Source organism: Pyrus communis, chromosome 6, assembly GCF_963583255.1.
Source record: "Pyrus communis chromosome 6, drPyrComm1.1, whole genome shotgun sequence".
NCBI lineage: Eukaryota > Viridiplantae > Streptophyta > Magnoliopsida > Rosales > Rosaceae > Pyrus > Pyrus communis.
In genome coordinates this window covers 27,371,512-27,497,956 of record NC_084808.1, presented here as the reverse complement: position 1 = coordinate 27,497,956, position 126,445 = coordinate 27,371,512, and the positions used below count along the sequence as shown (strand labels likewise).

General features: G+C 37.6%; 18 protein-coding genes across 26 annotated transcripts; 13 read left to right on the top strand and 5 right to left on the bottom strand.

The window, feature by feature from the left end:
• Window positions 1-1,542: 1,542 nt before the first annotated feature.
• Window positions 1,543-3,897, bottom strand: LOC137736811 (ethylene-responsive transcription factor ERF119-like). The gene is made up of 4 exons (XM_068476083.1): window positions 3,760-3,897; window positions 3,546-3,611; window positions 3,171-3,417; window positions 1,543-3,047 (listed from the first exon to the last, which is right to left on the bottom strand). The coding sequence occupies exon 4, from the start codon at window positions 2,853-2,855 to the stop codon at window positions 1,926-1,928; it is 930 nt and encodes a 309-aa protein (XP_068332184.1). The 5' UTR covers window positions 2,856-3,047; window positions 3,171-3,417; window positions 3,546-3,611; window positions 3,760-3,897; the 3' UTR covers window positions 1,543-1,925.
• Window positions 3,898-8,580: 4,683 nt separating this feature from the next.
• LOC137737426 (alpha-xylosidase 1-like) lies at window positions 8,581-13,745 on the bottom strand. Its single transcript, XM_068476890.1, has 3 exons — window positions 13,359-13,745; window positions 12,365-13,053; window positions 8,581-10,717 (listed from the first exon to the last, which is right to left on the bottom strand). Exons 1-3 carry the CDS (start codon window positions 13,601-13,603, stop codon window positions 8,844-8,846), a joined length of 2,808 nt encoding a protein of 935 aa, XP_068332991.1. The 5' UTR covers window positions 13,604-13,745; the 3' UTR covers window positions 8,581-8,843.
• Window positions 13,746-33,225: 19,480 nt separating this feature from the next.
• Window positions 33,226-34,160, top strand: LOC137737117 (uncharacterized). Its single transcript, XM_068476498.1, has one exon. The coding sequence runs from the start codon at window positions 33,309-33,311 to the stop codon at window positions 33,855-33,857; it is 549 nt and encodes a 182-aa protein (XP_068332599.1). The 5' UTR covers window positions 33,226-33,308; the 3' UTR covers window positions 33,858-34,160.
• Window positions 34,161-38,139: 3,979 nt separating this feature from the next.
• Window positions 38,140-42,414, top strand: LOC137737252 (ubiquitin receptor RAD23c-like). 2 transcript variants are annotated; one of them, XM_068476682.1, is made up of 12 exons: window positions 38,140-38,324; window positions 38,836-38,997; window positions 39,772-39,825; window positions 40,015-40,094; window positions 40,207-40,254; window positions 40,424-40,604; window positions 40,816-40,959; window positions 41,034-41,108; window positions 41,281-41,328; window positions 41,399-41,508; window positions 41,628-41,700; window positions 41,848-42,414. In XM_068476682.1, exons 1-12 carry the CDS (start codon window positions 38,259-38,261, stop codon window positions 41,962-41,964), a joined length of 1,158 nt encoding a protein of 385 aa, XP_068332783.1. In that variant the 5' UTR covers window positions 38,140-38,258; the 3' UTR covers window positions 41,965-42,414. The 2 variants fall into 2 exon arrangements, with proteins under 2 accessions (XP_068332783.1, XP_068332784.1); XM_068476683.1 differs by having other exon boundaries at window positions 38,141-38,324; window positions 40,427-40,604.
• Window positions 42,415-42,768: 354 nt separating this feature from the next.
• On the top strand, window positions 42,769-45,938 carry LOC137736357 (protein NRT1/ PTR FAMILY 3.1-like). Its single transcript, XM_068475640.1, has 4 exons — window positions 42,769-42,978; window positions 43,250-43,467; window positions 43,582-44,141; window positions 45,017-45,938. The coding sequence occupies exons 1-4, from the start codon at window positions 42,903-42,905 to the stop codon at window positions 45,936-45,938; spliced, it is 1,776 nt and encodes a 591-aa protein (XP_068331741.1). The 5' UTR covers window positions 42,769-42,902.
• Window positions 45,939-59,306: 13,368 nt separating this feature from the next.
• LOC137736762 (protein NRT1/ PTR FAMILY 3.1-like) lies at window positions 59,307-63,103 on the top strand. The gene is made up of 4 exons (XM_068476020.1): window positions 59,307-59,464; window positions 59,707-59,924; window positions 60,674-61,233; window positions 62,062-63,103. The coding sequence occupies exons 1-4, from the start codon at window positions 59,389-59,391 to the stop codon at window positions 62,945-62,947; spliced, it is 1,740 nt and encodes a 579-aa protein (XP_068332121.1). The 5' UTR covers window positions 59,307-59,388; the 3' UTR covers window positions 62,948-63,103.
• A 987-nt stretch (window positions 63,104-64,090) lies between these two features.
• Window positions 64,091-65,656, top strand: LOC137737813 (ACD11 homolog protein-like). 2 transcript variants are annotated; one of them, XM_068477377.1, is made up of 4 exons: window positions 64,091-64,529; window positions 65,017-65,189; window positions 65,280-65,425; window positions 65,520-65,656. In XM_068477377.1, exons 1-4 carry the CDS (start codon window positions 64,260-64,262, stop codon window positions 65,597-65,599), a joined length of 669 nt encoding a protein of 222 aa, XP_068333478.1. In that variant the 5' UTR covers window positions 64,091-64,259; the 3' UTR covers window positions 65,600-65,656. The 2 variants fall into 2 exon arrangements, with proteins under 2 accessions (XP_068333478.1, XP_068333477.1); XM_068477376.1 differs by having other exon boundaries at window positions 65,515-65,655.
• Window positions 65,657-65,776: 120 nt separating this feature from the next.
• LOC137737812 (dihydrolipoyllysine-residue acetyltransferase component 4 of pyruvate dehydrogenase complex, chloroplastic-like) lies at window positions 65,777-68,843 on the bottom strand. Its single transcript, XM_068477375.1, has 6 exons — window positions 67,696-68,843; window positions 67,388-67,579; window positions 67,051-67,138; window positions 66,898-66,968; window positions 66,704-66,787; window positions 65,777-66,233 (listed from the first exon to the last, which is right to left on the bottom strand). The coding sequence occupies exons 1-6, from the start codon at window positions 68,575-68,577 to the stop codon at window positions 66,129-66,131; spliced, it is 1,422 nt and encodes a 473-aa protein (XP_068333476.1). The 5' UTR covers window positions 68,578-68,843; the 3' UTR covers window positions 65,777-66,128.
• Window positions 68,844-78,494: 9,651 nt separating this feature from the next.
• Window positions 78,495-82,971, top strand: LOC137737177 (uncharacterized). 2 transcript variants are annotated; one of them, XM_068476578.1, is made up of 7 exons: window positions 78,791-78,929; window positions 79,887-79,952; window positions 80,241-80,326; window positions 80,438-80,560; window positions 80,706-81,545; window positions 81,652-81,868; window positions 82,007-82,971. In XM_068476578.1, exons 2-7 carry the CDS (start codon window positions 79,934-79,936, stop codon window positions 82,549-82,551), a joined length of 1,830 nt encoding a protein of 609 aa, XP_068332679.1. In that variant the 5' UTR covers window positions 78,791-78,929; window positions 79,887-79,933; the 3' UTR covers window positions 82,552-82,971. The 2 variants fall into 2 exon arrangements, with proteins under 2 accessions (XP_068332678.1, XP_068332679.1); XM_068476577.1 differs by lacking the exon at window positions 79,887-79,952 and having other exon boundaries at window positions 78,495-78,929.
• Window positions 82,972-85,508: 2,537 nt separating this feature from the next.
• Window positions 85,509-86,225, top strand: LOC137738331 (heavy metal-associated isoprenylated plant protein 26-like). The gene is made up of 3 exons (XM_068477970.1): window positions 85,509-85,637; window positions 85,737-85,818; window positions 85,962-86,225. Exons 1-3 carry the CDS (start codon window positions 85,626-85,628, stop codon window positions 86,168-86,170), a joined length of 303 nt encoding a protein of 100 aa, XP_068334071.1. The 5' UTR covers window positions 85,509-85,625; the 3' UTR covers window positions 86,171-86,225.
• A 799-nt stretch (window positions 86,226-87,024) lies between these two features.
• LOC137736787 (uncharacterized) lies at window positions 87,025-94,730 on the top strand. Of its 4 annotated transcripts, XM_068476057.1 has the most exons (15): window positions 87,025-87,486; window positions 87,986-89,163; window positions 89,267-89,660; window positions 89,848-89,910; window positions 90,446-90,518; window positions 90,886-91,042; window positions 91,179-91,470; window positions 91,545-91,659; window positions 91,804-91,967; window positions 92,112-92,186; window positions 92,289-92,700; window positions 93,114-93,178; window positions 93,652-93,702; window positions 93,787-93,827; window positions 94,001-94,730. In XM_068476057.1, exons 1-11 carry the CDS (start codon window positions 87,100-87,102, stop codon window positions 92,472-92,474), a joined length of 3,084 nt encoding a protein of 1,027 aa, XP_068332158.1. In that variant the 5' UTR covers window positions 87,025-87,099; the 3' UTR covers window positions 92,475-92,700; window positions 93,114-93,178; window positions 93,652-93,702; window positions 93,787-93,827; window positions 94,001-94,730. The 4 variants fall into 4 exon arrangements, with proteins under 4 accessions (XP_068332158.1, XP_068332157.1, XP_068332155.1 ...); XM_068476056.1 differs by having other exon boundaries at window positions 93,664-93,702; window positions 93,787-94,730; XM_068476054.1 differs by having other exon boundaries at window positions 93,787-94,730.
• Window positions 94,731-96,378: 1,648 nt separating this feature from the next.
• Window positions 96,379-98,552, top strand: LOC137737247 (uncharacterized). Its single transcript, XM_068476676.1, has 5 exons — window positions 96,379-96,787; window positions 97,054-97,157; window positions 97,274-97,445; window positions 97,560-97,682; window positions 97,805-98,552. Exons 1-5 carry the CDS (start codon window positions 96,599-96,601, stop codon window positions 98,453-98,455), a joined length of 1,239 nt encoding a protein of 412 aa, XP_068332777.1. The 5' UTR covers window positions 96,379-96,598; the 3' UTR covers window positions 98,456-98,552.
• Window positions 98,553-98,619: 67 nt separating this feature from the next.
• Window positions 98,620-100,372, bottom strand: LOC137737249 (homologous-pairing protein 2 homolog). 2 transcript variants are annotated; one of them, XM_068476679.1, is made up of 6 exons: window positions 100,185-100,372; window positions 100,047-100,072; window positions 99,444-99,711; window positions 99,247-99,317; window positions 98,953-99,141; window positions 98,620-98,877 (listed from the first exon to the last, which is right to left on the bottom strand). In XM_068476679.1, exons 1-6 carry the CDS (start codon window positions 100,210-100,212, stop codon window positions 98,785-98,787), a joined length of 675 nt encoding a protein of 224 aa, XP_068332780.1. In that variant the 5' UTR covers window positions 100,213-100,372; the 3' UTR covers window positions 98,620-98,784. The 2 variants fall into 2 exon arrangements, with proteins under 2 accessions (XP_068332780.1, XP_068332779.1); XM_068476678.1 differs by having other exon boundaries at window positions 98,620-99,141.
• Window positions 100,363-102,475, top strand: LOC137737248 (uncharacterized). Its single transcript, XM_068476677.1, has 5 exons — window positions 100,363-100,820; window positions 100,934-101,027; window positions 101,269-101,306; window positions 101,420-101,555; window positions 101,806-102,475. Exons 1-5 carry the CDS (start codon window positions 100,482-100,484, stop codon window positions 102,219-102,221), a joined length of 1,023 nt encoding a protein of 340 aa, XP_068332778.1. The 5' UTR covers window positions 100,363-100,481; the 3' UTR covers window positions 102,222-102,475.
• A 1,320-nt stretch (window positions 102,476-103,795) lies between these two features.
• LOC137737185 (aluminum-activated malate transporter 4-like) lies at window positions 103,796-105,936 on the top strand. Its single transcript, XM_068476588.1, has 6 exons — window positions 103,796-104,139; window positions 104,235-104,372; window positions 104,455-104,724; window positions 104,804-104,940; window positions 105,127-105,273; window positions 105,367-105,936. The coding sequence occupies exons 1-6, from the start codon at window positions 103,836-103,838 to the stop codon at window positions 105,934-105,936; spliced, it is 1,566 nt and encodes a 521-aa protein (XP_068332689.1). The 5' UTR covers window positions 103,796-103,835.
• Window positions 105,937-106,036: 100 nt separating this feature from the next.
• Window positions 106,037-109,741, bottom strand: LOC137737186 (KRR1 small subunit processome component homolog). Its single transcript, XM_068476589.1, has 12 exons — window positions 109,483-109,741; window positions 109,003-109,079; window positions 108,738-108,848; window positions 108,281-108,349; window positions 107,959-108,015; window positions 107,788-107,826; window positions 107,583-107,687; window positions 107,382-107,464; window positions 107,173-107,254; window positions 106,594-106,737; window positions 106,410-106,481; window positions 106,037-106,295 (listed from the first exon to the last, which is right to left on the bottom strand). Exons 1-12 carry the CDS (start codon window positions 109,667-109,669, stop codon window positions 106,182-106,184), a joined length of 1,140 nt encoding a protein of 379 aa, XP_068332690.1. The 5' UTR covers window positions 109,670-109,741; the 3' UTR covers window positions 106,037-106,181.
• A 3,218-nt stretch (window positions 109,742-112,959) lies between these two features.
• Window positions 112,960-116,288, top strand: LOC137737612 (aluminum-activated malate transporter 4-like). The gene is made up of 6 exons (XM_068477148.1): window positions 112,960-113,437; window positions 113,532-113,669; window positions 113,796-114,059; window positions 114,153-114,289; window positions 114,389-114,535; window positions 115,103-116,288. Exons 1-6 carry the CDS (start codon window positions 113,068-113,070, stop codon window positions 115,751-115,753), a joined length of 1,707 nt encoding a protein of 568 aa, XP_068333249.1. The 5' UTR covers window positions 112,960-113,067; the 3' UTR covers window positions 115,754-116,288.
• Window positions 116,289-117,081: 793 nt separating this feature from the next.
• On the top strand, window positions 117,082-122,393 carry LOC137736773 (serine/threonine-protein phosphatase 2A 65 kDa regulatory subunit A beta isoform-like). Of its 2 annotated transcripts, none has more exons than XM_068476038.1 (13): window positions 117,082-117,218; window positions 117,640-118,056; window positions 118,561-118,807; window positions 118,923-119,035; window positions 119,245-119,324; window positions 119,455-119,596; window positions 119,705-119,785; window positions 120,377-120,481; window positions 120,663-120,845; window positions 121,032-121,124; window positions 121,506-121,645; window positions 121,744-121,810; window positions 121,909-122,393. In XM_068476038.1, the coding sequence occupies exons 2-13, from the start codon at window positions 117,664-117,666 to the stop codon at window positions 122,026-122,028; spliced, it is 1,764 nt and encodes a 587-aa protein (XP_068332139.1). In that variant the 5' UTR covers window positions 117,082-117,218; window positions 117,640-117,663; the 3' UTR covers window positions 122,029-122,393. The 2 variants fall into 2 exon arrangements, with proteins under 2 accessions (XP_068332139.1, XP_068332140.1); XM_068476039.1 differs by having other exon boundaries at window positions 117,098-117,175.
• Window positions 122,394-126,445: the final 4,052 nt, after the last annotated feature.

Here is a 126,445-nt window from a genome sequence, read left to right as displayed (position 1 = left end):
TTGTATTTTATGCGGTAGGATAGGGCAAGTACCAAATTCAATTCCAACGCATGTGAATCACACATGAGTGGACGGAGAGTGACTGAAATGTTTCTGTGATTATTTCTGACCTTTAAAAGTATGAACTATCATAACAAATACGTTAATTGATTCTTTTTAAAATATATATATATATATATATATATATGTAGTGAGATATATTTACTTGCCTGAAACAAGTCTTTTTGACTTCTAAAAATATAAATTGTGGAACAAATCCACTAATTGATTCTTTCAAAAATATATATAAAGTTATGACATATTTACTTACAAGTAACAGTAAAATATCATTCCTCTAATTGAAATAAGGAAGTTTTAACGAAAAATTCGCAGTACTGTTTACTTTAATGAAAAATCATATTTTTACACTAAAAAATCAAATCTTGTATTATTTATTTCATCTTTTGTTTTGTCATTATCATTAAAACTCAAAGTTTTTAAACATTTTTCATTAATTTTTCTCTAAAATAATCGGTAGAAAAAGCAGTGGCACGTGATGTTAATGGATCTTCATTAGGACACGTGCCAAGTAAGCAGACTCATTGAAGCTGTGTCAGCAAACACCCATTGGTTTGGTAAATGAGGACCGAATGTGGCTGGGGAGAGCAATTGGAGTACAGCTAGCTCAAAGGACCTGCAAAGGATAGCCTGATCTTTTTACTGCCTCTGGTTCAAGATATGCTTTGTTTGGCAAAAGAAATCCAACCCAGGCCCACCACTTCTGCTACAACCTTCAGTACGTTTTCACCCAGGATTATCTCCGGATTCTCACATAGGATCAAGAGAGTATCTTCAAATCATATATGTTCATTGGATGTTATGCAAATAGTTTTTATCATATACTATTTAATTTAAAATAAAATAATTTCTAACTGCACGGTACGTTGAACGGATAACATTTGAGGATCCCCAAAATCCGCACAAATAGAATCCTCATTCCGTTTTCACCGCAATGAAGAAAAGAGAGAGACTCTCGTACCGCAGCCGTGACGTTTCATTCCAATATATGACAGCTAATAATTGCCGAGAAAAATTAACATTGTAAAATTGTATCACTGATCCAAAACATCATGGTAACATTCCTTGATATGAAACGTTCCGATCAATTATCCCACTCAATGGTAACATTTCAGGATGGTGAAAACCAATTATCCAATGCCATTCCATTCGAAAAATTAAAACGCACATTGATAATGCGTGTTAGATTTGGGACACCGTCACCTTGGTCTTCATTAAAGGGAGGTAAAGTAGTACCTACGTAAAATAAGGGTCACCACCTACCTTGATATCAAATAACTGGTCATAACTACTGAAAAGACCTGAGAACAAAGAGAGGCACGGGCTTTGTGCTCCTTTAAAGTATAGCAATCCACTCATAAAGCTCCATGAACAACTCCAAGCAGAAACCATAAATGAAAATACAAATGAAACTTCACAAATCCACTAAGCATTTTAAATTCTTTGCGGAAATTAGGTAAAGTAATTAGACTAAATAAGGAGAGATTCGGTAAAGTAAAATTCATTGCAGAAACTTCATAGTACATCACTACATCACGGAGATGACACAGAGATGATAACGTTAAACCCTTCTGCGACAACAAATCAGATCGAGAGAACCCTTTGGACGGCTCTGATAGCACAAGAAAACCCAAGGACTCACACTTAACACTACAGCGCTTATGCCGCTAATCACCGTCTTAATCTCTCTTTAAACAAAGAAAGTAATTGAACTCACATAATTACCACTCTCACTCGAGAACTCCTATGTGTTACTTGAGAGTTCATGATATTACGCCTAATTGCTGCAAAACCATAAACAGAGATTTATGATATTACGCCTAATCGCTGCAAAACCATAAACAGAGATTTAACTTAAGATAACTCTCCTAGCTGCAAAATTTATTGGGCTTGAGGGGTTCATCCAACCAGCAAGCAATGTCATCCTTGCCAAGATCCTCAAAGTCACAGTCGGGTAGACTGCTCGGCTCATCGCTTTCGAACCCGGGAATCTGTATATCCTCAATGCTGCTGTAATTGTCGAAGAACTGCCCAAAATCCTCCAGGTAAAGCGAATCGAGCTCCGGTCCCAAGTTTAGCTCTTGATCAAAATGAAGAGGGCCCAATGTCTCATCAAGAAAACCCAAATCGGGTATTTGCAGCTCTTCAATATTTGTCGACTCATCGGCAGTCTCCTTCTCCAAATCAAGCACACAAGAAGGAGACCTCTGAGAAACGACAGAGTCGGAATCCTCAGATGAAACAGGTTCGACGTTGTTGTAGGAATTCTTGTTGGAAACGACAGCTGAAGCTGAGGTAGCAGCTGCCAACATTTCTTCAAATTCGAGCCGCTTGGCCTCATAGGCCTTTGAGGCGTCCTCCGCGGTATTGAAAGTACCAAGCCAGAGACGAACCCCTTTGAAAGGATCACGAATCTCAGCAGCCCATTTCCCCCATTTGCGCTGCCTCACGCCTCTGTAAGGAGAAGAGGACTGCCGATGGGACTTGGCGAAAAGCGCCTTCTTGCTGGGTTTTGGGGTTCTGACTCCATTGCTGTCTTGACTTGAGCTCTCTGGCTCGGCGGTGCCTGGCTTCGGGTGCGCGGATGGGCAGAAAGTAACTTCGCGAACGAAGCGTTTTGGGTTTTTGGCAAATCTTCTCTCTCTTCCTCCTTCGTCCTCGCTTGAAGATGAGTCATCAGTGGCGTCGGGATCGTAACAGATAATGCGAACTTTCCTCATAATCTTGGACCGGTGAGCAGGATTGGACTTTTTCATTCTGTCTCGCTGATTCAGCGGCTGTTTCCGAGGCACAGCCATTTTCAAAAATTAGTTTCAGAAAATGGCTAAAATCTTCTAAACCCCTCAAAAATACCCAAAAAAAAAAAAAAAAATTGAGATTTGATTTTGAGATGTGAGTGGTATCAAGTTAGATCCCCTCTCAGGAATAAGAAGAGGGAAGAAAATCGTTTTATATGAAAAGCCCCAAAATATTGCGATCCAGAACAAGTCCTGCAAATTACGAAACAAGAACTAGTAAGATTTTGAAAAATACAAAATAAAAAATCAACCCAGAACCGAAAAACCCACAAGGCTTTAACAAAGATTTAGAGAGACTAACCAAAACCCACATACCTTTTTGGTCTCAAACTCATCGAAACAGGTCGAATCACCGGGTTGAATCTCTGCCGGAAAAAGCAGAGAAGCATAAAGCAGACGGCAGAGCAAGCAGCAGTTAAAATCCAGAGCTTCGACGGAGCCCCAATCACCACCAAATCAAAGCTAGCCGACATAAAAACTCTCCACACAGCCTCCTTCACTCTCCTCCGTTCCTCAGAGAAAACCCGAATCCAAAACCCTCTGTAAAAATATCTGTGAAATGCTGGAGAGAGAGCAAACGCAGAAAAGGAAGACTATTAAGGGGTAGAGTGATAGCAAGATAGAGTCGCTGCAAAACCCCTAAAGATATATATAGGAGCTTTGGTGATCAAAAAAGTTAGAGAGGATTACGAATCTATGGCCACGATTTAACGAGACAGGGATCAGAGGTGGTGGTCAAATTGTTTTCTTCGATTTCTACAGAAACACAAAAAATTAAAATTAAAATTAAAACATAAAAAATGACCTTCAATTAAAGATTTAAAACCCAAATCTCTATAAAATTAAATTATCGAAAAATCCCAGAAACAAAAATTAAATAAAATATTCAACAATTTGAAGAGACCTTTGTGTTGCTTTCTCGCTCCTCAATATTCTATTCCACGTCTCTCTGCCTGCCTTTGAGATTCAGTGTTGGCTTTTTCTCTATGCTTCTCTCTCACACTCTCGCCATGCTGCTTTTTCTCTCTGCGGTTAAAAAATTCATTTAAAAACAGAGATGGCGAGCGTGGGAAAATAAATTTATAATATGTGAAAGAAAAAAAAAAACCAATTTTGGAAATTAATAAAGGACATGTATCCTCTCCAGGCCCAGTGATCATAATCCACCAAATCACATCATTCGGATTATTGAAATTTAATTCAACGATTAAAATTGTTATAAGTTTTAAAGTAAATTACTGTTTGTAATCGTTAGATTAAATTTCAATGATCCGGATGATGTGATGGTATGAATTATGACCGATCCATATCCATTAATAAATACCATTTAATTAAAAAATGTTGTGGTTGAGGACCCATCACCATACATGATGCATGACCCTCCCATCCGAGGTTCATGCATATCACCCCCGAGTCCTCCGTCACACTCCCGTTCGCCAGCTGTGTTCCACATTGTACAATCGTACGGCTCTGGATGGCCTATCTGAGCGGGGTTAGGTGGAAGAGTCAGTCCACGCAGTGAATTGGCTCGGTTCTTGAGAGAATTTCCAGGCACGCGCTTCGGACGGAGCGTGGTAGGATGTGTGGGTTTTTTTAGGGGCAAAACGCAGCGCCGCGAGTCGGCAAAAGCGTATTTCTCGTGTTGTAGAGCGGTTATTTAGGTAATTTAGCCGTTTGGTATTTAGGTGCCAAAATAGGAATTAATATTTGTCATATGAAAAATATAAGGAACTATTTTAAAGTTATAATCTTTATGAACTCTCTAATTTAAGGTATTAGTACTGAAATTATGTCAAATATAAGATGACAGATAGTACACAAAAAGTTTGGACTCGATTGGAAGAAAATCTGGACCATGATAATTCTCAATTCACAAAAAAAGATTTTTTTTGGACCCTTCCCTTGTGAATCAATATTCATATAGAGTTTCACCTACAAATCTTTTCTATTAATTTTGGAGGCCAAACTTTTTTATGAGTGAATCGATTTGACAAAAAATAAAAACAGGGTGCAAAGTACTTAATTAGAATTTTGGAGGTCAGATTTTGAGCTCATTTTTATCTTTTATACACTCTTGTTATTTTTTCATTCTCGATTTTTTTAAATTCATCCGATCTCATTGTCGAAAATTAAGTTACCACGTAAGAAATAAAACTGGGTGCAGAGTACTTAGTTAGAATTTTAAAGGGTTTTAATGATTAATAAGGAAACTAACCAGTTATTAATTTGAAGTTAATTAGTTAACATATTTTCTTGGTCAAATAATTATCAGTCAACTAAGTTGTGATGACGGAGAAACTTATGCCCCAAGGAACACGCCAATTTAAACGTCCCATCCGTAAAAACTAAAAACACAAATACTATCATGGCACTACCCCTCGTTTCTACAATCCATGGGTCCCAGCGAAGAGCGCACACACAGCACGTGACAATTTGGACGTCGATTTTCTAGAGGAGCCAAAGTTGATCCGACGGTCCGTAGCATGTCTGCTCAAGAAAAAAATGGCGCATGTACTATTTATGTCCCACTCCCCAAGCAACCATGGACTTTTGGCACTGGTAGGTGACAGTCCATCACACTAAACGCACAGTCCAATAACTCTATGACCAATACTCCACTTAAGCCTGGTTAACATCATGATTACGACTAATTTGATGTCTGAATAGCTCAAATAATTCACTTCCTGTATCACATTTAGCCAGATGCTTGGGTTTTAGTGTATTTGTTTCATTTAAACAAAATTATGTATCACTAATAGGAAATAAACTCATTAGTTAATATTTAATTTATATCTCAATTATCAACAATTATGTCATTTGTTATGAAAATGGTATAAAATTTAAGTAATGCTACGTAAACTAAATTTGTTAACTAAATTACGTGTCAAGAAATAAGCATGTTAACTAACACTTCAGTAATAATTTAATCATTAACTTTCATGTTATTTAGTTTACAAAATTTAATCTTTTTAGCATTATTCTTAAAAATTTGGTATCTCTAACAGTGCTCTAGTGAAAAAGGAAAGAAAACACAATGACGTGTGAATAATGTGAGTACGTCTCACATCAAAACAATAACAACAAAACTTATTCTACTAAATATGATGAAATGTATAAATCATATAACGCTACTTTGTTTTAAATGCCAAATCCTTCTGTAACTCCAAATATTTTATATCACTTCATAAATTTTTTTTTTCAAATCTTCTTAAATATTTTATATCACTTCGTAATCGTTTATCGTATATTGTGTTATCAGAAATTATTTTAAATTTTATCATTCAAAATTAAATATAAATAATACTTAATAAAATTAACTGTAGGATGCATAAAGAACGATCACGATACAATGATTCCTAGAGTTCCCAAAAAGCGAAAATGATCCTCATCCAATATTCACTATCAAAGGGCAAGTATCATGTAACGTGTATAAAGTGCAATGCATGGACATGATGGCATGGCATGTATGGTGATGTTCATCATGATGTATATATCCATGGAAATGACGCATGCAAGTTCACCAAAAGTAGATGTCGGAGATGGCCAAGTGGGCCACGCAACTAGCAATGAGTGGACCGAAGTCCGGTTCGCCTCCGTTTCCCGCCAAAGGTGCCCACAATCCCTCTTTTTCCCGCCAGAACACCCATTTTGCAGGTCTGCCCCGAACCAGATGCTGCCACGTGTACCGCGGGGAGACAAGTGTCTTCGCGCGCTTGGGTCGTCCCGCAACTTCTAGGAAAGCCCGCGCGTCGCCCACCTTTGCAATATTTTGTTTTTGGGCTGAGATTTGGATAATTTGGTATGTTTCTTAAAATAGACGTAAATACTTTTGCTGGTTACTATCTGGGGCTTTGGTTATTTGGGATTGAAAAATACGCTCCACTCAGCTACTCTCCTGATAAGACAGATTAGAAATTCATACGTACCAGTAATGTTATTAACCAACTCATTTTTATTTTTAACACAGATTTTAATTTTTCGATTGTTAAATCAAATAAATTGAAAAAAAGTAACAATGGTGTGTGAATAGTATTATGCTATGTTTTTCTTTTTGTTTGTAGATAAGTGCATTGTTACATCAACATCATTTCGCAACGTAACTAATTCACATGTTAGCCTGCACGATAAATAAGGTTTTAAAAGTTGTTAGGCGCTAGTTAAGTGGTGCATTGAGGCTTAGACGGAGAAGGCGGATTTAAATAAATTTATTATATATCGTATAAATAAGTGCCTATTTATACTTTCAAACATACATAATTGTATTGTGATATATAAATTATAAAATAAAATGACATATAAATTAAAGGATCATAACATATTGAAAAGATGGGAACAAGCATATAATGAATGTTTATACAAGTATTCAACAAGTATTTTTCAATTAATTGAACAAAAATAAAATTCAAAATCAAAGTTATCGATTTCTATCTAAGTGAGAGTCACCACACAAGCGGGTGTCTAGGCAGACTAAACAAGTGTTTAGGCCGGCTAAATAGACGCTAGGCAGGAATTTTTTAAATTATGACGACAAACCTATCATATGAAAGTCTATATATCTATCTTGTGTTTTAATTTTTTTATTAGGTCAAGCGTCTTCAGCTCGGCTCGATGTACGTGTCGAACAATATTTTTTCAAAAGTCATGGGCTTAAAATATATGCAACATGTTATAAAGTAAGTAAATTTAACATTAAATTACACAACAAAAAACACACATTTAAACACGAATACGAAATTAGTACGAGGGGACAAGTTTAAATTTTGATGGGATGGAGACTTTGGAGTCGTTCGGAAGCAGAGAAACTCTTAATAATTGCAACAGTGGACTTCGACTTGACTATCAATTTTTATTTTTATTTTTCCTATTATATTAATAAATTAAAAGAAAATGATTTATACCAAACTTGACTTAGCAACCAAAATTAATGCCTACTCAAATCTTCAAAATCTGTGGTGACATTTGATACTTGTTGGACGAACATCTTGATATTTATTGGTAAGGTTGCGAAATCTAATTACTTTTAACCTTTTTTCAAATCAATAGTTTCTTTCGAAGAAGATAAGTTTTGCAGACATTAGCATAGTCATGTTCCATAGAATTTTTTTACCGTATTCTTCTTTGTGCACGTCATTTTAACACCTAACTTCTTTACTCGCAATTTAAATTAGTATAAGACCATTGCTTGTGTAAGGAAAAGAAATGCACCTGAAAATTTTGGTTACAAGAAGCATATGCCATATGACGTCCCTGACTCTAGGCAGCAGGGTCTCTTTTTTTTTGGTGAATGGGCAGCAGGGTCTTTGATTCAGAGATTAAAGATAACTGATCGTTTTGAATTGAATAGCAGACTAATTACCACATATATGCCGACCTTCCAAGGTTCAGATCTTTGAGAGAAACATGGTTGTTCAAGCCGTGACAATTTTACGACATAACACGTTACATCTGGCGGAGTTTGCATGAATATAAAACTTGATGTGCGTAATTAAAACACGATTAACACTCAACTGAGATTTTAATGATTATAATACAAACCATTTTCATTTTTCAGACGAATAGTCCGTTAATGAACTCGTGAATTGGGATGAATGTGATACGGATGTATATAAATAAACCAGAACACGACTCATTGCCACCCGATGCGAACATAACCAGAGCTTGGGATGGTTACCGGCCCAAATACCCATGAAAGGATTGAAGCAGTAAGGCAGCAACACAGATAAGGGAACAAGACTTAAAATTTTGCTTTATTTCGTACAAGCTTAAGCAACAATGGAGGAGCCTCTAAGCAAACAATAAACCTCACCATTTTTTGCTTTGTTTACGTGGAGAAGGATGAGGATATCCTTAACTCATCTCCCCGCCATCAACAACCGCGATAATAACTCTAAAGACATCAACTATTTCCGCCCGAATGGCTGCAGAACAAGTAAATTAGAGGACCAAAACTAGCTAGCTCAAAATAAAGGGCACATCTCGTCTAGCAAGTCAAGCCTTGATCCCCATTTTCCAGGACATGGCAAAGTTCTTGCCAACAGGAAGGGACAGACCGTTAACCTCCACCATTACGCTCTTGGTCTGCTCTCCGTCTTCTATCTCATTGAGATATGTCTGTTCTGAAGCGATCAACTCAACGTTTGAAACGCTTGTCGCTTGGTTTCCATCAACCTCGAGAGAAGATGTTGCTCCGCTTCCATCCAGTCCTAACACACTCACCTTCCCAACAATCCAGCCTTTACTTAAAGCAAACTTACCCTCCTGAACTTCTGACCACACTTTCACATTTCCTTCGCTTACAGTCGCATAGAAATCAACATATGTGGAGTAACCGTTTCCAAGATTCATCTCGGGAAGCTCATCGTTGTCAAGGAACAGGTTCCCCTTGGCTGTTGCATTGCTTGCCCCAGCTGGGAACGCGACAACGAGGCTAAAAGGGGTTGTTCTTGCTGCTTTAGAGATCAGTCCACCCTGCTGCATTGGTAGAATGGTATTCTGATACAGATGCACATTAACAACATGCAAAGGCGCATCAAGCGTAACATACTTCCCCTTCGTCGAGCTAATGGCCTGCGTCATATCAAATAAACTGTACCAGCTTCCTGGGGGAAATAATGCTTTAACGTTTGATTTTCCCTGTTCAAGCACTGGTGAAATCATAACGCTGCTCCCCAACAAGAATTGAGTACTCAATCCATACGTTTCAGTGTACGTTGGGAATGAGAAGAAAAGTGGCCTGGCAATTGGGGCTCCGCTGATGTGTGCTTCGTAGCTTAATGTGTACAGATAAGGGAGGAGTTTATATCTCATACCTAGTGCATTTCGTGCAGACTCAGCTACAGACTCCCATTGATAAAGCTCTTGTCTCGGGGAATAGAAGTTCGCATGATCCCTTGAAAAGGGATAGAAAGCGCCTACTTCAATCCAACGGTTGCAAAGCTCTTCAGTAGGTGCTGGATAGAACCCGCATATGTCTGCACCAACCATCGGCACTCCAAATATTCCAAAATTGAGCACAGTAGTGATTGATATCTTCAAATCCTCCCAAGTCCCCTTGTTATCACCTGTCCAATGTGCAGCATACCTGCCTGAACCAACATATGTGGATCGGGTTAATATAAACGGTCTCTTGCCCTCAAGCCCTTGAAGAGCTTTGTGAGTTGCAATGGACTGGGAAAAGCCATAGAGACTGTGAGCATCGTACTCCAAAACACCATTGTAATGAGATGCACTAGTGGCTATGGTTTTGTATCCAACGGGGACCTGCAACCCTGAAGCGTTGATCTTGTAAGGTGGATCATCCCATCTCGTCTTTGTAATGTTTTTGCAATCCAAGCAACATACCCAGCCAGGTCCTGTACCCGTCGGACACTGCTTGTTTGGAATTTTGCACTTCCCAGAACAGAAATTTGAAGCTTCGTTCATGTCAATCCATAAGCCATCAACTGGGACAAGTTCATGAAAGCGGCGGATCTCATCACCCCACCATGAAACAGTTTTGGGGTTGAGGAAGTCGGGGAAGTTTACAGCCCCTGGCCAAACTTGGGCCAAGTAGGGTTCACCCTCATATTTAATGAAAACATCATTCGCTAAACCTCTTTGGTATACACCGTAACTGGTATTAACACCAATTCCAGGATCGATAATGACAATGTACTTCATGCCTATCTTATGTATTTTGTCTAGGAATGCCAAGAGCTTTGGACGAGGGTAGTTTTTGGGGTTGAGGGTGAAGTCTTTGTGTCCGTCCATGTGATCATCGTCATTCCAAATGACATCTAGCGGGATTTCAGCCTTTTTGTAGTTCGCAACAACGTCTTCAACTACTGATAAGTTGTGGTAACCCCATCTGCATTGGTGGAATCCTGTAAAAGCATGATGACAGACCGTTAGGAAAAATATTTCATCTGCTTTGGTGGAGTTTTAAATTAGAAACTTAATGAACATAACATTGATATAAACCTTATAACGAGACATAAGCAACGTCTAGTGGATCAAGTTACATTCACTTTAAAATTCTCTCACTTTCTTAAGTTGCACTTTTTTTTTTGGTTCTATTTGTCATATTCAATCGATAACCGTTGATTTAGCTGCAGCACCCCAAATGCATCAACGCCAACTTACCATCACTCAAAAACATTTTTCCTTAAAACCGTAGAACTACATGAACGCCCAAAACAGTACCACATAGAAACAAGCATCCAAGTCACAAGTGAGATCTGAGGCAATGAAAGCATTACAAAAGGCACTGCTGTAATAGTATCAGTAACAATTGTTCTCCCACCAACCAGACAACAGCTAATGTACTAGTATCAGTAACTCAATAGTACACTATCTCTTAAAACTTCAAATCGACCACAAGTAATGGTCCCCGAACGGAGGAACGATCCAAAAACTTCTAGAGTCTAAACCACACGTTAGATCTGAGGCGATGTCAGGGAAATGCCTTGTGAACTAAAACAGGTAAAAGGCACCACAATTACAAACTCGCATTCCCCACGAAACGACAATAGCTATAATGTAAGACTGGGAAACATTAACACGAGGCAGAATGCCTTACAATTAAACATGGTCTCACTCTCCTAAGACATGGCAGTGAGATATGCAGAAGTACATCACAGCTTGCAATATGGTTCGGAAACGGGAATTCAAACTCCACCTCACACAGAGGAGATAATATTTGTAAGGACACGACATTTTTCCAGGACTAAGCAGCGATATCGCAATCTGTGATGTGGAAAAGTGCAAAGGCTTGGAAAAAAATGGCAGAAAAAGCAGAAATCTTTGACTGGTTTAATGAGATGAATCTTAGAGCCTCCAACTTTATGTAAAGATCATATCTTTAACGTGGAAAAATTGTTTCCGCGGCGAGAGTTGTGTAAAGAAAGAAATGCACGAAAAGATGAAAACAAAAGAGGGACCCGACCAACCCACCAACGAGCAATTTTCCCACATACTATAATAATGCTCAACTAGTCATAGTTTAGTTCCTTAAAAATCTAACTCATTCCTAATTGTTATATTGTTTACATTAGTATATTGGTCTCCCACAAGACACAACAAAGTTTGGAACGAACAACATCCACATTCCTTTTTCTTGGTTGAACTAACCAAACCATATTATATACTAAAACGACAATAAAAATCATTCACAAAATCACAACAAAATAGAACAAAAACGTGCACAGAAGATTTGGGATTTGGACGCTAACAAAAACATTTCTTTTCTAAACAAATACAGATCCGCTAATCTGGGTTGGGTAAGTTAGCTAAAGCGTCGTGCTATTAATATAGGATATCGGTTATAGCTAGCCCATTATGAGAATTAGGCGATTAGCCAACTTCTTCACTTCGTGTAGATAATATTGTTCAATAAAAAGTAAAAATAAATGTAAATCGCTTATATAAAAACTAAAAAATATACACATCCAAAGCTTTTAATCTGAAGCCAGAAGTAAGAATAACCGAGTAAGTTGATGAAAGCAAAGCAGAGGGTAGAAAGTAGAACATACCAAGAGACCAGTAGGGCATCGGGGCCGGTCTGCCGATGAACGCCGTGTACTGGTCGACAACGCCCAACGGCGTCGGCCCCGCAAAGAAGTAAAAGTCGAAAACACCCCCAATGACCTTGTAGGTGAGAGAAGTCCCTCTGTAAAACACATCCATGCCATTGCTGTTGAGCAGCAGAACAGAGTGTGCGTAAGCCTCGCTGGCCACATTCCGGAGATCCATGTAAACCGGGTGGGACCCGTACAAATCAGTGTTGAGATTGATCGCCGAGACGTCGGTGGTGAAGAGGGTGTATGGATCGTTCGGGTAGAGCTTGATCCCGTGCGGCTGAGAGTTCTCTCCGAGGCCGTACAGGGAGGCGTCCTTCGGCAGTCGGGTGGATATCTCCAGGTACTGGTCCTTAAACACCAGTTCGCCATATGGGTCTTTGGATTCGGAGCTTGAATTGAAGAGGACCTGCCCGTCGGACTTCCTCTTGACGGCGAACCCAAATGGGTCGGAGATGTAGCTGAGAATGAGCTCAGAGCCGGAGTACTCTGAGACTTCGATGGGGTTCTTCGTCTTCCCTGACGGCGTAATGGTTTGTTTCAGAGACGGCGGCTGCTCCCTGGGGAGGAGGTTGTAGGGAACCTCCCACCTCTCCTTCTGAGCGTCAGTTATGTGGACTCTCAACCGGTCCTGCGTCTCGTGCCTGTAAAAATCACAAATTTAATCAAATAGGTAAAGTAGGTGAGCTGCATTTAGGCCTCTGATTGAGACTGAAAGAAGCACTTTTTTTAAAAGCGCTTTTAACAAAATTGCTTCTTTTAGAAAGATTCAAGTTCTTTCTGGAACTGCAGTTAGAAAGTTCTTCTTCCTGCTCGGAAAAAGCTTCTTCACATACTATAACAAACGTAGTAAAAATTATTTTTAATCGTCAGCAAGTGCGTTTAGTATTTACAGAAGCAATTTCAAGCATGACTTTAGAGTGTAATGCGTGTGATAGGGAACACGTACTTGACATAGAGCTGCAGGAGGGGGATATCGGGGCCGTAGGTTTTAGACTTCTGTTTGAGCTGGAGAAGACCCAGAAGGCCGCCGTCAGGGGTTTCTTCGATGGAGATGAGACGGTAGCCTTTGCCCTTGATGGTGGGGTTAACGGTGTCAGCTGAGCTCACACCAGAGAAACAGAGGATTAACAGCACTAGAAGAAGAGAAGAGAGACATTGGGAGGAGGAGGAGGAGGAGGAGGAGGAGGACATAGCTTCTTAATTACTCTCCTGCCACTGAAGGAGGAGTGAGAGAGTACCGAGTGACGAGTGAGAAACTGTTGGGACTCGTCGCGGTCTAATATAGAAAGGGGATGAAGACTCAACACTCGAGAGAAACAGAGCGAGAGAGAGAGAGAGAGAGAGAGAGAGGGTGATTGGATACAGGTAAGGTGGATGAAGATGAGACCATCTTCACCATGTGATTGATCATGGTGTGTGGGCCCTACGTCCTTGACCACCTTCAATCGTGCCGTTCGACTACTTCACTTGTTGTGGACCTGCATGAATCCTCCGATTATACGTCAATTAACAGTAGATGTTACGTTATTTTAAGTGACTTAAGTTCGCTCGTTAAGGTCTTTACAGATTTTCTTCGGATCTACCAAAAAAAAAAAAAAAGAAAGTCCAAAGATCAAATGAGATGTACAGAGCAAAGAGACTTATTAGCAGCTGCAGAGGGCACAACTCATCAGAACGTTATACCAAAAAAAGGGCAATCATAATCGTTGGTGTTGAAACAGGGTTGGGGAAGAGAGATGAGTATCTTGAAGGGGGTGCGGCGGAACTTAGGGGAAGCAAGTGACGGAGTCGAAACCGTGATTCGCGCTGTTTCCTTCCATATCTTTTCTCCCACGTGTCCCTCTGTGAACTTGTTCGTCCTCGGTCTCCTGATTAAATCCGTGGCTGGTAACTTATAAGTAGGGTTATCAAAATCTCGGCAATAATGCGTTTTATTTGTTCCAGGTAAACAATTTTAAAGAATTTATTAGTGGACTTTTACAGTAAACATCAAAGTAAGAGGCAATAAAATTTGAGTTTCATGAAGTTAAAAAGTGAAACTCGAGTTGAGTTCTCACGAAGGATTTTTTTTTTTTTTTTTGGTATAATTAAGCTTTTAAGTCAACAAATTGTGGCTCGGTAGATAAATATGTTGTAGAATAATATAATAAAAAATAAAGTACAATTTCGTATAAACTCTCATTTATGTCATTATCTACCACATGGATTCAATGAAGATTTCCTTCTAATGGTGTTCTTGCAAGAAACCCCACCGACGGAAAAGTAAAACCAACCGATCATGTATAGCAATATTTGCTGTTCTTATGGAGTGTAGTGGTAATTATTGCCTCGAATATCTCGATTCGTAAACAGTGACTGCAATCTGCAAAATGATTTAATCGAAACAAGCAAATGTCCTTAAATATACGCTTACAAGTAAAAAAAATCCAGTTCCTTCCTGCTTGCTTAAGAATTATATACCAGTAATACAAGTCGTGAGATTCAGAAAAAAAAATATCTATAAATTAAGCAGAGAAACGTGACGGTGGTCCCTTGTGTAGAAATTGATTCATATATATTCACACACACACACACACATATGAATATGTACGTGCTGCAGATGCAGATGATCATGCGAAAACATGTAAGATTTTGTCTGATTTCATAAGAAAGCCCCGTGACAGTGTCACTGAAAAATAGAAATCTGGACGTGTTTCCGATTTCTCTCCCTCCACGAATATGCGTCACATAAAATGTTATCTTACTGACAAAACCAATTAATATTTTAAGTATGTATGTATTTTGTTTTTTGACAGTATGCTTTTAAAGTGTGAGCCAAACTTACCAAAAGAAAACGAAAGGAAGCAGGTTTGAAACTTTGGATCACTCGCTGCAGGCTGCAGTTACTTGGAATCTTGCTTATGGGTACCACAGATATTGTTTCTACAGATCGAATAATGCCATGAGTTTAATCTGAGTTTAATCTGGTTTTATTATCGAATTGCGTCCTGTTTTCATTGGAATGGAAAAACCCTAACTAGCTAGGGTTTTTGAAATGTTGAATGTTAGTTTGGCCGACATTCAAATTTCATAAGATCCCCAATGGCAGTAAACACTAACAACTGGGTTCGGGTGTCAAAAATGTACTGTTGATAAATAAAATTAAAATTAAAATATATACTGCGATTAATTTTTATTTTGTAAAAGGAAGAAGGGAAGGATTTGATATGTGCAGATGCATGGTTAATTTGGTTATCTCAGTAATCTCAGTATGCGAGCCAACTGCAAAGCACAAGGACAATTTGTCTAAACACTTTCCTTGGATGCTAAATCGTCTTATTAGAAATTAAGTAATAGTCAAAGTTATCCGGTAAACAAAAGGATGAGAGAGAATTAAGAATATTTGGCAGCACGAATCAAGCTTAAAATTCAACAATTATTACTTATAAAATTATAAATCGTGGGGCATCGACGGTGGGCACGTGAAGACGAAAATCGTCTTTGAATTGTCCATGCATGCATATGCATGGCCCCTCGTACACTGAAGGAAGTACCTACATTATTTGTTTGTTTATACGACTAGCACATTTTTTTTTAAATGATATTATCTTTATTTAAATTAAAGAGAGGGAATAAGTTTAGCTTCACAATATGCTAGCAATAATGTAATTCAAATTCGTCTTTGGTGAAAATCGAATTTAAGACCTTTCACTAACTAAGTGGTGACCAGCACACTTCTTACAATATTTGCTTTGTGTGTCACTGGCTATCCTTTTAACAATAGAAAATAACTTATATGGCAAGGGTTTATCATTACAGTGGCGTTCCACATATGAGATATTAGGTAGTCACAACTCATTCGTCAATGCTAATACAACTTCTTGTGCCACTAAAGCACATGTAACAACAATTAACAAGTTCCCATCTAGCTGCCAAATTAAAACACAATTTACAAAACACCAAATTACTGCAGGCCGTTAAACCATAAAATTCTCTGTTAACTATTAACAGAATGGCTAAACACCAAAATTACCAAAATCTTTGTTGAACAAACCCCCTTTTGCACGCACTCACAGCACTGCATGAGTAAAGAAACTGAACTACCGTTTTACCTAATGTTGTTAGTCATTTAAGCTATGACCAATCGAGAATCTCTCCCATCAAAGGTCCAAGATCAAATGATCCGGACCGTTGAAATTTGATTTAACGGCTACAAACATGAGACTCCTCTAAAATTATAATAATTATAGCCGTTGGATTAAATTTTAACGGTCCGGATCACTTGATCCTGGACCTTTGATGGGATATGCAAGAGTTTGTAGCGTGGGTGGCTAATTGGTGAATGGACCACATGTGTAGTCAAAAGACTCAAAACTTGGGCCCAATATATCTTTGGAAGATCCAGCCTGATGCAGATGGGTGTGGGCCTGAAAAATGTGGGGGTATGTAAATCAAAACTTGGGCCCAATGTATCTTTAGGAGATCCAGGCACAATAATAATTTATGGATTTGTTTGGAAGTTTTTTTAAATGATTGAAAACATTTTCACGTTTTGGAACCAATCTTTAGTAAAAATACAAGTGAATTCTGAAAAAAAACACTTCAAATGCTTCCTATAAGAATCACAAGTTACGTCAAGTGCTTTCGGAACCTAAAAGAGTTTTTTCAAAAGCGCTTTAAATCATATCAAAAGCATTTCTAAACGAGCCTTACATATGCCTGTAAATGTTACGAAGCAACACATCTTAACGTCAAAAACAATCTTTTATCCCCGATTTTTCCCAAGATGCTTGATGCGGATGGACTCACAAAAAGGCACACTTTCATCCGCATGCACTTCGATTAATTGACTAATTGGTCCTCCAATTTGAACTCAATTGCACGTCGACAAGAGCTACGTACACTAATCGATTATTACAATGGTCCCATACCTATATTACCATCAACAACCTATACTTTCTATTAGGCCGGCCACGAAAGTGACCAAAAGTCATCCTCTCAAATAAAATAACAGTAGAAAGGAAATTGTAACTCAAATTGCTAGAAGTATTTAGTTTTGCACTCGAGGTCCCAAATGTACATTACGATAAACAGCTTACACTTTCTTTAAGGGATTTGTAGCTCAAGTTGTTGAAATCATCTAGCCATGTATTCAATGACTCATAATTACATTACCACCAACATCATCCCCCTTTGCCCGGTAACGAAGACGACCAAATACATAATCCTCTCATTCAAATATCAACAAAAAAACTTATAACTCAAGTTATTAAGAACATCTTACGACTCAAGGTCTCATGGGCTTGTAATTAAAGTTTCTGAACTGCATTTGTTTCAAGTCCAGTAAGTGTGAATAACGGATTTTAGTCTTCTTGTAATCTTCATTGGGCTTTGTACAGTTGGACATCGTCTTACCTCACATCCTCCCGTTCGTTGACGTCACACTCCTCTCACAACCAAACTCCTCCAAAAAAATCCGGAGCAAGTAATACACGTGGATAGGGTAACCATCAAATGGTGACTTAGTGGTTAGATCAATTATAAGCATGTATTTCATATGGCTCATCATGGATATGATTCATACCGTTGATGAATTATATGATAATGACGGAGAAGGCTGAAATACTTGTGTGAGTCTTTCTGGCCCAAAACCAGATGGACTGCCCTTATTCGAATACCAAAGAAAAGAAGAAAAAAAACACACTTGGTTAGAGTGTTTCCAACGTGTCACCAATAACACCCAACATTTCTCCAGTTCATTCCTACCATACCAAACGGCGCATATATGCCTCATCTTTTCTAATTTCTTAAGCAACCAGGTGACGGCAATGTTTAACGGAAAAGAAATGGAGGCAGAGAAGAGAAAGCAGCCGGACAGCGACGGCATCATCTCAGGGAGGCAAAGGCAAAAGAAGGCTCGGGATTATAAGGGAGACGTCACGGCCGTGAAGGAGGACGAGGTTGACGAGTTCTTCGCTATCCTCGGACGGATACGCCGGGTGTTCAGGCACTTCAAGAATGCTGATGGTGGCGGCAGCCTTAAAGTAGCGGGCGGAGGATCCCGATTGAGGGCAATGCTCGAGCGTGATGAAGAAGCAAACGACGTTCAACTGGGGACCAACATGCAAGATTGTGGTGTGGAGGAGAATATGGGCTTGGATTTGAATGCAGATCCGGATCCGGAATGTCATCTAAGTTAGATGGGTAAATTGATGGGCTTTGTGCAAATGTGGATATATGATTAGGCAGTTTCTTGTGTTGGTAGATTGCAATTTGCAAAACTTTTGCTTAATTTGGTTCATGTGGTTCTCTACAAATATCAAATTTATTTGGAAATTATTTGACCCTCCTCTTTGTTTAAAAATCGGAATTTTGTGAGTACAACAACTTTAGATTTTGTTGGTTTAATGAACTATTTGTGTTGTGCTATTATTTCCTTTATCAAGGATCTTGAGTCTTTACATTCAGTTTTTATGAATTTACGCATTTCATTAATCTCCACCAATATAATAATTCACCAATTTAGAACATGACAAATCATCTTTAATTAATTTTAATTTCTTTTTATAAAAAGGAAATAACTTTCGAACGTCTGTTAACTCTCTTCGGTGTCCATCATGTGTCCTTGTTTATTTTCCCAATCACATATTTCCGCTCTCTTGCATTAACAAAATGGAAAAAGAAAGAAAGGCATGTTAATTGATGGACGGCAAAGAAAGTTAACAATCGTTAGAGGAAATTTTATTTTCTTTTTATAAAATCTAAAACTTAATTGTATTTACAACTAAAATTAATTAAAGGTGATATGTCATGTCATAAATCGTTGGATTATTATAGTGTGGAGATTTAACGAAATGGATGAAGACTAAAGAAGATGTATTCTGTTGAGATTTTGAGAGACTATGATTCTTGTATAACTGAAATTATTTAAAGGCGAAATGCGCAAAAGCTAACTGCACTGAAAGTTGAGTTAATCAAGTTCACCTTTATGCCTAAGTGTGTATGTACAACAATTGGTAATAATATATATATATATATATATATATATATTAGAAAACCTGAAATAAAACTCAACAACTATAAATTTTATAAAAAATACGCTTTCAATAGTTCATTTGAAGAAACAAACTTCTCAAATTATTCGGTTGTCATACTTTAATTGATTCATAGTTACGAAATATTTAAGTTCCTTTACATAAACATAACTAATCTCAAATGATACTATAACAATATATCAATATCGTAAATCAATCACCCATTTTAAACTCGTATAATATGTAATGTTTTGATCAAAAACAATAGAACATGTAATCGAATTGAAACATCGAGACATTAACATGTGAAATCTGGCTAGGCCGTGGCATGTTGGAAGGTTTGAGCTGGCAAAGTCCAAAGCGGTCCAACTCGCGGTTGCACGTTTCAAAGTTCAAACGTCACTCCGATGACGCAACTCTCTCAAATGATACCCGCATCACTTAGCACCCACCTCATTGGTTACTTAATTAAAAAGAAAAACCAAAGCAAAAGACTAATCAAACGTCACAGAAATCAAGGTCTACCAATATAAACAGCAACAATAACATTAATTACACGCAACCTCGTCGCTCTAGATCTCGAGCTGTATTGTCGGCATCGCCGTCCACGGCGTCGTATTGTCAGATTATCAGGCAATGGATGCGGATAAGCGGAAGCGCGACGACGGAGGAGAATTAGAAGGGAAGAGAGCGAGAGGAGTCGAGGAAGATCGTAACAGAGGTCAGGAGACGGAAATGGAGGAGGAGGTGGAGGAGTTCTTTGCGATACTCAGGCGAATACAGGTGGCAGCCAAGCACTTCGGCAAGACGGCGTCGATGGAATGGAGGCGTTCTTTCGAAGTTGATGATTTTGAGGAAGATAACGACTCCATTATGATGAAAGACCAAAAACAGGAAGAGGAAAAAAGGGAGGCGGAGGCTGGGGCGGATACGGGTTTGGATCTCAACAAACATCCCGTATGATCCAAACAAAGCTGAAACTGAATGAATTGTCTCTCATTTTATATCTTGTTGTAATTTGTAATGTTTATTACAGCAACATTTTATATATCTAAAATCAAAGAAATGTTGGAACTAATAATACTTTGTTGTTGATTATCTGTTCTTTGTATGGTGAGTTAAGAGTAAACAAAGATTTACGTTTAAATCTGACGTGATAGGCATTGTATAAATTATCATATGTTTACGTTTTGATCTCGGTTTTGGTATTGTAAAAAGCTTGTAGCTCAATTGGTTGAAATCATTATTAACATGACAAATTGAAATTGTAAGCCTAATTCCTTACTTTAAAGATGAGTGATATTGCACTCGAGGTCTCGAGTTTGAATTTCACCTCCCACGTTACTTGTGTTGTATTAAAAATCCTCAACTTAAATCTAAAGTTGAGTTAGCATGCAATCCAGAGATTCTTGTAACTTTATTACGCAATCAATGGAATAATTTTGTTTCATTTTCCAGTGGAATTTATGCAAAGAATGTTTTGACTGGTGAACTACTTGCAATTTAAATAAATAAATAAAACAAAAAACTAACCTAAGATGACACATCTTAAATAGTGCATCTTAAATAGCTTTTTGATTATTAATTTCACATCTTAAATAACTTACACTACTTGCAAAATAGTGGATCTTTGCAGTTATATTTGAATAATTGATGGACATGATAGAAAAGTGAGACGTAAGTGATCAAATTAATTAGAGATTTATATGGAAGAACGTGTCGTTATGATGTCGGTATTGCACATTGTAGTATTATTTTGTCTTTAGATTTTGTTATTGTTGTGTGTCTGATTTAAGGACGAAACACATGACACATTTGTTGTTTGATTTTTGATTTGCTATCAGAACAAGTTTGATCCCTTCTGATTTTAATTTGCTTCTGTTACTATTAGTTTGTGCCACCTGAAACCCATCGCACAGAGCCTAGCAACAACTTAAGTCTAAACATTTCATTGTCAAGTTGGCATCCCAAAATTGTATGAACCATTGCCTTAAATCTTGCCACTGAGCATAAACTCTTATCTCGAACACCTTGAACTTCATGAATGGCCGTAATGAACATCGGTCTCCTTCAACATCTTATGAATTATCCAAAATTCTCTGACAAAATCAGGGTTATTTTGAAATAAAACAACAAAACAAAAAACAAACAGGATTGAAGATGGATTGGTGGCTTTTTTTTCATGGCCTTTTTAAATGACAATGCTTTTGGTTCATAAAATAAACCTTTCCTGTGTTATGCATCCAATTAGAGTGATTTTCTGTCTTGTAAATTTGTAAGTGAATCGCATTTGCAAACAAGAAGGCACAAATTGCGTGACCTAACAGCAGTTTATAAATAGAAATAATTTTTATTTATTGTATGGGCTAAATATTAACCCAATAGGTATTTTCGTTTGTTTCGAATTGTGCCAGCTGGCCCGCAATGGGCACTACCATTAGTAGCCCATGGAAGGAGGTCCTCTAATATTTTCGAGAAATTTTTTTTCAATGTGTCGGGAACAAGATCCGGCACACCAATGTAATAATGCAATTAGTTGAAATTTAAGAAATTTTTTTTAATCCATTATATTATGACACTTGATGTACTGTGTACTGAATCGTGTTCTCGAGCTATAATAGTTTAGTCCAACACAAACAAACACTAATTTCCGAACACCGGCCGTATAAAATTAGAAACCGGCTCACCAGTCGCATTGGCCGACTTCCTACTCACATGTCTTCATTCAATCAAACACCAACCCGCATTGCAACACACCGCACACCGCACCAAATCCTTTTACTCACTAATGGCTCGTTTACTAATCCGCAATCAGAATGAGAGAAATTGAATTGATGAGGAATTGAATTGAGGAGGAGTTGGAATGGGGAGGAGTTGAAATTGGATTCCTGTTAAAACTGTTTGCTTAAATTTTCTGGAATCGGAGTAAAAAAAGTACTGATTCCATTTAAGTGTTTACTAATTCACTAGAATCGGAATATAATTCAATATGATTGCAAAAATGCCCTTATTCAAAATCTATATAACAAAATTTTATATAATAATTCATAAAAAATAAAAAAAGAATATATATTTGTTTAAATAAAAAATAACTCAACCCCAAACCAATCTTATCTTTCTCTTCCCGAAGAACCCACTCCTCACCGCCACCTCTCGCTATCTCAATCAATTCCATTATAATTCAAGTTTATTTATTTCAAGTCTTGGGCATTTGATGGCAAATAAACTCCAATGTAAGTCCCTCATTCCCTCTTTCTCTTCTTCTTCTTCTTTTCTCTCTATCTTTCTCTTTAACCCAGTGCATTTTGATTTCAAAATTTTCCTGGGAAAACATAGAGATATGGCGGAAAGTGGGAGTAGTGGGTTTGGGTTGCATCCCTAGGCATGGGTGGTTGCGGTGTTGGGGGAGGGAGTAGCACTGGACATTATTGTTGGACAGCGGCGGGTGGATCTTCTGTGTTAATGCAAAGGGTAGTGCAGGAAATTTAAAAATAAAGTGAGGATATAAGTGGTAGAAAATTTGTATTCCGGATTCCCCACAACAGGCGGAATTGAAATACCTTATAGATCTCAAGAGTCCAATTCCTCCAAAAGAAGGAATTGAATTCCAAAATTTTTGTGGGTCCCACCACTTTTTCGATTCCTCTAGATTTAGTAAACACTAAAGTAGTCCGTAATCGGAATTCAATTCCACATTTTGATTCCGATTACGGGTACGTAAATGCGCCATAAATTAGTAAATTAAAAACACTTCTAGATTACTAAAAACGTTTTTGATAATATTAAGTAAAAAATTTAAAAATAAAAAAAACTTATGGATTTAAAAAAAAACACTCTAAGTGATTTACTAATATTCACTTACATTTTTATCAAAATTATCGATGTGCTTCTAATAAAAGTGTTGTTCTTCTAAGCAGAAGTTTGTTTTAGTAAAGTATTACTAAAGCGACCCTAAACTTTTCCCAGCGAACAAATACAATTAGGAATTACTTATATAATTAGACAAAATCTTCTTTGGACGCTACCACAAAAACAAGCTTTAACAATTAGATTGTCCACAAAATCTCCACATCTAACGTAAAAGTTGGATCATGCATCCATTGTTCTCTCCGAGGTTTGGTTTGCTCTCTCAGACCTATAATTCTTTTAAAATATTGATCCGCCCATTTGCCAGTTTGACATAGTTGCATAGTAGGTATGCCTTTTCTTCCGACTAAAAAGAAATTATAAAATATTATGAGTATGAAAATTACGATGTCATATGCGTTATAAACCCACGTGTAACGTTATAATATGAGTAGACGATAATTAAAATTATCATGTAATATTAGTAAACAAACATGTATGTTATACATGATCAATAACATGATATCACGTCGCAGTTCGACAATCACGTTGAATGAATTATTCATCGATGCACGTTCTATACAAAACTAATGGAACAATATTTTAGATTATCGTAAAGCATCATGGACAAAATTAAACCTTGTATTTGATCTTGTCATGCCATGTAATGTAAGCCAACCATGCACCTACTTGAAGGACCACGACGACTCCTTCGATTGGAAATATTACCAAAAGCATATACTATATATCTAAGATGCAGCTTTTCAATTAAACAACCAAATTAATATAACCTGAACAATATCCCTGTATTGAGGGTATAGCTGGCCAAACTCTAAAACCCTAAAACAAAAACTCGATTAGGAAGTAATCTAATTAATTAAGTACAGCTAGATTTGCGGATTTAGGTACCTAACAAAGACTATGCTTTAAGCAGAACAGCTCTAAACTTTTCGTGTGCGTCCATCTGCATGTCGTGGGTGGGGACTTTATGCCCAAAGCATGTTTATCTTAGACGAGCTAAGTTCTCTCTTTGCTTTCCAGACAGTGGTTTCTGTTTGCATTATATTGCTGATTAAATGGATTAGGCGATCTGCTTTTTTAGGTTTCCCATTTATTTTCTTAGTGAGAGGCTGAGAGCTTGATGCAGACATCAACCAGTATTTCTACCCGTGAATAGGTTGGGTTAGGGGTGGCGTGGGGGATGGTGGTGGGGGGAAGGACAGATATGGATGGCCCTTTCTTTTCCATTCAACCACTGGACCAAATAAATATAACTTAAAAGATTTACTACTAATTTTTATCCCTGAATTGAGCAATGAGAAGAAGAGCGAATATTATTTTGAAAAACGAGTAAGTTAGGTTTGAACTGTTAATAATAAAATATTCGAAGTTTGTTAAAATAGAGAGTTTTGTTGGAAACGAGCAGTTAAACTGAGTAGCTAAAATAGTTTTTTGATACCCTTCACTTACGAGTTTAACAAAAAATGTAAAACTTCTCTTGGGGATGCTCTAACAATTAGTGGTTTAATAAATTATCGTGCTTGAAATATAATAAAATGAACTAATTAATTGTCGATGATTGAGTCACATCATAGAAATAACTTATAAAATGTCCTTGTTTTTCTTAACTAAGGACATACTAGTTGTGTGAAAAACCTAGTTTAGAATTATTTATATATCATCTAATAAAAGAAGTTCGAATTGCCAACAGGAGAAGAAAGACAAAAGTATTATGCGAATCATTATGGTACTAGCAGCGGGAAAAAAGTTGGTAACAAAGGTAGTTGTAACAAAATTTTGAGGTGTTGCCTTAGTGGACAGATAGAACCTGTTAAGTTAGGGACCTTATTGGATACGCTCTCAGGCAATTATTTTCTTCTAGGATTAGCAAGTAGGAAGATTAGATTAAGGGTTAATATGTAGTTTTTTTTTTTTAACAATCGATATTATCTTCACTAGGGGAAGGGGGTGGGCTTAGCCTCACAATGGGCGAGCAACAATGTGGTTAAAATTCACTTTTGACGATAATCGAACCTAAGACATCTTACTTACAAGTGAAAAGAAATACCACTAGACCGTAGTACTAAATGGCTTAGTATGTACTTTTAAAAATGATTGAAAGAATTTTTAGAGACAATGTTTTTGAGTTCCAAAAGCACTACAGATGCTTTTCTAGGATTTACATGCATTTTTAAACAGAATTTGTCCTAAAATTATTTTCACCAAAAATGCTATAAACTATTTTAAAAACACTTCCGAACGAGCTCTAAGTTTGTTAGCAAAAGAAAGGAAGAAAAATTAGGAAGATTAGAGGCAAGCAACCTAAAATATTAATATGGGAAATAAAGTAGGAAGTTAAGTAGGAATTTGTACCTTGCCCACTCCTAAAGAAGGAAAAAAAGAAAAAACAAAGAAGAAAAAAGGACATTATGTAGCTATGAATTGCTTTCAAGGAATTTTCGTGATTCATAAATTCTGTACAGTGGAAAAGATTATAGATGAAAGGTATGGGCCCACCACGTTACATTTTTGTGTCAGATGGGATTCCAAATTTCTTGAGAGCCAAGTAATTAGTCATTCAGAAATTGTGACCAACATACATGAGGATTGGACAAGGCATGGTAAAAAATTCGGAGGAGCGTGAGAGAGAGAAAATAAGTACGTGGATAAAACCATACAAACCTAATACCATCATGCATGGTGGAAAAACAAGGAACTCGTGAAAGGTTGTTCCCCTAATAAACCTACAATAATACTGCACACATAAAATTAACATACTTAAACGACATGCACTTTAATAAAGATTTTTCAACGCTACCATTATATGTGAATTTCACATGTATTAAACAATTTGTTACACAAATGTGTCAATTTTACATGTCTAAATAACTATTTGCGATGAAAAACTTATGTATACATACATATAATTCAAAAGTCTTCAAAGCTAGGTTTTGGAATAGCACGTGTTTAACGTGTTTCTTGATTTTTGGTAACAAATATATAGCAAGACGTCTTGGTATGCTCCACGACATTATAACTGTTCATAAGAAAAAACTCTAATGCATTATGTTCTAAACATTTTTAGTAATTATTTTTCTTACTTTTTCATGCAATCCTAGTTTAATTAGCTTGAGGCTTTTTATTCAAAATGGTCTCTAAAATTAACATAACTTATAACTTTAATTATCGAGATTTAAATTGATAGAAGTATTCTCTGAAATTGTCCGCGGTCAATCATTTTGGTCATTCTATGAGAAATTTCTGTTAAATTAAGGGTACTTTCTGTCAAACCAACTTCTCCTCTTGAATTTGTAGTTTCTTCAATTTAACAGAAATTTTTTCACATAATGACCAAAATGATTTACAATAGATAACCTCATGGATAAATTTTATCAATTTTAAATGTCAAGAATCAAACTGAAGAGTTATGATAATCTCAAAAATCATTTAGGTTAAGCCTTAGTTTTAATTAGATAGGGATAGAGAATGAAAACGGCCACTTGTATATGAATTTAAAATCCTTCCATTTGACGCTCGACGCTTGTTTTTAAGCAGCCGCTTGTTCTTTGTAAATATCTAGCAAAGTATACAGTGTTTAGAAACGACAGGCCAGCAAAGCAAGACTTGCGTGTTATATAATTTCGTATGGACAGCTTATTGATGTCGTTTGCGAAAACAAAGTACTCCAACACATAATAGGCATAGAAAACACTATACATGTGATCTATTATTTCACATGTCATAATAAAAATAGATGATAAGATCAATGTTATAATTTATGTCGAACAATAACATCACATGAATATGTTCTAAATACATAAAAAAATTACTCTCAACGCATACCAACTTCCTTTCATTTTCCGTTCTACTATTGCCTATTGGTCTACATTGACTTATTGTCATTTGCTGAATCTCTCAAGTTGTGGTGTTAATTTACTTTTAGTTTTATACAAATTAGTTGTTGCTTGTTGCGCAAGGCAAGGCATGTGACGATGCATCAAATTTTTTATCATGCATGACATGATTAGAAGATAGTAGATACCAAACAACACTAGACAGCAGCCTCCTCCCAATAAAACGAAGGGTAGGCGGCAGGCCATGTATTTTGATGATTAATCAAGTCTTTGTACGACGTTGATTATTTATAGTGTTGATATGCAATTCCAACAAACCAATTGAATATTTCTTTGAATCCGGATCCTCTTTATAAGAATTATGGAAATCTGTTAATTATATTTGTTTATCGTACATTGTGCTGTAAAAAATTATTTTAAATATTTTTATATAAATTAAATATAAACAATACTTTACAAAAATTGATCGTACGATGTACGATGTACGATGAACGATGAACGGACACGATTCACGGATCCCATTATCCTCGCAAAAAAAATCCGAAGAAGATCATGTTGGTATTTCTTCAACTAATTGGACTTGTGCAAATAGAATTGCTGGAAACCCCGAAAGAATCAAACAAGAGAAAGGAGGAAAAGTAGGCTCTCCAATATTGCAAACCACGACTAAAATGGATAATAAGATTAATTAATTGTACTAATAAAATAATAATAATAACATGGATAGAAGTGATTAGTGAGAGGGAGAGGGAGAGAGAGAGCCAGGGCCTAAGCTGGTACGTACGTACGTAGTGTTGAGTTGTTGTTGTAGCATAAAACACAACGCTAACGCGGGAAAGAAGAAAAGAAAATGTAACAAACGTTTCCTTAGTAATTGGATCAATGTTGTTTTTTAACTCTCATTTTACTCTATGTATAACCAAAAAGACATGAAATAATTGAAAGTTTTACTACTTATTAAATACTGTATTATAAACTGCCTAGTAAGATTTTTGTGTTCCTAAACTGCCAACAAGATCCGCTTCGGATCTTTTTGGTGAGGATCTGTAAATTGTGTTCGTTCATCATACATTGTGCGGTCAGTTTTTGTCATGTACGGTTTGTGTTTAATTTTAAATAAAAATATTTAAATGATTTATTACAACACGATGTACGATAAACATATATGATTCACGGATTCCCAAAATCCTCACAAAAAATATCCGGTGAGAATCCGGACTCCCTAAACTGAACTCGCACAAATATTTCTATTTATTTAAGTTGCAAATCCATTTCTTAATAATTTTCTGTGCCCACTCATATCTTTTCGTTTTGAGCTACTTAGTACTATGGCCTATAAGTATTATTTTTCATTTATAAGTAAGTGCTCTTAAATTTGATTATCGTCAAAAGAAATGTGTTAACTCATTGTGAGGCTTACCCCACTCTTTCGTCGTAGATAATATTGTTTGATATAAAAGGAAAGGTGTGTTATCCACATCCCTCTATTTACTTCATACACAATGTTTTAATTTGCAACCGTTGCATCGATTAAATTTAAAAAAAAAATCAAAAAATAGATATTAGCAATGAGTGTGTGAGAAGTAAAATAGAATGTGAATTCAAAAAAAATCTTCTTGTATTCATGGGCGGCATAATACTGTGCGCACTAGGATCTGATGAGTCTTCATCGGCGCGATCGGCACACGCACCCAACTCCAAATTCGCCCTCGCGAAGCGTGAAAATCACGACATAAATAATGTAGTGTGGGGTCAGATTAGACCTCCTGCCCCTGCATCATGTGATTGCTCTTAAGACCCACCTACACGTGCGACCCCTCTGTGGCCGACGCATCACTCCCTTCTCGATCTCCCATCTTCTACAATTATTAAGAATATAAAAGCAAATAATAAAAATCTGGCGCCAAAAGCAAGTAAATAACAAAAAAAATGGAAAGTGCGGTCACGTGGAAACGTGGAGGCAGACGTCCCAACGCCAAGTTGATCAGGGATTTTTCAGTGTGATCGGTATAGAATATGTTACTTTACATATTATTATATAAATAATAAGATATATGTGTTAAAAAATTAATAATTTAAGAAATAAAATTATCTATTATTTATATAAAAATACGTAATATACCATTCGTATTCTTACCACAATAAAAAATTTCTTCAAGTTGACAAACAAAACACGAGACACAAAGATAAAATGTATTAATCGAGGAGCGGCTAAATAAACAGGGCTGGCCGCTGGCGTACGCACGTACGTTTACACTCGTACGTGTCACGCAACCAACTACAGGCTGCTTGTACTATGTAATTTCAACAATCTCTTAAATGAAAGCTGTCCTTCTTGTTCATTTTATTGGGAAAGGATCCTCGTCGGATTTTTTTTCTGGGATTTGAGAAATTCTGTGATTATGATTATTCATTATACATTATGTAATCAATTTTTGTTAGGAGGTAGACTATTTGTTCTTCTGTTTGGATGCCCTTTCTATCCTCCTATTTGTGCAGTCACGGTTAAACCACGTTAACATTTTATATTTCTATTGTTTTTTATCTTATTATCTCTATAAAAAAAATCAATATAAAATATTGACGTGGCTTAACCGTGACCGCACAAAATAGGAGTGGATGGGAAAAGCACCCAAACAGGAGGGCAGACAATCTGCCTCATTTTTGTTAGGTACTATTTGTATTGAATTTTAAATTTTAAACTTTAAATAAATTCTGTCAGTTTTCGTTATATACTATTTATATTAAATTTTAAATTTTAAATGATTTCTAACCACACGATGTATGATGAACGGTCATGATCGAGGAATTTTTTTTGCCATTTTATCGTGTATTAGAGTCAAGTTATTTTACGTGTGAAGTTTATCGGTTACAAACTCGCGGACATTTACAGTATTATGTTAATAGCATGTTAAAAATAAATCGTCCATTAATAAAAAGAGAGATATTACATTGCTTATAAATAAGTAGAACTACTCTTTCCTCTTACCCACTAACTTTACAATAAAATCTCAATTTTCTTCTAGTCTCTAAGGATGTCTTCGTCGACGTGGTTGTTTGATTCAAGAAATTTCTAAGACGCTCCAAGTTGAATTGTGCTACCTTAATTAATTAATGAGTGGTGTTATTTGTTGACTAGTTTGTCGAAAAGATGAATTCTTATTTACATGGCAAGAAATTTAGAGATATTGAAATATATTCTTATCCGAAACAATATTTTGTTCAATTATTTCGTCGGCATGAACCATGACTCCATTAGGCTCCTAATTAATTAGTGGATTCTCAAATCTTTTCGACGCCTTAAGGTATTATGACTTTATTGGTTTTTTTAGAGTAATACATAACTTATTCACATTCGTTGTCTATTATGAGTGGGCATATATGTTAGCCTTGTAATATAAGATACCTTTTTTTTTTTTTTAAATGAATGACAATTTTTTTTTTCTTTTCAAAATGATGGGTATGAGTATGAGATGTCTTTTTATGAGAAATGAATCTAATATATAGAAAGTTTGTAAAACTCATTTTTTGTAGATAGTAATTATGCGTGGTTTTGATGGCTGAATCAGACTTTTAAATGTTAAGCATTTGATTTGAATTAGTGATGTCTAAATCAAGAATTTTCTATCTGTTTATTATCAAAGCGTTGTTTAGACGACTCAAATGTTTAACATCTACTCATAAGCAAAACCTAATTTTAACGTTTATTTGAACCTTATAATTTTCTAGAATCACTAATATATCTATTTATACAAAGAGAGAAGGCAAAAGAATGAAGCTTCCTTAATACCCAAATAACATTCTCCCATTAAAATCTAAAAAAAAAACAAAAAAAGTTCGTTATTTTCAAAGTATATCTTAATAAAAAGATGAATTTTTAAAACGAGTAAAATTTAAAAAAAAATTTTAAAAATTAAACAAAAAAAAGTCAAATATCATACGCGTCGACGTGTTGCAAGAAGCTAAATACATAGATAGCGTTCCTTGGCGTTTACTAGTCTGCTACAAGACCACGGCCCTTACGTTAATTCATTTGTTTTGGTGGCCGTCAATATCATCGCTCACACAACAACCACCCAATAAAGCTCTTCCAGAAATTCCTAATCAATTATGAATTACCTACAACTTTCCCTCCCACACCAACAAAGCCCCTTTCTACAAAAGGTCAGTCTCATCTTATCCCACCCCCGGTGACCCAATCCAATCCCATCGATTCATTTCCATAACACCCAACCTACTTTTCCAAAAGCACCCTCGCACTTGCCCATAATTTCATTCTCATTCTCTCACCTATCGTCAAACAATCGAAAGCAACTCCTATGACATCTTCACACTACTATTATAACGTTTTGTTTTTAAGGAAGATGATCATTTCTGGACCTCTTTCATCTAATCATCCTTATTAAATATTTCAGGTCCTTGAAATTTGATTTAACGGTTAAAATTATTATAACTTTTAAAACGGGTCTGTGTTTTTAGTTATTGGATCAAATTTCAAAAGTCCAAATTATTTAATAAAAAAGATTAGATGAAAGGGATCCGGAAATTATCCTTTTTTCTAGTAACATCAGGCAGTGCTTCTACACAACTAAAAGTAAAATAATATCACTATCAATAATACAAGGCTCCGTTTGAGCACTCAAAACATTTTCAATATAAAATTAACATCTTGGGATTTTATTTTATTTTTTTTTTTCGGTTGACAGTGGGGTAAAAAGTTGAAAGAAAATGAAAGATGACGTAAATATAACAAGGCCACATCAAATAAAATAATCATAAATTAACAATAAAAGCATGTGTGAAAAAGCCTATGTACATAGTATAAAATTATAAGGGAAATTTTTTGTATTGTCATATGAACTTGTACAACTTTTTTCAAATTATTATATAAACTAAAATTTTTAGTAATTTGTCATATCAACTTACCGAAATCATCAATTTGTCATCTTACTATAACTCCGTTAAGTTTTTCATCCCAAATAAGTCGCACATGACTTGCGTTCAAGGTTATTTATATCATTTAAGATCTTTTTACAAGTTATTTACTTTTCTTTAGTAAAATCCTTAAATTTTGTGTTTGTGGGTATTCATGTAGATCGTTGTGTTTGAGCAGCATATATGCATCTACAACTCCATTTCTGATACCAAACCTCAACTCGTTTCTCATATAACATAGCCCCTTATAAAATTTGATTTCATGACATGCTAAACTAAACACTCTATAATTGTTTTGATCGAATGCAACTTAATAGAAGAAAGTGAGATGTTAAAATGATAAAAATAACCCTAACACAAGTCATGTATTAGGCACATAACTTATTTTGGATGAAAAAATTAACGTAATTAGGGTGAGATGACAAATTGATAATTTCGGAAAGTTAGTATGACAAACTGAAAAATGGGTACAAAATCATAAGACATTTCGAAAAAATTTCCATATTATAATTAACATGGAACAATGCCATACTAAATTACCAATATACCCGAGTGGTAGAAATCGGAAGAGGATTCTCTCCGGAGCCACTTTGTGGGGATCCTAAGGATCACCACACCTTAGCCATTAGGATCTCCACATCTTAGTCATTCATCATACATCATACGGTCAGGTTTTATCAAATACTATTTATATTTAATTTTAAATAAAAAATCAAATTATTTATAATTGTACAATAAGCAATGAATGATTAAAACGTAAATATCCTAGCACTGGATCCGGATGGGATCCAATTTGCGTAAACATCATGCTAAACAATAAAACAACCACAGCAAAACCAATCAAACCACAAATTTCACCAAAAAAAAATCAATCAAACCACAATCTTTCAGTCAGCTGAGTCGAGCCATGGAAAGTATGTTTGGTGGGACCCACAACTGACCGGACTCCAAACCGGAATTCAATCGAGTTAATAAAAAACAGATCCGGAAAAAAGGAACCAACAAAAAAAGACAAGCAAACAAATAAAAATGTGAAAAAAAGAGGCAAGGCGTCCGTGATGGCCTAAGTATTCGAACCCACGCGCTCCTGCGTCACATCACCACACACACTCTTCCTTTCTCTCTCCACTTTCTCTCTCTACATTGTCTCCCTATATAATCCTTCTCTCCTCCCCTTGCCACCACCACCGCATCCACACGCTTCATCTGAAAAACTCACTCTCTCTTGCAGTTGGTATTATTTCATACATGGAGGACCACACCCCAACTAACAAGAAGCGGGTCCGAGACAATTCGGACGACTCGATTCACGACTCAGCCGAGGTGAAGCGACTCAGGGAAGACCTACTGGGTTTCCTTGACGACTCGGACGCCGATCCCACGACTCAGGACCTCGACTCGGTCATGAAAAGCTTCGAGGAAGAGATAGCGGCCGCAACCACTTCTTGCCGGTCGTCGCCGCGTCCGGCATCGGAGACTGAGCCGGCTCCGGTGCCGGTGGTTGACTTGACATCGGAATCTGCCGAGTCCAATCCCAACCTTGGGTACCTTCTAGAAGCTTCGGACGACGAGCTGGGCCTGCCCCCGTCGGAGAACTTCAGCGAGGAGGCGGCGAAAGGCGGGGAGAGCGAGTTGGTCCGAGTTCCGTCCGACACGTCCGGAGCTGACGAGTTTTGGCAGTTCGACGATCCCCCTCCGAGTACGTTTGACGGATTGTTCGGAAACGACGATGTGTATTTTGACTCGGCTGATTACGGCGAGTTTTCGTGGCGTTTCGAAACACTGCCGGCGCAGTAGCGCTTAAAGAAACGGCGTCGGTTGGACGGAATATGATGCCGGACCGATCTGTAAATTTGTCCCTTTTTTCTAATTTTTTTGAAAAGGAATGGTGAAAAGAATATATGTAGGACAGTTACAGTAGGACTCTAGCCTGATATGGAAGGAAGATTGGAAAAGTAACAAAGAAATTCGTTGGCGCCAAAAGAAAAATAAAAAAGGAAAATGAATGGTTCGCTTATTTAATGGGGACAAGGATTGTATGCTTTTGTGATCACGATTAAATCACGTTAATATTTTATATTATTATTTATTTTTATTTTATTATTTTTATAAAAATTAATATAAAATATTAATATGGTTTAATCGTGATCTTACAAAACGTGATCTTACAAAACATGAGAATACGGAAGGATACCGAAAGTGGAAGAGACAATCTTTGTCCTATTTAATGATGGTCATTTTAATTTGAACCCCCTTTCGAGGGAATCTGTTCTTGGCATCTTGCTCAAGCATTAAGCAAAATTTCTGGAACCGTAGCCCTCTTTCTTTTCAATCAATGATACTATATTATTTAATCTAAGGGTTAGAGGATGGCTTAACTTTACAATGATTAATTAGGAATAATGTAATTTAAATTAATAATAATGTAATTTAAATTTATTTTTGAAGAAACTCGAATTTCAAATATATTACTGAAAGAATAACAAGGGCTGTCGAAATCTAACAACAAATATATGAATGGATGAAGACCTTAGAAGAGCAAGATTGCTTTTTACATCACTAGCTTAGAGGACATGATTCTTGATTTTTTACAGTATAAATTTCCATCATCAAAGATATTAAGGCCGTCGATAGAAGGAGGAGATTCGTGAGAACGGAATTCGAGAAGGATGGTAAGAGAGAACAAGTTTTTTGTGAAAGATTTAAAAAGCTAGTTATTGATCCTAAACGGTTAACATGTATGATTTTTTTTATTATTTTTAAAAAGTAATGCTAGGCATATTAAAATTTTCAATTAAATTTGTAAATCATGTAAACCATCTGCATGATAATTTATTTGGGATGCTATAATTGTTCACTTTGAACGGCTTAGTACTACGATTAAACTCTATTTATTTCGTGAATAATGAATTCCAAACTTATAAAATAATAATATAAATCTCACTTTAAATAGATTTCAAGGATAAGAACTTGTTATATATTTAAGTCAATACTACGGTTAAATTGTGTGTAATCTGTTGAGATGAAACGATGATTCAAGTCAATACTATGAAGATATTTTTCCAAGGCGGGCTTGTATGGAGGATTCAATGGGATGATGTAATACGATTCTCAATTTTTTTTTTTTTTTGAATGATGTCATGAAAATTGTGTGAGGCATATTCGGAGTCGATTATTTTTCAAGAGTTAAGCATCAAAGAATAGAAAATCATTTAGTTATTCATTCAAACTGAAACAATCGACAATTTTGACAGCAATGAATATTTTTTATGTTGAGCTGTCCATTATTTGGTATATATGAGTGATTAAATAATCTTTGTTCCAAAACAGACCGAATAATCTTAATTTACTTATACTTATGCACAGAAAATATTTACACCGTGTATTAAAAAAATGTATGATAATGATTGCGACATGTATTGTAAATTGTTTAATTTAAAGGAAAACTAATGAAAAATGTTTGAAAACTTTGAGATTTAATCACAATGACAAAAAAAAAATGTTGTAAGTGAATAGTACTAGGAGTGACTTTTTAGAGTAAAAATGTCATTTTCGTTAAAAGTGAAATGTAATGGGAGTGTTTCGTTAAAAGACCCTTAATTTAAATAGTGAAGGTTGTTGAAATGTTCCACATCGATTGTATCAATGAGAAAACAAGAGTTTAAATATCCTAACCCCACTCCAACTAACACCGATGCATTTTGTGATAAAACTCCACATCTGATGAATTGTGCATGTGGTAATTACCAAGTTAGGTACAATATTAGTGTTGTTGGAAGTGCGCATTTGGTCCGCATCTTTGATAATTCTACATGGTATAAGAGACAGGGAGCGGACCCATATTGTACTGCCACGTGATGGGTGAGTTTCCTTGGTCCCCCGTGATGATGGTGGGTCCCTTGACCTCACTTGTAGGGTGACTGGGTGAGTCCCTTTTACTCTATGTTGTTGTTGATGTGTGGATCTTCCACGTGTGACCCAAGTAAGGGGTTGAAATGTACCACATCGACCATATCAATGAGAAAATAAGAGTTTAAATTTCCTAACCCCACTCCAACTAGCATTGGGGCCTTTTGTGATAAAACTCCATACCTGATGGGATTGTGCATGTGGTAATTACCAAGTTGGGGACAAGATCGGTGTTGTTGGAAGTGGTCATTTGGCCCGTCTCTCTAATAATTCTACAAAGGTGCACTCAAGCGTAGGACCCCAAACATTTTTTTATGTGTAAAAAAAACCTTGCATGAACTTCCAAGTAAGTTTGGTTACTTTCTTTATTAGTAATCGATTTATGGTAGAACTTCAACTTTTTTCAGTACCAATAACATTCCAATATTAAACAGCAAAAATAAGTAATCTACTGACCAATAAAAATAAGATTTCGCTTAAAAAGTGGAAAACAAGTAGAAGGGGTGTATGCATTCCTTCAGGTACCGTTTGGTAAGTGGGACGGGACGGAACGGAGTGGGACAAGGTGTTCAGTCCGACGTTTAGTGCGCCTAAAACGGGTGGAACATGCTGTTCCACGGGACAAGTTTTGGGTGATTTTTCATTCCGCCTCCCCCCTGGAACGACTTGTTCCACCTCTGTGGAACACAAATTGATAACATTTTAAGACAACAAAAACCCCTTGTCTTTTTCAATATTTACACCATCTAAATCATACAACAAACTCTAACTATCATCTTCTCTTCTCTGCCGCTGTGAACTTCTTCAGCTATGCATCTCCCATTCGCAACCTTCCTCCTCATCCTCTTTCGTGTAGCCTCTCTCTGAACTTTAGCTCTGCATCTCCGTTCCAGGTTCGATCTGATTGTAATTGTGTAGCCTCTCGGTCTCTCTTTCTTTGTATTTTGTAGTGCTTCGATCTGCCCAATACTGCATCTGCAACTGGAAATAAAAAAAATTGCTTCCAGGAGGTCCTTTAATTAATTTTGATGTAAGTTTGAAGTGGCATTATTATTCTTTTATGATTTGCTTCTTTTGATTTCATTAACACCCAGTTCCTAATTCTGCTGAATTTCTTTGTATTTTGTAGTGCTTCAATTTCTTTGTATTCTTTTATGATTTGCTTGTTTCGATTTCTTTGTATTTTGTAGTGCTTGTTTTGATTTATTTGTATTTTGTAGTGCTTTGATTTGCCCAATACTGCATCTGCAACCAAAGATCCGCCTTTATTTATCTGCTTCCACACCCCCTATTGAGCTTGTTTTGATTTCTTTGTCTTTTCATTCCGTTATCCGTCATGTGCACCAAACGTAGAACGGAACAACTATTCCGTTTTGTTTTGCGGATACCAAATATAATATGAAATCACTGTTTCGTTCCGTCCCGTCTCATTCGGTTCTATCCCGTCTGCGTACCAAACGGTACCTCAGCCTCCGCCACATCTAGGAAAATTCGTTGTATGCGACATTTTATCAATGCAGTTTTAACTCCTTGTATTTGGCCGTACATAACAATGACCGCACAAGAATCACTGATATATAGGCAACACACTCTGCTCTTATTCCTCTCTCCTTGTTTTCTCTAAATATTTTCTTCATATTTTTCGATTTTATTAAATATTATAAGTAGCGATATCTGTAACGTTGCAATAAATAGAACTAATAATGGGAAAAAAGTACACAGACAACTCAAAATAATACAATAGTGGACTCGTCATGAGGCCTTTTAAAACATGTGATTACCAAATTTGTTCAAGGGAGGAACGTGATTAAGGTACTAAAACATCAAATTAAGGTTGTTAAAACATTAAATGAGTTGGCAAATCATTAAAATACCCTGCGAGGGCCCACACCGGCGGTGATATGATATAGGACGATCAAACGGTGATCTGAAGTTCCATTTGCAACAGCCTGATAAACACAATCAAACACAAAAATCTAGCTCGCTATTTTCACCAGTCACTCAAAACAGACAATGCGCCCTCTTTACTATTTCTAACTCTACGCGCCCATCTCAACCGCTCACGTGCAATCCAACGTACACTGAGCCGCACGCGTTTCACATTCTCCCTTCAGCGCGTTTGCATTAACACCGGGGGCCCCAGTATATAAAGCCGAAATTTGGGAATTTTCTCAACTTTTTCCTGCTCCTGCTTCACTTTACTTGCGCATTCGGCTTCTTTCTCTGAAACCCTTTACAGATCACAGGCTCCGATACTGTAAGGACGGCGGCGATTCCGTCGAGAAGAAGATGAAGATCTTCGTCAAGACTCTCAAGGGCTCCCACTTCGACGTCGAAGTGAAGCCTGAGGACACGGTTAGCCTCGAACCTTCTCCTTCAATTTTGTTTTTCAATTTTAAATTTCGTGTTAATTTCTTAATTTGCATGAACTAATGCGCAATTGATCGTAATCGGAGTGCTTTCTAGGATTTTTGTTACTAATATCCGTTTGTTTCGTTATTTGGTAAGGGATTAGTGTGTAAGCATTAAGAGATTATTTTTCTGTATTTGCTTGTGTAAGTTAATTGTAATTAGATTTTTGATTAGGTTATGGTGCATTTGAAATCTTTCAATTTACGTTTCCCTTATTAAAATAAATCTTTCCTTTTTATGTTTCTTTCAATTTTGTTATCGTTGTTTTTTGAAATTTATGAATTCTGCGATATGGGAGACTTTGAGATAGCATTCAGCTTTCTAAATGTAGGAAATGTAGTTTGGTGGAGTTGTAAATTGTAATTTTACTTTGCTTCCTACTACGTGGTAATCGCTGACGAGTGACGACTTGATCGAAGATACCATAATCGTGACTAACTGCTATTCTTTCTAGGTTGCTGATGTGAAGAAACATATAGAAGCTTCTAAGGGTTCAGATGTATACCCTGCTCCACAACAGATGCTAATTCATCAAGGAAAAGTGCTTAAAGATGACACAACATTGGACGAAAATAAAGTTGCGGAAAATAGCTTTGTTGTGATAATGTTGACTAAGGTAATGTTTCATTTTCTATTCAGCAATTTAAAGTGCGTCATGTCCTTCAAATAAATATGGTCTTAAATTACCTTTTCGAATAAAAATTTCCTGAAACATGTAGGAAACATGTCGGTTTGCGACATGGTGTGTTATATATAACGTGTACTTTTGGATTGTGTCAAAACATAGTTTTAGCATCAGGAAATAGGGATCAAACCAAGCATATGGGTGTTAAAATAAGAATTCAAACTGGCCCTGTTGAGACCGTATTCTATTGAATTATTCAGTTAGTAGTGACAGTGAGCTCTGAAAGTAAAAATAAATGAAGCAGTGACAGAACTTATCCTTGTATTATAGCTGATGTCTTGGTAAAGAAGCATTCATGAAGAGGTATTGTGTTTTATGGCACTCAATAGTTTTGAAATTGCTGTTTTGAGATGATGTCATATTCTTGTCTTGTGATTGCCCTGTTTCTTTCACGTATAATTTATGCGAAATCTAGTAATACCTTAGTGTAAAGTTTGTTTACTTGAAGTTGATGATATCATCGTGAATACCCTGGTTCTTTCACATCTGATTTATGCTAACTATTTGTCTGGTTGAAATTCCTTCTCCCACCAGCTCAGACCTTAAGGCTCTATAATGTTGCCCGCCCGATCTTATTTCTGTTGTCTGTTTAGAATCTGACTATAGCTTCCTACCAAAAAAAAAAAAAGGTTGAATGGTGACAAGTTGTTGTTATGCTCAACTCCTGTTTACTAGTTGTTGACTTTGTATACTTAAAAATGCTAGAGTAAGAGCCCACCCGGTGAAGGTTCAGATGCATCAACTGCGGCTACAACGAAGGTAAGAGTTTCATCCTCTTGTAATTGTTTTCATTGGTTTATACCTAAGACACGGTTAAACTTGGATTACTTGTTTTGATATTAAAAAGTTGAAACCCTCAAATTGATGTTCTATTGTAAATTTTTTCTCCTTCGTGCTTTTCTTTGGGAGAAGATATTCTGCCTAATGCTTGCTTTAAAATCTGTGCAGGCACCACAGCCAAGTGCACATACTGGTGCTCCAACTGCGACATTAACAGCAAGTCCGGCTCCAGCAGCAGCCTCAACACTGTGAGTCTGAGATCTTTCGTGCCATTATTTTTTATGTGTGTTAGGTGTAGCAACAGCATGTTGTTCACCTTTCTTTATACATGTTCTGTTTGTAATTATATTATTTTCTCAGGCCCGCATCTGTTGCCACGCCTGCTCCTGTTGCTTCGGCTACCACGGAGTGAGTATTATTATTCCTTCTGGTGATGCCTCCAGTTTGAAATTTGGGGCTTCTGTATTTCATATTCATGTGTTTAGTATTACCTCTGTTTGCTTCTCCCCCACCCCTTCCTCATTGGCTTTGCATATTTTTTTTTCTTGTCTAAAATAGTTCAGTGTAATTGTTGAAGCAGTTCACAAGCTGATTCTTACGGCCAAGCAGCATCTGATCTGGTAGCTGGAACTAACTTGGAGGGAACAATTCAGCAAATTCTAGATATGGGTGGAGGGACATGGGACAGGGATACTGTTGTACGTGCTCTTCGTGCTGCATTCAACAACCCAGCAAGAGCTATTGACTATCTTTATTCCGTAAGTCAAGATATTTGTAAATTTGACAAATTTACAAGTTGATCTACCCTCTTTTAGTTACATACCTAACAAGGGTAACAAGGTTGAGTAGCATTTTTGAAAAAAAAAAGTTGATAGGAGTAGTGATTTTCAGAACCAAAATCAGCAGTTATCCCTTCTCTTGGATTATTGCTGTCTTTTCCTTTTGATGTCAATTTCGTATTTCTTGAAGGGTATCCCCGAACAACCTGAAGCTCCACCTGCAGTCCGTATTCCTGTCGGTGGGCAAGTCGCAAACCCTCCAGCACAGTCAGCACAACCAGCATCAGCTCCTCCAAGCAGACCTAATGCCAATCCTTTAAACCTTTTTCCACAGGTACTTATTATGCAAATCTCTAATAAATTATGGTAGGGAGTTCTTTTTAGTAAACTTGAATTTTGTTGAAGCAGGGACTTCCGAATGTGGGTGTTGGTGCTGGTGCTGGTGCTGCAGGCAATCTTGATTTTCTACGTGACAACCAACAGGTCATTTCTATCTCCCTCTCTTCTTCTCTCTGCCAGTGCCTATATGTTTGCTTGTGCGTGTGTGTGCACATCGGTGTACGTAGCCATGCTTGAACATTGTCGGTTTCCTATCTAAAAAAATTATAAAACAAAATTGTTCTTTTAACTTTCTATTTGGTGTTGTTTGTTTCAGTTCCAAGCCTTGCGATCTATGGTGCAGGCTAATCCACAAATATTGCAGGTTCTTTCGCACCCAAATGTGATTTAATTACCGTCTTCTTTTGGCACTCATTGTGTTATTCTTGTCACAGCCTATGCTTCAAGAGTTGGGGAAACAAAACCCTAATCTAGTGAGGCTAATCGGTGAGCATCAGGCTGACTTCCTTAGCCTGATTAATGAACCTGCTGAAGGTGGAGAAGGGTAAAGGAGCTTATTATCTTACCTTTGATTTAGTATTTTAGTCTTTAGAGGTGTCTTGTTGGTTACACATTTGTTAAACGTTTGTATGTTTATGGTATTCACTGTTCGATTTGTTTCAGGAACGTACTGGGGGATGCAGCAGTGCCACAGGCAATAGCTATCACTCCTGAGGAGCGTGAAGCTATAGAACGTGTAAGTTGTTCCTTTTTTTTTTTTGTTACTCTAATTAAAACACATACAATGCATAGGAATGTAGTTATATAGTTATGTTAAATAACTAGTTTCCTTTGAGAAAACAATTTTCCTTCTCATTGATGATTTATCTTTCCTCACCCCCAGCTTGAAGCAATGGGGTTCGCTCGAGCAATTGTATTGCAGGTGTTCTTTGCCTGCAACAAGAACGAAGAATTGACCGCCAACTACCTCTTAGACCACATGCATGAATTTGAGGACTAAAACCTATGGAAGATCACCGGTCGTCGAACCCGTCAGCTAAAAAATGAAAAAGATTATAAGAACCCCTCGTCTGGCCTTAGCTCCATTGCATTTTCTTTCTTCACATTAACCCTTCTTAGTTTGGAGTTTGGATTATGCGGATTATCTGTAGCGTACAAGAAATGGCATGCTATAACTTTCTTCGCAGATCTACTCTCTTCCCAGTTTCTTGTTTCACAAGTATATTATGTTAACTATTTGTATATAAAATTATAAAGCTAAGCAAGGCAAGAATTTTTTTAGTAGGTTAGTCTGATCACGTGATTGGTTAGGCCTCTCACATAGAGTGGGATCCGTGCATTCTAGATCGTAGTTTCGTGTAAGAGTGGCTTGATCAGTCACGTGGTTAGGCGTTCTTACTGAAGTTTATTTTACCGTTCCAATGTATTTCTTGACATGTTGTTGCAAAATATCTGATTAAAAATGGACGACGACATCACATCTATGAAATAACCGTCCCGAATTTAAACCCTTCTCCCATCCTCTCCTTTTCGTACAAGCCTTTCTAGAATTGCGAACGAGACAAGTTAGGAAAACTGTAAATTAGAATACACGTCGGTGTCCATGCATGCATGCCTACCTTCTGTTGTCTTGGTTTCAGTAGTTGTCAAGACCTCTGCACTCCACCATTTTTTTGACCAAGTTTTATAGGCCACAATTTGCCTTCCCCGCCCAACAAAATCAAGAACAACCCAAAAATATATATAGTGATTACTAATAATATCATCAATAATACAGCACACATTTGTGGCCACACGTAAATGAAACAGCAAGCGTAACTAAGCTAACAAGTTACTCTGCTAGCTCGATCCTTTCCTTCATATCATATTGCCTATAAATAATGGAGCTTCGTTGGTCACTTATACTTAAAACAGTATACGAGAGACACCAAAAACAAGATGGGAGAGATGGAGGAGAAAGGCAGTCATGCTACGAGGAAAAAGGGAGGCTTGCTCACTATGCCCTTCATCTTTGGTAAGAGCTAATAAAATCTAGTGGTTTCAAATTTTTGAGGAAGACCTGAGGCTAGTCAAGTTAGTTAATTAGAGCAGTGTGCTTATCTTTCTGCACCCAAATTTGAAGTTTCTTTCCACAATTTTGATGAAATTAGCATAAATTATCCTATCATTGTCACCTCTTATATCTCTTTGTTTATTTAGTTTTTTTTTTTTTTTTTTTTTTTTTGGGGATTTAATTAATTATGATAGTAATCAGTGTATTGTTGTTGTGGGCTTTGTGTGTGTAGCTAATGAGTTTTGTGAGAAGTTGGCTGTGGTGGGAGTCGAAGCAAATATGATGACCTATTTGACAACGCAGCTTCATATGCCCTTGACAAAAGCAGCCAACACCCTCACCACCATTAGTGGCACTGCAAGCCTGACCCCTTTGCTTGGCGCCTTCGTTGCTGATGCTTACGTTGGCCGCTTCTGGACTATCACCATTGCCTCCATTATATATCAAATTGTATTTTTTTCTCTCTCTACTAATACATATTATGCCCACCCAGTATCAATTTTATTTGTTAATTAATTAAATACTAATTCAGTTTTCTATTTGTACAATTAATCAATGAACCAGGGAATGATTGGCCTAACAGTTTCAGCAGCACTTCCACAACTGAGACCTCCTCCATGCAACCACGATCGAGCGTGCGAAGAAGCCGATGGGGGGCAGCTAGCATTTATGTATGTCTCCCTCTTACTAGGTGCACTCGGGTCGGGCGGAATCCGACCCTGCGTCGTGTCATTCGGGGCGGAACAGTTCGACGAGAATGACGAAAAACAAACCACCAAGACGTGGAACTACTTCAACTGGTACTACTTTGTGATGGGGGCATCAGTACTAGTGGCTATCACTGTGCTTGTGTATATTCAAGACAACGTTGGATGGGGTTTGGGACTTGGAATTCCAGCCATAGCCATGTTTCTCTCAGTTATTGTGTTTGTGATCGGGTACCCGCTTTACCGGAACTTGGATCCTGCGGGGAGTCCGTTTACCAGGTTGATACAAGTGGCGGTGGCTGCCTACAAGAAGAGAAAGCTGCCTATGGTGTCTGATCCTAGAATTTTGTATCAGAATGATGAACTTGACGGTCCTATTTCTATGGGTGGAAAGCTTCTTCACACTAAGCATATGAAGTAACTCTCTCTCTCTCCCCCTCTCTCAAGTTGCATATTTATTGTGACTCTAAACGACTTATTAAGTTGATTTTTGTCAAAATGTGTGGTCCTAAATCACCATCTAACAACTTGAATTTGATGATATTATATATATAACAGTACTCTTTTTATAGTAGGCATCGCGTTTTACAGTAGAAAAATGAGATAATCATCATAAGAACTATGTATTCACAATATATAACCTCTTATATATTTCATTGTTTCCTTTTTTTTTTTTTACTATATAGTATAAAGGTCTTATACGATAAATACATGGTTCTTACAAAAGCCCTTATCACATTTTCACTACAGTAAAGTAGGATTCCTGCTAAGGAAAGTCTCGATCATACACATATTCGTATAACATATAGTAAGTTTAGAAGATAAACATAATTACCCAATTGGTTAGTAGTGTTATAGGGCACAATTTTTAAAACCTACCTACTAGAAAGTGAAAAAGGTCAGCTCTCTCTCAAAACTGCTTTTTAACCATGTTTTGACATGGAGATCACCAGTTTAGCTGCTAGTATCATCGTCAAATTATCACGACTGTCGTTAGGTGGAAACATGTTGCAGATAATGACTATAGATCATTTGTCCATGCACTATTCATGTTTTGGTTGTAGGAATCACAGTCCCTTGATCTTTCATGGATGAGCAGCACCACATATATACTTGTGTTTCTATCATTGCGAAGTAACAGAAATCTCACTTCCTCTACTCCATTATCAGAGAGTCAGAGTCATCCCGACCTCCCCAATCCACAGCAACCCAAACAAATATATAGAAAGGAAGAACATAAAACCTAGTCACCTTACCCTAAACCCTAACGTAATTACGTATGAATAATGCAGATTTCTTGACAAGGCAGCGATCACGATGGAGGAAGACAATCTCAAGGCACCAAACCTATGGAGGACCAGCACCGTTCATCGCGTCGAAGAACTGAAATGCGTGATCAGAATGGGACCTATATGGGGATCAGGAATACTCCTCATCACAGCCTATGCCCAGCAAAGCACATTCTCACTCCAACAAGCCAAAACCATGGACAGGCACCTCACAAAGTCCTTTGAAATCCCTGCAGGCTCCATGTCAGTCTTCACCGTAGTAACTATGCTCGCCACGATCGCATTGTACGACCGCCTCTTCATTCCGGTGGCTAGAAAGTTCACCGGGCTAGACCGGGGAATAACATTCCTCCACAGAATGGGAATAGGGTTTGTCATTTCGGTATTTGCCACATTGGTCGCCGGGTTTGTCGAAATGAAGCGAAAAAAGGCGGCTTTCGCTCACGGGTTGATCGATCATCCTCATGATATAATCCCCATTTCAGTGTTTTGGTTAGTTCCTCAGTATGCCCTTCATGGGATGGCTGAAGCATTCATGTCAATTGGGCAGCTCGAGTTTTTCTATGACCAGGCGCCGGAGAGCATGAGAAGCACAGCTGCCGCGCTGTTTTGGACCTCCACCTCGGCCGGGAACTATGCGAGCACTCTTTTGGTGTCACTGGTGCACAAGTTTAGTGCTGGTCCTAATGGATCGAACTGGCTGCCGGATAATAATTTGAACAAAGGGAAGTTGGAGCACTTCTATTGGTTTATCACGTTATTACAAGTTGTTAATCTTATTTACTACATATTTTGTGCCAAATTGTATACGTTTAAGCCGATTCAGGTCGTAAAGAAAGAAGGTGCCGAGCATGGGGAAAAGTGGGCCTTGCTAATCAAGTCCGGCCCTGAGAACTTGGGGTCTCTACGCCAGCTTTCGAAATGAGGCTCTAGAGTTCTTTGACCTTTTACACAATGATTGTATAAAAATTAATTCGTTAAATTCATGAAAAAATATATATTTATACATCAAATATCATTAAAGATTAATACCAAAAGAAGAAAGAGTACAAACATTACTTAAATATTACATGTCTTGCATTTTTAGATGCAAATGTACTAATTAAGTTTACATAATCTAATTTTTCATCCAATTTTTTTCAATTGACAAAATAGCTAACCCATTCAAAAGGTTTGGCCGTTTAGGGTTTGATGTCTAGCAGTTTGGGGAGTGCGACAAAAGAAGTAAACATCTTTGTTTTTCTAGTAAATAAGAACAGGTTTAAGTCGCTTGACGTTTCACCTTTCATGTACAAAACAAGTTTGCTTTTTAATTCAGTTAATTATATAAACAATAAAATCTTACAAATATTGGGCTCAGCCGCTCAACCCAATTAGCTATTGTATTTAGACAAAAACTCAAAATCTATAAACTTCTTGTTTGAACAGATACAAGCTTTGTGATATTAATTTATATATATATATATATATATATATAATAAAGGGTTTAGGATTCATACAGCACAATGACGTTTTAAAATTCATATAGTTAACCTCACTTAGTGAGACAATACTTGATTGTTGTTATTAATATATAAAATATAGAAAAATTAGGCCCTCCAAAGTGAGAGCCTTGGACGGCCGCCTACTTCAACTACCCTCAGGGCCGACTCTGTTGCCAATAAGGCTTGATATAGTATCAGTTAATTAATTAATTTGTGCTGACAGGTGATCATTAATCATATTTCATATAGCTAGTAACTAGCTGCTGGTGTTTTAGTGTATAGAAATGAAAAGAATATCTACTTTGGACTCAATAAAATCATAATTAAACATTCAATTTGTATGATCTTTATACTATGTATATTAAGATCTTGGAACAAATGAATTTGAACAGTGTGCTTCATACTTTTATCAGCTAAACCAAGACCTCTAAATTTTTCTGTTCACAAAATATCAACTATATAACACTTGTACATGATATAACTGCCACACTCAAAAACATTATTATGATGAGGATATTATATGGCCTAATGTCATCTTCTTTATATAGATTATAAAATGAGTGAACGTGAAATCATGTATATTATGTCAGTTATATTAAAAATATCAAATTTTGTTTACCACATGATAAGATAGTGTTTTATTAATTTAAATATGAGGCGAATTTAAACTTTACTTGTTATTAACAAATAAAGCAATGGCACATCATGGAGTGAACAAATTTACTGCATAAATTTGATTACTGTTGCATTGCTGATTTTTGTTTTCCTAGAGTTATTTATTTTACTGGTTTTTTTGTTGAAATTTTACTGTATCTTCAATTAATTGTTTTTTGTCAATGTATCTTCAATTTACTTCAAACAACAAAAAACATAGGAAATAACATATGGGCAGGATTCACCAATTGGACAACGTTAACAAAAATGAATCAATTGTATAAAGTGTATTGCTGACTTTTCATTTAAGCAATACACTACGAGGAAAGTAGAGATCTTACAGAACTTGATGAATGTCCAATCGTTAATCTCAAGGGTTTGAAAGTGTTTCAGTTTTGTTCTATCTTCCTAGAAACGTGTGACGCTTTGTTGGAAACATTTCTACATTAGTGGCTAATGATTTGATTCCACTCTTTCAAATGATGTTAGGGACTCACGGTTTCTCTGGTTTTAAGTGTTGTCCAACCCGTCAGCTAAAAAAGAAGGAGATTATAAGAACCCTCTGCTGGCCTCCTTTTATAGTTCTGTTGCATTTTTTCTTTTCACATTTAACCCTTCTTAGTTTGGAGTTTGGAGTTTGGATTATGTGGATTATCTGTAGCGTACAAGAAATGGCAAGTTATAACTTTCCTCTCAGATCTACTCTCTCTTCGTTTTTTCTTTCTTCTCGATTTCTTAGTTCATGAGTATATTATTAAGGAAAACTAATGAAAATAGCTTGAAAAGTTTGAGTTTTAAGGATAAGAACACAATAAAGGGTAAAGTGAATAGTACCAGGTTTGATTTTTTAGTGTAAAAATGTGATTTTTCGTTAAGGTGAACAGTACCGTGGGCTTTTCGTTAAAACTCTCATATTACTAGCTCCAAACTTACTAAGCAAGACAAGAAAAAATTTAGTAGGCTAGTATGATTACGTGATTGATTAGGTCTCACACAAACAGTGGGATCTGTGTATTCTAGATTGAAATTTTGTGAGATCAAATGCTATCCAAAATCCAAATACAAGAAAACCCATCGTAAGAGTGCCTTGACTAGTCACGTGGTAAGGCGTTTTTTTTTTTTTTTTTTCCTTTTAACCGTACTTTTAATGTATTTCTCCACGTGAAGATGCCGTTGTGAAATAGCCGATTAAAAATGGACCACGACCTCACATTTAGATTTCTGTTGAGGTCCCTCTTGGTCCAGATACAGTCACAATATAAATCAGGAAGACCACAAATTCTGTGGCACGTAAATTATAGATGCAGGACGAGAAATATAGAGTCATGCGTTGCTGCGTTGCAATTTCATAGTGGAAGCCCATGGTTTTGAATCTTATTTGCATGCAGTCGCCTTCGCAATATTTCCAAATTGGCCATATATGAATACAAAGCCAACCAAAAAAAAAAAAAAATATATATATATATATATATATTAATAATCGAGGAGAAAATGTGATGATCGGCAGTGCCTACATAGCCTTACCTTCACAAGAGTTTACACTACCATAAAAACGAAGAAAACCGAGGATAGAATTCACATACAAAGTGAGAAAAAAAAAATTTGAGTTTTATACTTTTGCAAGAGGTGCTCCAAAAATGTGATAAAGCTTCGGTTAGCGTTCTGGGACCAACGTGGAATCGGCTAATTATGTTAAAATTCAGAAAGCCTTGCTCCTTCTTGTTATACTCCTAGTCAATCCTGCTTAGCATGCGAGTTAATTATATACACATATATAATCTTTCTAAGAGTTGCTTACTTTCATCCTAACAAGATATTTTAGTTTACGCCTTTTTTGTCCTTCCATCTGTCAAAGGTATGAACCAAATACGGAAAAAGTGGAGAAATTTTTCATGTGTTTTTATGTAAGTGGTGGAAAAATTTATTTTTAAAGTTATTAATTTTTTAACACATAAATCTTATCATCTGTATAATGACACGTGATGTAGCACTTTGTGTGCCGATCACACAGAAAAATCTTTCGAAAAAGTGAGGGGTTCGGTGTTTAGGGTTAGGTGCTACGTCGTTTGGTCTTCCTTTTTTATCTTTGGTTTGTCGTTTAGGGTGTAGGTGGTATGTCATTTGGTCTTTTTTTTATATCTTTGGTTTGTCGTTTAAGTTTGCAGCTGTATCGCAAAGAATAGGAATAGGTGGTGTTCATTTGTATTTTGGCATGATAATGCTAGAAAGAGAATCTATTTAAATTATAATTTGTAAATTATATGATGTAAATATTGATGATTGGATAATAATTTAAATATTAATTAACGTGTTTATTTTTATTGATAATATATCATATGATTTACATATTTGGTATCAAAAGTTAGTTTCGCCTTCAAATCAAATCTTGCATATTAGAAGTCGATATAAAGGTGAAAAATCCTGCAGAATGTTCAATGATGAGTCACTGTATATATTATATGAAAAATGCATGCCACCATAAATCACAAAGGCAAAAGTGCATAATTTACATGTACATACTGGGTATCAATTATCATGAACGATGACAACTTTGTCATGTAACTTGCATTATCATCGCACGCGGAAATAAGAAACGACATTTATAAAGACGTAACTCGACTTCGAATGAATCACAGTATACGTACATTGATCAGTGATTTTTTGTGCATTAGATAATTTACCGTCTAATATAAATTAGTCCAACATTTAGCATAACTATAAATATATATCTTTTTAAATATAGCAACTGGAAAGTGGCTGAAATGAAAGAAACCAGAAAATCTCTTCTAGAGTGTCGTCCGTTGGTGGAAAAAGAAGAGAATGGGAATGCGCTAATCTTCTTAATCATGCACACGCATGCATGCAGCACTGAGCACTGAGCACGACTTCCTTCCCGAATATGGATAGGTTTCAAAGTTTTGGCCATGGGGCCTACAGACAAACGTCGGAGGTCTTGATTCACTTGAGCACTAATTCAGAATTCTGATAGAATCATAGTACGCAATCTCTATCTTTCGGTGGATCGGTGATGAGAGTTCAACACATATACCGTCCATAACAAACCTACCTCTTTTTGCTCAGTTTTCTTCCCTTTTCCATTTCTTTTTGGTAAAATTATTTTTGAATACAAATAAACAAATATATTGTTCTAACCAACCGACCTAATGTACATATATATGCATACGCGTAACATTCACTTCTTTTGCAATCACAGAGGTTTACCATATCTAATCTAAGGACTGAAAAACATGCATGTTGTTATGAAACAACATTTAAAGAATAGGGGTGTGTGGATTTTCCACACACTCCTTGATAATTTCTGTCCGTTGATCTTCTTCAATTCATCCGATCCAACGGTCGAAAATTAAAAAGGTGTGTGAGAAGTAAAATGGGATGTATGGATATGACACCCCTAAAGAATATTTTATCATATAAAATGTCATTCACATGTAAGCTAATTTAGAATTCATTAGGGTTCCATAGATGGATAAAATAATTTTTTTATGTCAATTAGTTTTTATTTCTTTAAGAGACTTCATATGTTTTTGTAGATAGGAAGCAATTAAAACTATTACAAATATCATATATATGCCAGCAAACTTTATTCTGTCTTGTTCCCAAATTTTGTCGGCTGAAAATTATATCCACCTTTCAATCTATATGATATTATGATTGCATATTGCTATATACATTTAAAATATTGAAAGCGCTACTCACCGCTCCGTGAACGCCAATCACCCTGGCAATAAATGATAAGAAAGAAATAGATTATCTCCGGATCTTTTCTATCATTCACGGATCAAGTAATCATGATTTTTGAAATTTGATTTAATGATTAAAATTATTATAATTTTTAAAAAATGCCTCAGTTTTTAGCCGTTTAATCAAATTTTAAGAACCCATATCACTTGATCCTAGAATTTTGGGGGAAGAGATCCAGAGATGATCTCTTTCCAAATGATACTTCACATCTTACAATTTATATCACCTAGTCTCTTAAATTAGCTCTTTAGGGAATCACGTTCAGTTAGGCATAACAATCACGGAACGATACAAAATGTCCTATTCTTGTAGACAAACACAAGTCACAATTTCACATCAATCGAATTAAGGACCTAAAACAAACCACTACTCTAGCATGCCAATCATGCAGTCAAAAATGCGTGCACCAATTGGTCCCCTAAAGCCATAATTTATATTTATTTTCCATCACATTGAAATCATCTTAGATTTAATATTACAATATTTTAGTATTTTTCTTTAGTTATAAGTAAAATGTTTTAAGTTTATTTTCATATTAATAACTTCTATATAATAAATTATTATGACGAGCTTATTGCATGATTTAACTCAACTTTTTCCACTCTTCAATGTAAAATACCATTGCATTGAAATGAAAAAATAAACATTGAAATCATCCTATCCCTAAAAACGAAAATCATCCTAAACCCAAAACCTCACGAATCCAACTTAAGCAAAACTGGTGCGTCACCGAGTTGTATTAGTGCAAGGACCACATTGGTCCTTTCCACTTCCAGGACCCCTCCTAGCCCATGCCACTGATCTTTGAATCACAATAAAAATTCGACTCATTCAGAAAGAGTCACGGTCACGTTGATCTGAGTCAATTCATCGAACAGGCGGAATGGTATAGTAAGTATGACACGTGGCGGTTGGGTAATGGGTGATTAACCACCCTCTTTGTTACTGACAAATACTGGAATATTAGATGAAGAGGTTTATCTACATATGATTTATCTTAAGATTATTACAATTTGCAAATTATTTTAGCTGATATTTGATCTACTCATGCATATTAGACACAAATATGGGTGATTTTTGGTCAGATCGGATAAGGAAATAAGCATTCCAATACTAATCTAAAAATGTTTCGAAACCAAATAATAGTTCTAATTTCGAAATTTTGGATTAATTATCAGTAATTTCCAATCTCCTAATTTTGAACTGGATAGAGACATTCTAATTGCCATCCTAATCTTTTGAAAACTTTCAAAATCGAAAATATTTAGACTCGAAACGTAAATTTTTTTATTGACATTGAAATTTCCAATTCAATTTGCACCGCATTATATTTCAACTGATTACCATCTCTTTATTTTCTCTTTCATGCTAGTACAGATCAACGGTTAAAAAATCACTCATCTGCAACTAGATTCTAGATGACTGAACTTAGTACATTCCTTCATAAATAAAATTCTATTGGTTGTAAATGTATGGTTTTGGTGAGTTTTTCAGTTTTTAGTAATTCACCTTTCGTCAGCATCATTCCTCACGTCAAGCACACTACGCCTTCACACGCCTTGTATAATTTGGGTACGGTAATGCTTGCTTGGCTGCATTTGATAAATCGAATCTTCTCCACCGTGTAACATAACAGTCTGAATAATCGCCACTTATCAGCTGAACTTATTTGACTCAATATATAAGTATTGAGTATAAGTATTTATATGTGTGCGTGCATATATATATATAACAACCACTAGTTAGTTAATAATGATGTTCAAGATATTGATGAGGATGGCAAGATTCTGCGGTGTAGTATAAGCCAACAGAGACAAGAAACTGACTTGTATGATTATTCTGCGATCCATGTGAATAATGAATCGATTAAAGTTGAACTCGTCTTCGATTAAAGTTGAACTGATTTGAGCATATTTAAGTGTATAGTGTTACCGTCTACGTGTTTTGTCGAGAATATCTTTTGATTATAAAATAATTTTTGAGGGGAAGAAGAGGGCCGATAACTACTGAAGAAAATAATTAATTCAACAAATCATTAATTCTATATGTTAAAAATGTGAACAACGCCAAGACCTGCAATAATTTATGATTAAATCTGATCAGATAAAATAAAAAAGATTCCATGTACTGGGAAGGCAGCCAAGAATATTACACATGCACATATATATATATATATATATAAATGTATACGTGATGATTTTTATTTTATAATTTGTATTAGATATGTTACCATGCAAGTATAGTCGCCAAATGCATATCTGACTGGGAAAAAGCATACAAAAAATAAATAAATATAAAACCTTAACAAGCCCAGGAGTCGAATCCCTTTTCTGAAAAACAGTCCACGCTGGTAGTAGTAAACCCCTTAATATTTATATATAAGAGATTCTTGCTTCTCTCAGTACCTTTTTGAAGCAATTTTCGTTCTTCATATTTTTGTATGTTCAATATCTTTTCCTCCTCGCGGGTAAACAAATAAGAATAGAGGCATATTTGTAAGTGGTGGACTAGTATGATAGATAAAAAAACTCTCTTGTTAGTCTAATTGTGTTTCGAACCCAAATTCTTCTCTCCTTCCTTCTTCTTTAGTCTAACTTAGTGGCGAAGCTCAGAAATTACATGAGGAGGGGTCTCACATAAATGTTAAATTAGAACTAAAATAAATAGATAGTATTTGTCAAAAATTACATGAGGAGGGGTCTCACATAAATGTTAAATTAGAACTAAAATAAATAGATAGTATTTGTCACATCCGTGGCCGGACGGGACCACTTCCCGACCTGACTCCACCGTAGCACGATATTGTCCGCTTTGGACCCCCAGCACACCCTCACGGTTTTGTTTTTGGGAACTCACACGAGAACTTCCCGATGGGTCACCCATCCTAGGAATGCTCTCGCGCGCTACTCACTTAACTTCGGAGTTCCCATGGAACCCAAAGTCAATGAGCTCCCAAAATGCCTTGTGCTAGGTAGGGATGAGAATATACATATAAGGATCACTCCCCTGGGCGATGTGGGATGTCACAATCCACCCCCCTTAGGGGTTCGACGTCCTCGTCGGCACACCACGGCCAGGTTTAGACTCTGATATCAAATTGTCACATCCCGGCTCGATGGGACCACTTCCCAGGCCCGACTCCACCGTAGAACGATATTGTCCGCTTTGGGCCCCCAGCACACCCTCACGGTTTTGTTTCTGGGAACTCACACGAGAACTTCCCGATGGGTCACCCATCATGGGAATGCTCTCGCGCGCTACTCACTAACTTCGAAGTTCCCATGGAACCCGAAGCTAGTAAGCTCCCAAAAGGTCTCATGCTAGGTAAGGATGAGAATAGACATATAAAGATCACTCCCCTAGGCGATGTGGGATGTCACAGTATTTACAAGAGAGTATAATACATGCTTGGAGTTGTGAGCTAATTAAATTTTTTGAGGTGCTAAATGCTTTTTTTCCATGTTGAAATTAACCTTCCAATATCAATATCAAGTCAATATAGAGAGTTATCAATAAAAAAAAATTAAAGAGGCAATAGCAGAGCCAGAAATTATTTGGTGGGTGGGCTAAACTAACATTATTACTAGGAGATCAAATGGTTAAATTTTTTTGTTACTTACATAAAGTTACACAATAAAAAGCCTGAAAGTAATAATTTAAAGTAAGAAATTTAACTATGAATAAAGCAAGTTTCGACTAGATTTAACAAAGAAAACATTTGAAGTTGCAATTTATAGTAGAAATAAAATACATCATCAATCTTGTCATAACAACTTAACAAATAAAAGAAAAAGTATTTATTCAAGTTGCGCCCTTCGATCCTTAATGGAATTGAAATCCCTTGTTATTTCTTCTGAATCAATCTTTTCGGCAAGCTCTTTTTTAATGTACACAACCATTGAATCTGCTAGAAATTCACTCTCCATCTTGTTGTGAAGTCTTGTTTTAATAATACAAGTTTATATAATAAATTATATTTCTAAGAAATCTATCAGACTATCAGAAAAAATATATTAAACTTGAAATTAAAATTTTAAAGTACGATTGTACGAACTCTTAAAATTAAAGCAACAAACAAATAAAATCATCAAGATATAAAAATAAAATGGTCAAAAACTTACCTATTGATGAGAAAAATCAATAAACTTTCTCACTTGTATGCTTGGTTTCTGTGAACTACAAACGAGACAGGACGAAGGCTTTTTGAACTGAAAAGTGAAATAAGGTCACTGTTGTACCCCAAAAGTCAAAAAAAATAAATAAATAAACTACTCCTAGGAAACCTAAAATAATAAAATATTAAATCTACTTTTTAAAACCGAATGACTACTCCTAGAAAACCTAAACTAATCACTGTATACTACTCCCTATAAACTAATCAAATAAATAGACTTATTGGGACGTGTGTGTCAGTATGTGTACAATTTGAAATATAATAATAATAAATTTTGATATTGATTCAAGTAAATCATTTATTTAATATTTATTAACTCTTATTTTTTCTAAAAGTAATCATATTTTTCAGAACTTTTACTTGTTGAGTGGGCTATAACAATTAAAAATACTATAATAGTCTAAATTATTAGTATTTTTAACCTTAAACAACTAAAACTTTCCTTATACTATAGCCCACCTTAGCCTTGTTACTACCTCCGCCGTTGTAAGGAGGATTAAGAGAAACTAACCTTCCAATATCAAGTCAATAAAAAATGCATGCTAGGAAGACCATGTTTTTAGATTATATTTGGAAACCATATGATGTGGCAGTTGATGATTGGATTCCTTCTTTAATGATTTAAGGAAGTAGTCCATAACTGCTATATTATTGTAACGACACAAAAATTCTTATTTAGAAGCTAAAATCCGGTGATAGGCCAAAATAAATTCATGACCAATTTCCACGCTATTAACCATAATAATTTCTTTCCTTAAAAGAAATCTAGCACAATAATAAATTTGGAGTATTTTATGGCAACATCTAACATCTAACATTCTGGTTAGACTGCTTACGTACCTTACAAAGGGATCAAGTCATTCATAGTTCACATTATACTTCTAGAACTACATACTAAAATTTCATTATGATCCAACGGTCGGATCTCTGTCAATCACAAAATCAAGTGGCGGTCAACGTTTTATTTTACCAACTTGCAAATTCAATTCAGGAAGATCCGTACGTTGGATTCCCAATCAGTAAGTTCTTAAGGTCCTCAAATATTACGCATGATAAGGTCTCAAAGTTTGGTGACGGTCCAATGGTTAGATCGTATGTTCATATAATGACCTAGTAACGTATCGTGGTGAATTTAGGTTCAAACAATCAACCTACATCATCCGGATATCACAACTGCATTCAAGGCATCTAATTTAACCTTAAAATAGCATCGACGACCTTCTGGGCATGTGTTGCCGTGGGTGTTGGTTGGGGCCCCGACTCACCGGAAAATTTCAACTATTTCTAAAAATTCTCAAAAATTACAGAAATGAAGATCTTGAGGTGTAGAATAAACTTTATACATATGGCCAAGTCCAATTTGATCGGGAAAAATGCCAATTTGCCTCAAAACCCGCCGGAGCCCTAGAAATTTGGTGGCCTCAATCCACCATCTCCGGTGCTCCACCGTCCTAATCAAGGCTTAGGATATTTTCATGGGTTCATGAGAAATCGACCCATGGTGGTAGCTTCAAAATCGGGCAGATTGCCGTCGTGGGTGTCTTCGAACTCGTTGGAGAAGACGACGAGTGTTCATCGCTAAGCCTCAATCACAACAGTTCAAATTGGGTGGGAATGGAAGCTGGGACGACGAGGAGTGGATTGGTAGTGGTGGCGTCACCCAACTCATCGGGAAAACGCCAGAATCGACGTCGGAGGTTTGGTCATACGGGTTGAGGGTGACCCGATTCTTTCCCCCTCATTTCCTTGTTCTCTCATTTCCCTTCTCCTTCTCTTTTCTGATTGGGCAATGCCCATTTCTCTCCCAGTCACTGCCATACATGTGGCACCTCACAATTTCTAGAGAAATCCAAATTATGGTCAAATGACCATTTCACCCTTAACTTTGCTTGATCATATCTCATTCGTTATAACTTCGTTTCACAAATGGTTTGCGCTTATGCGTTCATGAGGTCGAGCTCTATCCAAATATGCCAAGAAATACGATAAAATATATAAGGTTAAAATACGTCTGCGTATAATTACGTTTCGTCACCGAGGGACATTTTAGTCATTTCACTTTCCGATAAAAATTTTCACTTAATCATATATTTTAAATATTTCTAGGGTATTACAATTATCAAGTGGTCTTAAAATATGGCTAAGTAGATGGTCTCTCTATCATCACCCAAGTCAATAGAAAATGGATTAGGAATTTGGAGAACAAAATATATGAAATGTAAAAATTTAGTAAAAAGTTAGAGAGAACAAAGAGATTTACAAACCTTAATAGTGTTGTGGGTTGGGAATTTAGAGGATAAAATATATGAAATTTCAAGAAGGGGGGATGCGTGACATCCCACATCGCCCAGGGGAGTGATCCTTATATGTATATTCTCATCCCTACCTAGCACGAGGCCTTTTGGGAGCTCACTAGCTTCGGGTTCCGTAGGAACTCCGAAGTTAAGCGAGAAGGGGGCTAGAGCAATCCCATGATGGGTGACCCATTGGGAAGTTGCTCGTGAGTTCCCAAAAACAAAACTGTGAGGGAATGGTAAGCCCAAAGTGGACAATATCGTGCTACGGTGGTGGAGCGGCATGGATAGTGGTCCGACCCGGACCGAGATGTGACAAGATGAAAGCTCAACGTTTATTATTCTTCTATTAGAAATGTAAAGAATATTTTTGATAAAACAAACTCAGACTTTAGGCTTTAATTTTAAGAGTTAATAATTTAATAATTTTTTAAGTGAGAGGTCTTAAATTCGATTATCGTCAAAAGCAAATTCAAACCACATTATTACTAACTCATTGTGAGGCTAAGCTCACTCCCTTCCCTTAGTGTAGATAATATTGTTTATTAAAAAAATGTTAAATTCAGTTTTAGGACGAGTGTTGTTGGGATTGAACGGGAAAACAGACCTCTTATTTTAACTATTAATGAATACAATTTAAAAGTTTTGTGTAAACTAAAAAAATATAACACTAAGTTCACCGGAAAAAAAGTGAGTGTAATACTAAATTATTGGCTTAAATGTCATAATGATCAATGTGTTATAGCCATATGACCAATTTAATTTCCGTGTTTTCGATTTGGCTAATTTAGTCCTCGTGTTTGTCCCTGTTAGCCAATTAAGGATATTTCATTCAATCTATGTTAAAAAATTCATAAGAAAAATCATAAGAGATATAATTACCCTTTTTCTTTACAAATCTGAAAAATAACACGTATAAGAGATCAAACTTTCAATTTGAAAAAGGATTAAGGTTGTGACATAGAAAAGAGAGGGGGTAACGTTATGAAGAAGGTCGGGGAGTTAGGAGGAGAATATTTTTTCTTTTAATTTTTTATTTTATTTCATATTTTAATATTTTAAATCAAATAAATATTTCTATAAATAAGTTTATAGTAGTTTATAAATTTTTTCACAAAAATTAGATGAAAATGTCTTTAACTGGCTAACCAAAATAAACACAAATATCAAATTAGCCAAATTAAAAACATATGCGCTAAATTAATCCAATGACTAAAACACATGAATCATTCTAACATTTAAGCCTAAATTATTTAGAAAGGATTAAAGAGTAAGTGTGTGCCTAAGGCCTGCCTGCGCCTCTGGTCTAACTTAGCAATTATAGAAGTGGCGCTTTTAAACAATGCATAGCTATTTGATTTTTTTTTTTTTTCAGTATAAGCCTTTCTAGCTTACCAAGTATTATGAGAAAAAAAGTCGATAGACATTACGATGAGGCAATATATATATATATATATATATATATATATATATATATTAACAAACGATATATTTGTATTAAATGAATAAAAAAATAAGTCAAACTTTACAATGAATTTGTCATAATAATATGGTTCAATTTTACTTTGGTAAGAATCAAATTTAAAACTTTTTATTTGCAAATGAAAAAAATACAATTAAATTATAGTATTAAGTTATTTTTTTGTTTCGATGGATGAGACAAGTTGTGAAAACTGTAAATTAGAGTACTCGTCTGTCCATACATGCCTACCTTCCATTGTCTTGGTTTCAGTAGTTATCGAAATCTCCCCACTCCATAATTTTTTGGCCAAGTTTTATAGGCCACAATTTGCCTACCCCACCTACACTCGCGAAACAAAACAAAAAGAACCCCAAAAAAGTTAACAAGAACACAACTATGGCCACATGTAAATGAAACAGTAAGCTTAACTCAGCTGACAATTTACTCTGCCAGATCTATCCTTTCCTTCTATCATTGCCTATAAATAATGGAGCTTCGTTGGCCACTTAGGCTTAAAGCAGTATAGGAGAGACACCAAAAACAAGATGGAACATTTTGAGGAGAAAGGCAGCCATGCTGCAAGGAAAAAGGGAGGCTTGGTCACTATGCCCTTCATCTTTGGTAAGAGCTAATAAATCTAGTTGTTTCAAATTTTCGAGTCATACTTGAGTGTAGTCAAGTTAGTTAGAGCAGTGTGCTCATATTTTTACACGTAAATTCGAATTTTCTTTCCATACTTTTGATGAAATTAGCATAGATTATCTTGTCGCTGTTCAATTCTTATTATGTATCTCTTTATTTGTTTGGTTTTTTGTTTTGCGGATTTTAATTATTATTGTTGTTGGCTTTGTGTGTGTGTGTAGCTAATGAGATTTGTGAGAAGTTGGCTGTGGTGGGATTCGGTGCAAATATGATAAGCTACTTGACAACGCAGCTTCACATGCCCTTAACAAAAGCAGCCAACACCCTCACCAACGTTGCTGGCACTGCAAGCTTGACCCCCTTGCTTGGCGCCTTCATTGCTGATGCCTACGTTGGCCGCTTCTGGACTATCACTGTTGCTTCCGTTATATACCAGATTGTAATCTCTCTCTCTCTCTCTCTCTCTCTCTAGTTTTCTATATATATTATTAACACACATGATAAAGATTATGCGCTCGTAAATTTACAGCTCAATCGATTAAACACCTTAAGATTTGCAACTCATTGATCACTCGTGCACCCAAAGTTCTGTGGTTTGCCCACCCAATATCTATTGTATGAAAAAATATAAAGATTCTTATCAACTTCCTCATCACGAGATTAATAGTTATCGTCGAGCCATTTTTTATTAAAAACTTATTAATTAGGTAGAATTTCTAGTCATCCTTTCGTGATGGGTTTTCCAAAGAAAAAGAAAGAAATAGAATTTGTCACAAGTGGACGTATTTAATTTAAAAATATTAAAAGCATTGTCCAATATGATTGAGGTGAATTTTTTTAGGATCTGGCTTCTCTACCCTCTCATTTCTCATACATTTCTATCCTCTTTTATTTGTGCAATCACGGTTAAGTCATGTCAATATTTTATATTACTGTTATTTTTTGTCTTATTATCTTTATAAAAATCAATATAAAATGTTGACGTGGCTTAATCGTGACCGTACAAAATAAGAAGGGATGGAGTGTACGGAAAGTGGGAGGGCAGAGAAGCCAGCTCCATTTTTTTAGCTCTCTGTCACAATCAAGCTCTCAGAGTATTGATAAATTACATTGTTAATTTTATTTGTTTATTAATTAAATACTAATTCCAATTAACTTTTGTATTTGTACAATTCATCAATGAACCAGGGAATGATTTGCTTAACAGTATCAGCAGTACTTCCACAACTGAGACCTCCCCCATGCAACCACGGCCAAGTGTGCGAAGAAGCCGACGGGGGGCAGCTAGCAATTATGTATGTCTCCCTCTTACTAGGAGCACTCGGGTCGGGCGGAATCCGACCCTGCGTGGTGTCATTCGGGGCAGATCAGTTCGACGAGAATGACGAAAAACAAACCACCAAGACGTGGAACTACTTCAACTGGTACTATTTTGCGATGGGGGCATCAATACTAGTGGCTGTCACGGTGCTTGTGTATATTCAAGACAACATTGGATGGGGTTTGGGACTTGGAATTCCAACTATAGCCATGTTTCTCTCAGTTATTGCGTTTTTGATCGGGTACCCGCTTTACCGGCACTTGGATCCGGCGGGGAGTCCGTTTACCCGGTTGATACAAGTGGCGGTGGCTGCCTACAAGAAGAGAAAGCTGTCTATGGTGTCTGATCCTAGAATGTTGTATCAGAATGATGAACTCGACGGTCCTATTTCGTTGGGTGGAAAGCTTCTTCACACTAAGCATATGAAGTAACTCTCTCTCTCTCTCTCTCTCTCTCTCTCTCTCTCTCTCATGTTGCATGTGTATTGTGGCTCTAAACCACTAATTAAGTTGATTTTTGTCAAAATGTTGGTCCTAATTCATCATTTAACAACATAAACTTAATAATATAATTATTATATACACAGTAGTATCGTAATCGTATCACGTTTTGCAGTAAGAAAATAAGATAATGAGAATCTTATACGATAAAATACATGGTTTCTACGAAAATCCCTCATCCTATTTCCACTACAATAAAATAGGATTCCTGCTAAGAAAAATCTAGATTATACACATATACATATATATAGTAAGTCTAGAAGATGAACATAATTATCAGGGTTAATTAGGTGGAAACAGGTTGCAGGTAATGACTAGATCATTTTGTCCATGCACTGCTCATGTTTTGGACGTAGGGACCACAATCCCTTGACCTTTCATGGATGAGCCGCACCACATACTTCTGTTTCTGTCATTGCTATGCAACAAAAATCTCACGTCATCTGCTCCATTAGCAGAGACTCAGAGTCATCCCCACCTCCACAGTCCATAGCAACCCAACAAATATATAGAAAGGAAGAACATGCGACCTAGTTACCTTTTGAATTTCCACAACGTGGCTGCACTTAGCTTCACATGTGTGCGTTTCTCAATCATTGGTTAACTGATACAGACAGTTTAGGTTTAATAAAATTCATATCACGATAATTGGACGGTTAAGGTTTAATTAAATTGATTGTTTGTATGATATAAGCGTCTTATCTTGATAGACTGTTTAACAATTTAACAACGTTACATATGGTGAAATAATGCAGATTTCTTGACAAGGCAGCGATCGTAACGGAGGAGGACAATCTCAAGGCACCAAACCTATGGAGGATCAACACCGTTCATCGCGTCGAAGAACTGAAATCCATAATCAGAATGGGACCTATATGGGGATCAGGAATACTCCTCATCACAGCCTATGCCCAGCAAAGCACATTCTCACTCCAACAAGCCAAAACCATGGACAGGCACCTCACAAAGTCCTTTGAAATCCCTGCAGGCTCCATGTCAGTCTTCACCATAGTAACCATGCTCACCACGATCGCCTTGTACGACCGCATCTTCATTAAGGTGGCTAGAAAGTTCACCGGGCTAGACCGGGGAATAACATTCCTCCACAGAATGGGAATAGGGTTTGTCATTTCGGTATTCGCCACATTGGTCGCCGGATTTGTCGAAGTGAAGCGAAAAAAGGCAGCTTTCGCACACGGGTTGGTCGATCATCCTCATGATATAATCCCCATTTCAGTGTTTTGGTTAGTTCCTCAGTATGCCCTTCATGGGATGGCTGAAGCATTCATGTCAATCGGGCACCTCGAGTTTTTCTATGATCAGGCGCCGGAGAGCATGAGAAGCACCGCTGCCGCGCTGTTTTGGACCTCCATCTCAGCCGGAAACTACGTGAGCACTCTTTTGGTGTCACTGGTGCACAAGTATAGTGCTGGCCCTAATGGATCGAACTGGCTGCCAGACAATAATTTGAACAAAGGGAAGTTGGAGTACTTCTACTGGTTAATCACGTTACTACAAGTTGTTAATCTTATTTACTACTTATTTTGTGCCAAAATGTATACGTTTAAGCCGATTCAGATCGTAAAGAAAGAAGGTGCTGAGTCTGGAGAAAATCAAGTGGAGCTTGCCAATAAGGCTTAATTGGCTTAGTATCAGTTAATTAATTAAATTAGTCATTAGTCAGACGTAATATAGCTAGTAAGAACTAGCTGCTGGTACATTAGTATAGAAATGAGAAGAATATCTACTTTGGATTAATAAATTCATAAATGAAACATCCAGTTTGTACGATCTTTATATTAAGATCTTGGAAGCAAATGAATTTGAACAATGTGCTTCCTACTCTTCTCCACTAAACCAAGACCTCTAAATTTTTCTGTTCACAAAATATCAACTATATATATATATATATATATATATATATATATATATATATATAAAACATATGTACATGATGTAACAGTCGCACTGAAAAAAAAAAATTATTATATGATCTATTATATATCATGAAATGGAAATGTGATAAAAAAAATAAAATTTTGTTTACCAAATAATAATACAGTATTTTATTCAGAAATCATAGGTGGTCCTCATTTACAAGAAAAAATACTCTCATGAGTGCGACTATGCGCATAGATTAGAACCATAAAAAGAGTTTCCGAACATTGGGCTGTATCTTCAATTAGTTCTTTTTGGTCAATGTATCTTTATGTTCAATTTACTTCAAACAACACAAAAAAAACATAGGATTCCTCCTCCAAAAAACAATAAAAAACAAAAAGGAAATAACATATGGGCTGGATTTAACTTTAGTTGGACTTAACAGGGCCTTGAACGAAGCCCGTTTTAAAATTGGACCTGACTTCAAGATGTAAAACAACCACCAAGGCCCAATGTAATCACCGTCTAGAAGGCAATCACAAAGACGAACAAGAGATTGACTTTTCTCCATTTGGACTTTGACGTTTGACGTGCAAAAGTGTTTTTTTTTCCCTTTTTCTAATTAATATTTATGATTATTTACAAAAGCGGTTGTTTTTAAAGGAAGATAATCATCTCCGGATTCACAGAATGTTAGAAATCCTCGCATTTTAACTGTTTATCGTGCATTGATTAAATTTTGTCAGATATTATTTGTGTTTAATTTTAAATAAAAAAAAAGTTAAATGATTTCTGATCACACGATTCACGATAAATAATTAAAATGTAAATATCGTATAATCACACAATTTGAATCCGATGGGATTCAAATCCGTTTTTTACCTTAAAGTATGGCAGGCCGCGTCCATAGCGAAGCTTCGAACGGTCAAACCCGACATCCTTACGTTCCTTCTCAAACACAAATTACACAACCAAAAACAAAAGCAACAAAGTCAAGATTGTTCAACAAAACACGGTTTTGTCGCGTTTTTAGTTTGATATTAGGGTGTGGGGAGGAGGTGTCTATTTGTGCATGATTTTAACGGCGAAGCACGGCGGCGGAACCAGAGCCATGGACGGTATCGCAATGGCGGAGTCGACCTCGACGCCTCCTCTAACGGAAATCGTTGAGGCCTTTGAGGAGTTGAGCAAGATCCTCCAATCCCATTCCCATAATTCCCAACAAAAACAACACCAAACGTTGCGTTTGGATACCTTTTCCCAGGCTTCCACCCTCGTCTCCATCCTCTTCAGTTGCCTTGGCCTCGCCTTCAAGTTCGCCGAGATGGAGTACGTCTCCAAGGTTTCCTTCTTCCTTCCCACCACAAACCCTAATTCTCATTTTCTTTAATTTTCTTGTATTTGTTTGATTATTGCATCTTTTTTTTTTTTTTGGGGGGGGGGGGGGGGGGGAGGATTTCGATTGTTCATTTTTTGTTAAATGTATGATTTGGTTTGTTGGTGAGATATTCGTGAAATTAATCAACATGACAATGCGACTTAACCTTGTTTGAAAATATTTTTAAAATGACTAAAACTCTTTTGGTGAAAATGTTTATAGAACCAATCATCAATAAAAATTCAAATGGATTCCAAAAAAATACTTTATCTAAATTTTACTAAAAATGTTTTTAGTTGCACTTCCAAACGAGAGCGTTAACATACCTAAATATAGTGTGCCCCTAAAAGTATTGTCATATCTTGGAGATCTCACACTGTGGTTGGTTGCAATCTCTTCAGTTAGCCTGCCTCTTCCTGCAGGATCTCACACTGTGCTCGCTTGCGTTCAGGTTAAGGATCTTGTGGAGGCGTCACGGACTTACGACACATTAGAAAGCCTTATAGATTTTGATGTTGCTAATGGCACGGTGAAATCCCCCGGAAGCCATTCTCGTAATCTGCGCCGTGTCCGGCAGGGTCTCGACCTCATCAGAGCTCTATTCGAACAATTCTTGTCAACCGAGTATGTTCAAACATATGTTGTGCAAACTGCAGTTGTGCTTCATTCTGCAGATTTTCGGTTTTAGACATTCTTCCTTCTTTTGCCTTTCAGTGACTACTCTTTGAGGGAAGCAGCTTCAACAGCTTATGCCAAAGTTTGTGCGCCATACCACAGTTGGGCAATCAGGACAGCGGTTGCTGCCGGAATGTATGCTCTTCCGTCGAGGGATCAACTGCTGGTGAATCTCGAAGAGACCCGTAAGTCTAAAAGCTTTTCTCCGTCCAGAACCAATGATCTCCAGTTTTGCATGCTATTTATTTCTAAAATACAATCAATTTCATTTCAGATCAGTCAGCAGAGAAGAAGATGAAAAGGTACATCCAAGCGTCGCGTCCCGTGATCGAGTACATCGACAGGCTATACCTTTCTAAGAACATCACCTTGGACTGGTGACTTCAGTCTTCATCTATCTCAGTAGGTGTCTACGTTAACGTACAGTTCGTTACGATTACTTCTTTGCTAATACGGGTCTGTACATAAACGTTATTTACCTTGCTACAAGAGAACTATATCAGAAGTTTATAACTGCTAGAGATGGTGAATATTAATTAGACTGCAATATCAGAAGTTTATAACTGCTAGAGATGGTGAATATTATTACACAGCGACGGGTTTTTACTTTCTACCCAAGCAATCCCTCACCGAGTTCTATCAAACTATTTAAAAGTTCCTATTTCCCTGTTTCAAAATTTTCTCAACAGTGACTGACGAAGCAATGCAAATTCTTAAAAGTTCAAAACAAAATGAAGTACAACACAAGCAGAAAATGCAAGAAATTACTGCAAGAGCGTGTTCCTTAGTTGGGCATCCCGTTCGATAGACACACCCTTCCTTTGTCACTGACGAAAAATAGAGGCTTAGGGTCAAAAACATCAATCCTTGGGAGTCCTGAAACACCGACTACAATGTGAGGCTCTCTGGGTTCTCAACAATCTTTGCAAATGTCTTGAGGAAGGCAGCCAAATCAGCACCATAAACAATCCGGTGATCAGCAGTTACATTCACCTGTAGAAAGAACCATATTCCAACTCAATTAGGTTACCTTTTCTACAAATTTCAGCAGGTTCCGTGAAATTGTGTCAACTAACAGATTGATAGAGCACAAAAAAGAAAAAGGTGTTGAGGAACCTAGATGTTAAATCCAATCAATAATGTAACATATTGATGTTTCTGGAAATAGATCAACTACGAAGCAAGGGGTGTTCCCCTCCTTTCACAGAGAGGTTCATACATATAAGATTGTTTCCTTCCTCTTCCAACAAGATTAATTGACAGTTGCTTTCAGTAAAGCATGTCACATGCCAATTTATACAAGTTTGATGTACTGGTGGAAGTATTCTTTTGAGTTGTGTATAAGTTCGTTTAACAGACTCATCCCTTGTATACGTGTGAAACTTAACTTATAACCTTGTAAAGTATGAGAAACAACATTAACAAAATAGTATACATTACGGAGAAAACACAAAGACACTCACCAGCATTTTACTTTTTACACTGAAGAATCCATCTGTATCAGCCACAACAGTTGGCTTTGAAGCTCCAACAGCCATGATAGCCCCCTGATTGTCAATTAAAACTTCAGCAAGCAGCTAAAAAAATCATAAAAAATAGAACAATCCTATCAATTCATGAAAACAAAAAATTCTCGTATTAGAGGGTCAAAACTCACCTGCCCTGGTGGAAGAATAGCATCAAACCTGTCCACTCCAAACATGCCCAAATTGGACAAGGTGAAAGTTCCTACAAAGAGTTCAATATAACTTAATGAGTATAAAACGAAAGCAAATACATAAGAACTGACAGAGAGTTTGTAAGTAAAAACCTGTTGTGTACTCGTGGGGCTGAAGTTGCTTTGAACGGGCCTTCTCCACTAACTCTTTCCATTTCTGGGATAGCAAATACAAATCCAACTGCACAAACACATACAATTCAACCATCGATAATCAGAACACAAACTACTAAGAACAGAAGCACTAAATCTTGAAGAAAAAGGTTCCGCTACTAATGGCATCGAGGCCTTTACATAAAACCCCACACCGACTAAACAAATGGTTAAGTTGCGGACAGTATTGGTGTTGATTAGTAATGGTTCATCAACCACCTTCGAAATCCTAACACTACAATACCAACTAATAATGTATTATTCACAAGTAACACACCTTATCAGCATCCTGAAGAACAGGGGTTATGAGTCCTCCATTGATTGCCACAGCAACAGCAATGTTTATGCTGCTGTTATACGAAAAGCTCTTCCCGTCTTTGCAGCTCGCATTCACAACCGGGTGCTGAGCAAGTGCCATAGCAGCTGCCTTGGCCAACAATGCAGTCATTGTCACACCCTTTGGTTTCACCTGTTGGACAATTTCAATGAATTCACCCCAAAATCCCAGAAATTCAAACACTAATCAAACCCAAATGACATTGCAAACCAACAATCCAATTAATCCAAACACTATCCACAATGTACCTTCTCATAAAGGGCGTCGATGGCGTCACTGTTAATCGGGTAGCCGACCCGGAAAGTCGGCACCGAGAGACTTTCGACCATGTTCTTCGAAACAGCAGCCTGCATCGTGGTAAATGGCACCACGGTTGAGCCGGGAAGCAGAAGCGGGGCTGCAGCAGAAGGCTTGGGTGGAGCAGCGGCCACCGGAGTGGGCTCGGCAGCGACGGGTTTAGCAGGCTTGACAATTCCGGCGGCCGCCTCCACGTCAGCAGGCGTAATTCGGCCAAATGGGCCGGTGCCCACCACGGAGGCAATTTCGACCTTGTGCTGCTTGGCTAGCTTCTTAGCAAAAGGAGTGGCCACGCCCTTTTTGGCAGTGTAAGTAGGAGTAGCAGATGGAGCAGGCTGGGCAATTGCAGGGGCGGGAGTGGCGGTAGCAGGAGGAGGCGTGGGCGTAACAGCTGGGGATGAAGAAGACGAAGTGGATTTGGCTTTTTCCCTGGCCTCGGCGACTTCCTCTTCGGTCTCAGCGAGAAGCCCGATGGCGGCGCCGACGGGGGCGGTCTCGCCTTCCCCGACTACGATTGCGGCGAGAATCCCGTCGTAGAAGGTCTCTACGTCCATGTCGGCTTTGTCAGACTCGACAACAACGACGCTCTCGCCTTTGGAGAGGACGTCGCCCTCGGATTTGACCCAGGAGACGATCTTGCCCTCGGTCATAGTGGAGCTGAGAGCAGGCATGAAGATCTCCCTGATCTTGGATTGGACGGTGAGGGTGCGGCTGCGGGGAATGGAGCGGAATGCGGTGGAGGAGGAGGAGGGGGAGGGGCGCCATGGGAGGGCGGTGGAGATGGAGGAGGAGAAGGAAATGGTGGTCTTGGAGAGGAAAGGAGACGACGCCATTGGAATGGATTGGGAGAAAGGCGAGAGAGAGAGAGAGAGAGAGAGAGAGAGAGAGAGAGAATTGAATCGGGAGAGAAATGGAATGGGAAGGGAGCGGAGAGGAAGTTGATAGAAAAAGAGAGGGGCGGAGAAGACGAGGGGGAAAGTTGGTTGGAGGCTTTGAGCTACCCGCAGCAAACCGGGGAGCTTTAGATTGTTTTCATCGCCGTTCTTCTGGCACCTGGCCACTCCCACTCTTTCTTGTTACTTGTTTACAACTTTGCTTGTATTTATATTTCATGAATTTCTTTTGGAAAATGGCTGAATTATCAATTTATATACTTTTCGGTATTTAGTTGGTATGTGGTTAACTTTGATTCATATATCGTCTATGATTGATTGGTCTTTGCATTATTTGATTGATATGTAGTAACTATTTGATGTTTGAGGATTTGATGAATACATCGTCAATATTTATATATAATTGTTAGTATTTGCTTTTGATTTGTAAAATGATTGTTTCTATCAATATCCACACAAAAACTTCAGCTACATTATGTTCATATTTTGGAGAAGGGATAGGAGTTAAATCAGTAATGAACTATTACTAATAGATTTTATCATTTAGGTGAGTCAAATTTGATATCAAACACTAATAATTAAAGATGAATAACACTATACTATAGTGTTAGTAACATTGTTGACATATACATGTACAAACTTATTTCGACCATAAAAGAGTATGATTTGGTCCAAACTTCACTTCTTTTTGTGTATTAAACATATCAACATTATACCACTCTAGTGTATGGGTGCTTAAACTCGAGTGCAAGTGAGAGAAAACACTCAAATCCAAGCAATACTTTTCTATTTAGTACAACTGTACATATTGGAGGTGCATTCAATGCTTTGGACCACCTTCATTTTTTGTTTTTTTTTTTTTTTTCCTGAAACTTTAACGAAAAAATCCATATACAATTTATTTAACGAAAAATTACATTTTTACATTAAAAAATCAATTCTGGTACTATTCATTTTACCTATTATTTTGTCTTTATCGTTAAAACTCAAAATTTTCAAGTCTTTTTTATTAGTTTTTCTTTCTTTTCTTTCTTTGGTTGTTGACAACAGGGCATAAGCTTGAAGAAAAAAAATTATATACAAATATTAGAAGCCATAAGACTTGACTTTATCTGCAATTATTAATCGACGACAAAAAAAAAAAAAAAAAAAAGAGCTTACTCAAAAAAGAATGGATCGCCTATCTTTATTTTGCATTCCACTTTTTTATTGAGAATTTATGAAATGTGAAGAATACTAAGAGTTAACCTTTACAAATCTTCACTTCATCTTGCAAAAACCATTCGGATTTTGATTATGTGATCCAGTCAACAACGTGGGTCGGGCCAAATATGAAATTTTATTCATGAACCGAGGATTGCTCGTTTTCAATAATTTTGGGCCAAAGGCAGGCAGGGATTGATGGGCACTTGATTTGAATACGGGTTTTATTTAACAAAGCCCACGATCTTGAGACTCGAAGCTTTGATACGATCTTGAGTCTCGCATTTTGTCGCTATTAAGATAGGATCATCAAACAAGATTTCAATATTTAAAATAATTAAAAATGAAAACGAAATGGAGGAATTGAAAATTGTATTTTAATTTTAACTTATTGTTTTTAGTTTTTAATTGTTTGAAAATTAAAAGTAGCTACAAACAAATATTTCAATTTTTTGTTTTCAAATAATGAAAGATAAAAATAACTTAAAACGAAATAGTTATTAAACTCCTCCTACCCATATAATTAGTTGAATTAGTCTTGAACCGTGACACAACACTTAATTTTCTGTTCTTTCATGCCATATTTTAAATTATATGTTAATTTGGAGATTACATGATAGACAACGCTATCCAAAATCATCATGACGTAAAGTTGGTTAACCCCATGACCGACCTATTAATAAACATTGATATAATTTTATTTTATAAAGTTGGGTTAGGTATGGATAACTATCTAACTTTTATATGTGATTTCAGGTTGGTTTTAACATTTTAAAACGTTTCAAATTACTGACACACCCTGACCGAGATCAGGACGTGTTGGCCGTCACACGAAGGTGACGTAACCATGTGCACGTGCAGAAGCTAATAAAGTAGTAATAGAAAAAGTACGAATAATTAAAAACTAGCATACAAAGTACTAAAACAAGTGCTAGCGTAAGTGAAACACAAATTCAGAGCAAGTCTACAGCAGTTCAAAAGAAAAGATGCGACAACAGTACACCCGAAGGTGACCCTACGCTGGTGAGTGTCTGTCAGAAATGCCAAAAAAGTCATCTGGGAAACCACCGAAACTGCTAAGCAACTAGAACCTGGAAGGGCGCAAAACAAAAGCATGAGTGGGCAAAAACAAAGCTTTTCGAAAACCATTTAGTAAAATACATTCTAATCCCTCGCCGTAAAACCTGTATACTTCCCAGAAAATAACATATATACGTATGTATAGATATGCCAATCATGCTAAAAAAAATGCCATGTCAAAACCTCATAATGAAATGCAAGTGCTCAGGTATATCTCATAACGATAACATATAATCTGGCAGCCGGAGTCACCTAACGTGACCTGTACGGCTGCATATAGAGCTCAAATCTCAAACTCAACAACTGAACCTGCCCACGAGTCGGAACCACCTAAAGTGGTCTGTACGACAGGCCTGGGTGTAATACATATATACGCTATAGTGCTACGATCACGTGAAGGCTGTGCGAATAATCGCGGGTCACCTACGAGTCGGAACCACCTAAAGTGGTCTGTACGACAGGACTGTGCACCTAACTTGGATCCAAGCTGAGCGTGTGGTGCGGGAGGTGAACATCACGTAAAGGACTGTGCCCTACTCTGGGCGGGAGCACTAACACCGGGGGTGCAGGTTATGAGTTCTCTAAGCATCTCAAACTATTACTGAATGTAAATATGAATAACACTTACCTGGCACTTACATGTGCGTCCACGGCACCCAATATGCATATGTATATGTATACCACTACTAATGTATGCAATGATGCATAAACGATAATAATATAGTGCATGGCATAAAACAATTAACCCTTTTCAAACAATTTATGGGAAAATAAATGTATATAGGTATATACGGAAAACCAAAAGCCCACTAATTGGTATGTGGAAGGGTCGTAGCCCCCCTGCCTCGAGTGACCACGCTCGTCCTTGGGATACGTATCACCTACATGCGAAACAACTATAAAACATCAATTTTAAAGCACAAAACCAACTTCTCGTAATAACTTCTCATACATTGCTCAAAATGGACAAATGAATATACCAACGTGTTCTACACAACCTTAGGATCACACCTAAATTTTTAGAAAATTTTTTCTCCGCCGCACGCGCCCCCATGCGCCAGCCACGCGCAGGCACGTGCCTGGCACGCTGACGGCGTCAACTGACGCCGTGAGGAATATTCCGTTAGTTCTAACGGATTCCGTCAACGGCGTCAGGAATATTCCGTCAGACTTGACGGAATATTCCGTCTCCTTCTCCGGCGAACCTCCGGTGCCGTCGCCAGCGCCGGAAAACTGGAAAAACTTCTAACTACGTTTTCTATCTTGTTTCTCAACCATTTTCCACAATTTTTACACCAAATTGAAGCCTAGAACTAGGAGAACAACGATATACCACTTTTAAAGGTCAAAACCCACGAGATCATACCTGTCCACACAATCCAAAACCGGCCAACTTCGACCACGGTGATCCCGACGTCCAAATTCTTCCAACGAATCACTCCGAGACTCCTTGGGACCTCGCCAAGTCACCTACGAACTTCAAAATCCCAAAAATGTGCTAAATTATTTTTTCATGAATAGTACTCAAATCGGAGCTTGTGAAATCAACGTGAAAACGTCGGAGTTCTTACCTGAAACTGGTACGATCGTGCTCCTCTCAACCTCACGAGCTCGAATATGGGTTTAGTTCCCTCGATCTGCAAAGATTTGATGGGTTCTTGGTGTGTCCGTACGTATGTGTTTGAAATGGAGAGGAAAGGGAGCACGGGAGAGAGACAGGGAAAAAGACAGAGAGTGAGGGAGATGACAGGGTGTGGGTGTGGCCTAACACATGCCAACACAACCCAAAACAGCCACCAAGCGTAAACGAAACGAACTAGGGGTAAAAATGTCATTCACATGTACGTTTTCAATAATTCCGGGACGAGATGTCACAATTACTATTTAATGTAAGAAAATGAATACTCGTCACGTAACCAGCTTTAAATGATGATGCCATTACCATTAATGGATAATGTCCTTAATTCAAGTTAGAATGTGGACAAATATGGAAGCTGATTTTACTAACACATTATTTTGAAGTTTTTGGATCCCTAAACAGACTTCTCTTAGTCAAGATAAACGCTAAATCTATCTAGGGTTCTAAAGCTCAAAAGTAGTAATGGTCCTTTAACTTTAACTCAATTGAAGCAATGGTCCCTCAACTAAAAATCCATTACCATTGGTCCCTCAACTCATAAAAACATGCAGTTATGGTCCCTCAACTAAAAATCCATTACCATTGGTCCCTCAACTTTAACTCAATTGGAGCAATAATCCCTAAATTTTAACCCCAATTGTATCAATGGTCCTTCCGACATAACTTATTTTGACAAAATTATAACGAAGTTGACGAAAATGAACGCTTTGATGAGTAGATGGACCCCAATTGTAGCAATGGTCATTTCAACATAACTCATTTTGACAAAATTATGACGACGTTGACAAAAATAACCATAGCTACACCTTTTGATGAGTTTGAGGAACCAATGATAATTGATTTTTAGTTGAGGGACCATTGCTCCAGTTTGATTAAAGTTGAGAGACTATTACTACAATTTACTCAGAGCTCAATATATGAGGTGAAAATAAAACTCATTTCAATACTTGTCCAAGTCATCACTTAATATTGGTGATCTAATAAATGTCTAATTTTCATGTTAAGTACGTATTAAAAATATTTTAAAAAATTGGGATCAATTTAAGATGATGTAGTTAGTGGTACTTAATCCAATGAAGTTTTTAATTGTTTTTATCAAAAAGAATAAAATACTCAATCATACACTAATATAAATGAATAAATAAAATAAAATAAGAACCACGGCTGAGTAGTCGACATGTTTATGAATAGCCCCGGATCGCAGGCTAGATTTAGGCTTGGTTTGGTACTGAGATGATTCTGAAAAAAACTGATATAAAAAAAAGTTAGGAGCTGTTTTTGTATTTGGTAAATATTCAGCTTTAGTTTTTTTTCACAGTTTTGGATGAAAAAAAGCCAAAAACAAGAAGCTGCAAAACCCATATTTGAAAAACCGGCTTTTTTCATATCTGTTTTACATAAAAGTTTACTAAACACTATAATATTGTTTTTTTTTTCAAAACCACTTTTACAACAAAACACTCTGCTGCTTTATTTCACAACTGTTTATTCTCACAGCACAGCAGAAACAATTTTTTTTCAAAGCACAACAATACTTTATAGAAAAATTAAATCAAAATTTTTTTTTTAAATTAAAAAAAAAATTCCAGATTTTGTATTAATTTTTTTCACATTTTTCATTAATTTTATAATGTGACTAACATCAACCTTGCATCAGCGCCTTCAGGCGTTTGGGCAGTTGATTCGCTCATCCTTTCTCACGCGGGCCTCCCTCAAGCCCAATCGCCCTCATGGGCTGGAGCAAGGGAAGGAGGCAATTGGATTGAAATGGTCCCCAGTCCACCGGGCAATGGGCACATATGGACTTGCTCTAGGAGCATTTCCAATGTGGGAAGGCCCCCCTAGGAAATTGCCTATTAAATCCCCTATAATGAATAGTAATTGCCTTTAATGAACATAAATTGTCTTTTGCATCTCCACCCTTAATCTGAATAGTCATGGTAATAGGCAATAAAATATTAATATTTTTTATTTTATAAAATAAAAAAAAAAATTTGTAATTTTGGATAAGATTTTTAATCGACCTCGTTGCGCCACGTGTTATTAAATAAGAAACAACAACCCAAAGTATTTGAGAAAATATAAAATTGTGGTGTAAGGTGGAATATAATGATAAGAAATTTATAGAAAAATTAAATCATTTTTAATTTTTAATTTTTTTATAGATTTTTTATTAATTTTATAACGTGGCATTCGCGCCTTCAGCCGCTCGGGCCATTGATTCGCACCTCCCCTCTCACGCGGGCCTCCCCCGAGCCCAATTTCTTGCATGGGCTAGAGCAAGGGAGGGAGGCAATTGGATTGAAATGGTCCCCGGTCCACCGGGCATTGGGCACTGCTGGACTTGCTTTAATAGCAGTTCCAGCATGTGAAACCTCCTCCCAGGCAATAAACTATGTTATCCACCTAGTGAACAGTAACTATCCTTAATGAACAATAATCAAATTTTGCATCTCATAGCCCTGACAATAGGCAATAAAATATTAATATTTTTTTTATTTATAAAATAATACAAAATAATTTTAATTGTAATTTCGGATAAAATTTTTAATCGTTCTCATTGCGCCACGTGTCATTATTCGAAAAGTTATTAAATAATACGAAATAATTTTATTTGTAATTTTGGTTAAGATTTTTAATCGTTCTCATTATGCCACTTGTCATAAAATCCGAAAAGACAATTATTGGTGATGAATTTCTGATAAGATTATTAACTAATCACATCGCGCCACATCTTTAAGAAGCGACCAATTCGCACCTGCATCAGTAGTCATTTTGTTGAAAAAAATTGGATTGAAACTTTGAGAGAAAGATAGGAATGTGATTGAAAGTATTTTAGAAAATATGAAATTGTGGTGTAAGGTAGATGATAATGATAAAGTATTTATAGAAAAGTAAAAACAATTTTTTTTTAAAAAAAAACTTCAGATTTTTTTTCTAATTTTTTACAATTTTTTTAAAATTTTTTATTCAACTAATTAATATCTGCCATTTGATATAAAAAAATTTGAATTCCAACACTTCAAATTGTGCCACGTGTCACAACGGTAACTTTTCTTAATTTTAAAACTATTTTTTCTTTCATTTATTTATTTATAAAGCAAATTAATATCAACTGTCGATTTCAGATCGAACGGTTGATATTAGATCATAATTTTTTTTATTATCGTTGCAAATCGGACGACCCATTTTAAAGAGCCATTGAGATCGAACAGATCGTAGGAAGGCACGTGGCTTCCTAACGGTAACTGAGGCATATTGCACTACGAGCCCCTGTGGTCTGAAATCTATCGGCTGACGCGTCCCCACGAGCAGGTGGCGCACACTCTTGACAAAAAAAAATTTAAAAATGGGACTGACACCAGGCTGACGTCAACTCTACGTCAGGTTCACCTTGGGCTCGCAGGCTGGCGATTCCTCACAGACATGTTGCTCGGGCCTGCCCAGTCCTTCGGGCTCCCCACGCTGGAGGGCTTCAGCTGGCCTATCATGCCTTGTTTGGTCCATTATCCCCCGAGCAATCCACAACAGTGGACTTGCTTTATGAGCAGTTCCACCAGGGGTGAGAAAGGCCAGCACCCAGCCAAAAAACCAGCCCGACACCCAGTGAAACCACTCCAACCTAGCATTTTGATCGGCACCCAGACCAAGCTGGCCTTTAGGCCAGCCCAAAATAGACAAAGGCGTGAGCCGGCCCGTATGACGCCATACTGACGCTAGCGTGACGTAGTGGACCTTTTTTTTATTTTTTTTCTTTTGCAATCTCCACCTGCACCATCACCGCAATCTTCATCTCCATCACTCTCCGTCGCTCATCCGACGCCTCCCGATCCCTGGAACCCCATCTGATACACCCGTACGCCTTCTTAATCTACACCCTATCTCAAATCCCTCATTCCTCTTCTTGATTTCCACTCCGCCAATCCTGGGGCTCCGGTTGCTCTGCATAGAGATAGCTCTCGCTGATTCGAGGAACAAGAAGAAAGACCTGCTGGTGTTTCGATCCAAATGAAATCAGGTGCATAATCAGCTTCCTCATTTGAAGAAGAAAACATGGAGAAAAAAAGAGTGGGGAGAGAGACGGTTGGTCGGAGAAATAAGGGAAGAAAGGACCGGAGAAGGAATGGAAGCAGTGGGAAGGAAACAAAAATGCTAGACCTTTCGAGGGAAAGGAAGAAAAAAGAACAAATAAATTAAATGATAAAATATTAATTGATATGAATAAATTAATATAATATTAGATGGGCTGAGTGCTAGCGGATTTTTAGGGGTGGAGATGCTTTAACCTATTACTGTACAGTGAGTCTATTACTGTTCACTTGAATTGATAAATAAGCTGGATGCTGTCGCAAAGTCTTTAGGATGAAATTGCTCTAAAGGCAAATTGTTCTTAATTTGGGGCCTATTTATGTGTATTCCCATATGTGCCCCGGAAGTTGGCGCCAACTCATGGCCCCACCAAACGATTCATGAGATAGGAGGAGGTTTGCATCTGAAGGAGGCAACGGCTCAGATTCGCTCTTGCTTGAATTGAAAGTAAAATATCCCGCATCCTTGTCCCGCCCCCGGATGCAGACCAAATTTTTGAAGGCCGGCTTTGCCTTTTTATGGAGCCATTTCCGATGGGCCTACCTCACCCATTTGCTTTTGTTCTCGTCCCTATCCTAATTATTTTAATATTTGTTGATTTGTTGATATTATATTCTCTTTAATTTAAGGGACCAAAATTTCAAAATTTAGCTTTGTATTTCTCGCTATTCATTTTACGTATCAGGTTAAAAAGTTTTTTTTTTTTCCTCAAACGGTAGGATCAAGTAAAATCATCTAATATTAATTATGTGCTTTTTAGTGAATTTTAAAGTTAAACTAAATATGTTATAATCCCTGAGGTTAATAAGGCATACTTAGATAAAGAGGTAAGAATTTATCGACCGAACCGCATTTCTTTTTATATATCAGTAGTCCATTCGATGAGAAGGGGCTGGAGAAAGTTTGAACTCAATTCTTACAGTGATGAATATAAGTGCCTCAATCATGGGGAGTTATATATTTGTATATTGATAAGACCATTCACTATTTCTTAAAGCTCGATCTTTTTATTTTATTACATGGAGACTCCTCTAAAAATCATTGGCACGTGCCTATATGCCTAATCAGAGGAAGCGCCCTAATCAATAATATGAGATGCTCTTGCATAACTTCTTGAAGTATTTTCTATAGAACCAGATCTTTTTTCCTAATTTTACTCAATGTGTGAGTAGCAAATGGCTTGTCACAAACAAACCGTTTTATTATAATTTGGTCGATCATGATTGTGTGGTTAAATAAGTAACATTATTGGCAGGAAAAGGATTATTGTCGGATCTTTTTCCTAAGGATCCTACTGATTCTGCAATCGTATTCGTTTATCATATATCGTGAAATCATAAATTATTTAAAATTTAAAATTTAAAATTCAAATATAAATAATATCTAACAAAAACTGATTACATGATATACGATAAAAGAATACGATTGTTGAATCCTGAGATCTTAGAAAAAGGATCCGGTAAGCCTAGGAAATAAAATGAACATGACGATTTTCATCCCATCGACAGCTGGCAGCCAAACTGAGCGAGTCTTACACCACCTGTTCCGGGCGCAAACTCTCTCTCCCTTTCCTCAACTTGCTCCTTGTCGTGTTGTCAAATGTCCAATTCCAACATGTGATCGATCGATCGATAACACAACAAAGGAATTTCTGGACTTCTCCAGGGGCAGTTATGGAATTCCGTAACCTTAGATGTCCTCGCATCTTCCTGCGACTTTCCTGCGTGTCACGTTCGTGGAAGAAATCTCAGCCGTCCATCTCAATCCGAAACCCCCAATCTCGAAACCCTAGCTCCCCCTTCCTCTCTTGAATAATAAATTCCACATTTGCTCTACAAATCCCTCTTCCATTCTCCTTTTAGAGAAGAGAGAGAGAGAGAGAGCGCCTCTGGTTCGTGGGTTTCGAATTGGACACATAGCTCGTTTCCTTCGATCAGGGTATTATATAGCTCATCCTCTGTCGGTTTCAATCAATTAGCGGTTTAATTGTCGAGCTTTGAGCGGATGGGGGGATTGGTGGCGGAGGCGGCAGCGGCGCCGATTTGCTTCATGAGATGGGACGAGGTGTTTGTGTCGAGCGACAAAGGGCGGAGGGAGGTCCATTACTATTTGAAACGCAGAGACGGCAGTTCAGATCTGGCGGTGGTAGGCAAAGAGAAGAGCTTGCGGCACATGTCCTATCATTTTGCTTTCCGAATCCGGTCCTTGTTCTCCATGTCGTCGCTCGTTAAGCTTAAATCTCGCAGAGAGGTCATCGATTGGCTCGATTGCGTTGTTGCAGGTAAATTTCGTACCTTTCGTTCAGTTTCTCGATGAATTTTGATACGTCTCTCTTTCTTTTTTGTTCTTGTTTGTTTTCGGAGGTTTTGGGGTTTTCAGTTTTCCTTGTTGGGAAAATTGAAATCTTTTCGGTATTTGTCTTCAATTGATTCGTGTGTTTTTGTTGGGATTTGGGTGGTGTTGAAGAATTTTGTAGATCTGGTGGGTGGTTCTGGATGTTTTTGTTGGTGGGCATAGATTTTCTGGGTTTCCTTGTTGATTTAATCATGAAGTGGGGTTCTTCCCCAATTTATAAAACCGTTCTCTTGCGGGTTTTGTGTTTCCTCACCGGTTTTGCATCTGTTATCAAAGTTTGTTGGAAAACGCATTCTCTGGTTGATAGGGCGGATGGTGTCAAGTTTCACCTACCGGCTAAATCCAGGCCCTTTCATTTTTGTTGTACTTTCACTCCATAAGAGTCGTGGATTTTGGAATAATCTCGGGTTCACCGGGCAGGCAAAGTACAAAGCTTTTCCTTTTGATAACGTTTCAACCTTTGTTACGAAACAAAGGTTTTGCATTTGTCTTCAATGGCGTTCCTTTCTCTCATAATTGCAAGAGCTCGTGTTCTTCAAGTTGGATTGTATTTCCCCTCGTCTCCTTCTTGTAGTTTTGTCTCGTCCTTTCCATGGAAATTCTTTTTTCCTTTTGGGATCCTCCTTTCCTCTCCGCTGTGTTTAAAATTGGACCACTATAGAAATTTGTCACCATTTTTGCAAGTTTATTGAGCCGCATAGGGATTTTTTTTAATTCACTAATGAAGGACCTTATAGCCTAGGTGGCCTGGCCTGTTTTATGGGTGTAGTTTTGTTTTGAACAACGGTGTGTTACTCTGTTCTTTCAACCGTGACCGTGTTCTATTCTTCATGGTATTGTTGGTCTTATTGTTTTTATAAACTGACTGTGATTTGGGCTGCAGGATTTTTAATTAAATTGTAAAGAGCTGGTTGAGAGCATCGGATCCTTATGCCCTCAAAAACTCTAGGTCAAGACCCTTCATGGCCAAATCTACAATATTTTTTGTTCCCTAATGATCTTTGGTATATGTGATGGTTTATATCTTCAGATTTTCTGTCTCTATGTCTAATGCACTCATCTGCTATGGATACTTATCCATTTTATTTGCTTCTTTCAGTTTACACAATTATTTTGTTATTAGTCGTTTACTTTTTACTGTTTGGCCTTCCTGTCTATCTCTGTTATCATATAATTATTACTGTAGTCCATGGTAAATGCCATGTGTGTTAATTTGTTTGTTTTGTAATTCTCTCAGATACGTCATTTCTCAAATCACCCGATTTGGGTGGGAGTGTGTCGGATGGTATAGATGCTTGCAAGTTGGGGATTGAAATCTTTAAGGTAATAATGATTATGTTGACTTATGACTCTATTTACTTCCCCTTCATGTTTTATGCTTCATACATTTTTATTTTGGTCATTGCTCATATTCATTCTCTGTCTTTCTCTTAGGATACAGTATTGCGGAAGCTAGGCAACCATACCACTGAGTTTCTGTGGTTAGGCTCTCCTTGGACATGCAGAAAAAAACGGAGGCATTATCAATCATTTAGCCGGAACAGTGTTGTAGTTTCGGTAAGTTCTATTGGTTTTCTGTTCTTTTTTTTTTTTTCATTTACTTTTTGTTTCTTGGACATCTTGCCATCTGTAATGTTTTTCCTGTTAAAAAATGTTTACATTTGACTCATTGTTCTGTTCCCCTCTTTCCAAATACTTTCAGGTTCATGATTTTGTATTTGTTTTAGCCGAGGAGGATAAACGTCTTGTTGCATACTTGGAAGATATGTATGAGGATTCTAGGGGCAACAAGATGGTTGTGGTACGGTGGTTTCACAAAGTTGATGAGGTTGGTATTGTTTTGCCTCACAATTTTAATGATAGGGAGATTTTCTTTTCTCTTTGTCTTCAAGATCTCAGTATTGAATGCATAGATGGATTAGCTACCGTCCTCAGCCCCCATCATTTTGAGAAATTCAAGAGAGAGGCAACGCAAACTCTTTTGGAACCCTTTGTATGCTGCAAGCAGTTTGAAAATGACGATGTCCAGCCCTTTGACATTACTCAAGTTAAAGGTTATTGGAAACAGGAGATACTTAGATACATGCACACACTTGCTTCTTCAAAGGTTCAAGGGAGTTCTCAACAGCCAGATGAAGGGTTGGAACTGGAAGAAAATGATGGTGCCAATGATATCAGACCTAAAAAGAGGCATCATTCTTCAAGAAATGATGACATGCGCTTGCAATACTGTGACCGAAGGGAGTCTCCGGATGCTGTATATGGGAGTGTGGTGAATCTAAGTAAAGATGGGACTAATTGCAGAAGTAAAAGTGAAGCCTTTTGCCTTGGAAGAGGAGGTTCTTCTGTTTTACCTCGTAAAGACGTGAAGAAAATTCCGCAGCACCATTTAGTGATTGGCTCCCAGGTTGAAGTCCTCTCACAAGACAGTGGCATTAGAGGGTGTTGGTTCAAAGCTTTGATTATCAAAACTTACAAAGATAAAGTGAAGGTGCAATATCAAGATATTCAGGATGCAGCTGATGAAGCTAAAAAACTGGAGGTACGTTTTGTTGCTATCTCCATCATGTTATTTTTGTTCAAAATTTTGGGTGCACACCTGTTCTTTACCTATAGCTTGCTTGAACTTTATGGTCTCCGTGCTGTAGGAATGGATTTTGGCCTCTAAGCTTGCAGCTTCTGATCAACTGGGTCTTTGGACTTGTGGTAGGCCAATTGTTCGGCCATCTCCACCGTCTAACAAAGGCAGAGTTTCATGGGCTGTTGATGTTGGGACTGTTGTGGATGTCTGGTGGCACGATGGATGGTGGGAAGGGATTGTAGTTCAGAAGGATTCTGATGGCAGACTGCATGTGTATTCCCCAGGTTTGTAAAGATTACCCCCCTTTTTAAATCTAATAGTAATAACGAATGTGATGAGGATCAAATTGAATATATGTATTTTTCAAGTTTGTATTGCTGTTTATTTGCTTAAATATCTAGATTTACTTGCTCTATGTGCAGGAGAGAAGCAGGTGTTGATTGTTGGTCGTGGTGAATTAAGACATTCTCAAGAGTGGTTGGGTAAAGGATGGGCTCAAATTAATGACAGGCCGGAACTTGTGAGCTTAATCTCATGTAGTTTAGAAACAAAGCAAGTTGTGGGAAAGTGTTCAGATGACATGTCAGCACAATCTGCAGTCTGCGATAGTGAGCCGCTAGAGAAAGAAGAAACCAGATGGAATAATTCTGTTCCGCTCGCTGAAGATGATAAAGATGAAAGGGTTAAAGAACTGGGCAAGGTTCCAGATCTTTTGAAGGATGATCTACTTGCCCAGCTGAAGTGGAGGTCCTCAAGGAAGAGAAGACGTGGTAACGGAAACTCTGTCCAGAAGCTGCATTTTGTTGTTTCGGATGGTAAAAGCACCCGTGGCCTTGTGGGATCCGGTGCTTGTGAAAGTTTTATGATTTCATCGTCGCTGAAAGTTGACCATGAGAACTGCAAATATTTAGGGGATTCTCTTTTCAGTTCTTCAGTCGCGCCTCCGCTAACAAGTTTAGTGATGTAGGTTTGTTCTTTCTTCATCCACAAGTAAATATTTTGTTGCGGTGCGTCTTTTTTATGCCGCTGTTTTTTAGGCCCCTCTTAAGCCGTCAGCAGAATGTCATCTCTTGAGAAATGTTTCGTTTGAGAAGCCATGGCATCCATGTCCCTCTCTCCATGTACGTATTTAACTATCTGTTCTAGTGCAGCAAATTGCCTGAAGGGGCCTTATGCCCCTGCAAAAATGTCAGGCAGAAATTTTGGGTACAAGTAGAGACGTAGAACAACCATTTTCTTAGTATTTATTTAGAGATTTTTAGACTTCCTCCCATTTTGTATATCGTATGTTGGTTTCATAAAATTTTAACCTGTCACCTTCCCTAGGTGACTTCATCGTCGTCTTGCGAAAGATTAATGTAATGGAATTCGATGAAGTTAGAACACATGACATAGTATATTCGGGTATCTCGAAAGTGACTGAAGGACTGGTTTTGACGTGTCTGTATGTTATGACATGAGTATGACTAGTCGTGTGATGAGAGGGATAAAAACGATTTTTTTTATACCAGCGGTATTTAAAGGGATGATTATATTTTCGTACTTTTTGTCATGACCGTTGGCCGTTTGTCTTGGTCGCCTTTAAACACAGCAGCTGTATACAATTATACAATCAACTTTTTCTTCCACAAGTTTTGATTAGATATGGTTGTAGGGAAGGGAAGGGAAGTATCCTATGCAAAACAGTTGAAAATTTGGGAAGAGGATACTTGCTGGATTCTTTTTGTGGGGATTCAGGGATCAAGCAATTAAAGTCGTTTATTGTATATTGTACGATTAAAAATTATTTTAAATTTTAAATTTTAAATTGAATATAAATAGTATCTAATGAAAATTGACGACGATAAACAATTGTAATTGCTTGATCCCCTGGATTCCTACAAAGAGGATCTGGCAAGGATCCCTTTTCCGAAAACCTTGCAAGAACAGAGCTATATAACACTAGGTAAAGCCTACCAAAATAAGAAATTTTTTAATGTACCATGAACTCGGTCCTACACCAAACGTTATAATACACAAGTTGTTGAATATTTTTTTTTTAAATTCAATTACAGACATTATGATACAGCATACTTAAAACTCTTATCCACCAAAATTAATTACATAATTGGCTCTAAAATACAGCTGTATCGCACTCAGTATTGTCCTACGACATCACTGTCATGTAGAAGTGTTGTCGCATCAAGTATGGAGAAGAAAAAATAAAGTTTTAATAAAAAGATTACGGTATTATTTATTTTAACAAAAAAATTATATTTTTACATTAAAAAATTAATCTTAGTACTATTTATTTTATTTTTTATTTTTTATTTTGTTTTTATCATTAAAACTCAAAATTTTTAAGTGATTTTCACTGGAAAAAATCAGTGCTGTAGTGGGGGAAGAGGGAGGGAGGGAGGGAGGGAGGGAGAAGGGAAGGGGGGGGGGGGGTGGGGGGGGTGTGTGGGGGCGCGCGCGCGCAAATATAAAGTAAGGAAAGGACACTTCTATGCTGTTGCTGTTGCTGTTTTAACAAGTTTTTATTTCTTTGTTTCCTTCTCCTTCCACCAACCGGAACTGCAAGTCTAAAATTACTAATTTTACTGAATAACTCATTCCCTGAAAAAAGTAGTAAGGCTCTGTCAGTCGAGGGGGAGCCGCTGCTTGATCGTTTTCTACTTACACTCATGAGATTGAGATTTCAACTTTCCACCTTACTTTCTTCGTGATGACGACGATCTAATTGCTGTTGTGTTTAAGTAGTGGGATCGCGGCCTGCAGTGGTACTCATCATCACGGCTTAAGAAGAAGCTCCCTGCAGGATTCAGAATCAGCATGAAGTCTCGGAGCTTTTCGCTTTCTCCCGCAACCAGTCTTGCCTCTGCTGAATCCTTGTCCACGCCTCTGGTTTGTTCCCTCCCTCTCCCTCTCCCTCTCACTCTCTCAGGATTCCTTCTTTTACATTTAGGTCTTATCATTTCTTTAGTTTTTGTTGTTGCTGAAAACAGTTGCAGGAAGTTGTTCTCTCGGCTGATGTAAGTTGCAGTGATTGCCAGAAGAGACTTTCTGACATTATGTCAAAAATGGGTGGTAGGTTTCCTCTTCCTCTTCATTAAGATGATTTGGAATCTGCATTTGTATAATTTAGGGTTCATGTATCTTCATACAGTTTTACCTGCACTGTTTTAGCTGCAGTAGCGAGTTGGTAACTTCTTTAACTCAGAGTGACAAAATGTCCTTGGCCAGGAAAGAGTGAAAGACTATAAATAAGCTACATGTTCCATACCAGTTGTACACGATTGTCTGCTAGTCATGTTTTAGGGCATCTCGTTCACCAAAATTGGACCACCTCTGCATGTGCTTTCACGGACGTTTCAGATAATTTGATCTACTTTTGCAAGTTACAATTCCATAGATCATAGCACTGTTTTGTTTTATTAGCACAGTAAACATGTAACATTGTTTGCATGCTTGAGCAGAGGTAGAATCGGTTGTGGTGAATGTGTCGGAGAAGAGGGTGACGCTCGTATGCAGATATCCCGGTGCAGCCACAGTTCCATCCACTCGGCTAGTCCCTGCAGTATACAAAAAACCTCTAAACAAATTTTCGTTGATTCGAAGGATGCTTCGCTCTTCCTTATGTTGATTGAATATTCCAAGCCGAATAAGTCCAACAGAAGCGTTCCTCATTCTTTGAATTCGACATGTATTTTTTGTTTTTTCTCGCGGATTGATATGTACATAAGTAAGTCCGTTGTTCGATTCCATGGTGTTTTGGGGACCGGATTTTCTATAACATAAACCTTTGAGTTGGAGAAAAGTGATGCTTAACCTTGCCATAATGTCAGGAAACAGGCAAAGCTTTGTGGTAAAGTTAAAGGAACTAAAAGCTTCTTTCTTAACTTGAACATAACCAGATTCCAAAAGTACAGAATATCAATTGGTTCACAATCTTCCACATTTTTCAAATATTCCACAAGCACTTTTTTCCATCGAGACTTTTCTCCCCCAAATAATCAAAACCAACAAAAATTCATCTCAGGTTCTGGCAATTCCAACTTCATGGCAGCAAAGGCAAGTTCTGTGTGTTTCTCAACAGTTTAAGTTTCAATTTGCCGAAAAACCGGAGATTCTGACATGGCTGTACGTCTTTGTTTTGTGCATGAATTGCAGTATTGTTGCATGGTGATGAGGCTCAATGTTGACTGCAATGGATGCTGCAGAAAAATAAGAAGGATCCTTCTAAATATGAAAGGTAAGATATCTGTAGATATAGATATCCACATCCTTAAATTAGAGTAGTTTAAACCATCGTCTTGTCAAAAGAGCAACATATATGTATACATATTCTAATATCTCCGAAAACTAATAATCCAATATCTTTGTTTTGTGTTGAAGAAATAGAGACACATTTGGTTGAGAAGCAGCAGCGCAGGGTGAGTGTGTGTGGGAGGTTTGTACCGGCAGATGTGGCGATAAAGATGAGGAAAAAGATGAACCGCAAAGTTGAAATTATGGAAATCCAAGAGTTTGATGGCAGCGCTGAACAAATGGAGCAAAGGGCTATGATTACTACTTGTAGACCACATCAAGTATATTGCTTCTAGTTGTTTGTTAGCAATAATTATATGTACATTACAATGCCATTGTTCTTGTTTCCCTAATCACCCTTCTTAATCCAATAAAAACCTCTTAATAAGTGATATAAAAAACTTATCTACTTCATGAAACAATACTCCTGCATAATAAGAGATCATTTGGGAATGCTTTTGACATGTAACCTCAACAATAATAATAGGATTTTTTGTAAGCCCCAAAAACCTGGATGGTTGATTGGAATATCTAACGGCCTAGATTTTACTACATTTGGTAGCCGTTCTTTTCAAATTCAAAATTTTTTAACCTTTGAAAATCCAATGGTCAGAGAAAGCCACGTAGTGCCCCCCCTTCCCTAATCTCAGATGAGCACCTAGGTGCGGACCCCAACTCTGTTTGTTTGTTGGCTCAATCGCCATATTTAGCGTGTGTAACGTACGCGCTTGGCCGAAAAAATTTGTTAACATGATTGACGTCAGCTTAACGTTAGTTTATCTCAATTAGTGGGTCTGACGATTTGAGCCTGAGTTCTCTGTCGAGCTCCCCTGGAGGCTGGAGCCCAATTAATTGGTGAGGCTGGAGCAATTTTGGGGAGGGAGGATTGGATTGCCCAATAGCCCAGGATATATTCATGGGGTGGATGTGCTCTAATATAGACCCAATAAGCCGATCAACAGACAAAATATAGAATCAATAAATGGGTAAAAGAAAATAAAACATAAATAGAAGACCTTCCAAACGCAGCGTTTGACGTTGCAGTCCCGTTTCAATAAGGAAACCCATACGTCACGTTCCCAGTCTCAAATCTCAAAAGTCTATATAATTTTCTTCAAAAAATCTTGTAAATTAAAACGAAATATCTCGCTGGCTCACAACTCTGTGACAAAACCCCAATATCAGAAAAACGACAAAAAACCAGCCCCTAACCCTAGATTTCCCGATGGCCAGTGACGCCCAGGACTCCCATCGCAAGCACCGCCGGGCCTCTTCCGACGACGACGAGGCCGTCGAGAAGTCGTCTAAGCGCCACAAACACCGCCACCACCGCCGTCACCACCGTCACCGTCACGGCAGCAAAAAGGGCGAAGAGGAGACCAAGGCCGTCGTCGACGATGTCGAAGCTCCTCCATCGCCTCCTGTTAGGTTATCTGATTCAGGTGTCAATGGTTCTATGCCGGTTGAAGACGTGGAGGAAGGCGAAATTCTCGACGAGGAGGGTGTCGGTGGTCGCGACGACGGCGTTTTGAAGACGACAGCGGGCTCTGATGCAGAGTCTGGTGAAATTGAGGCTCCTGGAGTTGGCGATCATTCTAATAAGCGGAATCTGGTGTGTTCTGATTTCTCCCCATTCTCTTCTGATTTTTCATTTGCCCGTTGCTTGCTTATTTTCATGAAATTTATAATTAATTGGTTTTCAAATTTAAATGGGTTTTCATTTTCTTTCTGTTTAAAATTTAATTAGTTGAAAATCTTGGAAATTTGGTAGTTTCAGTGGCCAAAAGAGTTTTATATTTCGTTCTTAACTGTATGATGAAATTTTGTTTGGTGAGAGCTTGTTCAAGTGGCTGAGTCAAAGCCATTGTTTCATACATATGTAAGAACCCGCTCTTGCATTAGCCGAACATGAATCAATTGCAAAAGAAGTTACCCTAGGCGTTTCAATCAATGAAGACTGATGCCTTACTGTTAATTTGTAAGAGTTGGTTACATTGCATATTATGTTTTTAACTAACTTTTTTTGTTTGTTGTCCTCGGATTGGTGTTAATTACTGCAATTTGTGCACTTACGTTTTTTTTTTTTTTTTTTTTTCTGGTGTTTTTGGCAGAGAGACACTGACATTGATAAAAATACAAAAACTGGGGGAGACCTCAGTGGTGATGATGATACCAGCGGTCGTGTTGGTGGTAAGTCTTGGAATGAGGCTGGTTTGCCTAGAGATTCTAGTGTTGAGCCTCAAGATGAATTAGTTTCCAGTGGTAGTGTAAAGGATGATGCCAATGGAGATTTGGCTTTTCACAAAGAGAAGGGGCGACACAGGGAGTTTGGGTCCCCTTCTAGAGGAAGTGATAAGCAAAAGAATTACTATGATGATGAAAAAGAAGATAGAGGTAAATTAGCATATCGAAAAAAGGCATCATCTGGAAGTAGTGGGGACAAATACAATACCTTGGTGCGCTCACCATCTGGTGATAGGCGCGGTGATGAGCTGCACGGTAGGAGCAGATCAAGGTCGTACGATCCTGTGAGGGAGAGATCTCGCTCCCGTAGTGCAATAGAAGAAGAGTCTCTTTCGAAAAGGAGACGTTATCATGAACGGGACAGCTCAACATATGTTCAGAAAGGCAAGGCTGTGCGTGGCTCTGATGATGAAGGAATGGCTTGGGGTATTGACAGTGTTGATCTGATGAGGGATGATGAAAGGGAACACAATGTTAGGTATAGCAGATACTCTGGATTAGGCCGTAGTCGAGAAAGAGAGAGAAGTAGGGAGAGGGAGGCAGATCAGGAACGGAGAAGGGAGAAAGATCAAGAAAGAATCAGGGACAGGGAACGGAGAAGGGAGAAAGAAAGAGAAAGGAGTAGTGACAGGAAAAGAGGAATAGGACGAGACCATAGCAGGGAAAGAGTGGTTGATATGGAAAGGAGAAGGGAAGAGCGGCATAGGAGCAGGGACAGGAATAGGGATGATAATAATAGGAGCAGGGACAGGGTCAAGGATGATAGGGACCGAAATATGGAGAGGGGCCGTAACAGGGACAGAAATATAGATCGAAATTGGGAGCGGCGAGATGATAGAGACTGGGATAGGGGTCGAGATATGGAGAGGGAGAAATATGAAAATCATGAGGATAGCTATGGAAATCGAGATAGGCATAAACTTTCTGCTCGATCAAGGCATGATGAAAAAGAATATGACCAGGACAGAAGAAGTAAAACTGATCCAGGAAAGGTACAGAGTCCAAAGAATTATTCTGTTGAAGGTGATGAAGGCATGAAAGAAAGGTAGTTGCTTGTTTTAAACACACCACCCCCTCCCTTTCCCTTTTTTTTACCTTTTGATGCATATATTCCTTTTTTTTTTCTCTTTTTTTTTTTTTTTCTGTAGAGATGAAGATGAAGAAGGCATTCAAGTTGCTGGCCAGGAAGAGGATGATGTGGATAGAATAAAGGAAGAGTCTCGAAGAATAAAACAAGCCATCTTAGAAAAATATAAAAGTCAGCAGTCACAACAAACAAATGAGTTGGGTCTACAAGAACAAACTGAGTCACAGTTGCAGCAGCAATTTGAGCCTCAGCCTTTGGAGCAATCTGCAGATAAAGGTCCTGCAGATCATCTGGAGCAATCAGCAGCTGCTGTCCAACCTGGTCTAGAAACTGATGATGGAAGGAGTGATGGAGATGTGTCTGTTGCTGCATTTTCCGTTTCACCTCAGCAGAATGGTGCTGATACTTCTAGAATGCCTTCTGGTGCCACAGGGCTTGGAGAGGGTACTCCAGAGGTCAGTCCACTCTTCCTGAAATTCATATTATCCAGATTTTTTTTATGAATATTTTTTTTATTATGAAAACATAGATTCATTTGTTGTGGAAACGCGAAGTTTTATATTCTTACATCCAAACTTGACTTGCTAGGTTTTGAATTTAACTGATTTATGTGATTTTTATTTTTATTTTCAACTTGTGCAGAGTGAAGGAGCTGTTGGCGTTGATGATATCTTTGGTGAGACGCCGGTTGGAGTACGAAAATTGGTGAGTCTCAGTGGTATGCATACGTTAGTTTCCTATGCAGTGCAACTTTGTGCTTGCAATTATGGCGTGGATTAGAAATTCATAGATAGTTAAGTAAATATGGGTCTAATCTTATATCCTGAATAACGTGCATTTGGTTGATCTGGTATTAGTTTGGTTTAATGTGCACATGTTTTTGTCTTGCATGGACAACAATGAGAAAGCTTTGGCCTTTGTTCACGTTGCTTGTTACTTTGCACTTCAGTTCACATGTTTATCCATTTGTGATTGATTTTGTCATAGTTGTTGTGAATTTGTATTCACGACTGCAGTTTCTTTAATTTCATTCAACAGTTTCACACGGGCAATATCTGAACGACGTTTTTCTCATTGTGTCTCATTTGGAAGATTATCTGGAGTGCTTTATGTTTTTTTGTATATTTCATACTTAATTCAATAAACGATTTAGTAAATTTGGTGTGTTAGAACTTTAGAATGACTATTACTCATATAGTGTACAGGTAGACTTAAATCTTTTGCACTATTTCGTGTGCAGGGAAAAGGAGATCATGTACGAATTGAAAGGAGTGGTCTTCATGATAACTGGGATGATGCAGAAGGGTACTACAGTAAGTATATGACCAGTTCTAATATGTCTTTCCTAATTATTGTTATTTCTTGCTAGGAAATTTCCCCACTTATGATAGGCTTTTAATGGTCTTTTTCAGTTAACAGTTGCATTGCCATGCCTCCCCCTTTTCTTCATGCAGTGCTCTAAAAAAAATCTTGCATCTCCATATAGCCCATCCAATGTTCTCTCTTATTGGCTGAATTAGTTTCTGCCCTATTCTTCACTGTTTACTGTTCTCGGTTGCATTCAAATTTGTACAGAATATAATGCTGCGTTACTTGATTGCCTAGGTTGATATTTCATCCAAGACATTTTTTTCGTACTGTATTTTTACTTGTCTCATTTGTTATGATGTTCCCTTGTAGGTCACCGTTTCGGAGAATTACTTGATGCTCGGTATGAAATCACTGCTGCTCATGGGAAGGGTGTCTTTTCAACAGTAGTCCGTGCAAAGAACCTTACAGTTGGTAATGGTGAACCTGAAGAAGTGGCAATTAAGATTATACGGAGCAATGACACTATGTAAGTGATTATGATACCACTTGCGTTGCTATTAGCTTCCTCAAACCACCCCAACCCCCACCGCGCCCCCCACCCCCCCACCAAATGAATTGCAATTACTCTTTTACCTATTTTCTGGCTGCTTTTATGTGAATAGGTTAAAGGCTGGTATGACTGAGTTGACCATATTGAAGAAATTAGCGGGTCATGATCCAGATAATAAGCGCCACTGTGTTCGTTTTCTGTCGAGTTTCAAGTATCGAAATCATCTTTGTTTAGTGTTTGAATCCCTTCATATGAATCTTCGCGAGGTCTTAAAGAAGTTTGGGCGCAATATTGGTCTTAAGCTAACTGGCGTCAGAGAATACGCTAAGCAACTTTTTATTGCACTGAAGCATTTAAAGAACTGTGGTGTCCTTCATTGTGATATAAAGCCAGATAACATGCTGGTAGGTGTTTGCTACTCTGTTGATTGGATTGTATCTCGAATCATTTATGTTTCTCATAGTAATTTATGTTTCAGGTAAATGAGTCAAAAAATGTGTTGAAGCTGTGTGATTTTGGTAATGCCATGTTCGCTGGAAAGAATGAAGTTACACCATACCTCGTCAGCCGCTTTTATCGTGCTCCTGAAATAAGTAATTTTTCTTTTCTTTGCTGTTGATGTTAATTTTTTCAAGTCATGGGATATTGGGATGCATTATTCAGTTTTTAAAATATATCCTACATGATTAGTATGTCCACGTAAAATATTGATCTGGTATTTGATGTCTTGGTTGCAGTTCTTGGCTTGCCTTATGATCATCCACTGGATATCTGGTCGGTTGGTTGCTGTTTGTACGAACTTTATACAGGAAAAGTTCTTTTTCCCGGTGCTACAAACAACGATATGCTACGTCTTCACATGGAACTGAAAGGCCCTTTCCCAAAGAAGATGCTTCGGAAGGCAAGTATTGGGTTTGACATTCACCAACATGTTATGTTTATGTATAAATATGTTCTAATATCTCATTACTGTTTTGCCTGTTCTTTTATCTAGAAGGTATTCATTTTGCTAATATTTTTCATGTCTTGGTTTTTGTTCTTATAGGGAGCTTTTACACATCAACATTTTGATCAGGATCTGAACTTCCATGCTACAGAAGATGATCCTGTTACAAAGAAGGTATGCATCTGTTGTCTGGCTTGTTTCTATCTATTTCTTGTCAAGTATCAGAGTTTTATGGTTTCCTATCAAGTTTATGAGTTTTAAATTCTGCTTGTGCAGGCAATCAATCGGGTGATTTTTAATATAAGGCCAAAAGATATTGGATCACTTATTACGGGTTCTGGTGAGAATGCAAAGATGCTAGCTGATTTTAAAGATCTTTTAGATAAAATGTTTGTATTGGATCCAGACAAGAGGTTGACAGTATCACAAGCTTTGAACCATCCGTTCATCACTGGCAAGTGAACCCTGTTGCTGCTTTACTGACTCCAGAATTCCTGTTGAGCTAGATATTTGTACATTTGACCTAATTCATACAGTTTCTAATAATTGGGCATTATCTCTCTTCTCTGTGATGGCCTGAGAGCTTTTGGCACAGTTTTGGCATGGTTGAAGTCAAAAGGGGGTGATGTTTTGGTCAGGAGTACTCGTTACTGGCGGGGTTCTTTCAGTGGATTGTACTGTTTCTATCGTAAGACAACTAGCCAAAGGCGTCTTTTCCCCCTGTAATCATTCATGGTTGGCAAATATGAAAATTAATTACATCCATTTTAACTTACCATCATGATTATATGTGTATTCTGAACTTGGTTTCTGCAATTTAATCTGTGGAACAACAGGAGATATATTTATCTTCAACAGTTGTTTACAAAATATACACTTGAATTTTTCTTTCTGTACTTTCCTCTCTTACTGCGTACCTATTTTTCTTGGTTGCTTGTATTGGAGTTCATTCTCCAGTAATTGTGGTCTTTAAAATTTAGTTTACAATTGGTAGGTTTGTTAAACATCCTTCACTTTCATGTCCTTTGTCAGTTGTACCTTTATAGCCACTGTTTCTTAATTATTTGGGTTCTGGAGATTCTAATTTGACTTTTCATTCAGGATATGTGATACTGCTATGAGGCAACCCTCCAGTGCTTAGATGCTTAAAGGGAACCCAGGAGAAGGTACCTTGGTTTTGCTTATTAGGAGAATATTGTGAGGGACTTAGAAATAAATGTCATTTATGCTGCATGCTTTGCCTTTCTGTTGTTCCTAGATAAAGCTACTGGGTCGCTTGGAAACCTATTTAAATTGAATCTTAGTGTCACTGCTCTGGATTAAGTTGGCTTTCTTTTTGGTGCGAGGATGGTTACTTTATTTACTTACTCGAGTATTAGTTATCTGAAGTATATGTGCATGCATGTCCATGCATTCTGAAATGTGCATTGGAACTTCTAAATCAGGGTTCAGTTGATGCGTTGTACCATGTCATGTTTGTTTTCTTTGACGTGTTGTATTCAGACATCTATGTTTTTCGTTCAGTCTTTGTCTGTGCTTGAGAGCGTTGTATGTTACTTTTTATTTGTTTGTTTTACCCTTTAAATACATGCATATCCTAATGAGATTGCATTGCATCTGATTCATGGTCATTCTGGAGGCACTTGCACAGGAGGCATGAGGCTGCTGCTGGATCTATAACAAATTCAGAGTAAGTTAGCTTATGAATTTACTCCTTATGTGCAGCGTATTTCATTACGATCTATAGTATTAATTTTGTTGCTTATGTTTTTAGGGTATGGCCCCCATGCTCCTGCTCCTGCTCCTGCGCCATCTGTAAGTATATTTATGTCTAATTTGGTGTGCATTTTATGTGAACTGAAATTTAAAGAAAACACAATTTAACTCCTATTGAAAAATTAAAACATAACTAGCATATTAAGTTTCCCTTGAAACTAATGTACTTATGGAGGTTGCTTAACCTTATTTGATTTCACGACATTGATCAGCACTTTTGAACGCCTGGAAGGGATACAATGCCATGAAATCAAATAAGGTTAAGCCACATTGTCGGCCTGCACCTGCAGAGGTCGATTCTTGTTATTTGTTGGCTACTCAAAAATATTGCCTGTGCGGATGTGCTTTATTTGTTTTGGCTTCTCTGGTACGCCCGACTTTAGGTTTTTCTTAACACTTGAAATTTTTTGTTGTACTTTCATGGTATCATAGCTTTACCATGTGGAACTGTTACTGATATTTTTCTATAAGCCCAACTTCTCTGTGAGGTTATCATGGATTGAAGGATATCATTTGCTTATGTTTCTGTTGTCCATTTTGTTAAAACTGATCAATTTTTTTTTTTTTGTCGTTTTTCGTTATTGATGAGCGTGAAAGAACATGCTATCATTCATTTTACTCTGAATTTCAGAACATGCTATTTTTCTTGCCCACAGTTTTCAATTATTACCTTGCATCGTCGTTTAATGTACGTATGCCAGTTTTGGAATCATTGATAAGCTCGATTGTTATCATAATTTGGTTTGTAACGTGTTTTTGGTGTAATTAGTTACGGTTTTACTCTGGTTTTTGTTTGATGTCAACGTCAAGAAGTTGTGCTGATCTAATATGCTCTTAGTTGACCTAAGATGTTATGCTAGCTTCACGTTAAGCCGGGTTGATTTGTAATTGGATATGAAAATTCCCAAGAGGGTCTTGATTTCTTCAATCCTCCGTTTTCTTGGTCTGGTGTTATTCTTTGTTTGTGGCTGCAATAGCCAAGATTTGATCTCTCTCTGCTGTCTACAACGGAAGAAAGTCTTTTTCCAATTTTCCACCGAAGTTCTATTCGAAATTAGACGATGCATATAGTAAAGAAATAGAGACATAATTTTTGTAATACTTAATTTACTATATCGTACGGCAACTACTGTTGATATTATATGTTTCAATCAATTCTCTCTTATGAAAATGGATTAGTTCTCGAGTGTTCGATGCCGAAAGTTGTTTAATTTCGCTGAATCTTTATATATACTCTTGTTAAATCAACGAGACGTGTTCCTTGTTTTAAGTTTTGTGTAGAGCTCGTTTTCAGCAGTGTCATCATCCAATTATTTAATACTCTGTAATAGATGGATGATACCATGTTCCCAAAACTAGTTTTCAGGAGGTGCTAAATGTCAATTGCGTGGGTTAAGCGCTTTTGATAATTTTGGGGTCACTTTTGTAGACTGGATGGCGGGGTTGTGTCTTTTGTGGTCAAATAAAAAAGTGGAGGGGACCAGTTCTCGCACTATCTTCCAATTTTTGGACACAATCGCACGAGAGATCTCCGAGAAGCTTCATCCCCACACGCCATTATTTTCCAAATGCGCAACCGAGTCCACACTAAAAAGTGCTCACTGCCACCCGACTCCTAAACGGGCAATTGGTTGGTTGGTGATATTGATTAGCCAAGTAAACGAAAAAGCGATGGAGAATGATTGTGGAAGTAATTCTCCTTTAAAAATTGTGGGTGGTTGCTTGACGTGCTCTTGTGCCTTAACTAGTAACTGAGGGGAGTGGATGGTTCGAAAAGGAAACTCAGCTTTGCCAAACCCTCGCATGTTGTTTAAAAAACCTCCGTATGGTGGCGATTACACTTTATTTCCGTTCACATAACACTTAAAACGATGACGAGTTTAGGGTTGAGTGATAAAATCTAGCCTTACACACGAGAGTAATTTACATGAAATGAAATTGGCATCGTAAATCAGACATTCATGTGCAGAAAAACTTGCATGACAATGTATTATTGGACAAGTTAGGTTGCGTATCTTCTTACACAGGAACATATAAAGTATGACTTGAAAGAATCCATGTTGGGCCTAATGTTTCAAGTGACACGTGTCTGAAGAGCGTAGTATCAACTACATCCCTTCTTGCTCTTGACAAGAGACTTTTCAGTGTAACCGGTACACGGGGTGGTACACCACGTGTCACTATACAAATGGTGCGTGTTAACAAGTTAATAACTTAAAAAATAAAATTTCCCACCACTTACATAAAAACACATGGTGTACCACTCGTGTTCCCATCACAATAAAAAATTTCTCGCTCTTGACATATTTTTAGTGTGTTTGGAACACAGATACATATGTCATATGTCATTATATAAGAAGAGTGCCACTAAGGAAAAAAAAATGCTTTCCACATGTATAATGACATATGGCGTACAATTCCTTGTTGCAAATACATTAAAAAAATCTCTCCTTGCTCCTCTTCGCAGAAATTGTCCAACTAAAGACTAAATAATAAACCGCGTTTATTCAAAACCACGTCTCCACTCGGCCCGTCGTCTTCTAATTTCAATCTAGAAACTTAACCCCTAAGCCAAAAAGTCACAGAAAACATGCACAAGTACACAAATAAAACTAAACAAAGCCCGCGTCAGCAACACCTCCTCTAAAGTCCGAACGACTCGTAAAAAGTCGTAGTCACCTAGTATTTCTCCATCGTCGTCAGCCTTAAAGCAGCAAACGATCCAGGACTCGTTTGTTGCCTTGCTCTTTGTACCGCAGCACCTGGAATTATCGACCTAGAGATAGAGGGAAGAAGAAGAAGGCGAAAAAATGGGAAGAAAGCTCGATGCTTTGCTTGGAAGGAGTCACAAGAACACCGCCAAGTTCAAACCCACTTTGAACCTCGCTCTCTCTCGCCTTGCCGTTCTTAAGAAACAGCGCCAGGCCAAGTGCTCTCAGGCTCGATCCGATGTCGTCCAGCTCCTCCAGCAGGGTCACCAAGATCGCGCCCTTCTTCGCGTAAGTTTCCTTGTAAAGTATTCAGTTTGCAGTGCAACGAGGGGGTGTTTCCTTTTGTTTGAGATTTTGTAAGGGCTAAAATGTTCTCAGACAATCAAAAGCACTTGACTATGATTGACAGAAAAACTTTAAAATGTTAGCACCTGAATTTTTAGATTAAAAGCGCTTTTAGATAGTCAAAAGCGCTTAAATGGTATAATAAAAGCATTTCTAGCAAGATTTGAAATTTTGAGGCTGAAAGAGATTTGGTTTTATGTTGTTGGCAGGTGGAGCATGTGATCAAGGAGCAGAATATGTTGGATGTGTTTGTCATGATAGAGGGTTTTTGCAACCTCGTGATCGAAAGGGTTCATCTCATTGAACAAGAAAGGTTTGGTTTTTTTTTTTAGAACTAATTGTATTCCTTAATTTGATTTGTTTTGATTTATTTTGTTTAATTGGTATTGGTCTAATGTAATTACTGTTGCGGTGTCTTTGTTCACATAGGGAATGCCCTGATGAACTGAGGGAGGCAACATCGAGTTTGCTTTATGCGGCTTCAAGATGCGGGGATTTTCCGGAGCTTCAAGAGATTCGTGCGGTTCTCACTGCTCGTTTTGGCAAGGAATTTGCTGCTCGTGCCATCGAAGTGCGCAACAATTGTGGAGTCAACCTCACGGTAATGATCTGGAACAGACTGAAGTTTTCTTATTAATTTCGATTTAAAGCTTACATGTTTGTCAAAACAGAAATTTGGCATGTTAATGGTCTGTGTGTTTTTCGGTTTTTGAAGATGATGCAAAAACTGTCAACTAGGATGCCAGTTTTGGAGGTCAGAATGAAGGTGCTCAAAGAAATTGCTGCAGAGAATAACATTGTTCTGAAGCTGGAAGAAACATCTTCTGTTTACACCGAGGTATGTAATTTGGAAGAATAACGGGAATTCAGAGAGGATTAGAACTGAGGTATCGTATTTGCTTTGAACTTCGAATATTATTCGTGGTATCTGAGGTTTGCTGTGTGTGATCAACAATGCAGGATCAATCGGATGTGAACAAGGCCGGTTCAAGTGGCACGGGATCAGCAGATAATGTGCAGGCTTCTGCAGAAGAGACGGGAAATGATGATAGGTTCTCTGGTTCGATTAAGCCAAGGAAATACAAGGATGTAGCTGATGCAGCTCAAGCAGCTTTCGAGTCTGCAGCTTACGCAGCAGATGCTGCTAGAGCAGCAGTGCAACTCTCTAGGTCTGACTCTCAAGATCCTGATGATCAAAATAGTCCCGGAAGTAAACGAGGAAAGTTATCTGACAGATATGAATCCTTTAAAAGTCTATCTGAATCGCAGCATGAGCAAAATCAAGGTGAATTAAAGAGGTCGGCATCTTCTTCAAGTTTAGATTCAGATGGAGATGAGGTGATTCCAATGTCCTCAGATGCCGTATGGCAGGCCGATCTTTTAGGGAAGGATATAGTTTTTGATGAGAGTGAAAGCGACAACGAACCAAATACAACGCCCTCGTCTCATAACCAAATTCCTTCGAGGTTTCGATCTGGCTTGAAGGCGGAGTCAAGGCTTGAATATCCTGCAGCACATGTCACTGGAGGATCTGGAAGGCAAAGCCCACCGCGATTAAACATAGAGAAGGGACCGTTCTCTCTGAGGACTAGACGGGTGCGTGGCTTCTGAGAAGAAGAATAGTCTTGTTTGTTATATTTCCTTATCAGTTTTGCTCGTTGTGCTAATAAATTCCGTTGCATATAAATTTGATTGTTTCTTTATCTCTTTCTTTGTTTTCGGGGAAATGTAAACTTAGTAGATACTATAAATTGTGCCGAAACGCCATGGAGCTGTAGATAAATTGCTGCATATATATAATATATAAAGGTTTCAGTATGTAAAATTGACGACTGATCGACTAATCAACGGATGCACAAGCCTAAGATAATCCTTTTGCTAGTAACACCATGAAACTAATTTCCGAATAATTGTCTAATGCACGACATCACCTGAAAAACTCAAAAGAGTCTAGACCGCTTGTTACTGCGCAGGTCACTAAATGACTGCAAACTCACACCAACGTCTTCATCATATTCGATCCCGAGTTCCTCCTGCAATAGCACAACAGACGATTCACAACCAGACCATAGAAGCACATAAGACGGAACATCCAAATACAGGCATACCTTAAATTCCTTAACATCTTTCGGTGAGTTCTCAGTAATAGCATCCCACAGATCTTTGAACATCCTTCGACGCTTTCTCCACTGACTTATTTTCTCAGAGACCATTTGCTCAACCGCCTTGCGGTCTTCTGGCTTGACCAACGTAACTCCTCCGCGCAATTGTTCCACTCTATCCTCCATTTCAGCGACCTAATACAGAATCCAAAACCCCAGACTTGATCCAAATTCCGTACACTTTATTTCCAATCACATATTTTGACCTAATGCAAGCACAAACGTATCCAATCAACTTACCTCCTTTCTCAGTTTCGCTTCTTTGTCCCGTATTTGCTCTAGAGTCAAATTTGCCTGCAAAGTTTTAATTTCTGCAACGAAAGTGCATCGCCAAATTTCACGCTCAGTAAGGCAAAGTCTTAAACCGAGAATTAAAAAGTCGAAAACCAGTGAATTAGTGAAAACATGAAATGTAGTAAGGACTAGTAATCAGGTACCTCCCTCAACCTCGCTAATCACTTTCTTTTGTTCACCCAGCTGTTCCTGCAGTTTCTCATTTTCTTGCTTCATCCGGGTAAGCTCCTCGCTGTTTGGAATATCGAACTGGTCCTGCCGAGCCAGGTAGACCTTCTGCTTACCGTACTCCTTGAACGAAATCTTCCCATTATCCGCAAGCGCATCCAGCGCCTTTTGTATGGCCGCCTTCTTGAGGTTAAACTTTTGCAACGAATCCGCCACATTTTGAGAATTCAGCGGCCTATTTTGCTGGACAAAGATATACAAATTCACATCAGCATTAGGACGTGCACATACTGCACAGAGCAAAAATCTGTTTGTTTCCCCAGAAAATATCTACACAAAATTCTGGTTTTATGTTTTGTTCCTTCAATTAATTGCTAATTAGAAAAATTACAGGGAATCAAACGGAGGAAAAAAAGAATAACAGCAGCTACTAAAAGGAGAAAATTAATCACAATTCGATTTTCCCACCTCCCAAACAGGCCAAAAATCGGAAGGGAAAAAAAATCACATTTCGTCAATTTATTCGACTTTTATAGTAAAATTAGAATGTAAATCGGAGAAATGAAAGATAATTTTACCTCGTTCATGTAGTTGAGGACGATTGCTGCAACGTTTTCACAAAACCATAAGCAACAAAGAAGTTTAGCGATTCAGTAAAACGCAGATAGAAAATCAAATCGACTAAGTAAAGAATATCCTAGAGCTCCTCGGATTACCTTCGGGGTTTTCGGATTTCGGAGCCATTGATCGGAAACTCTACGGCTCCGGCAGAAAATCGGAAACTGTACGGAAAATGGCGGGAAGAAGAAGCTTCTCAGAGGCTCGCAAGCTTTTGGCTCTCGAGAACGAAAATAATGAGCTTCCTGCCAGAATACGACGCCGTCTCTCAAAATGGTCATATTTGAATGGACAAATGTACCCCTTGATCATACTCGAATTTACGTAAGCAAACAAAATCGTCAATTTGGCGCTGAGAGGAAGGACACGCAGTGCCGTTTCCTTTCTCAGAAACGATGGCTGTCGTCAGCGCCACATCTCCGTCTCTGCTCTGCTGCATCGACCGCCGCACCGTTTTTTCAACTAGACCCTCACTAGGCTCTTGGCCCAAGACCCAATTTTGCACACCGAAGCCATTTTTGGAGGCACTGGACTCCCAAACGCTGACTTCACAACCGCCCGCAACCTACGAAAGGGACTCCAAACTGAAGCCGCTCGTGTGCCGCGCGGATCGCCGGAAACCCACCACCTCCGTCCAGCAGGAGAACGACGGCTCAGAACGGCTGCTTCAGATTGCTCTGTGGCTTGCTGAGGGAGTCTACATTTTGTGGCTTTTTCTCCTTCCCTATGCTCCTGTGTGTAAATTAATGTACATTTTTATATAATATGTATAATTATCTGCATGTGTGTGTGTATATATATCATATAATCTTTTAGCTGCTAAAGATGTTGCCTTGTTTGATTTCAGGGAGACCCAGTGTGGTCTATTAGTTCGGATACAGTGAACTCTCTTGTGGGGCTCTCTCTTAATTTCTTCTTCATCTTGCCTTTTCTCAACTCCGGTATGCTCGATCAATCTGTTTTTGATTTTCTGATTTCAATTTCCATGTTGCCCGGTGACGGTATCCCAAGTTAACAAGGGGACTAGAGTGCGGAAAAATAAACACGTGACATGACAGTGCATGATTGACTTAAGATACCGACACAGCGAAACCTCATCTTAACTATGTAATATCTAGTAGCGGTTAATTTTAATTGATTTTGTTCTTGATGATTTCTGCATTGAACTTCTTGGCAGAGTAGTTGGTGTTGGTTTGATTGATGCCCCAGTTCTTCACCCGGTACGAATTTGGCATATCAAGTGAATTTGGATTTTACTACCAAGTTGTACACTTTTAAGTATCTTTTTTGACATGGACATTGGACAATTTGTGTTCTTTTGTTCTTGGACTAGATGTCTGAGGGACTATTCAACTTTGTGATTGGGTGGACATTCATGTTTGCTCCTCTGCTGTTCACGGACCGAAAGAGGGACAGATACAAGTGGTCTCTCGACGCCTTATGGGGTTTTCAGATGTTTCTCACAAACAGTATGCTTTCTTCCAAACCTTAATGTTTTCAAACTGTGAACCTTGTTACCTTAATCAATGAATTTTGATCAACGGAAGGGGGGATTCAAACGCAAGACCTCCTCATGTGATTTAGAAAGAGATATCACTAGGTCAAGAGCTAATTGTTATCCGTCTTTGATTTTAAATTTGCTTTGTAATGAGCATGGTTTTTAGAGACCAGTTACATTTTCCATCAATCTGACCAATTTTGTGTATGTGGTGTGAACAGCTTTTCTAATACCTTACATGGCTATTCGGCTGAATGAGGCTGAGTCCGACTACACTCCGAGCACGCACTCACAGCTTGGATCAGTGATGACTAGTGGAGCTCCCATCGTTGGACTTGCTGGTGGAGCAATATGTCTAATATCTGCATTATGGGCTCTTTTTGGCCGGATGGATGGCGACTTTGGAAGCATTTCAGACCGATGGGAGTTCTTGATCGGTTACCTAGGATCGGAGAGGCTGGCTTATGCATTCATTTGGGACATCTGTCTTTACGCCGTCTTCCAGCCCTGGTTGATAGGTGACAATCTGCAAAATGTTGAGAGCAGCAAGATTGGTATCGTAAATTACCTTAGATTTGTACCAGTTGTTGGCTTAGTTGCTTACCTCGTTTGTCTGAATCTTGATGAGGAACTGTAGCTTTACAGCAAGTAAATGTCTGATTTAAATGAGTGTAACAAAGACAACACAGTGTTGTACAATATGAGCATGAAGCTTCCTCTATTCTTCCCAGGAACAAAGACAAAATTTACAAACCCAAAGACAAGGGTATGAAGTTTCCCCTCATTGGGTAAAGCCACCGGACCAACAGTGTTTGTGTGGAGCTATCCACACCGCTTTTCAACTCTAACGCACCTTCTTTTAATATATATCATTTGATTCTCTTTGATTCATTCGATCTGATGTCTGAAAATTTAAAGGTACGTGGGTAAGGTAGATATATATATTATATATATATTTTTTTAATTTATCGGAGGCTCATATCATATGTTAAAATGATCCAAATAAAATAAATTGATTAAAAAGAAAATGAAAATGGTAATACAATTAGCGCTAAAACTTATCTTTATTTTACTCTAGCAAAAACAAGATTGGTACATCGTTTACTATAGCAAGATTGTGAGACGAGATAGGTATAGGATTGTCATAAGAAGAACTATGTATTCAATTTTTTAAATTATGAATACGAGGGTTCTATACAGTAAGTACTTGGTCCCTATAGGGCTTTATCATCCATTTTTACTACAGTGAAATGAAATCCTTGCTAAAAAGAGTCTCGTGTATAACTAGAGTTATGCGAAGAGACTTATTAGCATCTAATAATGATACGATATCCCAAATCAATAACGCACCCACATGGTTAACTTTTCGACGCCACCCCATGGCATCCCTCTCCCATCTGCATGAAAGTGACTAGGGGTGAGATTTAAGTATGGGTCTATTTTTAACCACAAATAGTGTTTGTGTGGTGCTATCCACACCGCTTTTCAACTCTAACGCAGCTTCTTTTAATATGTATCCTTTGATTCTTTTCAATTCATTCAATCTGACGCTTGAAAATTTAGAGGTACGTGGGTAAGGTAGATAAATATATGTGTGTGTATATATATATATATATATTTTTTTTTTTTTTAATTTATCGGAGGCTCATATCATAAAATGACCCAAATAAAATAAATTGATTAAAAAGAAAATGAAAATGGTAATACAATTAGCGCTACAACTTATCTTTATTTTACTCTAGCAAAAACAAGATTGGTATTTCGTTTACTATAGCAAAATTGTGAGACGAGATAGGTATAGGATTGTCATAAGAAGAACCATGTATTCAATTTTTTAATTATGAATACGAGGGTTCCATACAGTATGTATTTGGTCCCTATAGGGCTTTATCATCCCTTCTCACTACAGTGAAATGAAATCCCTTCTAAAAAGAGTCTCATGTATAACTAGAGTTATGCAAAGAGACTTATTAGCATCTAATAATGATACATAGACGATATTCCAAATCAAGAACGCGCCCACATGATTAACTTTTCGATGCCACCCCATGGCTTCCCTCTCCCATGCGCATGAAAGTGACTAGGAGTGAGATTCAGTACGGGTCTATTTTTAACCACAAAGACGTGTTGCTAAGTAGAAAGACGTCGATTCGTCTTATAAATTTAGGCTGCTTCGTTAATGAGAAGTGGCACAGCAGGTTAAAAGGAACAGAGACTCACTTGGGCTAATTTGCGTGCAAACACAAACAGCATGGAAAAGCCACTTTTGGGCAGCTTCAAAGAAGCCGAGTACCAAACAGCAGAAAGCAGGTGCATCTGTTTCAATTCCATGGGCAAAATGATGATGAATTCTTGGAAGGATTTACTAGATTTTGCAGTAAATGCATGGCAAATGGGCCGTTCTGATCCCAGGAAAGTCATCTTTGCAATAAAAATGGGACTGGCATTGTCCACGGTTTCCTTGCTAATATTTTGGAAAAAGTCGTATCGCGACGTTAGTCAGTACTCAATCTGGGCTATCCTCACTGTCATTGTGATGTTCGAATTCAGCATCGGTATGCATGTTTGATATCAGATGTAACGTAACAATTCAGGTCCGTTTGATAACCATTTTTTCGCTTTTAGTTTTCAGTTTTCCGTTTTCATGCAGGAGGGACTTTCATCAAAGGATTTAACCGCGGGCTGGGGACGTTGTTTGCTGGAATGCTTGCATTCTGCTTTGCTGAGTTATCTTTGCTGGCTGCAAAATTGGAGGAAGTTGTGATTGTCATAAGCATATTTATCGTTGGTTCGTATTAGTACTAATTGCAAATTAATATCAAAGTTAAATCCAACTTTTTCTAACTCCTCTTCTCTGTGACACCCTTTAGGATTTTTTGCATCTTACTTGAAGCTGTACCCAACAATGAAGCCCTACGAGTACGGCTTTCGGGTTTTCGTGTTGACATACTGCATCCTAATGGTTGCCGGGAACAGAACAAGGGAGTACAGTGAGGCAGTTGTGACTCGACTGGTTCTTATTGGAGTGGGAGCAGCTGTTTGTTTAGTCGTTAACATATGCATATATCCGATATGGTCGGGAGAGGATCTGCATAACTTGGTGGTGAAGAATTTCAAGGGAGTTGCTACTTCATTAGAAGGTACAATTACAATATGTGAATTTTTTTCAAGTTCTAATCAGCTCTCTGCTCTATTAATCTGCTCAAACTTATTGCTTAGGCTGCGTTAACGGGTACCTAAATTGTGTCGAATATGAGAGGATCCCATCACGAATTCTTACATACCAAGCCGCAGATGATCCACTGTACAAGGGCTATCGGTCCGTGGTAGAATCTACGAGCCAAGAAGAAACTCTGGTATGATTTACCCCAAGTTGGACAAGAGTTGGGGTTGATTTTAGGGCCCGTTTGTATCTTTTCATTAAGAAGTACTTCTGCTTATAAGCACTTCTGCTAGAGATGCTTCTCTAGAAAGCACTTCTACGACCTGTAAGTGCTTGGGAGTTTTGATTTCCATTGGACTTGTTTTTTTTTTTAGTGCAGTTGGGATTTGCAATCTGGGAACCACCTCATGGGCGTTACAGAATGTTCAATTATCCTTGGACAAATTTTGTGAAATTAAATGGTGCATTGAAGCATTGTGCGTTTATGGTCATGGCTCTACATGGATGCATTCTTTCCGAAATACAGGTAACTATCCGTGACGAGAAATAAAACTACATATAAATGGTACAGTTTCCTTCACACACACACTGTTGGTTTGTAATTTTGTACCACATGTAGGCACCAGCAGAAAAGAGGCAGGTTTTTCGCGACGAACTCCAGCGGGTTGGAGCTGAAGGTGCCAAAGTTTTGCGAGAACTCGCCAAGAAAGTGGAGAAGACGGAAAAATTAGGCTCCGGAGACATACTCAAAGACGTGCAACGGGCAGCAGAGGAATTGCAGAAGAAGATAGACCGGAGATCATATCTTCTGGTCAATTCAGAGAGTTGGGAAATTAGTGCACCACAAAATGCTTCATCGGAGGACATGCTTGGGGACCAAGCATCTCGGCTCTTGCCTCTCTCATTCAGTGGTGGCGATGGAGTGATGAAGGAATATAACTGTGGAACGTATGAAAGCGCGAGCGCCTTGTCCTTGGCCACGTTTGCTTCGCTGCTGATTGAGTTTGTTGCCCGGCTTCAAAATGTGGTTGACACGTTCCAAGAGCTCGGTGAGAAAGCAGACTTTAAGGCGTTTGTGCCGGATACACCGCCTGCAAAGAAGAAATCTGGGACTTGGCCCTGGCAGTGGTGGATTTGGTGTTTCGGGTATAGAAGTGTTATGAATGAAACCAGGGAGGGTCGGGTGTAGGTAAAGATATGCCGAAACTGCTATGCTAGAGTTTCTAACACCCACAACACCTTCAACCTCCTGGAAATCTTGTGGGAATTAGTTATGTTCGAACCACTCTAACGAAAGATTTGCTTGTTACGCTATTCATTCGCAGACGAAAAATGAGTCAATTACATTTCAAACCATCCAGAGTTTGATAAGATCATACATGTCCAACCTCATCTGTGAACCTATCTATCACAAATCACAACACAAAATTGTATCTAGGAATGCTTGCGCTTGGATTTCTTTTTCGATGGTTCTCCAGATTCCGCAAGATATGCTTCTGGATTTACATTCTCAGCCATTCTTTGTATTCCATACTCTTTTGCCTTTTTCTGATAAACAACCAGCAGAAAGTGAGGTAAGGGAAAACAAAACCGATAAGACAACCATGCTTCTAGATAAGATGTAAGCTTTTAGCAATCCTTATTTCTATAATTATAGTTTACCTTCAGAGACGTGGCTACGGAAGCCAGATCTTTGTTACCATCATCAGATTTGGTCTCCTGGACTGCAGGCTCCTGAATCAGAAAAAAGGAAAATTAACAACAGCTCGTAACTCGTAAGAAGATATATAACTCAAAATATCGAAGCACGTAACACCAAACAAAACAGAGAACACCTATGTCCTACCTTAGGAGGAATGAAAGCAGCTTCTCTTTTTCGCTTATTTTCTGCAGTTTTTTCAGACTGTTTCTCCTGCTTCTCTTGCCACTTCTTTGCGGATTTCACTTTGTCGTTCAAAAAGTATTCTCCAGTTTCCAATTGTATGTCAATCTGAGAAAGCACAGAAAAATGAAAATTTATGACAACTAAAATGCAAGTTGATATAAAAGAGAATTGTTCATCCAAAATCAGTTTTACTGGGAAAAGGAAGAACATTGGGAACAAAAGGAGGGATATTTATTTACACAGCTAGAATCAGACTACAATCAAGAAATAAAATGGTATTAAAAAAGAGTGGAGAAGAAGGCAAACGTGTTCCAGGGTAACATCTAAAAGTTAGGCCTCCACAATTAAGTACGACATAGACCACTGACATTTTAATATGTTTAGGTAGAGAAGATACTCGATTTATATAGACATAACAGCTTCCAAAAGTAGCTAGTTTTGTTCTGCTCAATCAGGAGAATAGCAACCTTATTATGCCTCATTCACAAGGAACCCTTGCAGGAAGATAAACCATACAAGAGTCTGGTGGCAATTACTCACCTTGCTAGGTTGCTGAGGAGGCGGGAATGGTGTATATGGTCTCTTCTCTTTACTCTTGACCTTATTTTGATTAATATTTTTCCTGGGGAGAGAAAGAGAGAATAGTTCAAAACTGAAATAATAGCACCTAAGGCACCTTAAAAAAACGTAGGCAGAAAATAACAGTTCTCAGCATGCAGAGTTAAAAAAAACTGAAGCAGAAGTCATACTTCTTGAACTTGGGAAGAAATCTATCCCAGTTCTCATGAGCCAGCGCCGGATCCTTTTCAAGTTCTTTCCTCACCATGAGAGTCTGCTTACCAGGCAGGAAGAGATAAAAAGTAAGCGAGATTCAATCACAGGCCTTCAGGTCTAACTCTGTAAAGTGAGAGAGCAATCTTGATGAAATCACACAGTACAACTATAATCACCTTGATATGAAATATGGGATGCATTGCATTCGTCATGCAGTCTTCCACAATCCTCCTGACTTGCTTCAATGCTTTAAATGAGCCCATTACCGAAACGGTGTTTCCCTATTCATTTACAAGCAAACTAAAATTCTTTTGCCATAGTTTCACGTCAAATATAAATGTACAATATAGCAGTCAAAATCACAAGGAATAGCACACTTACTTGAACCAGAATATAACAGCCCGTAAGTATTTCAAGTGCCTGTGTCCAAAATTATATTATGAAAGATTAGAGAAACAGAACAAAGATATATCTAATGAAATGTGAAATCACATATAATTGCATCAAATACAATTGCATTATAGAACATGATATCTGGTTTACTCTGTGCACCTTCAAAGTGGACGAATTGGGGCCAATCAGTCGGTCCCGCCGTTTTACAAATCGTTCCTGCACTCAATAGAAAAAATTGGAATGCTTAACCTAAAGCATCAAACAAATGCTCACATCATCTTAGTGCTAAAACTAGGTCGTGCACCAAAACTGTATATAAAGACTAGAGAAAATAAAATAAAATTTTATGGGAAGTTAACTGCATATTAGACTTCAGAAAAATAAAGTAAAATTTTATGGGAAGTTAATAGCTTGGATCTGTTCATAAGAAAACCGACATTCCACCACTGAAAGTAAAATGAAGAAGTATGAAACAACGCACCTTACTTCTCACAAAGCTGCTAATCTTGATAATGTCACATTGCATTTCATCATTAAGTATTTTTATTGCCTGAACCAAAAAGTTGAGCACTTGAATTAGAACATTCACAAAAAAAATGCACAACCCCAAACTGATTTCCATGAAATAGAATATATATATATATATATATATATATACAGGGGTTTGCAAGTAAATAGAAATAGTATCATGTATTAGTGGTAGATAACATTGATCCTGAGCTCTTCACTAGGATTCGAATATCTGATGTAAAACTAATAGCTTATCATTGCTGTTGATTCTGAAGTTTTGAACGAATACTATATCCTAAAAAAGAAAAAGGAATTACGTCACAAGAACGAACAGAAGTACCTTAAAAACTACTTCAAACTAGTTGATTCTATAGAAAGCTGATTCAAAGATAAGAAGATAATAACAGCAAAGTACTTCACAGTTGTACCTGAGGAGCAGGAACACTTCTTGACAAAAGTTTGATAAGATCCCTAGCTTTGACAATAATATAGGGGTCTTTAGTCTTCCTGGTTGTTGAGACTGTCATGGAACCCTCAACCTAACCACATTACAAACGCAACAGTTATTACGCACATAAAATCATACAGAATTTGTCATAAGCGACCGATCGATCAAGAACAAAATTCATAAAGGTCAATATACCAAATTAACAAATACAGGAGTTTGCACAAGTAAAAGTTACTGCAACATACCAGATTCAGTTCGCACGTAATGCCGTACTCTTTCAAAGCAGATTTCACCACTGGCCAGCATTCTTGCAAGTATTTTTCTGCACAACACAATGCAAAGACTCATAATTGAAAGTATAATAGCATAGCATAAGTCCATATAATGCTCACTGGAAAACCAAAATCACGACGGTGCAAAAGCCATATTTCAAACTAGGTTTTATCCTCTTGACCACCTGAGTTCCCCAAATTCACTTTTCATAAGAATTTCAAATACATTTTCTTAGCAACCAAACAAAGTAACAAAATTTAGCATAAGAAAATACTAAACAGTAAAAAATAGCTCTAATGGAATTAGGTCAACAAAACAGATACTAACCCAAAATCCCAAACACTTATCTCGTGACTAAAACTTTGAAATTTTCTTTTCTTTTCCCACACTTTCTAGGCAGCCAAACAGATAAAAAGGGAGAGGAATAAGAAGAAGGAGAAGCGAGGAGGCACCTCTGTATTGAGGGAAAAGCGTAGAGAAGGAGGTGACTTCAAGCATGCCGCCTTCGTTCCAAGAAGGGTCGAACTTTTCAATGGTCCAGCGGTCAATGTTAGGGTCATCGTCCCAAGGCTTCGGCTTGCGGTGCTTGTCCTTGCGCCTCTGCGTCTGCTGAGCGCCGCCGTTTTCGCTGGTCTCCATCGTCGTTCTGCTGGTTTTCCTTCGGCGTTTGAAACCCTAGACGTTTAAGCGAGATCAGTGTTGTAAGATTAAAAAAACCCATGGGTCTAAGTTGGCCCGTTACTTTATCTGCCTATTCAAGTAGGAGGAGTAGGAGGGAAAAAACGGCCGTTGTTATTTTGCCGGGACACCAAGACAAAAAATGCCGTATACGAATTTCAGTTTTTATTGGTCACAAATTTAGCTTCTACATCAGTAGCGAATTTCGAATATAAGATTTTTAGTTTTTAATTTAAAAAAAGCCTGATAATCCGTCATTTACCCCGAGTTTCCACTATATGTTTTTCATATTTTACTACAAGCTATTCACATTTTAGATATTTCAATGGAGGGACGTTTTAAATATGAGACGTAATGGGTTAAATAAAAAGGAAATTTTATTTATATCCATTTATGCTCTTTTTATATTCAACTTATTATTTTTTTTCTTGAAATTTCAAATGTGTCCAATAATTCTCTTTTAAAGCCAACAAGAACAAAAAAAAAATAAAATAATAATAATAATAATTTAGCAATAGGCAACTCCAGCCACTCTATCTCTTCAAACCTCAACCACCCAGTTTCTAACCTCCCCAACTCCCCACCGCCACCTCCCTTACCACCCACAACAATTTGGAAATTAAAACATTATTCCCAACAACCCACGATTAACAAACCCAAAAGAAACATGTCAATATTTTTATTTTATTTTTTTGGAAAAATTAATTGGTATTATTAACATATGGTCCACACACAACATCGACATTTTCAGCATAATTCAAACATGTTAGAAGGACTACATTGAAGAGAGAGCCATTGTGTGGCTGGCAAAAGGTCAGCAAATGGACATTGATGGTTGAGATCTTTTGTGACATCCCACATCGCCCAGGGGAGTGATCCTTATATGTATATTCCCATCCCTACCTAGCACGAGGCATTTTGGGAGCTCACTGGCTTCGGGTTCCATGGGAACTCCGAAGTTAAGCGAGTAGCGCGCGAGAGCATTCCCAGGATGGGTGACCCATCGGGAAGTTCTCGTGTGAGTTCCCAGAAACAAAACTGTGAGGGCGTGGTCGGGGCCCAAAGCGGACAATATCGTGCTACGGTGGTGGAGTGGGCCCGGGAAGTGGTGCGCCCCGGGCCGGGATGTGACATCTTTGGGGGTTTCATTGTGGGTGATAAGAAGATGGTGGTGGGGGGGTTGGGAAGGGGTAGAAATTGGGGGTGGTTAGGGTTTGGGGTGATGGCATGGCGGGGTTTTCTAGTGTTGGAATTTTGTATTTTATTTGTTTGTTCTTCTTCATTATGGGTGTAGAAAGAAAATTGTTGGGCATATTCGAAATTTCAAGATTAAAAACTATATATTGGGTGTAGAAATAAATGGGTATGAATAAAAATTTCCTAAATAAAAATACCATAGTAGAGTATCTCAAATATAATAGATGCCTTTTAACTACTTAGAGCATTTCTGATAGAGATGTCAAATTCTAAATTAATGACTTATATGGCAACGTCAATTTTCTTTTTTTGTTCCAACCGATCTGTTTTTTTATTATTGTGTTAATGATTTCGAGGCTCACTTTGGTAAATTAAATATTTATTTAATGACAATATGAAAACAGAGCATTTTGTGTATTTTAACTTACCACATTTAATTTCGTATATCCCTTATATTTCTAATAAAAGTAATGCTAGAGAAACCAACTATTTAGATCAAATTTTGTAAATTACATGACGTGGTTGTTGATGATTTGATCATTATTTTAGTATTGATTAACATACTTATTTCTTATTGGTGACACATCACGTAATTTGTAAATTTGTTTTGAAAAATTGGTTTATCTAACATTACTCTACTAATAATTTAGTTTCTAATTATTAGACTTTACAACATATCGTGTTGTAATGTGTTGGATGTTGTTTCTTAAAATAAAAAAAGGTTTGTGTTGTGTCATCTTTGCGTTGTGCAAGATTATATTCTTTTGAAACAATATGTCAACTTATCGTGCACAAATATACATATAACGTGTCGTTGTTGAGTCTCCCGAATGAACATTGATCCGACCAAGGATTTGATAAAAGCTTGAGCCTAGAAACTAATTAGTATTATTTATGATAGCTACAATCTAACTGCTAATCACGAAATATACAACTTTCACCTTTGTGTTTTGTTTATCAAATCAAACGCACGGGCAGAGACTCTCTCTCTCTCTTTCTATGTACAATCTTTTCAAAGATCCCATAGCCATGATCTGGTTAGATTAGAAAATGATAAAAATTTATTATTTTAAGAGTAAATTGTAACAATGATTCCTTAACTTTAATCAAATTAGAGCAATGATCTTTCAACTAAAAATTTATTACTATTGGTCCTTCAACTCATTAAAATGTGTAGTTATGGTTATTTTCATCAACTTCGTCAAACTTTTGTCAAAATGAGTTGTATTGGAATGTCCATTGCTACAATTAGGATTCCTCAACTCATCAAAATATGTAGTTATGATCTTTTTTGTCAATTTCTTCAGAATTTTGTCAAAATGAGTTATGTTGGAATGACCATTTCTACCATAGGTTAAAGTTGAAGAACCATTTCTCCAGTTGGATCAAGGTTGAGGGATCAATGATAATAGATTTTTAGTTAAGGGACTATAGCGGCACATTTTATTGAGTTGAGGGACCAATGGTAATGAATTTTTACTTGAGAAACCATTGTTCTAATTGAGTTAAAGTTAAAGGACTATTGCTACAATTTACTCTTATTTTAAAGAGAACAGAAAGTGTAAAACTATTATAACATAAGAAAGTGAAGAGTTTCGAACCCAAAATGCATAGATAAAAATCAATATCATATCTACTAAGATATTAAACCACATGGTATAATAAAAAACAATGAAAACAAAGACCATAAATTTTTTATTCATACAAACACTTAGTATCATAATCTGGTAACAATTCTCAATATTTATAAGTTAAAAATTTTAGATTCGACTTGACTAAATTCAAGTTCGTAACCAAATTATTACGTCAGACCGTTTAGGTAAAATCTTTTACCTTAAATACATGGTTTATTTTTAAAAATTATTCAAAACAAACTAACAAAGTTGTCTCCTCCTAACCGAGTAACAGTCCCCAGTTTCATCCGTTTTCCGTGAAATTTCTCGTGTCTTCCATCCATTCAACTCAACCACCTTCCAAGCTCAAACTTATCAACTTTCCAAACCACCAAACGACATCGTACTCTTAAGATACATAGTGATCATTACATTTACATCCCCCTTTCACGGTTTTGCGCTTATGTCTCTTGTGCGCTGTTCCGATCGCCATTTCTTCTTCCTTCTCTGAAATTCTTAGCTTCGAATCTCTTTATTTTCCGACGACAAATGGCGGCCAGAATCGGGTCCTTCCACCACAGCTTCGCCGAGAGAAGCAAGGAACGGCTGCTTTCGCGAAAAGGGTACTCCGACTTCGGCTTCAACAGCTCCGAAGCTGGCGACGAACACGTCAAATGCGGCTGCTTCCGGAGATTCTCCGATGGGTTCAACAACTTCTGCAACAATTTCCAGGACACTTTCACCAAATTGTATCAAATGGGTCGTTCCGATCCTCGAAAAGCCATCTTTGCGACCAAGATGGGGATGTCGTTGGCGCTCGTGTCGCTGCTCATATTTTTCAAGGAGCCGCTCAAAAGTGCCAGCCAGTATTCCATCTGGGCAATCCTTACTGTCGTCGTCGTTTTTGAATTCAGCGTAGGTATTACTTCAAAGATTACCCCTTTTTTTTGGCTTTTGCGTTTTGATCGAGATTTTGTTTGTTTGTGAGATTAATGTCCTTTTTTTTGCTAAAGGTGCAACCTTGAACAAGGGTTTTAATCGAGCTTTGGGGACGTTATCGGCCGGCGGGCTTGCTCTGGGGATTGCAGAGTTATCTGTATTGGCAGGAGATCTGCAGGAAGTTGTAATTGTAATCAGTGTGTTTATAGCAGGTAATCTAGTTTAAAACAATTGATAATTTGATCATTAATCTACATCAGTTGAGAAAGTTTGATACTTTGTTTATGACAAAACCATTTTTTTTCTGAATTTTGGCTGTTGGGTATTGTGGTAATTAGGATTTACTGCTAGTTATATCAAGCTTTATCCGACAATGAAGCCATACGAATACGGATTTCGGGTATTCTTGTTGACATATTGTATCGTCTTGGTGTCTGGGACTTCATTATTCCTTCAGACAGCATTCTATCGATTGCTGCTTATTGCAGTCGGTGCAGGCATTTGTTTGCTTGTAAATATATTCATATACCCCATCTGGTCAGGGGAAGATCTCCATAAGCTGGTGGTGAAAAATTTAAGGGGTGTGGCTTCTTCTTTGGAAGGTTGGTTCGTTTACGACATAATGTTGTGTGCATTTTAGTTCACACTGCATTGCAGGATTGGTTTTGATGGTTTCATCTTTTGTTCTGTTATAGGTGTCGTTAATCAGTATCTGCAATGTGTTGAATACGAGAGAATTCCTTCAAAAATTCTCACCTACCAAGCTTCTGATGACCCGTTGTATAGTGGTTATAGATCAGCTGTGCAATCTTCAAGCCAAGAGGAAACTCTGGTATGCTGATATAAACAATTCTGCTTCTAGTCCTCTGAATTTGAACTAGAATCGCAGGAACTTTTAATTCAACTAAATCGAATTGAAATAATTTTGCAGTTAGGCTTTGCTGTATGGGAGCCACCGCATGGCCCTTATAAGTCATTCAGTTACCCCTGGGTAAACTATGTCAAAGTTGGCGGTTCACTGAGGCATTGTGCATTCATGGTCATGGCGATGCACGGATGCATACTTTCAGAAATCCAGGTAAATATATATTTTTCCTCCTTCCTGTGACTTTTCAGAATGTACATAGCAGAAGAGAGAGGAGCTGTTGGTGGCAGCATTAAATTCTGAATCTCCATTTATAGAGTCTAGGAGATGGATCTTGCAGTTCATGCTGTTCGTTTGAAGATAAAATGAGCTTATGAGTATTGTAACCTTAAATCTTGAAAACGTAGCCTGGTTTTACGTGAATTATATTTTGTTTAAGGCAATAGTTATGTGTACTATTAATTTAGGCTTATGTTCAATTTCCAAGATATTGATCATCAGCAGCCTGCAGAAGTACTGATGAGAAATTTCTACTGTTCCCTGAAAATAACATGGAAAAGGGATTTGAAAGTTTTTGTTTTGGCTTTGTATAGAAGAATTGCTTGCCATTTCCCTGCTTGCAAAGATAAGAAATTTTTCCAAACCATGCAACATGTCAAACCCTGTAGTGATTAAGAACACAGATTTCTTCTTAATTCTGTGTTTTTAGTTTCCCAATTGATTTATTAGTTTCTTAATTTTCAGTTTCATCATCAGGTTTTTGTGAATGTGTTTCTGTAGGCACCACCCGAAAAGCGACAGGTTTTTGGCATGGAGCTCCAGAGAGTTGGTGTTGAAGGTGCTAAATTGTTACGTGAGCTAGGAAGCAAAGTAGAAAAGATGGAGAAATTAAGTCCCAATGACATACTTTTCGATGTGCATGAAGCTGCAGAAGAGTTGCAGATGAAAATAGACAAATACTCATACCTTCTTGTCAATTCAGAGAGCTGGGGACCTGAAGTACGTCCCAAGGAATATGAAGATCCTGTGCATTTTGTCGATAAAGACAATGAAAATAAGCAGGTGGTGATCGATTCTCTCAGTGAATATTGGGATCCTCAGAATCCAAGCACAGCTGCTGATCCTTCCATTCAACAATGGATATCTACAGAAAGTCTGTTAAAAAAACCAATATCATGGCCGCGCCTCTCATTCAATGCGCATGCTGTGCAAGAGGAACCTGAAGAATCAAAAGTTTACGAAAGCGCCAGCTCTTTATCTTTGGCAACATTTGCATCGCTTCTGATTGAGTTTGTGGCTCGGCTTCAAAATCTGGTGGAAGAATTTAAAGAGCTGAGTGAGAAGGCAAAGTTTAAGGATCCTGTTGAAGCCAAGGAGGAGGTTGTTGGGTTCTGGACCAGACTATTCAGGAGTTTGCGGTTGAAGAATTAAAGAGTGGATTTTTTTTTTCAGGTTGGTTGGTACCTAATTATAATTTTGATCCAAGGATTTGGAGGTAATCAGCGGTCACTAAAACAAGTTTGACAAATTGATTTCTTTGTTGGGTAACGAATTACCTTTACAGATTGTATTAAAAACTGGTGTAGAAGGGCAGTGTGAGGTTTTCTCTGTTTTGAACTCTTCGATTTGATAACATTTTGATGCGAACCAAGCTGGGAAAATCCTCGTTCTGAGAAAAGTCCGGTTGATTACAGAAAATCTGATGAGACCAAATGATGGAGAAGAAAATAATTTGGAAGTGAAAACTCCAGTGAAGCATGAAACTGCGTATGCGTTATCAAATCGCATCCTAACTGATGTATCAGTGTATCATTTGTTTAAATTTTGGCCAAGTTTGGATCTCATTTGTTATAACTTGTTAGAAGTTGATGTGTAATGTATGACTTGTACTACATGAGACGTGCCTAAAGGTTTTTTCTTGGGCGTCAAGTTATGTTCAGTAAGACAATGTGCTTGATTCTCTTAGTCTGTACCGTTACCGATGGATATTTTTGCTGTTGTATACGGCGGTTATATGTACCTCATCTATATGTATGGTGGTCCAAAATCTAACAACGAACGGGATGCATTTCCTAAACCACATCACTTCTTATCAACAACACGAAAATTATACAACGGTAAAAAACACTTTCTAGTAAATAAAAATAAAAACGCTTTCTACTACGCTTAATAAAATAAAAATAAAAAGTTTTTATGCGCCGTGGTCTGTAGAAACTCTTTCTAAATATGTTCTCTAGGTGTCTTTTTAGAAGGGATTGGATCCGTTTCGGACCTTAGTGTTCGGAGCTTAGGGATCAATTCATCTGGGCTGCACCAATTCAATCCAACGGTCTCCATTAACTAATTTTTCTAGCCCACCACACAAAACCAACGGCTCTGATTTCCTTTACACACCAATCAGCGACCCAAATGATTTGATCCTTAGGCTTTGGACACTAAAGTTCGAAACGGATCCAATTCCTTTTTAGAAAACACTTGTTTTTTTAATCAAATTTTTCACATGCTCCTGACAGAAGCTCTTTTAGCAAAAGAACTTCCTATCGGATTCAAACAAGCACAAAGAACGAGAGCTTTGCTCACATGCACCCTTTGTTTCACAGCTTGAAATTAAATCTCAACTGTCCACTCGTGAAGAAAAAAAATGTGTGGAAGAGAATTTCTAGAAAAGATGATTGCGTCACGATTGGGCCAAGGCATGTGAAGCCCACTAAAGATGGGCCCAAGAAACAAAAAAGAACCATAATAACGAGTCTCGGGTCGTCTGGTATTCTCTCCCTCTCTCTCTCTCTCTCTTTTTCCGCTCTTAACAGATTGTCGAATCCGAGGCAGCCGGCGGGAAGGGCACTGAGATCGGTAAGGCCGTTGCCGCTTCTAAGTTTCATCGCTTTCCTCTTAGGTAATTCAAAAATTTATGAATTTTTTTGCTCTAGCTTGATTTTTGGCATCTGTTTGATTGCTGAGAAAACTAAGTGAGAAAAATGAAATCAAATTCCAACTTCCAATTTTTTGTTTTCGTTTCCTGAAATTTTAGAGTAATTCAGCTGAACCAATGCGTCGCTGGTTTTTGAATCCAAGATTTCATCTTCGTTATCTTCATTTTCTCTCAATCATTTTCCTTATTTCCCCCTTTGATTTGAATTCTAGGGTTTGATTTAGATCTCACAGTGCTGATCTGACGCTTTACCTAATGTCGATGTATTAATATCCTGTAAATCGTAGGAATCGAAGCAATAATCAAAACCGAATGAAAATATAGCGGTTTCATTAGTTAATATTTCTGCATATTTACTTATGATAACTTGTTTCGGTGTTTGAAGGTTCTGGAAAAGGTTTGAATTACAATGTCTGTGGTTGATGAACCGCTATACCCAATAGCCGTTCTCATAGACGAGCTTAAAAATGACGATATCCAGCTGCGGTTGAACTCAATCCGCAGGCTATCTACAATTGCACGTGCCCTTGGGGAAGAGCGAACTCGTAAGGAATTAATCCCCTTTCTGAGCGAGAACAATGACGATGACGATGAGGTACTTCTTGCAATGGCGGAAGAGTTGGGGGTCTTCATTCCATATGTTGGGGGAGTCGAGCATGCGCATGTTTTGCTCCCGCCCCTGGAGACCCTTTGCACTGTTGAGGAAACCTGTGTGAGGGACAAGGCTGTGGAGTCGTTATGTAGGATTGGGTCTCAGATGAGGGAAGGTGATTTGGTCAACTGGTTTATTCCTCTTGTGAAGGTTAGATAACTCATTTTCTTCTGTGCTCAGAAGTTTATTACTTAATTTTGTTTTAGGATTGGATGGGACTGAATGACGACTTTATTCTCGTCCTAAGCATTATTTCCGATTGCCTCACGGCCGGGCTAGCATTTAAATTATTGCTGGGCAGTCCCTTGTGAATCTTTACATCTCTGCCATGCAGATACTTCTAAAATTAAATTGTCAGTCTTTCACAATTATATGGATCTTTTACTAGATATATATGCTATATATAATTCAAGGAGGACATATGAAATGTGTTGAATAGATTTGGATCATTCGATTTTGCATGTTCGGTGAAGGAATTGTAGTATTTTACATATATAATCTTAAAAGTTTCAGCACTGGCATTTATATCACAACATCAGTTCATCACTGTCGTGCAGATGTTGCATTTTGTTACAATGTGCTTGAGTTTTGTATCCTTTCACCCTCAGCAAATTTTTCTTCCAAATACTTTTTATATATTTTTTTTCTTCTCAGAGGTTGGCAGCTGGTGAATGGTTTACAGCTCGAGTCTCTGCATGTGGGCTTTTTCATATTGCCTACCCTAGTGCACCAGATACATTGAAGACAGAACTGCGATCAATTTACAGTCAGTTGTGTCAAGATGACATGCCTATGGTTAGGAGGTCTGCTGCTACAAACCTAGGAAAATTTGCAGCAACTGTTGAACCTGCTCATCTGAAGGCTGATATCATGTCTATATTTGAGGATCTTACTCAAGATGGTAACTGAATGCTGCCTTCCCATTCTCAATCTTTTAAAGTTAAAGCTGCCACATTTAGTTTCATATTAGATGAAGATTCGCCAAGTTATATTTCTTACAATTAGTTTCATTTTAGATCAAGATTCTGTTCGACTCTTGGCCGTTGAGGGCTGTGCTGCTCTTGGGAAGTTGTTGGAGCCCCAAGATTGTGTTGCACATATCCTCCCTGTTATTGTTAACTTCTCTCAGGTAAACCATGTATTTAGAATGTTGAATTCTACATTTGGTTATATTCATCCTATTTTTGCTTAAAGGCTGAATGGATAGTTACAATAATAAGGCATGCGTATGGAAGCTGTTGGGCATGACACTTTGGACTGTCACTAGTAGGTTTTTTGCATTCGAAAGAATATCATTGAATGTTTTGCATCTTAACAATTTTTCATTCCTCTGAATAGGATAAGTCTTGGCGTGTGCGTTACATGGTTGCAAATCAACTATATGAGCTTTGTGAAGCTGTAGGGCCTGAGCCTACAAGGTATTTATTGTCATACCACAGCCATGTGCTAAAATGAAGATAGTAGGAATAGGCTATTTTGATTTCTAAAGAAGTTTTTTTTTTTTTTTTTTTTTTTGAAATATTGGATTTATTGTGGTTGTCTTTGAAGGACGGACCTGGTTCCGGCATATGTGCGATTGCTTCGAGATAATGAGGCTGAAGTACGCATAGCAGCTGCTGGCAAAGTTACCAAATTTTGCCGGATTTTAAGTCCAGAACTTGCAATTCAGCATATTCTTCCATGTGTCAAGGTGTGTTTGCTTTAATGCAAAGTTTTTCCTTTCTTAGTGTTGTTAATTGTTAACTTCAACTTATTCTTTTGTACTGGTAATTTCAATACTTTCCAATGACCTTTGCAGGAGCTGTCATCAGATTCTTCCCAACATGTCCGGTCTGCTTTGGCTTCAGTTATAATGGGAATGGCTCTTGTATTAGGAAAGGTGAGATTCGGTGTCATTTTTTTGTTCTAATTTATAAACAGTTTGACAAATAATGAACTGGAGCTGATATGAGGTGTATATGACTAACATTAAATGAATATTTTTGGTTGGATGGCTAGTGGAGCTGAATATTTGTTGGAAAGTCCATACATCTGTGAAGAAGTTGGGAAAAAAATATGAATGAGATGTGTACAGGTCCATACTCCAAATTTGAATCCGGATGACTAAATGGTATAAGTCAATGAATCATAATGACATTCCTTTCGCATAATTTTCTCACTTGAAACGTAAATGTTGTGTGCCTAGAAGGTTTTATGATTGCAATACAATTTCTACTAATTTACAGTGTTGTAAATTGACTTTTGTTGTGATAATAATTGAAAAGGAGCCTGCATGCCGGTGTGAGCGGCTTGTGTTTGCATGTAAACTATTTGTCTTAGTTTTTTTATATTCCACGCAGATTTGGCCTGCAAATTGCCTCTTAGTTGTTTTAGTCTCAATCCTACAATTGATGTTTTAATCTTATGATGTGCTCTCTATGATCTTTAAAGTACATTACTTGCATACATCTCATTCTTAGGGTTATTGCAGGATGCTACAATTGAGCAGCTCCTTCCCATTTTTCTTTCACTCCTGAAGGATGAATTTCCTGATGTGCGTCTTAATATCATTAGCAAGCTTGATCAAGTGAATCAGGTCAGTTTAAATTTGAGAAAGTAAATGCATTATATTTCCCCCCATTTATGCTTTCTTTGACTCTACGTGTTTTTAAACTCAATTTTTAGACCTCAGCATTTGGTATTTTTTGGTCTTTCCTTATCAAAATATCAAAGGTTAGATCTTTTCAAGTGAATGCTGAAGCGTGTCATTCTTGCAGGTTATTGGAATTGATTTGCTGTCTCAATCCTTGTTACCAGCCATAGTTGAGCTAGCGGAGGATAGACATTGGAGGGTTCGACTGGCAATAATAGAGTACATACCTTTATTGGCAAGTCAGCTGGGTGTAGGGTTCTTTGATGATAAGCTTGGTGCCCTTTGCATGCAGTGGTTACAAGACAAGGTTAGTGTATTCCTACATTTTGAGTACATCTCACTTCATGATAAGCCTAAAGGGAAGAAATGTTGTTCCTTCTTTCTCTTCCCCCTTCTCTGTCCGTCTCTCTATCCCTCTACCGCCCCCTCCCCACAAAGAAAGAAAGACAGGGTGCATACTCATTAGTGCTTTCTGCTTTGGAATCTATTGCAGGTCTACTCAATTCGTGATGCTGCTGCTAATAATTTAAAGCGTCTGGCAGAAGAGTTCGGTCCAGAATGGGCAATGCAACATATTGTTCCACAGGTTTTTTTGATGACTTTGATTAATTCAGTTACCACAAGTTCTGCCATGGGAGATTTCAGAAATGTTGAAAATAATGTCATTGTTTTGTCCTGACTTTACGGCTTTTATCTGCCTGGAAATTAGAATTATAGGCTTAGAATGGTTTTATGTAGGAAGATTTGCCTGCAACCACTTTTCTCATCACATTATTATTGATTTCTTGTGGATGTTTGAATATACTATTTCAAATTCACCGAAATTGTGGACAAGACAGCTTATGGCTTTTAAAGTTTGGTCGCTTACCACATTTTCGACTTTGTAGCTTTCATCATTATTTTATTCTTTAAGGGTTATGTATATACTGTACTCTCAAAATTTTGGGAATTTATGTCATTTGGGCAGGTCCTTCCGATGATAGACAATCCACACTATTTGTATCGAATGACAATTCTGCGTGCAATCTGTCTCCTTGCCCCGGTTATGGGTCCAGAAATCACATGCTCAAAACTGCTGCCAGTGCTCGTCAATGCGACAAAGGACAGGTATAAACACAATATGAATTGTGTGTACCAAATAGGAAAGATATGATGCCGGTGGAGTTATTCCATTCAGTGGCCTAAATTCTTTGTTTTTTCCTCAGAGTACCGAACATCAAATTCAATGTCGCAAAGGTGCTGCAGTCCCTTATCCCCATAGTTGATCAGTCTGTAAGTATCTATTTGAGTCCTTTGTAATTTGTTATTTCATGTATTCACTGTCTCTGTCTTCTTTCTTCCTGGGCTTAAATTTTCTTTGACGTTGACAGGTGGTGGAGAGAACAATTCGTCCCTCTTTGGTTGAGCTCAGCGAGGACCCAGATGTTGACGTCCGGTTTTTTGCTAACCAGGCACTTCAGGCAATTGATCATGTCATGATGTCAAGCTAGTAGCCAGGATAACTTTCAGTCTAGGGGGTTCTTTGCTCATGTTGAAGATGGAAGGCATCATTTCTGCGAACTCGGAGTACGTCGTTAACGTGTTCTTTCGTTGCCGGGAGCGTCTGAGAGTAAGTGTGTGCTAGTAATTTGTGCCTAACATGCCGGACCGTTTTCGGGTTCCCGCGATTTTACGTTATGCCGTCGTATATGGGTAAAATGTGTAATATTAGCATCGAGAATTTGTACTTGTTATTTTGTTATGATGGGTCTTCATCGGTAGGAAAGTATTGTCTTAGATTTGAAAAACCTTTTTATTTGTTGGTGAATATATCCTTATATTTTTTTTTTGTTTAATATTTTGTTGGTTGCAAGAACGTTAGAGATCTCCTTCATTCATCACTTAATATTTAGCTTCTGATTGGTAAACAATTTAAACTTGTGAATTAAAATTAGAGAAATGCCAAGGGGACTCTTAAAGTGGCTATGTGAGTTCTTTGTCTATCTCATAGTTTAACGTTAATTTTTGTTCCACATGTTATAAAATATTGTGCTAAACTCAAGAGGTGGCAGAGTCAAATAGATAGTCCAACTTTTTCGAATCTTCTTAGCATTTCTCTTAAAATTATACTAGCCGATGAGTACACACTCTGTATGTGTGAACAATTTCATTTTGTTTTTTATTTTTTATTTATTTATTTATTTATTAAGGAGTGTGGTTAGTTTTTAAAATTTTAAAAAGAATATGAAAAAATGATGATGAGATAATTTCTCTTAATAAGTGCATATTTTATCTTAATATTACATAATTACTATTTTGTCCTTCTTATGTAAATATTGTGTATTAAAAGTGAGGACAAAATAGGAAAAATAAGGATATAATTGTCATTTTATCAAAAGATACGAAATTACTATTTTTCCCTCCTTATGTAAGTATTGTGTATTAAAAATGAGGGCAAAATAGGGAAAAAAGGGGCAAACGATACAAAATTACTATTTTTTCCCTTCTTATGTAAGTATTGTGTATTAAAAGTGAGGGCAAAATTAAAAAAAAAAAAAGTGACAAAAAGTTGACAATGAGGGTTCTCTTAATAATAGTATAGATTCGATTTGAGGTTCAATATACATACCACCTATTACGAGGCAAAATCTTGGTTGAAATCGGAGAGAGAGACTTGTTTTGTCACTAATTCATCACGCGATAAGTTTTTATCAAATGAGTAATTCACTTTTGAATATGTGGCAAGCATCAATCGGTGTGTTACTCAGTCTAAATTGATTGCAAAAGAGAATCTAATAGAATCTCTCATCTCTTTCAATAGTCCAAACTAATTGGTTACATGATGAGAAAAAGTACGTGTCTAAGTTACACGGTAGAATCTCTCGCCTGTTTGATGCGTCTTCAAAGAGTAATGCAGCTGCCAACCCACGTGACAATGGAGTTTGGTGGGTAACTTCAGCAGAATGTGAGTGAATGGTATTCGACTACTCGAGAGGTCCAAACTGACGGTACGGTAGGCGGTGGACGGTGGAGTTGTGGCCTAAATTCGTATACTATATGAGAGAATGAAAAGACCTACGACCCTGGGGGTTGAGGCACTGTAAACAGTAAACGTAAGACCGATGGTTCGCACCTGGTGCCCCCCACCCCCCCACCTACCAACCACCAAATAATAATTGAAATCTTGGTTTTGCTGCATTGCTATTAGTTTGGTTTGGTGCGTTATGCATGCGACATGGCCTATAAATACAGCCATAGAACCACATGGATGTTAAATTCACCCAAACCTAGCATTATTCCATGGATCATCTTCACGACATAGAAGTGGCAGAAGAAGGAGGAGAACGTATGAGAAGTATGCAGGTATTTCATAAATTACATATATATGGGACGAATCTGTGACACCATTGTTTTTTCCATAACTTTTGACACACGTTTTTGTGAAGCCCACTCCATAATGTATTTTAACGATCTGAATATGCCATCTTTTAGGTCTTCCCTCAAAGATCATGTCTACCAAAAATCATCTAAATCTGAAATAGTAATCAAACAGGTCAACTTCGTAATATATTTCATGTCATGCACCTTTTTTTTTCTTCATTTTTTTTAAAATTAAAAACTATAAATTGAAGTAGTTATCAAATATACCCCTAAATACGCATGATGAGTAAATTACCATTTCCAGTACTACTTGGTGTGGGATAACATTCGCGACAGATGAAATATTATAGTTTTGGTAACTTTCAGATTAAAGAATATATGATAATCGATCTAGCAATATCCAGTTAAATTTCATGCAGGTTGGAGGAGCTAGGGCATGGGAACATCGAATTACACAGAGCAATATGATCAGCGTTGTTCCTTTTAAGTTCTACAATATTCAACTCATTAACATTTGTTTTTGCAGCAAACGACTCGGCAGTAAATTCATCTGGAGCACTCATTTGAGCAAGAATACACAACTGATATTAATAGGCGAAGGTTCCCATCTGCAGCCCCGCGAAGAAACCTCAACCACGAAGTTTCACGAGGGGCAGCGGAGGCGTATCTTGGCCTTCGACTGTCAATATGCTAGCCGTGACTAAGAGGAGGATATATATGCATGAATTTGTTTTGACGGTCATCATAAACTCACGTTAACAAATGTTTGCTAAACTTGGCCACCGCCGCACCAACCCCCGCATCAACCACCACACCATAATCCCTACTCTCTTTTGTCCAACTCAGTGATTGCTAATCCCTCAACTAATGCAAAATAATAAGGATTTAAAAGAACATTTCATATCAAAAGATCAAGATAAAGTCCTATGATATTAATCTTGTGATGGAGGCCATTGTTGATCCTTGGCCATGCTTCATGCAAAGAAGAAACATATTTAATCATGAGTTATGGTGTTTGGATGTCCATTCCAATCTAATCAAAGCTTTTTGCGACAAACAATTGAAACCATATGGCTGTGTGATTAATTTTTCGGCATTACCCTAAACCCATTTCCCATTGGGATCAAATTTGGTGTTGGAGAAATTTTTATGGGTGCTTATAACTGGATTTGGATCCTCTCCTGAGCTAATGGAGAGGATCCTCCTCATCAATCATCGTGGGCCGTTAGATTTTTATCCAACGGCTACAATTATTATAACTTTAAAGGGACCCCCTGTTTGTAGCCGTTAGATAAAAATCCAACGGCCCACGATAATTGATGAGGAGGATCCTCTCCATTAGCTCAGGAGAGGATCCAAATCCTTTATAACTCACATGTTATAATTTAAGTAGAATAGTAACGTCACATGATTGTGTTCTAGATACACTAAAAAATTACTCATAAATTTAGTATCCTGACATTACTCTTAAATAAATCTTACTTCATAGTTTATATCTCTCCCACACACATAAATTTACCATCCTCCTCTCTTCTTCGATGCTTCACAAAACTCCCAAGTTCCTATCTTTCAATATAATCCATCTCTGAAATGCAAACCAGGGCATGCCAAACACCCCTAAGAGCACTAGCACTACTACTCCTCCTCCTACTCTTCATAGGGTTGCAAAATAGGTGGTGGCGATTAGCGCCGCATGGCAGCGCCAATCGCCAATAAGCATCGGAGGCTGCCAAGCTCAGCAGAGAGCGAGGTTGCTTCACCATATAGTACTTCTCCGAACTGGTCCTCGTCTCCCTCCCAAATAAGGATTGTAGCAAAATTTTACCTTTAACAATCAAAGGCTCAATCGAATTTTATTGATTCAAGTGATAGTGATCGACAGGAAGTGATCCGAACACAAAACTTCGCGTGTACGGAGCGTCGGGAATTAATATTACAAAGTCTCGTGGCCGCATTATGGGCTATATTGGCAACCGCACTATCACCCACCATGAAGATTCTGGAAACGTCGCATTTCCTTGACCACCATGTATTATTAATTGTATCTTTTTTGTTTTTGTGGCAAGATCAAGCTTACCAATTTTTGTCCTTTTGTGCTTCTGTCCAATTTGCAGCAAAAATGTTGCTAAACTTGAACAAATATTTGACCATCCAAATGTAAGCGCGTACCATAGCAAACCGATGCCCTTAATTGATTGATCTTTACCTTCGTTTACGTTTAAACTTGTATATATATTTTTTGATGCTCTTAATTGATCTTTACCTTCGTTTACGTTTAAAATTGCATGTATATCTTTTGATGGACCAAATTCTATGGATAATTGATTTTATATTTCATATAAAAGTGACTGTTTGCACTAAATTAATTTAAACTACGGAAAAAGAAATTTAAAATAGAATAATTAATTAATTAAAGCCCCTAAATTTTCTAATTAAAGATAGTTAATCGTTATTAGTCATCCTAATTATCTATCATGAACAGTGCACACGAATTCAATAAGCAAAACGAATTGACATGTTCTTAACGTACGTGCATGACATATTCTT

What these genes read in the sequence shown, in the direction of transcription:
- LOC137737117 (XM_068476498.1), top strand. Translation starts at nt 33,309, where the DNA reads ATGGAGGACCACACCCCAACTAACAAGAAGCGGGTCCGAGACAATTCG.
- LOC137736762 (XM_068476020.1), top strand. Translation starts at nt 59,389, where the DNA reads ATGGAACATTTTGAGGAGAAAGGCAGCCATGCTGCAAGGAAAAAGGGA. An exon ending in CACTATGCCCTTCATCTTTG is followed by an intron (nt 59,465 to 59,706) that starts GTAAGAGCTAAT and finishes GTGTGTGTGTAG; the next exon opens with CTAATGAGATTTGTGAGAAG. An exon ending in CTTCACACTAAGCATATGAA is followed by an intron (nt 61,234 to 62,061) that starts GTAACTCTCTCT and finishes GAAATAATGCAG; the next exon opens with ATTTCTTGACAAGGCAGCGA.
- LOC137737813 (XM_068477376.1), top strand. Translation starts at nt 64,260, where the DNA reads ATGATTTTAACGGCGAAGCACGGCGGCGGAACCAGAGCCATGGACGGT. An exon ending in AGATGGAGTACGTCTCCAAG is followed by an intron (nt 64,530 to 65,016) that starts GTTTCCTTCTTC and finishes GCTTGCGTTCAG; the next exon opens with GTTAAGGATCTTGTGGAGGC. An exon ending in GGTGAATCTCGAAGAGACCC is followed by an intron (nt 65,426 to 65,514) that starts GTAAGTCTAAAA and finishes ATTTCATTTCAG; the next exon opens with ATCAGTCAGCAGAGAAGAAG.
- LOC137737248 (XM_068476677.1), top strand. Translation starts at nt 100,482, where the DNA reads ATGGCTGTCGTCAGCGCCACATCTCCGTCTCTGCTCTGCTGCATCGAC. An exon ending in CTTGCCTTTTCTCAACTCCG is followed by an intron (nt 101,028 to 101,268) that starts GTATGCTCGATC and finishes TTGGCAGAGTAG; the next exon opens with TTGGTGTTGGTTTGATTGAT. An exon ending in TCAGATGTTTCTCACAAACA is followed by an intron (nt 101,556 to 101,805) that starts GTATGCTTTCTT and finishes TGGTGTGAACAG; the next exon opens with CTTTTCTAATACCTTACATG.
- LOC137737177 (XM_068476577.1), top strand. Translation starts at nt 78,653, where the DNA reads ATGGGGGGATTGGTGGCGGAGGCGGCAGCGGCGCCGATTTGCTTCATG. An exon ending in GGAACAGTGTTGTAGTTTCG is followed by an intron (nt 80,561 to 80,705) that starts GTAAGTTCTATT and finishes AAATACTTTCAG; the next exon opens with GTTCATGATTTTGTATTTGT. An exon ending in ATGAAGCTAAAAAACTGGAG is followed by an intron (nt 81,546 to 81,651) that starts GTACGTTTTGTT and finishes TCCGTGCTGTAG; the next exon opens with GAATGGATTTTGGCCTCTAA.
- LOC137737252 (XM_068476682.1), top strand. Translation starts at nt 38,259, where the DNA reads ATGAAGATCTTCGTCAAGACTCTCAAGGGCTCCCACTTCGACGTCGAA. An exon ending in TTCTACGTGACAACCAACAG is followed by an intron (nt 41,109 to 41,280) that starts GTCATTTCTATC and finishes TGTTTGTTTCAG; the next exon opens with TTCCAAGCCTTGCGATCTAT. An exon ending in CTAATCCACAAATATTGCAG is followed by an intron (nt 41,329 to 41,398) that starts GTTCTTTCGCAC and finishes TTCTTGTCACAG; the next exon opens with CCTATGCTTCAAGAGTTGGG.
- LOC137736773 (XM_068476038.1), top strand. Translation starts at nt 117,664, where the DNA reads ATGTCTGTGGTTGATGAACCGCTATACCCAATAGCCGTTCTCATAGAC. An exon ending in GGTTTATTCCTCTTGTGAAG is followed by an intron (nt 118,057 to 118,560) that starts GTTAGATAACTC and finishes TTTTCTTCTCAG; the next exon opens with AGGTTGGCAGCTGGTGAATG. An exon ending in GTAGGGCCTGAGCCTACAAG is followed by an intron (nt 119,325 to 119,454) that starts GTATTTATTGTC and finishes TTGTCTTTGAAG; the next exon opens with GACGGACCTGGTTCCGGCAT.
- LOC137737186 (XM_068476589.1), bottom strand. Translation starts at nt 109,669, where the DNA reads ATGGAGACCAGCGAAAACGGCGGCGCTCAGCAGACGCAGAGGCGCAAG. An exon ending in ATCCCATATTTCATATCAAG is followed by an intron (nt 107,465 to 107,582) that starts GTGATTATAGTT and finishes CCTGGTAAGCAG; the next exon opens with ACTCTCATGGTGAGGAAAGA. An exon ending in CTGCTTTCATTCCTCCTAAG is followed by an intron (nt 106,482 to 106,593) that starts GTAGGACATAGG and finishes TTTCTGATTCAG; the next exon opens with GAGCCTGCAGTCCAGGAGAC.
- LOC137737612 (XM_068477148.1), top strand. Translation starts at nt 113,068, where the DNA reads ATGGCGGCCAGAATCGGGTCCTTCCACCACAGCTTCGCCGAGAGAAGC. An exon ending in CGTTTTTGAATTCAGCGTAG is followed by an intron (nt 113,438 to 113,531) that starts GTATTACTTCAA and finishes TTTTTGCTAAAG; the next exon opens with GTGCAACCTTGAACAAGGGT. An exon ending in AATCAGTGTGTTTATAGCAG is followed by an intron (nt 113,670 to 113,795) that starts GTAATCTAGTTT and finishes TGTGGTAATTAG; the next exon opens with GATTTACTGCTAGTTATATC.
- LOC137737185 (XM_068476588.1), top strand. Translation starts at nt 103,836, where the DNA reads ATGGAAAAGCCACTTTTGGGCAGCTTCAAAGAAGCCGAGTACCAAACA. An exon ending in GATGTTCGAATTCAGCATCG is followed by an intron (nt 104,140 to 104,234) that starts GTATGCATGTTT and finishes GTTTTCATGCAG; the next exon opens with GAGGGACTTTCATCAAAGGA. An exon ending in CGAGCCAAGAAGAAACTCTG is followed by an intron (nt 104,941 to 105,126) that starts GTATGATTTACC and finishes TTTTTAGTGCAG; the next exon opens with TTGGGATTTGCAATCTGGGA.
- LOC137736787 (XM_068476056.1), top strand. Translation starts at nt 87,100, where the DNA reads ATGGCCAGTGACGCCCAGGACTCCCATCGCAAGCACCGCCGGGCCTCT. An exon ending in TTGGAGAGGGTACTCCAGAG is followed by an intron (nt 89,661 to 89,847) that starts GTCAGTCCACTC and finishes CAACTTGTGCAG; the next exon opens with AGTGAAGGAGCTGTTGGCGT. An exon ending in ATGATCCTGTTACAAAGAAG is followed by an intron (nt 92,187 to 92,288) that starts GTATGCATCTGT and finishes CTGCTTGTGCAG; the next exon opens with GCAATCAATCGGGTGATTTT.
- LOC137737249 (XM_068476678.1), bottom strand. Translation starts at nt 100,212, where the DNA reads ATGGCTCCGAAATCCGAAAACCCCGAAG. An exon ending in GATTAGCGAGGTTGAGGGAG is followed by an intron (nt 99,318 to 99,443) that starts GTACCTGATTAC and finishes CTTTCGTTGCAG; the next exon opens with AAATTAAAACTTTGCAGGCA. An exon ending in AAGCGAAACTGAGAAAGGAG is followed by an intron (nt 99,142 to 99,246) that starts GTAAGTTGATTG and finishes ATTCTGTATTAG; the next exon opens with GTCGCTGAAATGGAGGATAG.
- LOC137737247 (XM_068476676.1), top strand. Translation starts at nt 96,599, where the DNA reads ATGGGAAGAAAGCTCGATGCTTTGCTTGGAAGGAGTCACAAGAACACC. An exon ending in ATTGTGGAGTCAACCTCACG is followed by an intron (nt 97,446 to 97,559) that starts GTAATGATCTGG and finishes CGGTTTTTGAAG; the next exon opens with ATGATGCAAAAACTGTCAAC. An exon ending in CATCTTCTGTTTACACCGAG is followed by an intron (nt 97,683 to 97,804) that starts GTATGTAATTTG and finishes TCAACAATGCAG; the next exon opens with GATCAATCGGATGTGAACAA.
- LOC137736357 (XM_068475640.1), top strand. Translation starts at nt 42,903, where the DNA reads ATGGGAGAGATGGAGGAGAAAGGCAGTCATGCTACGAGGAAAAAGGGA. An exon ending in CCTCCATTATATATCAAATT is followed by an intron (nt 43,468 to 43,581) that starts GTATTTTTTTCT and finishes TCAATGAACCAG; the next exon opens with GGAATGATTGGCCTAACAGT. An exon ending in CTTCACACTAAGCATATGAA is followed by an intron (nt 44,142 to 45,016) that starts GTAACTCTCTCT and finishes TGAATAATGCAG; the next exon opens with ATTTCTTGACAAGGCAGCGA.
- LOC137737812 (XM_068477375.1), bottom strand. Translation starts at nt 68,577, where the DNA reads ATGGCGTCGTCTCCTTTCCTCTCCAAGACCACCATTTCCTTCTCCTCC. An exon ending in TTCTTCAGGATGCTGATAAG is followed by an intron (nt 67,139 to 67,387) that starts GTGTGTTACTTG and finishes GTGTTTGTGCAG; the next exon opens with TTGGATTTGTATTTGCTATC. An exon ending in GCCCCACGAGTACACAACAG is followed by an intron (nt 66,969 to 67,050) that starts GTTTTTACTTAC and finishes AACTCTTTGTAG; the next exon opens with GAACTTTCACCTTGTCCAAT.
- LOC137737426 (XM_068476890.1), bottom strand. Translation starts at nt 13,603, where the DNA reads ATGTCCTCCTCCTCCTCCTCCTCCTCCTCCTCCCAATGTCTCTCTTCT. An exon ending in CTCCTGCAGCTCTATGTCAA is followed by an intron (nt 13,054 to 13,358) that starts GTACGTGTTCCC and finishes TGATTTTTACAG; the next exon opens with GCACGAGACGCAGGACCGGT. An exon ending in GATGCCCTACTGGTCTCTTG is followed by an intron (nt 10,718 to 12,364) that starts GTATGTTCTACT and finishes ATGCTTTTACAG; the next exon opens with GATTCCACCAATGCAGATGG.
- LOC137738331 (XM_068477970.1), top strand. An exon ending in GATCCTTCTAAATATGAAAG is followed by an intron (nt 85,819 to 85,961) that starts GTAAGATATCTG and finishes TTTGTGTTGAAG; the next exon opens with AAATAGAGACACATTTGGTT.
- LOC137736811 (XM_068476083.1), bottom strand. Translation starts at nt 2,855, where the DNA reads ATGGCTGTGCCTCGGAAACAGCCGCTGAATCAGCGAGACAGAATGAAA.